The sequence below is a fragment of the Pleurodeles waltl genome, chromosome 1_1, assembly GCF_031143425.1.
Source record: "Pleurodeles waltl isolate 20211129_DDA chromosome 1_1, aPleWal1.hap1.20221129, whole genome shotgun sequence".
Lineage (NCBI taxonomy): Eukaryota > Metazoa > Chordata > Amphibia > Caudata > Salamandridae > Pleurodeles > Pleurodeles waltl.
The window spans coordinates 512,516,702-512,660,880 of NC_090436.1; positions in this window are offsets into that span (position 1 = coordinate 512,516,702).

Here is a 144,179-nt window from a genome sequence, read left to right on the forward strand (position 1 = left end):
ACGTGCATGGTTTGTTGGAATAGAATGTTCACTTGAAAACATATTTTTGAGTAAATGTATCTTCTTCTCATGTAGAGAATCAATCAATCAATCATAGCATTTGTAAAGCGCATTACTCACCTGTGAGGGTCTCAAGGTGCTGAGGGGGGTGGCAGGGTGCTGCTACTGCTTGAACAGCTATGTCTTGAGGTGTCTCCTGAAGGTTAGCAGGTCCTGTGTCTGTCGCAGGTGGATAGGAAGAGTGTTTCATGCCTCTGGCGGTCGTTCTGTGGATGCGTGGAACAGTGGGGAGGGCTAGGTCGCAGAGCGTAGCTGTTTGGTCAGGGTGTAGAAGGAGAGCCGTCTGTTGAGGTATTCTGGTCTGGTGTTGAGCAGTGCTTTGTAAGTGTGGGTGAGGAGCTTGAACATGATTCTATTGTTGATGGGGAGCCAGTGCAGGTCTCTCAAGTGGGATGTGATGTGGCTGTGGCAGGTGATGTCCAGGATGAGGCGTGGGGAGGCGTTCTGTATGCATTGCATTCTTTTCTTGAGCTCCTGCGTAGAGGGTGTTGCCATAGTCCAGTCTGCTGCTTACGAGGGCTTGGGTGACTGTCCTTCTGGCTCCGGTGGGGACCCATTTGTAGATCTTCTGAAGCATGCGGAGGGTGTTGAAGCAGAAGGAAGAGATGGCATTGACTTGCTGGGTCATTAATAACAATGAGTCCAGGATGAACCCCAGGTTGTGTGCATGGTCGGTGGGTGTTGGTGCGGTTTCCAGTGTGGCAGGCCACCAAGAGAATCTGCTTGAGAAGCAGCCATGGCCACCTAGAAGGCTCTGTGGCAACCAGAAGCCACGAGTGGCCTGCAAATCTCACATGCACTGGCTAGCAGCTGGCAAATCTCATCGCACAACCAGCACATGTCAAAACAAGTCTTGCACCTACCAATGAAAAGATAGTTTTGCCAAGAGCAGGATGGTGGAATTTAGCAGGAACTCCATTTTACACATGTAGCCTAGAGTTCACTAAATCCGCCAACTCCATGAGCGGAATTATGTTTCTGCCCAGGCTTAGTTGAAGATATGGTAGGATCACGTGCCTATGGGTGATCCTCACTGGACTGCCTTCTCATTGCTGCAGTGTCCTAGATGGATAGAGGGTTCTATGCTGTCAGTTCACAGTCTTTGGTTGATGAGGTTAGCAGGCTTGGAAGGTTGATGGGGATGGTTTGGGTTTTGAAGATTTTGGTGAGTGTTTCATGGAAGACATTGAAGAGGTTGTTGCAGAGTTCTTGTGTAGTGGTGATGATGTTGGCTGTGGTTGTTGGTTGGTAAATTCCTTGAGGATGGTGAAAAGATCCTTGCAATTGTTGGAGCTAGATTTGATTTTCAGCATCAGCTGTGGTGGTTCCCTGGGTAATTCTCCATTTCCTTTTGAATTGTTTGTAAACTCTCTTGAACCCTCTAAGGTTAGCATTGTACCAGCTAGCCTGCTTGTTGGATCTTTTGGGTTTAGGGTTTTTCAGGGAAGCCAGGGTAGTGGTGCAGGTGGTGATTCAATTGTTGAAATTATGTCATTGATGAGGTCATTGGTAGGGTCTGGGTAGTGCAGTTAGAGGTTGTTGAGCCATCCTGTTTCTGTAACTTTCTTCCAATAGTGACTAGGGGGGTTGCTAGATTCCAGAGGGGTGGTTTGGTGGCCCTCATTGTGGTGTGTGTGTGGGACCAAGTACATAGAGGGAAGTAGCAAAGCAAGCAGGCAAAGGTGCGGCTTGGCAGCAGCATTTGTGCCAACATCCAGAGATGAGCAAGTGGAATGTGCCAGTAGTGTAGCTGCAGGAAGTGTTTAGAACGGGGTTTCTTGTGCTAGGGGTTGCCCAGGCACAGACAGGTGCAGAAGGGCTTGCCTTCAGTGCACTGGTGGCATGTCCACGCTGTGACATTCATTACATGGGGTCTTGGAAAGTGGAAGGAGCATGGGGGGAAGTTGGATGGACTAGCAAAAGTGGGAAAGCCAGGGACAGAGAGTGGAAAAGTTCCACAGGAAGGCATTGTAGGAGGCTGGCCCTCTATGTACTGTGAAAAGCCAGGCACACTGTGTAGGGAGTCCTGGCAACCACACATTGGTTTGCAGGGGTAAAATCTTGATCACCTAAGCTTCTAATTTTCAAGGTTCTTGGTCGAGCAGTTAGGCCAATCTTGGAGAAGTGCAAAGCATTTGTTGTACTCACAGTATCACTCTTACAACTCACACACTCAAAAGAATAACTCAAGACCAATTTCTAAAAATACTTCAGATTGTTATGTAGTTTTTAAGACCAAGATTATTAAAGTTGGTTAAGTATTTTCCACAAATGAATTTTTGAACTTTTAATAAAAATAATATTTGTGTGCGTAATAACCACCATAGTAATCAATGGAAGATCATCTTTAAAAAAAATACATATAAAATTGTACAGTTGGATTACTGAGTTCTTCTTTTGCAGGTTGGTTGAGTTTGTTGATGGGCACACTGTGCCAGCTGGAGAAGTTTGGGTGATACCCGGTTCCAGGGGGAAAGGTCTCTAAAACTGGTGCAGGGACCACTTGGAAAAGTGATGCACAGGTAAGTTTAACGATGAATCTTTGGGGTCCCCTTGGAGTGTTGAGGACCCTTAAGGCACAGCAGGCTCTTTGGTGCAGGGCACAGGGTGGCTGGGTGCAGAACAAATTGGTGAGCCAGGAGCTGTACACAACGATGCCCTCAGGAGCAGGAGGTAAGTTGGTTCAAGGGTCGTCTGCAGGACAACTGGGGCACTCTGGCAGGGGGTCCAGGGTGCTCCTGAGGTCCCCAAACTGGGGCTTCCTCCTGGTCCTTTTTTAGCCCCAGGCTGGCTGGTTTTCTTGGTGTCCGACGTTAGCTGACCAGTACCCAGAGAACCGGCACAGTTTGACCACTGGAGGGTGCAGTGTCACCAAACTTAGTACACTAGCGGGGTTTGTCTTTGCGTTTTGTTGGTGTGTCATTTGGTCCAGCTGCAGTATTCAGTTCAGGAATTAGTGGCTGCTCAATAGAGTAACCCTCTCTGGCTTGCAGGTTTTTGTTTTTAGAGAATTACCTCCACTTTGGAGTGAATTTGATGGTGATTCTCAAAGCCTAAAGGTCCTCTGTGTTTTTTTTAGAGTTTGTCCAGCAGCTCCTCAGCAGCAATTGTTGGCTCCTAGGTGCAGCAGGCAGGGTTTGGCACCTTTTGTTTGTTGCAGCAGTTCCACAGTTCTCGTGCCTTGGATCTTCTTGGTGCTGGTCTTCTTTTGTCCAATGAATCTGGATTCCTGGTCTAGGACTGTATTTAGTGGGTGTTTTACGGGGAGCATGGTAGTGAACGGCAGGAAAATACACAAAGGCTAGAAGGAGTGGCCCCACCTGCCATACACCACTCCTCCTACCCTTAGTGTATTTTCCCGCCATTGCTCCTGCCAAAAGTGGGCGTTTGCAATCGAGGTGACCATCTGCTGCTAGCAGCAGGCCTGGGGGTCAAAAGCGGTAAGACCTTTGAACCTCGCTACCACGGCAGTCCACATTTCGGAAGGAGGGGGTGTTAGCACCTCGATCCAGGAAGGGCATTGTTCTACAATCCAGAGAGATGCATCTCTCCCCCAAGGTTGTAGTTTGGACGTCTGGCAGTGGCAGGATATATAGGACCAGTCAGCAACCATGCCAGGGTAGGTAGCTTTTGCCGGGAGCACCTTTAAGGTGACCCATGAGTTCATTTAGGAATAAATCCAATACTAGTACCAGTTTGGATTTATCATTCTGAGGTATTTAATACCAAACAACCCAGGGTTCAGAGTGGCCATCATGTAGCTGGGAAACTCGTATTGACTACTGTCCAGCACATGTATTAGAATGGCTGCTCTTCACACTCACTATGTCACAGGTTTGACAAGGAAACAGTAGGGGCATATTGCTCATGCAGCTATGCCTTCACATATAATATGGTGCATCCTGCCTTAAGGCTAGAAAACCTGCCAGAGGGGTGTCTTATCCATAGTATATGCAGTGTACGGTGTACAGGGTACACAGGCAGTGTGTCATGTTGAGTTTGTGTTTTAGGTTTGCCCCAGAGTACTCACCCTACAATGGTAGGACTGGGTGTATCTGGGTACATGGCCCTAGAGGGTGGCATAAATAATACTGCTGCTCTCAGAGGTCTACCCTTATTACCCCATGCCCTGGGTACCTAAGTACCTTTTACTAGGGACTTATAGTGGTAGATAAAACAACAAAAATTAGAACAACTATAACATCATTGTAATGCATATGCTAGAAATACTACCTGAATTGACCATAGTAATTCAGTGCAACAAGCACACAAGGAGTATAAACATTGGGACAGAATCAATTAATATTATATACGTTTCAATCATAGGGATAGACTATCATTATCTACATCTAAGGCTCAGTCATAAGTAGCAGAAACCATGACAGAGTTGAGTAATCTTGTACAATTATTGAGAACACAGATTCACTGTTTCTCTAGCAAAGTCCTGAGAAAAAATAACTCTGGATCCTTGTCATAAGGATTTATTTTCTTCATATGAGTCAGGATGGTTTCCGAGTGTTGATGTGTTAAATGTTTAAAGAAGATAGGTTGAGGCAAGGTGTTGATTTTAGATCAAAAGGTAGGTATCTGATGTGCACATTCAAGCGCATGTCTTTTACAAAGTTCACATTGAGAAAGAAAGAGAGCCACTGTTCCAGAAAAGCTAACATCGAAGGGGCTGGATCTTCCGTTCTTCGGACATGGCAAATGTCCCATGATTGCTCCTTGTATTTAGATCTTCGAAGTTGGTTAAGTCTCTTTTGAGGAAGGCCATCAGCAAATTGGTTTTCTTTAATTGTTTGGAGTGGGCATTGTTAGGGTCCACTTATCCTCTCTTCTGCATTGGCAGTTCTGAAGTTAAGCTCCCTATGGTCCTTTCAGATGCCTGCTATTTCTACTTGTAACCAATCACTGTTTATCGTGGTGATGTGTGTTATGTCATGTACAGTATTCAGTTTTTAAAATGTGGGTGGATTATCAGATTTTTACTTGACGGGAGAGTCAGGAATTTGGTGTTTCTAATTTTCATCTTTTTAGGTTGCCTTTACTCTCTTTATCTTTGTTGTCCTTATGGTCTGTCATGTTCAAAGTCTGGGTCTAGTGAAGTAAGTAAGTAAGTACATTTTATTGGCATAGTTAATTCAAACCAATGGAAATTTAAAACTCATCACGTTGTCAGGCTAATAAACACTCACAAACACTTTAGTAAATAGTTAAAAACAGGCGATTACAAAAAACAGTAAAAGCAGACCCCGGTAGTATTTATTTAATGTGCCTCTAGACTACTCACTATACCAGTGGATTGTCCCACCTAGTATTCATAACGCTTAAAACTTGTAATTAAGAATGGTCCAAAAGCGGGGTCCTAAAGGCAAGACCTCACTCAGAACCATGTGTATACAACAATAGTGCAACCTAATTAATAATCCTAAAGTGCCCGCAAAATCAAAATATCTGGGGGGATAGTTTCCTTGTTCCTGAATCTTAAGTCTAAAATCAGAAAATACTTGACTACACCACATGATAGATACTAACCCTACAACTAGACTTTGGCATGTCACCACCTGCTCAGTTTCCTATGATGAGTCAAATAACTACCCATCTGCAAACACCGAGGGCATTAGAAACAGTAGCACCCCTATACATCCTGGCTTTTCGCTACCATTTCAGCAATATTTGTCAGTTTTTTAAAGTCTGCACCATAAACTTGGTCCCCCAACAGGCAAGAGAAATTGAAGAGCCACTTAACCAGCTAATAACGGCTGGTCTACATGAGCGTATACCTAGGGCCATGAAAATGTATGTTTTCATTTGTTCGGCCAGCGTCGGCATGCACAAAAAACATGAACAAGTGACTCTTGTTTGTACTCACAGATGACTATATTGAGACCTGATCTGCTGCTTCCAGGAAGGGACCATGTCTTTAGTTTCAATTATCCCAAAGTGCAGAAGCATGAATTGATATTTCAGCAATTGCTTGAAAAATGCTGATAAATATACCTGTGCTCAGAGTGCTTTTTATGATGATAGTACGGTCCAGGCATGTTGTCTTTTGGCAAGCATGTTCTTGTCTGTTGTAAGCGACAGTAACCGAGTTGCAGCGTTTGCTATCCTGTTGAACTCCGCTTTGCTCAAACTCATGTCCCAGATGGTCTGCAGGCCCAGTTCCTTTAAAGAGTTGTTTAGATGGTTTCCCCATGAGCCTATAGTGTTGCAGTGCTGTTTACCCTCGATTTCACACCAGTATAGATTGCTTATAATTCCTGTCTCTGCAGCTTGCAGCCTCCAGCAGAGTTTTACGCACGCGTTTTTGCTGTAAAAGTTGTAGTTTTTTAATCCAAATTCTAGGCCTACCTGAGCTGGTGAAGATGATTTTGGAATCTGGAACACTGTTTTATAGGTCTTCATTTGTATTTGATTTAAAACTGCTATTTCTTTCCCAACATTGTTTCAGGCCCATATGTAACTGTTGGCATTAGCCGTGCTGACATTACAGAGAGCAGATGGTTGTATGATGAACAACTAATTTTTTGTTTTAATATCTTAAACCCATAGGTAAAGGATTGTGCCTTTGCTTAAGCAGCAACAAGCTGAGGTTTAAAGGTTAGGTTTTGGTCCACTATGAAACCCCAGTATTTATGTGCCGGAACGACCTCCACCTGGGTTCCGTTGATGAACCATGAGAAAGATTTAAATTTTGAATCCACCAGTCTGACCACTTTAGTTTTATTCCAAATTCAGTTCCAAACCTTGCTTGACTATATGACCAGTGAGTGCGTCAATGCTGTGCTGCAGGCCAGTCGGATTTTGACTACGTATTACTATGTTGTCTACGTACTGTAACCATACAATTGCATCCTGAGCCAAAACGGCCGGGTGATTGTTTACAGGAGAAGGAGCATTGGCTAGGTCTGCTAGATACAAATTAAAAAGCATACATGCTAAGACACATCCTTGCTTCAGACCATTTAAAGTTTGAATTCTATTAGTAACCTGGCCACATTCTCCAATTTTGACTGGCACCCAAGTACCTGAATATAGTTCCATCATTGCGTTTAACAGGCTACTGGAGAGACCCCAGCTTTTCAATTTTTCCAATAGACAAGCTCTTGGGACACGATCAAATGCAGACTTAAGATCAATAAAACAGGCAAATAGTCGCCTTTTCTTGTGCCTGGACTTTATGCTAGCAAAGCCCACACAGTCAAGTTCGTTAAAGTCCCCATGCCTACTCTGAAGCCAGTCTGACTTTGTGGTAGGAGTTGTCTCTTATGTATCCAAACCGATAATTTTAACAGCAGGCAGGATGCATAAAGCTTTCCTTCAACATCAATCAAGGCTATTAGCCTGTAATTTAGCGGAGAGGCAGGTTTGCTGGTCTTATAAATTGGTTGAAAGATGTTACCTATCCAGCCATCTGGAAGCAGCTTAGTGCCGTGGAGATTGTTAAAAAGGAGCGCCAAGTAATAGGCTCAGTATGTTGCATCACCTTTAATTAGGGCGTTAGGGATACCGCTCTGTCCTGCAGCTCCTTCTGTTTTTAGCTTTGTTACAATGCCTACTAGCTGCTTACTGTCTATGTCCATGATAGCGTTGTCTTGATCAGAGTCGGGAAGGGAAGTGTTAGACCTGCCAGCCTTAGGGTGGTCACCCCTAACTTTTTGCCTGCTTCCCTCTACTTTTTGGACACTGTTTTTGCTGGTTTTTAAACTCTACGCACTTTACCACTGCTACCCAGTGCTAAAGTGCATATGCTCTCTCCCTTTAAAACATGGTAACATTTGATCATACCCAATTGGACTATTTAATTTACTTATAAGTCCCTAGTACTGTGCACTATATGTGCCCAGGGCCTGTAGATTAAATGCTACTAGTGGGCTTGCAGCACTGGATGTGCCACCCACTTAAGTAGCCCCTTAAACTTTTCTCAGGCCTGCCATTGCAAGGCCTGTGTGTGCAGTTTCACTGCCAATTCAACTTGGCATTTAAAAGTACTTTCCAAGCCTTAAAACCCCTTTTTCTACATATAAGACACCCCTAAGGTATGCCCTAGGTAACCCATAGGGCAGGGTGCTGTGCAGGCAAAAGGCAGGACATGTACCTATGTAGTTTACATGTCCTGGTAGTGCAAAACTCCCAAATTCGTTTTTACACTGCTGTGAGGCCTGCTCCCTTCATAGGCTAACATTGGAGCTGTCCTCATATATTGTTTGAGTGGTAGCTGCTGATCTGAAAGGAGTAGGAGGTCATAATTAGTATGGCTAGAATGGCGATATAAAATCCTGCTGACTGGTGAAGTTGGATTTAATATTAATATTTTAGAAATGTCACTTATAGAAAGGCACACCCCAAACACAGGATACTCAGCCTCACTTGCATACATCTGCATTTTGAATGGGTCTTCCTGGGCTGGGAGCGTGGAGGGCCTGCTCTCACACAAAGGACTGCCACACCCCCTACTGGGACCCTGGCAGACAAGGATTGAACTGAAAGGGGATCTGGTGCACTTCTAAGCCACTCCTTGAAGTCTCCCTCACTTCAAAGGCACATTTGGGTATATAAACAGGGTCTCTGCCCCTTCCAACTCAGACACTTCTTGGGGTAGATACTCTACCTCACACACACTTCCCTGTGAAGAAACTTGCAACCAGAACCTGCATCCTGCCAAGAAGAACTGCCTGGCTGCCCAAAGGACTCACCTGATTGCTTTCTGTAAAGGACTGCTGCCTTGCTGTTGCCCTGCTGCCTTGCTGCTCCCTGTCTGTGGTGAAGAAGTGCTCTCCAAGGGCTTGGATATAGCTTGCATTCTGTTCCCAGAAGTCTCAGGACCAAAAAGACGTCTCTCTTGCAACTGGACTCATTGTGTGGCGAACATTTGACGCACAGCTTGCTAAAAACGATGCACAGCCTGCACGCGGTGAGAAATTCACTGCACTCTGAACTGGAACGACGCAGCCCAACTTCGCAAGGAGGAGATCAATGTGGAGCCTGCATTACGACTGGAACTCCGACGCACGGGCCACCGGATCGACGAACAGCCGACCTGGGACGACGTAGCCCGACTTCCAGAGGGGAAATCGACGCAGTGCCTGCGGTGCGGAAGAAATTGCCACGCAAGGCCCACCGGAACGACGCAGCACTTGTGACTCCGCTCCACAAGCCCAGGATTCGACGCACAGACCCCGGGGCATCTGAAAACCCCGCAACCCAAAGAGGATCCACGACCAAGCACCGGAAATTGGCGCACAGCTGTCTCTGTGTGGAAACTAAACAACACATCACTGTGTGCTGCGCCCGAGAAATTGACGCACACCCTCCTTGTTTCCATGCTTCTCCTCCTCTGCGGCCCATTGCGGAGATTTTTCACGCGAACCAGGTACTTTGTGCTAAAAAGAGACTTTGTTTGCTTTTAAAAGACTTAAGACACTTTGGGGGTCATTACAACCCTGGCGGACGGTGTTAAAGGAGCGGTAATACCGCAAACAGGCCGGCAGACAAAAAAAGGGAATCATGACCCTGGCGGAAACCGCCAACAAAGACAGCCACTTTAACACTCCGACCGCCACGGCGGTCGGGACAAGCAGCGCAGCGGTTACCACCAACAGACAGGCGGGAGACAATGTACCGCCCACACCATTACAACCCGCCAATCCGCCACCTTTTCCGGGGCGGATGCACCACGGATAAAAACACGGCGGAAACAGCTTTTGCTATGGGAAAACGCTCACCTCAACACATCCCACGAGGAAGGAGGACACCATGGAGCCTGAATTACAAATCCTACCTGCCCTTGTTTTCCTGCTCCTTTACGATCAACAGCTACGTAGGCGCAGAAGATACCGGTGAGTACTGCACCTACGACACGGGGAGGGGGGAGGCAAAAGTTAGGGGGACACCCACCAAACACCCCCACCCTCGCATATCACAACATGCACACCAATGCAGTCACAAAAATCAGAAGAACAACCCCCAATCCCCCCGGAAGAATGCAAAGACAATGCGAAAATCGGGCAAACATTGTAATGTGCCAATATACATGTCATACAAAAATATACAGATATACCTATCTCAAAATCACTCTTATTTACACATACAATCCGAGAAGTAGTGCAGATATGTACACAACAATGTCCGTGCGCCAACAGTCCAAAAAAGCATGGGCGAGGCCCACAATAGATACCTGACCAAAATCGGAGAGAACACTGCCAGGGCATCAGATAGAAACACTATAGGCACCTCAGGGGGAAGGGAAAGGGGGGCACCTCAGCCAGATGAATGCGAAGCCAGATCCACGACGGGGCTCCATGGCCATTGATGTATCCTGGGGAGTGCAAAGCCACAGTCTCACAAGTCACTACAGTGGGTGGGTTGCCCACTGTGCCATCCTGGGGAGTGCAAAGCCACAGTCTCTCAAGTTTCTACAGTGGGTGGGTTGCCCACTGTGCCATCCTGGGGAGTGCAAAGCCACAGTCTCTCAAGTCACTACAGTGGGTGGGTTGCCCACTGTGCCATCCTGGGGAGTGCAAAGCCACAGTCTCTCAAGTTTCTACAGTGGGTGGGTTGCCCACTGTGCCATCCTGGGGAGTGCAAAGCCACAGTCTCTCAAGTCACTACAGTGGGTGGGTTGCCCACTGTGCCATCCTGGGGAGTGCAAAACCACAGTCTCTCAAGTCATTACAGTGGGTGGGTTGCCCACTGTGCCATCCTGGGGAGTGCAAAACCACAGTCTCTCAAGTAGATGCAGGTCTCCACTGGTTCTGGAGGGGGACTGGTGCCCAGACTGGATGAGTCTCCACGTGAAAGTACCTGTCCTGTCACTGTCCCAGCTTCACATGGGATAAGGATGCCTGATGCGGCGGTCCATTCATTCCTAGACGGTGCATGCCCTGTTCAGCGGTGCTTTGCCATGGCGGTCTTTGCCCTGTTCAGCTGTGCTTTGCCATGGCGGTCTTTGCCCTGTTCAGCGGTGCTTTGCCATGGCGGACTTTGCCCTGTTCAGCGGTGCTTTGCCATGGCGTTTCAGGACTGTTCAGCGGTGCTTTGCCATTGCGGTCTTTGCCCTGTTCAGCGGTGCTTTGCCATGGCAGACTTTGCCCTGTTCAGCGGTGCTTTGCCATGGCGTTTCAGGACTGTTCAGCGGTGCTTTGCCATGGCGTTTCAGGACTGTTCAGCGGTGCTTTGCCATGGCGGTCTTTGCCCTGTTCAGCTGTGCTTTGCCATGGCGGACTTTGCCCTGTTCAGCGGTGCTTTGCCATGGCGTTTCAGGACTGTTCAGCGGTGCTTTGCCATGGCGTTTCAGGACTGTTCAGCGGTGCTTTGCCATGGCGGTTCTGATACGGACATTGGTGTGTGGCATGACGATCCCTACACTGGGCATTGGTGTGTGGCATGACGATCTCTACAATGGGCATTGGTGTGTGGCATGACGTTCCATCATTGCCCAATGGGGCTGTGGCATCCTGGCCCCTCATGGGCTGTGACTCCGGCGGTGGTCTCCTGACCTGTGACGATACTTGTCCCCTGCTGGGCAATGACTCCGGCGGTGGTCTCTGGACCAGTGACGATACTTGTCCCCTTCTGTGACTCCGGCGGTGGTCTCTGGACCAGTGACGATACTTGTGCCCTCCTGGGCTGTGATTCTGGCGGTGGTCTCTGGACCAGTGACGATACTTGTGCCCTCCTGGGCTGTGACTCTGGCGGTGGTCTCTGGGCCAGTGACGATATTTGGGCCCTCCTGGGCTGTGACTCTGGCGGTGGTTTCTGGACCAGTGACGATACTTGTGCCCTCCTGGGCTGTGACTCTGGCGGTGGTCTCTGGACCAGTGACGAAACATGTGCCCTCATGGGCTGTGACTCTGGCGGTGGTCTCTGGACCAGTGACGAAACTTGTCCCCTCCTGGGCTGTGACTCTGGCGGTGGTCTCTGGACCAGTGACGACGGTGCTGGCGGTTGTGTCTGGGCCGCCGGATATGATGGCGCACTTCTCCACCGTGACACTCACAACAGGCTGGGAAGACTTCCTCTGGACCTTCCCCACCTTTGTTGGAGTTACAGCTGACTCACCAATCGCCTTCGATCCCATGTCACTTGTTGTCCCACCAGGAGTCTTAAGACGGTCCCGTCGTCCACTCTCCATTTTCTGAGCCTTTACAGGGGGTGGGCTGCCACTGCCTTGGCTCCGGGTCCTACTGCCTGCCATGGTGGACAGTGCACTCCAAAAACCTGGAACACGCACCACTGTTACTGGAGGCTTTTTGGCTGAGGCGCTACGATGGGACTGATGAATTGGAGGGGGGGGGCAAAAAGGTCAATTTGACAGAGGTACAGTTTCTGACGAACACTGGGATGGGTAGCTGGAGGGGGTCTGGGAGTGGAGGAAGAGGAGGTGGTTGTAGGAGGTGTCACTTTAGCAGTTTTGGGTGCAGGTGCAGGTACTGGAGGCTGTTGTGAGGTGGATGGATGTTGGGTGAGTGATTGGCGGCGTTTGAGTACTTTGGGAGGGGTCGTCACAGACACATTGGGAGAGGACACAGGGGACGTGTAAATGGCAGTGGAGGTGGTGAGTGCAGGTGAGCGGCTTGTGGTGCTGGGTGTACTGGTGCGAGTCCTAGTGCCTGTAGATGTGGTGCATGTAGGTGTGTGTGAAGACGTGACTGGGAGGGAGGAGGGAGAAGAGGAGGAGGGGGACACAGTGGAGACAGTGGATGTTGCTGTGTCTGTAAGTGGGTGAGGCTTGCGTGAGTGCCTGTGGTGTGTGTGGTACCTATGTTTGCTTGAGCTACTTGTGTGTGTTGACTTGTCTGCATGCTGGTCTGTAGGTGTGCTTGGGATGGGCTGGGGTACAGGAGATTGGGTCTGGGTGGAGGAAGTTGGAGGGGGGAGGCTAGACACAGGGACAATGGCTGCCATCAGTGCTGAGGCCAGAGATTGCAGGGTTCGCTGAAGGACAGCCTGACCAGAATGAATGCCGTCCAGGAATGCATTACCGTGTTGCAACTCCCTCTCTACACCCTGGATGGCATTCACAATGGTAGACTGCCCAACAGTGAGTGACCTGAGGAGGTCAATGGCCTCCTTACTGAGGGCAGCAGGAGTGAAAGGGGTAGGGCCTGAGGTGCCTGGGGCGAAGGTGATGCCCACCCTCCTGGGTGAGCGGGCACGGGGCGAACGCTGAAGGGCTGCTGGGAGGGCGGTGCTGGTAGGGGGGGTGGCGTCTGTACCTGTAGAAGTGGGGCGCACAGGTGGTGGTGCCGCCACCACAGGGGAGCTCCCATCGGCGGACGAGTCCGTGTCGCTGGTTGGTGATCCGGTGGCCGACGTGAAGCTCCCCTCGCCCTCCGTCCCACTGGTGGATTCTGAGTCTGTGGTGTGGCCCTCCATGGCCATGTGGGATGCAGCTCCCTCGTGCTCCGGTGCCACTGTACCTCCGCCTGATGATGCTGTTGTACAAAAGGACAGGGAGAGCAGGAAAAGGGGGGGAGACAGAACAAATAGAGTTTTAGTGCATGGCATGCCGCTACCGTTGGCGGACAAGACAGACGCATCAGCCCCCTGCATTACGCCGTTCTCCTGACCTCTGCACATGCAATTTCTGGGACATGGCCTACATGGCAATGGTGGGAATCTGCGCTCATGGATGCCACAGGGGCAACTATACCTCAACTTGGCACTCTGCTGAGGTGGGGTTGAGTGCCTACATAACGGAGGGGCCTTGCCTACCTAACTTGCCCTGGCCTACGGACACCCACAGCCCACCTCCCCACCCAGACCCCACCACTGCACGCTAACTCCGCTGAATGAGGTTGTACTCACCCCCTTGTGTCTGCTGTGATGTCCTCAAGTGCCCATCCAACTCCGGGTAGGCCACCGCCAAGATCCGGAACATCAGGGGGGTCATGGTGCGACAGGCACCCCTCCCAGGTTGGGAGGCCATCCCCAGCTGAACCTCCGCCGTCTTCTTGCTGCAGCGGCGGATGTCCTCCCATCTCTTACGGCAGTGGGTGCCCCGTCTCTGGTGGGCCCCCAGGGTCCAGACCTCCTTGGCGATGGCACGCCAAATGTCCCTCTTCTGGTGGGCGCTGACCTACATGACATGCACATGGAAAGAGGAACAGTCATTACCAACTGCACCGTCAATGTGAGTGGCCCCCTCCCTACTCTGGCCATGTGGCCCATTCATTCCCATGCATGACTGTTCTATGTACTCTGCCCCCTTCCCTCTTCCACCCAGCCCTCTCCACCCAGGCCTAACACATACAACGTGCTCCCTGTGTACTAGCCTGTTGGTCTGGAGGACCGTAGAGTAGCATTTACTGGGGGAGAACCCCATCCACAAGTTTCTCCAACTCCTGTGCAGTGAAGGCAGGGGCCCTTTCCCCAGACGCAGCAGCCATCGTCGCTTCCAGACCGAGTTCACAGCAGCACTAGCAGTGTAGGTCCTCTCCTGTCGAAGGTCAGGTATCTAGTGATTGAACAGATAGAAAATGGCGGTGACGTCCGCGGCGGTGACGTCCGCGGCGGTGCGCATCATCATCGCCGGCGCACCTGTTCATTGGCTCCTGAGACCCATAGGGTCCAATGTTAACCAATGCAGCATTGCGCCGCGGTCTGCGACCGCCTACCGCGACGGTGTGCAACGCCAGCGCAGTTACCCCACAATCCCATTGTCCCAGTTGTGAGGTCAGGCAGCCGCCATTTCAGGGGCCCACATGCCTTCATTTACTACTGTGTCACGCATAGCTAGGCCTATACTCAACACACATACAGGAAGGCTTTTTTTGTCTGGTGTAGTCTTGTGTGTAACTGTGGGTACATACCTGGAGGAATATTGACAGGTTCTTCGCTGTTGTCCTTCTTAGGCACCGTCAGATGGGACATATGAGAAGATGGCGGAATCCTCCGGTGTACCGACCGCTGGTGGACCTGTTGACAATGGAAGAAAGACATATCATCGTCACCTACCGGTTTGACCGTGCCACAATCCAGGAACTATGTACCCAGTTGGAGCCAGACCTGATGTCACCAATCCGCCATCCGATTGGAATCCCCCCTGACGTGCAGGTACTGTCAGTGCTCCATTTCCTTGCAAGTGGGTCGTTTCAGACAACAGTGGCCATGGCATCAGGGATGTCCCAGTCTATGTTTTCCAACGTGCTGTCCAGAGTGTTGTCTGCCCTGCTGAAACACGTAAGGAGATACATCATTTTCCCTGAGGTGGAGGATTTGCCTACAGTGAAAGGTGACTTCTATGCCCTTGGACATATCCCCAACGTCATAGGTGCCATTGATGGGACCCATGTAGCTCTGGTCCCCCCCGCAGGAGTGAACAGGTGTACAGAAACCAGAAGAGTTATCATTCCATGAATGTCCAGATGGTCTGTTTGGCAGACCAGTACATCTCGCAGGTAAATGCAATGTTCCCTGGCTCTGTGCATGACGCATACGTCCTGCGGAATAGCAGCATCCCTGATATGATGGGTCAACTCCAGAGGCACCGGGTATGGCTATTGGGGGACTCTGGTTACCCCAACCTTTCGTGGCTATTGACCCCAGTGAGGAATCGCAGGACCAGGGCAGAGGAACGGTACAATGATGCCCATGGGCGAACTAGGAGGGTAATCGAACGCACCTTTGGCCTTCTTAAGGCCAGGTTCAGGTGCCTCCATATGACAGGTGGATCCCTATACTACTCACCGAAGAAGGTGTGCAACATCATCATCGCCTGCTCCATGCTCCATAATTTGGCATTGCGACACCAGGTGCCTTTTTTGCAGGAGGATGATCCAGATGACGGTGTTGTGGCAGTTGTGGAGCCTGTGGATCCAGTGGACAGTGATGAGGATGAAGCTGAGGATGAAGGAAACGACAACAGGGAGTCAGTCATACAGCAATATTTCCAGTGACACACAGGTGAGAACATTTTCTGGTTTAACATTACATTAACTTTCACACGTCTACCTCTATCCTGTACCTACATTTCACTCACTATTTGTTAATTGAGTTGTACCCTTCCATTTCAGTTTCACAAGTGTGGTAACCTACGTGTCAACTGCTTGCATCCATCAAGGGCTTGTGATGTTTAACATTGGTATGTTAGCCTTACAATGGGTAACCCATTATGACACTGTAATTGATAATACAAAGTTCCAAATCATAGACTGACTCAAGTTTTTTTGGCTTTCAAGGGTGTTTATTTAAGTGCTAAAAAAATCTAGGAAGGTTGTAAAATGGTGATGGGTGATGGTGGAGGAATGTCCATGGCAGAGCCCAGTCTATTCGTCTCACAGGTGCACTGCCCATCTGGGCATTGGAAGTGGAGCTGGGGCAGTTCCTATCTGGACAGGGTGACAAAGTGGGACAGTGGGGGGACAATTAGGGTGGTCTTATTTCCTGGCGGGGGTCTTGCCATCTTGCTCTGTCCTGTTCCTGGATCTCAGGGACCGCCTGCGTGGTGGTTGTCCGTCTGCAGGGGATGGGGTGCTGGTGTGTTGGTCCTGTGGCGGGGCGTCCTGTCCACTAGCGCCGGCGGAGGTGGTGGGCAGTTTGTCGTCCTGGCTAGTGTCAGGGGCCCCTTGGAGTGCCACGGTGTCCCTCAAGGTCTTTTGAATGTCCGTCAGCACCCCTACGATGGTGCCCAGGGTGGAGCTGATGGTCCTAAGCTCCTCCCTGAACCCCATGTACAGTTCGTCCTGCAGCCGCAGGGTCTCCTGCAACTTGTCCAGGACCGTGGCCATCGTCTCCTGGGAGTGGTGGTATGCTCCCATGATGGAGGATAGGGCCTCGTGGAGAGTTGGTTCCCTTGGCCTGTCCTCCCTCTGTCGCACAGCAGCCCTCCCAGTTCCCCGGTGTTCCTGTGCCTCCGTCCCCTGGTCCGTGTGCCCACTACCACTGCCCCCAGGTCCCGGTTGTTGTTGGGGTGGTGGGTTACCCTGGGTGCCCTGTAGTGGTGGACACACCGCTGATTGACCTGTCCTGGGTAGGGAGGTTTGGGCCCGCTGGGTGGGTGCTGTGCTGGTGTTACCAGAGGGTGGCAGCTCGGTGTTGGGCTGTGGCTGGGCAAGGGGAACCGACTGTCCTGAGGCCCACGATGGTCCGGGCTGGTCATCAGGATCCAGTGGGGCAGAGCTGCTGTCGTCACTGTGGGCCTCTTCTGGGGGTGGAGTGGTGTTGTCTGGACCATCTGGTGTGGTGACGTTCCTTCGGGTTCCTGCAGTGGTATAGGCACATGATTATTGCATCTGTGTGTGTAATTGTGTGCAGTGGTTGGGTGTGCGTGATCCCCAGTGCAGGCATTCCTGTGTGGGGGCTTTTGTGGTGATGGTTGAGGGGGTGTTCTGGGTATGTGCAGTGGGCATGCTTTAGTGAGGGGTGCCCATGCTTAGTTGTGTCATGCAGGGCTTGGTGTTAGGATGGGTGCTTGGTGTCATGGGTGGATTGGTGAGGATTTGGGGTGATAGGGGAGGGTGTGAGGGTGGGGGTGTGTGAGAGCATGCAGGTAGGGTGGGGGATGTGATAGTTAAGAATTGACTTACCAGTGTCCCATCCTCCACCGACTCCTCCGAGGCCCTCAGGATGCAAGATGGTCAGGACTTGCTCCTCCCATGTTGTTAGTTGTGGGGGAGGAGGTGGGGGGTCCGCCGCCAGTCCGCTGCACCGCGATGTTGTGCCTGGAGACCGTTGAACGCACCTTCCCCCGTAGGTCGTTCCACCTCCTCCTGATGTCCTCCCTATTTCTTGGGTGCTGTCCCACTGCGTTGACCCTGTCCACTATTCTGCGCCATAGCTCCATCTTCCTGGCTATGGATGTGTGCTGTACCTGTGAGCCAAATAGCTGTGGCTCTACCCGTAGGATTTCCTCCACCATGACCCTGAGCTCCTCCTCGGAGAATCGGGGGTGTCTTTGGCTCGACATGGGGTGTTATGTGTGATGTGTGGGGTGGTGTATGTGTTGATGAGTGTGGATGAGTGTAGTGGTATGTGGTGTTTTGTGTGTGGATGTTGTGTGGGTGATGGTGTTGTGTGCCTCTGTGTGTTGGGGTTGTCAATAGCTGTGCTGTCTCTCTGGCCTTCTCTCAGAATTTCTGGTTGTAGGGGTTTGTGGGTGATGTGGGTGTGTGTTTTATATAGTATTGGGTGTGTGGGAGTGGTGTGTGTATGTGTATCAGGTGTGTGTATTTGTAATTGTCCAATGTGGCGGTGTTTTGTATATGTGTGTGTATTTTGAGCGCGGCGGTGTGTACCGCCAATGGAATACCGCGGTTGAAAGACCGCCGCGTGGATTCGTGTGTCGTAATAGCATGGGCGTGATTCTGTTGGCGTGGAGTTGGAGGATTTGTTACCGCCAGTTTATCGCTGACCTTTGGTGTGGCGGACTTTTGTGGGTGTCTGAATTTCGGCGGATTCCGTGATGTGTGTCATAATAGCTGTGGCGGTCTACCGCGGTCGCGGCGGTGTATTGGCTGTCTTCTACACGGCGGTAAGCGCCTTATACCGCCAATGTTGTAATGACCACCTTTATATCACTTTTCAATGATACCTCTACATTTACTTATTGCATCTTTTAACGTTTTGACCTGCAAATATCCAGATAAATATTATATATTTTTCTAAACACTGTGTGGTGTATTTTTTGTGGAGCTATATAGTGTTATTGTATGATTTATTGATCAAATACTTTACACATTGACTTCTAAGTTAAGCCTAACTGCTCAGTGCCAAGCTACCAGAGGGTGGGCACAGGATCATTTGGATTGTGTGTGACTTACCCTGACTAGAGTGAGGGTCCTTGCTAGGACAGGGGGCAACCTGACTGCCAACTAAAGACCCCATTTCTAACATTGGTGATCAGCGGTGAGGATAGGACTTGTATTTGTGCAGTGACATACAGTAGCTAAGTATTTCACCACCTACCCACAGTTGAAGGTCAACTTGATTTTTATCTTTTTTTCTGCAATTTCGTTTTTCCTGTCAATTGTTTGACCAAAATCCTCACTCAACATGTCTCAGGCTGGGTCTCAAGCAATAGATTTTGACCTAGCCCTGTTGGAGACATACACTGTCATGTGGCTGAAAGGGTTCTGCAGGGATATGGGAGTATCCACCCAAGGTGCCTCCAGAAAGGAGGAATTTCAAAAGGCGCTAAAGGCCTGGGCAGAAGCCCATTCAGAGGAGGATGCTGAGGAGGAGGTGCCAGAAGATGGCCCCCCAGAGGATTTTTTGCCATCAGTGGATGTTACAACTGCAACTGTGCCCCCTGCCAAACCAGGGAGCTGTGTCTCTGATCAAAGCCTGACTGCAGAGGAAAGGAGAGAGGAGAGAGAGTTTCAGTTGCAGATGGCAAGGCTAAAAATTGTAGCTCAACAGGAGGAAAGGAGGCCAGAGAGAGAAGCCAAGCAAGCTGAGGCTGAAAGAGCACAAACAGATTGAAGCTTAAAGAGCTGAAGCTGGAGCTGAGAGAGCCCTAGCTGAGAAAAAAACTATTGTTGGCTCATGAACTGAGTCTCAAGGAGCTGGAGATCAAGGCGAGACAGTCTGAGTTCAGCAGTAATGGTGGCAGCATACAGGCAAGACCTGCTGGAGAAAAGAAGGTTTGTATACCCAAAAATGGGGTGCCCAGTTTTGTGGTGGGAGATGATATAGATAAATGGTTAGCTGCTTATGAAGTTGCACTAAGGGTTCATGAGGTTCCTGAAGGGCAATGGGGTACAGCTATGTGGAGTTATGTGCCAGCACTGGGGGGGGGGGCACTTCTCACACTGGGCCCAAAGGATCAAAACACATACCCACTTCAGAAAGCCATTTTACTTGCCAAGTTTGGGCTGACCCCTGAGAAATACCGTCAGAGGTTCAGGGACCATTCCTCTCCTAGGTTTGCAAAGAAGCCAGGGTATTTTGATAAAACATTAGGGAAATTCATCCCCAAATGCTTAGAGTGCTACCAGCATGGGCACTCTAAGGGCGACTCCCAGTGTCTCAAGAGAGCACAGTCCACCACTGGACAGACACCTGGGTTGGTTAGTGTAGCACTCGGGAGGGAGACAGTCCCAGTTAGCTTTGGGGAGCAGGCAGAGTTTTCCCTAGTGTCCCTGGGAGGAAGAGAGATGGTGCCTAAAGCCTACATGCCAGAAAATACTTCAAAGTATAGGCAGTGGGTCACCATCGATGGGCAAAGGATGGAGGCTCTGCGTGACACAGGAGCCAGTATGACTCCTATCAAGAGTCAGCTGGTGTAATCAGAGCAGATAGTTCCAAATACATTCCACCATGTCATAGTCATTAACAATCGCAAGAGGCACCTACCGGTGGCTCTGGTTCCCATTAAGTGGGGGGGGGTCTCTGGTACTCTGAAAGTAGCTGTGAGTCCTGCCATGCCTGTAGATTGTCTGTTAGGCAATGATCTTGAGCATACTGCCTGGAAAGAGGTAGAGCTCAGAGCCCACCCGGAGATGTTAGGTTTGCTTGAGTGGGTCTGCATGACCACACAGTCCATGGCTGCCCGGTAAGGGAGTCAAGGGCGTCTGGAGCCTGGAATAATGGCCCTTACAGCTACAAAGAGGAAGGGCAAGAGGCATGGGAAACCCGCCTCAGATGTTCCCACGGTGGTGGACGGGGCCCTTGAGGAGGAGGAGGCCCCTGAGCCAACTTGGGAGGACATAGCTGACCTGGGTGTAGGCAAAAGGCAGGACATGTACCTATGTAGTTTACATGTTCTGGTAGTATAAAACTCCCAAATTTGTTCGTTTTTACACTGCTGTGAGGCCTGCTCCCTTCATAGGCTAACATTGGGGCTGTCCTCATATATTGCTTGAGTGGTAGCTGCTGATCTGAAAGGAGTATGAAGGTCATATTTAGTATGGCCAGAATGGTGATATAAAATCCTGCTGACTGGTGAAGTTGGATTTAATATTACTATTTTAGAAATGTCACTTTTAGAAAGTGAGCATTTCTCTGCACTTAAATCTTTCTGTGAACTTCTGGCTGGGTTTAGTTGACAGCTCCTTGTGCATTCACTCAGACACACCCCAAACACAGGATACTCAGCCTCACTTGCATACATCTGCATTTTGAATGGGTCTTCCTGGGCTGGGAGGGTGGAGGGCCTGCTCTCACACAAAGTATTGCCACACTCCCTACTGGGACCCTGGCAGACAGGATTGAACTGAAAGGGGACCTGGTTCACTTCTAAGCCCCTCTCTGAAGTCTCCCCCATTTCAAAGTCACATTTGGGTATATAAACAGGGCCTGTGCCCCTTCCAACTCAAACACTTCTTGGGTAGACACTCTACCTCACAGACACTTCCTAGATAAGAAACTTGTAACCAGAACCTGCATCCTGCCAAGAAGAACTGTCTGGCTGCCCAAATGACTCACCTGACTGCTTTCTGTGAAGGACTGCTGCCTGCCCCGTGGTGAGAAATTCACCGTACGCCGAACCAGAACGACGCAGCCTGACTTCGCAAGGAGAAGATCGATACAGCGCCTGCATTGTGACCGGAACTTCGACACACGGCCCACCGGATTGATGCACAGCGACCTGGGATGACGTGGCCTGACTTCCAGAGGGGAAATCGACGCAGCGCCTGCCGTGCGGAAGAAATTTCCATGCAACGTCCACCGGAACGATGCAGCGTTTGTGACTCCGCTCCACAAGGCCAGGATTCCACGCAGAGACCCCGGGGCGTCTGAAAACCCCGCAACCCGAAGAGGATCCACGACCGAGTGTGGGAAATCGACACACAGCCGTCCCTGCGTGGAAACTAAATGACGCATCACTGTGTGCGGCCCGAGAAATTGACGCACACCCACTTTGTTTCCACGCTTCTCCTCCTCTGCACCCCATTGCAGAGATTTTTCACCCGAACCAGGTACTTTGTGCTAAAAAGAGACTTTGTTTGCTTTTAAAAGACTTAAGACACTTTGGTGGTCATTCTGACTTCGGCGGTAAAAGGCGCTTACCGCCGGTCAGAAGACTGCCATAACAACGCCGCGGCCGCGGTAAACCGCCATGGTCATTCTGACCCGCAACTGGCAAACCGCCAAAAACCCGACATCCACTAAAGTCCGCCACACCAAAGGTCAGCGAAAAAATGGCGATGACCAAACCTCCACCGTCACGCCAACAGAAATACGCCCATACCATTCCGACCCACAAATCCACGCAGCGGTCTTTCAAACGCGGTATTCCATTGGCGGTACACACCGCCGTGGTCAAAATACACACACACATAGAAAACTCAGCCACATTGGTCAGTTTGAAATACACACACCTGATACACATACTAACACAACTCCCACACACCCAACACAATATAAAACACACACCCACATCACCCACAAGCCCCTACGACCCGAAATCATTGACGAAGGCTAGAGAGAGAGCACAGAATAGACAATCCCACAACACAGAGGCACACAACACCATCACCCACACAGAATCCACGCACCAAACACCACACACCACCACACGCACCACACTCATCACCACAAACGCCACCCCACACCTCAACCACACCACCCCATGGCACCCCAAAGACACCCCAGGTTCAGTGACGCCGAACTCAGGGTCATGGTGGAGGAAATAGTCCGTGTAGAGCCCCAGCTCTTCGGGGCACAGGTGCAGCACACCACAATTGCCAGGAAGATGGAGCTATGGCAAAGGATAGTGGACAGGGTTAACGCGGTGGGACAGCATCCACGCAATCGGGAGGACATCAGGAAGAGATGGAACGACCTACGGGGGAAGGTGCGTTCCATGGTATCAAGGCACAACATTGCGGTGCAGAAGACTGGCGGCGGACCCCCACCTACTCCCCCAGAATTTACCGCGTGGGAGGAGGAAGTCTTGCATATCCTGCATCCTGAGGGCCTCGCAGGAGTAGGCGGAGGAATGGACTCTGGTAAGGCAAATCTTCACTACTGCTTCCCACCCCCACCCCACCTGCATGCCAAATCATACCCCCACCCTCACCCCCTCCCCCATCACACCAACCCTTAGCAAAAGGCTCACCATCACAACCCACCCATCCCAACACCAAGCCCTGCATGCGACCACAAAGCATGGACACCCATCACCAAAGCATGCCCACTGGACACACACATCACCCCCACAAGCCACCCTCACAAAAGCCCCCACAAGGAAATGCCTGCTCCTGGGTACACGGACACCCACCCATCACACGAAATGCCACACACAGAAGCAATAACCATACCTTTATACCCCTGCAGGACCCGAACGCCACCACACCGCCACGGAGGGTCCAGAGATGTCCATCCCACCCCCAGAAGAGGCCCCCAGCAATGACAGCAGCTCTGTCTCCCTGGAGCCAGACGACCAGCCCGGCCCATCGGGGACTTCTGGACAGTCGGTTCCCCACAGACAGCCACAGGCTACACCAGACCCAACCCCCTCTGGGAACACCAGCACAGCTCCCACCCAGCGGGCCCATGCCTCTGTCTCCAGGACACGTAAATCAGCGGTGTGTCCACCACTACAGGGCACCCAGGTTGACCCACCACCCCACAACAACAGGGACCTGGGGGCAGTGGTAGTGGGCACACCGCCCAGGGGACAGAGGCCCAGGAACACAGGGGAACTGGGAGGGCTGCTGTGCGACAGGGGGGGGACAGGCCCGGGGAACCGACTCTCCAAGAGGCCCTCTCCTCCATCATGGGAGCATACCACCGCTCCCAGGAGACGATGGCGACGGTACTGGCCCGGTTCCAGGAGATCCAGGAACTGCAGGAGGAACGGTACATGGGGTTCAGGGAGGAACTGAGGAACATCGGTTCCGCAATGGGGACCATCGTTGTGGCCCTTACCCAGATCGTCACCACATTGCGGGACCATGTGGCACCCCAAAGGGCCCCTGTCACTAGCCCAGGCCAGGAACAGCCTACCACCTCCGCCGGCGCTAGTGGATAGGAGGCCCCCACACAACGACAGGCCACCAGAACCCCACCTCCTGCAGAAGAAGAACCACCCCGCAAGCGGAACCTGAGATCTCACAAGAAGACAGAGTAGGATTGCAAGACCCCCGCCAGCCTAAGATAACCCCTGATGTCATCCCACTGTCCCACATTGTCACCCTGTCCAACCTTGAACTGCCCCTGCTCCATCCTTCCCCAGGCATATGGACAATGCACCTGTGCGACTGAGAACTGGACTCTGCCATGGACATTACTCCACCCCCACCCATCACCGCTTCCCAATCATGTACCTATATGTAGCACTTAAAATAAATCACTTATTCCACTTAAAAAAACAGGAGTCTGCTTGTATTCTTAACAAATGTATTACACATAACGGTGCAATGATGTCCAGTTACTTTGTGATGACAACATACCAATTTCAATAAACTTTAGTCCATGGGCAAACAAAGCTGAAGTCAGGCAGTGGGTCATACAGCTCTGAAAAGGGAAGGGAAAGTCACAAATCAGTTAACAGGAACTGGGGGGAAACAGAGACAGTGGAGACGCATGAGGCCTTAAGTAAATGTAAATTGGGGTGGCTGATTCTTACCTGTGTGGTACTGAAAGTATTGTTGTATGACTGTATCCCTGTTGTCCGTGTCGTCCCCGTCGTCTTCCTCCTCTTCACTCTCCACAGGCTCCACAGCTGCTACAACACCACCATCTGGACCATCCTCCTGCAGAAAAGGCACCTGGCGTTGCAATGCAAGATTGTGAAGCTTACAGCAGGCCACGATGATCTGGCACACCTTCTTTGGTGAGTACATGAGGGATCCCCCTGTCATATGCAGGCACCTAAACCTGGCCTTCAGGACCCCGAAGGTCCTTTCTATGATCCTCCTAGATCGCCCATGGGCCTCATTGTACCGTTCCTCTGCCCTGGTCCGGGGATTCCTCACTGGGGTCAGTAGCCACGACAGGTTGGGGTAACCAGAGTCACCAATTAGCCACACACGGTGTCTCTGTAGCTGTTCCATCACATAAGGGATGCTGCTATTTCGCATGACATACGCGTCATGCACTGACCCAGGGAACTTGGCATTTACATGGGAGATGTACTGGTCAGCCAAACAGACCACCTGGACATTCATCGAATGATAACTTTTTCTGTTTCTGTACACCTGCTCACTTTCACTGGGGGGAACCAAAGCCACATGGGTCCCATCAATGGCACCAATGATGTTGGGGATATGTCCAAGGGCATAGAAATCACCCTTCACTGTAGTCAATTCGCCCACCTCAGGGAAAATAATGTAGCTCTGCATGTATTTCATCAGGGCAGACAACACTCTGGACAAAACCTTAGAAAACATAGGCTGAGACATCCCAGATGATATGGGCACTGTTGACTGAAACGACCCACTTGCCAAAAAATGGAGTACTGACAGAACCTGCACCAGAGGGGGAATCCCTGTGGGTTGGCGGATGGGGGACATCAGGTCTGGCTCCAGCTGGGCACATAGTTCATGTATAGTTGCTCTGTCAAGCCGGTATGTAAGTATGATATGTCGTTCTTCCATTGTCGACAGGTCCACCAGCGGTCGGTACACAGGAGGATTCATCCTTCTCCTCGCAAGTCCCAGCGGACGGTGCCTAGGAAAGACAACATGGAGCACAGAGTCAAGCAACCCACAAGTTCGTTCACACAGCTTGCACAATACACGAATCGCTATGCATTGAACGTCTTGTATGAGTGGAAATGCAAGGCCTAGGCCTGTGTGACGCAGTAGAAATCATGCCATGTGGGCCCTTGAAATGGCGGCTGCCTGACCTGTGAAGTGTGACAGTGGGATGTGAGGTCACTGCGCTGGCGTGGCACACCGTGGCGGTAGGCGGTCGAAGCCCGCGGCGCAAAGCAGCATTGGTTAACATTGAACCCTATGGGTTGCAGGAGCCAATGATGATGTGCGCCGGCGGTCGCGGTACGCACTGCTGCGGTACGCACCGCCGCGGGCGTGCCCGCCATTTTCTATCTGATTAATCACTCGAGACCTGATCATCCACAGGAGAGGACCTATACTGCAAGTGCTGCTGTGACCTCGGTCTGGGAGATACAATGGCTGCTGCGACTGGGGAAAGGGCCCCTGCCTTCACTGCCGAAGAATTGGAGAAACTTGTTGATGGGGTCCTCCCCCAGTATGCGCTACTCTACGGTCCTCCAGACCAACAGGTTAGTACACAGGGTGCACGTTGAATGGGCTATGCCTGTGTTGAGTGGGGTGTATGTAAGATGGTGGGGAGGGGAGCGAATGAGGAGTGCAACGCACGAAAGATGAGAGCATGTGCCACATGGCAAGGTTGGGGAGGGGGGGGCAACTCACATTGACCAGGCAGAAAACTGATGCGATTTCCTTTACCACCCTGTACATGTCACATAGGTCAGCGCCCATCAGAAGATCGACATTTGGCGTGCCATCGCCAAGGACGTCCGGGCCCTGGGGGTCCACAACAGACGGGGCACCCACTGCCGAAAGAGGTGGGAGGACATCCGCCGCGGGACCAGAAAGACCGCCGAGTCTCTGCTGGGGATGGCCTCCCAACGTAGGAGGGGTGCCAGCCGCCAATTGACCCCCCTGATGTCCCGGATCCTGGCGGTGGCCTACCCCGATTTGGATGGGCGCGTGAGGACATCACAGCAGACACAAGGGGGTGAGAGCTGCACATTCTGCTATCTTTGCACGCAGTGAAGGTGTCTGGTTGGGGGAGGAGGGCTGTGGCTATCTCCAGGCCAGGGCGCATTCTGTAGGCTAGGCCCCTCCGTTAGACACGGCCCTGTGCCCCCGCCCCCCACCTCTGTAGGGTGCCAAGTACAGCTATCCATGGTCCGGCCTCACCCATGTGTGCATTTGTCGTCCATAGACCTGTAGGCCTAGTCACAATAACCGAGTAGTGTACCCCCATTGCGCGGCCTAGTTCAGGGGGCTTCTGTGTCTGTCCTCTCCGACAACGGTGTTGCCAATGCATGCACTCAACATGTCTTCATTTCTCCCCCCCCCCCATTATCTTTGTCTTCCGGTTCATGTGTGCATTAGCATCATCAGGCGGAGGAGAAGTGGCATCGGCGCACGAGGGAGCTGCATCTCACATGGACCGGAGGGCCATACAACAGACTCCGAGTACACCAGTGAGACGGAGGGCGAGTGGAGCTCCACAACGGGGACCCGTGGAGACGTCAGCGACACCGACACGTCCTCGGAAGGGAGCTCCCTAGCGGTGGCGGCAACATCCGTGCCCACCGCCACAACAGGTACAGCCGCCACCCAGCGCACCAGCCCCGCCCTCCCAGCAGCCCCTCAGCCTTTGCTCCGTGCCCGCTCGCCCAGGAAGGCGGGCATCTCCTTCACAAGCACATGCACCCAAAGACAGCACACTTGACTCTCCTACAACCACATCCTCTTCCTCCACTCCCAAACCCACTACACCTACCCGTCCCTGTCCTTCCAAAGTCCTTTTCCTTTCCAACCTTGAGCTGGGCCCCGCCGTCTCAAGCACCGCTCCGCTGGGCCCTTCATCTCAAGCACCGCTCCGCTGGGCCCTTCCTGTCAAGCACCGCTCCGCTGGGCCTTTCCTGTCAAGCACCGCTCCGCGGGCCCTTCATCTCAAGCACCGCTCCGCTGGGCCCCGCCGTCTCAAGCACTGCTCCGCTGGGCCCTTCATCTCAAGCACCGCTCCGCTGGGCCCCGCCGTCTCAAGCACCGCTCCGCTGGGCTCTTCATCTCAAGCACCGCTCCGCTGGGCCCCGCCGTCTCAAGCACCGCTCCGCTGGGCCCTTCATCTCAAGCACCGCTCCGCTGGGCCTTTCCTGTCAAGCACCGCTCCGCGGGCCCTTCATCTCAAGCACTGATCCGCTGGGCCCTTCATCTCAAGCACCGCTCCGCTGAGCCCTTCCTGTCAAGCACCGCTCCACTGGGCCCTTCCTGTCAAGCACCGCTCCGCTGGGCCCTTCATCTCAAGCACCGCTCCGCTGGGACCCGCCCTCTCAAGCACCGCTCCGCTGGGCCCTTCATCTCAAGCACCGCTCCGCTGGGCCCTTCCTGTCAAGCACCGCACCGCTGGGCCCTTCCTGTCAAGCACCGCTCCGCTGGGCCCTTCATCTCAAGCACCGCTCCGCTGTGCCCCGCCGTCTCAAGCACCGCTCCGCTGGGCCCCGCCGTCTCAAGCACCGCTCCGCTGGGCCCCGCCGTTTCTCAAGCACCGCACCGCTGGGCCCCGCCGTCTCAAGCACCGCTCCGCTGGGCCCTTCATCTCAAGCACCGCTCCGCTGGGCCCTTCATCTCAAGCACCGCACCGCTGGGCCCCGCCGTCTCAAGCACCGCTCCGCTGGGCTCTTCATCTCAAGCACCGCTCCGCTGGGCCCCGCCGTCTCAAGCACCGCTCCGCTGGGCCCTTCATCTCAAGCACCGCTCCGCTGGGCCCTTCCTGTCAAGCACCGCTCCGCTGGGCCTTTCCTGTCAAGCACCGCTCCGCGGGCCCTTCATCTCAACCACTGCTCCGCTGGGCCCTTCATCTCAAGCACCGCTCCGCTGGGCCCTTCCTGTCAAGCACCGCTCCACTGGGCCCTTCCTGTCAAGCACCGCTCCGCTGGGCCCTTCATCTCAAGCACCGCTCCGCTGGGACCCGCCGTCTCAAGCACCGCTCCGCTGGGCCCTTCATCTCAAGCACCGCTCCGCTGGGCCCTTCCTGTCAAGCACCGCACCGCTGGGCCCTTCCTGTCAAGCACCGCTCCGCTGGGCCCTTCATCTCAAGCACCGCTCCGCTGGGCCCCGCCGTCTCAAGCACCGCTCCGCTGGGCCCCGCCGTCTCAAGCACCGCTCCGCTGGGCCCCGCCGTCTCAAGCACCGCTCCGCTGGGCCCTTCATCTCAAGCACCGCACCGCTGGGCCCCGCCGTCTCAAGCACCGCTCCGCTGGGCCCTTCATCTCAAGCACCGCTCCGCTGGGCCCTTCCTGTCAAGCACCGCACTGCTGGGCCCTTCCTGTCAAGCACCGCACCGCTGGGCCCTTCCTGTCAAGCACCGCTCCGCTGGGCCCTTCATCTCAAGCACCGCTCCGCTGGGCCCCGCCGTCTCAAGCACCGCTCCGCTGGGCCCCGCTGTCTCAAGCACCGCTCTGCTGGGCCCTTCATCTCAAGCACCGCTCCGCTGGGCCCTTCCTGTCAAGCACCGCTCCGCTGGGCCCTTCATCTCAAGCACCGCTGGCCCATTGACAGTGCCGGTTCTGTGTCGAGCAGGGCTTCAGGAAGCACTCTGGGCACCATGCCTCCTCCAGTAACAGTGGAGTCGGTAATCCATCTGATGGACTGTGGCTTGGCACTTCCCAGGATGGTCCAGTGGGCAAGCCACCCACTGTAGAGACTTGAGAGACTGTGGCTTTGCACTCCCCAGGATGGTACAGTAGGCAAGCCACCCACTGTAGGGACTTGTGAGACTGTGGCTTTGCACTCCCCAGGATGGGACAGTGGGCAAGCCACCCACTGTAGGGACTTGTGAGACTGTGGCTTTGCACTCCCCAGGATGGGACAGTGGGCATGGAGGCCCCTTGTGGATCTGGCGTCGTGTACTCATGTGGCTGAGGTGCCCCCCCTTCCCTTCCCCCTGAGGTGCCTGTAGTTTTATCATCTGATGCCCCTGCAGTGTTCTCTCCAATGGTATCTGGTCTCCTGTGTGGGCTTTGCCCATGTGTTTGTGCACATTGGCCCACGGACTATGGAACTTTGACAGAATGTGCAGGACTTTTTGCCTATGTATATATTGTTGACTATGTTCATTCCTTATTTTTGTATCTTTTATATGGCATATTTGCCATTCCTTCAATGGAGCTATTTATACATATATTTTATAGATCATTTTAATTGTGTCTTTGCGTTATTCCGGGGGGTTTGTGTGGTGTCACTCTGACTTGTTGCTCGGCATTGGGGTGTAGGTATTTGTGGTGGGGGGGTGGGTGTATGGCCCATGTGTTTGCCCGTAAGCTTTCCTCCTCCCCCCTCGCCTGTGTCGTAGGTGCAGTACTCACCGTTGTCGGCTGCGCCGGCGTTCGTACTCCTGGTAGATGAGCAGGTAGACAATAGCTGGTAGGATGTGTAATTCGGGTTCCATGCTGTCCTCCTTCCTCGTGGAGTGTGTATAGGTGAGCGTTTTCCCGTTCGTAGTCTGTTTCCGCCGTGTTTTTATCGGCGGGGCTCCCGCCCCGGAAAAGGTGGAAGATTGGTGAGTTGTGATAGGGTGGGCGGTACATTGTCTGCCGCCTGCCTGTTGGCTGTGACCGCCGCGCTGTTTGTCGGTCCCGCCGTGGCGGTCGGAGTGTTAAAGTGGCGGCCTGTGTTGGCGGTTCCCGCCAGGGTTAGAATTCCATTTTTTTGACCGCCTGCCTGTTTGCGGGTTGGCCGCCGCTTTATCACCGACCGCCAGGGTCAGAATGACCCCCTTTATATCACTTTTCAGTGATATCTCTACATTTACTTATTGCATCTTTGAACGTTTTGACCTGCAAATATCCAGATAAATATTAGATATTTTTCTAAACACTGTGTGGTGTATTTTTTGTGGTGCTATATGGTGTTATTGGATGATTAATTGCACAAATACTTTACACATTGCCTTCTAAGTTAAGCCTAACTGCTCAGTGCCAAGCTACCAGAGGGTGGGCACAGGATAATTTGGATTGGGTGTGACTTACCCTGACTAGAGTGAGGGTCATTGCTTGGACGGGGGTAACCTGACTGCCAACCAAAGACCCCATTTCTAACAGGAAACATCTGTTTTCAACTTTACTCTAAAGCCAAAGTCAGTCGAACTTGAGATGCTACAAATTGAGGGCAGAGGGTCTCCTCCCATCACCTTTTGGTCTGAGGAAGAATACAACGCTAAGACATGGGCTTCCCAGGAGGCAGTATCAATGCCTACATTGGAATGACGGTTCTTCTCATGTACCAGCCCATTCACCAGTTGCCAGAACTTTGTGTTGTTCTTCAGTTTTTCAGACATCAGGAGCATTGACCACAGTACTTCATAGTAATGCTTTTTTTTCCATCCAGGAGTCTTTCTTCTATTGTGATCTCAATTTAAGGAGTTTTGTTTTGTTGAGGTTCTTATTCCTTCGTGCCTCCTTTGCTACTTTTTTTGTCTTGCGTGAGACTTAGGCCCTCATTACGACCTTGGACTGCCGGGCGGCCACCAATGCAGCCACACCCCGCCGCGGCCATTTGGAGATACCAGCTGGGCCGGCGGGGATCTCGGCCGCAATACAGGAGCCGGCTCCAAATGGAGCCGGCGGTGTTGCGGCCGTGCGACGGGTGCAGTTGCGCCCGTCGCGCTTTTCACTGTATTCACAGCAAACAGTGAAAAGCTGCACGGGGCCCTGTCAGGGGGCCCCTGCACTGCCGATGCCAGTGGCAGTGCAGGGGCCCTAGGGGCCCCACGAATCCCCGTAATGCCAGCCTTTTCCTGGCAGTTGAAACCGCCAGGAAAAGGCTGGCGGTAGGGGACTCGTAATCCCCTGGGCAGCGCTGCCCTGGCGGATTATCACCACCGGGGCAATTATGGCAGTTGTAATAACCTGGGAAGCACCGCCAGCCTGTTGGCGGTGCTTCGGTCATAACAGCCCTGGCGGTCTTGGACCGCCAGGGTTGTAATGACCCCCTTAATTTTTTAATTTATGAAGAGATCTGTTATACCATGGATGCTCTTTCGGTAACACCTTTCAGATTTTTATTTGCAGCAACCACAGAGCTTGAGATAGGGATTTTATTAGGAAATTTGTTCAGTAATGAATCGCATAGGTGCTTCCATGCTTTCACCTGTGCTCCTGAACACTATGCAGTTTGTTCCTGATTCTCGAATCCTCTCTTAAGCTCTTCGAGTGACCCTGCACAGCGATACACTTCTTCCATCACTTTCTCAATGCTGTGCCTCTGCCATTTTAACTTCTTTGTATTAGAGGTCATCGGAGCGGATATGATGATGTTTGTGTTTGGTAATCGCTTCCATACCCGTCTTAACGGTATGGCTTGTGGAAAGTGATTGCTCTCTAGGCGTGCATAAATATTGTAGACAGCGACGAGTGGCAGTGTTGCTTCATTTAATAACATGGAGTCAATTGTTGATTTCATTGAACCACTTGAAAATGTTACTGTTGAAGGAGAAACTCCCCCTAAGTGGGTCGTCAAGTGACGGAGGGCAAGATTTTCAAACCTGTTGTTCAAGGGCAAGCCATGGTGTTTTTGTCCCTGTTTTGTAGAGTCTTTGCTCAAGTCAACATTAAAGTCACCGATCACAATATGAATAGCCTCCTTATACTGCCTCATCAACATTTTGAGGATGTTTAACAGTGTTTCCATGTTTTCCCTGTTTTGCTCCTTGTTCAGTGAATGTACACATTGGTTAATAGCAGTGGTGTATTAGCACAGTTTAGCTCCTGAGGTTCCAACTTAATTGGCAGCAGCCAGTCTATTCCAAGATCAATTTGTTTGATGGCCCAATTAGTTTTGGTTGAACAGAATGTAGTGAGGCCACTTTTGGTATGCCCACATTTTTAGATCTTGACTGCTGGAACATACCAGCCGACATAGCCTGCGATTTGGATAGGCCCCATATACTAGATATCCTGAAGCATGATGATATCAAATTTCTGTAGGAACGTCAACGTCTCTGCGTCTGTTACCATTTGTTTCAGACCATGGCAATTTCAAGAGCATATGTGGAGGCTATGCTCTATGGCAGTTTCTCATCTAGATCTTACATTAGGACCAATTACCTGCTGTGGACCATACTAGATTGCCACTGTGCCTGATTCCAAATTTGAGGCCTGCCAATAAATACTTTATGGCTACTCCCCTGATGAAGCGAACTTTGATTCCTTACTATAGTAACATTTTCTTGTCTGCTTGGAGTTGCCTCCACTCCAACTACTCCTTTCAGCACTGAGGCCGGCTCACAATTCCCGGAACAGGGGGCTAGGATATCAACATGGTTATTGACCTTGAAAGGTAATGCCCCATGATCTAAAGTTGTCCTGGTATGCCAGTATTTGGTCAACGGTGGCTGAAGTGTTGTCTCTTTGTCCCTGTTATTCAGGTGCGAAACAAACTCCACTCTTAGTGATATGAGCTAGGGGCCGAATTTCAATTGTGAGCTTGATGATTGTTCCTCTATTTAAGATATCAAAGGCCCCTTTTGAATTGTACTGGGTGATGAAGAGGAGTTTGTAATCACTCAAAGCCTCAGTTAGTTGTAAGGTTTGACCTCCTGGCGGGCTTATTGGTGTTGGAGGTTTGAGGTTAGTTTCATTCCTTGTGTATTGTTTCTTGCCAGTATTCAGCATGGTGTTTGCCTGTAGAAGATGTTGTGAGGCCTGACGATGCTTGATTGCTGCAGGAGATTGGTTGTTTTCCCTGTAATTGAAGGGTTCCCACCCAGCGTTGTCCCTTTGGCTCCCTTGAACAGTGATCTGGGCAATGTTAGGATCCACTTCTAGGGGTTGTTTTTCGTGATCCACCCCGAAAGCTGTGTGATGACCTGATATCCTTAAGTGACTGGTTTCGGTGAGATGGTTGACTTCTGCATGCAGAAACAGCTTGTGTTGGTTATCCTGGTTAACCTTTTGCGTAGTCGTCTTCTGTGTGAGGTATATGCTGCTATCCTCCAAGTCTCCCTCGTCTTTCCCCTCAAGGACTTTGCCCTGAGTTGACATAACCCTTGCTGAGTGTAAGAATGGGTCTGAGCCCTTCTTCTCAGGTCGTTCAACTCTTGAAGCTTCTTGTCAATACTCACAATATGCACTGCCAAGACATTGAGGAGGACCACCTGAGTTTCCTGTTTGTCTGCTTGATAGTAAATTTCTGCAGACATTGCATCCATGGTCGATAGGAGGGCCTGCCAAGAGGCCCCAGCCTTCCTGGAAACTAACTAGTCCTCCTTGGGTTTAACTTCCAAAGAAGGATACGCCAGGACTTTTGCCTCCTCTAGACAGCCCCAACACAGTGCCCGTTGCGTGATCCTGCTTGGCTAGGACACTAGGGCACCATGGGTTGGAGGAGGGGTATGCCTCCATCTCCGCCAATGAGCTGCTGCTACTGGTAATACAGTGTTTCAGGATAGCAGTTGCATTTTCCGAATGCTCCTCCCCTCCTTACGTAGTGTTGGACAGTTGGGCCTCATTAGTGGATCCATCACAAGCCACCGGCTCAGTTGAAGAGACAGTAGAGCAAGTGTCAGTGAGATTAATTAGAGGTGGATCATGCATCATTATGTAATTGCTGATACTCCCCCCTGCGGTGATTGCTGTAATAGCTGTAATTGCGATATTTGTGGAGACTGTACAGGGGAGTTCTGGCTCCAGTTATTCCAGTTGCTAAGATTTAAAGTGGAGAAGGAGTTCTGTTGGTCACCAGTGTGTACTTCTGCCATAATTATTATGTTAGGGGTGCTCAGGGTGCTGCTGTGGAAGCTTTCCTTTTCATGAAGAGGCCTCTCTGTCGCTGCAAAAGTTGCCCCAGTTACAGCGTCCATATACAGTGTAACCGACTGTGTGCCATTGAGAGCTGGGATGGACTTGTCAGCTGGCTTAGTTAACAGAAAGTCAGTGATATTGTATCCCTCTTTCTTGTGATGTCCAACTAATTTACTTGAGGTGTTGATGGGTGTTTTGGCAGCTGTTGGGTTGGTGGAAGGGTTCCACTCAGTAGAGTCACTCGGTTGGACCATTAAATCCATTGGCCCCAGGGAGCTTTGCCTTACCCTTTTTTCTGCCTTTCTCCTCCTCCGAGTTAGTGTCATCCTTGCTCCTCTGCTCCTTTTGCCAGTAGTTGGTGGTTAAGAGACCAAGCTACAGTTGAGTACCTATGCCTGTGCTGGCGATGAGATGATGAGGTGTTTGGCAGCTTTCCTTTAGGCACAAGCTGCACCGGTCTAACACAGGCCGCTTATGTGCAAAAATAGCCACTTCCGTGGAAAAAGGTGGCTGCGGCCTAAAGCCCTGAAGTAGCTTACACCCTCAATACCTTGGGCGTGAGGTATGGTACCCTGCAGTTGCTTGCTGTTGCTTGCATCACCTCCTATTCTGTGTTAGGCCTATTCTGTGCCGTGCCAGTGCAAATTGATACTTGCCACTTGATTCACTCACTTCTAGCTGGGTGGTCTGGTGAAGTTCCTGGACTCCTAGATCTCTGGACTCTGGACTCAAGCCTCTGTCTCTGCACCCTATGTGCTAAGGAGTAGGGCACCATCAGCTCCACCACATCGAAGCAACTGGGGTCTCAATATTGATCCGCAAGCCCCCCCTGCCTTCCTGCAGGCTCCATGTGGTGCTCGGGTCCAAACACCATGCTGCTGTCCCACTGCCCGCTGGCCAGGGCGTGGTCAGTGATTGACTGAGGGTGAGTGGGGGCTTGAGCGCCTGCACACCACACTCCCTGAAGCCCAAACCCGTGCCACCTCACCTTCAACTCCCCTCAATGAGCTGGGTACAGGCTGGGTGCTGGGTGCGGGCCTCGGGGCACATGCTCCTCCTGTTGCCTGCCCCTTCGCAGAAGCACCGGAACGGACCAGGTCAAAACCGGATGCTGCCGGGTGCTCAGGTGTGGCTCGCAGCTCCGTCTCGCAGTTCTGGTTGGGAGATTTGGATGAATTGGGCTGTTCGGGCCAGTCGGGATAAGTCGGCCGGGAATGAGGCAGGATGAGGTGGAATGAGTCTGGCAGCACTGTGCGACCAGTTCGTCGCCCCCCGCACCTCATTCCTCGCCTGGTTTGTCCCAGGGTGTGTTCTGCTACTCGTTCCTCAGCCACGCTCCACCCAGCACTGGCGGCACTGGCATTCAAATGTCCAAACATTCTTCGTCACTCTCCACAATAAAAGACTTGTAGGGTCTGGCGGGGCTCAGCTGTGGTACAAGAGGCCTGCGCAGCCCCCACAGCCCCGGCCTTCACACTGAGGTCAGACAACTTGGAATCATTTGCAACAAAAACGGCACCCCTGGCACCCATCCCCAAAACAGATCAGAATCAAGATAGCTACAAAAATGCATAAGAACTGTGTGTTGATGTTATCATATATCTATTGGGAATATAGGCAGTACATAGGATGCATATTGGTGCACTCACTCTCCAACACTGATGAGAGAAATCACAGAACTCAGAGTCATTACATCACATAGAATCATACCCTCTTTCAGATTCAGGAGTATGCATTTTCATACACATTTCAGACCAGAAGGGTATTGTGAGGCCACACAATTACAGAGCCATGCTCTAGGTGGATATACTGTTACAGCCTTGGAGATGGCCAGCAAGAACAAACCTTGAGAATATTAGTAATATCAGCAATCGGGTAGCAGGCACGCTTAACCCACACTGCATTACACACAACATACAGAACACAACATATCTTTAGGGCCCCTGTTTTCTGGGTGTAACTGATCTGAATAATGCAGTGGAGGTAGCTGATAGTTGCCAAAGTGTTTCACTCACAAGAATGAATCTTAAACTAAGAATGTGGCTCCTGCCAGAGCCTGACAAAGCTCAACTGTCAGAGAAACATTGGTGTTGCTGTGCCATGACTAGTTGGAAATCAACAATTAGAAGAGACGTAGGTTAATTGCCACCATTTGAATTTCTGGATTGGAGCACACTGATCAGGAGCATATGCTTGAGAAGATTATGCTTGAGAAGATTATGCTGTTGAGAAGATTATGCTGTTGTGGCAACCTTCTGGTCCCGCTAATCGTCCATGACTGCAACTCCAAAAGACTTTATGAGTACAGAATTAGGGAGGACAAGGATGGATATTTGTTTTTGGCAGTCTGCCACTTTCAGTGTGTCTCCATCTGGTTGTTCTCTACGCATTTAGTATTGTAAATCCCTTACTTTGCAGTGGGTGGTTATCAGAGGTCATCTTGTGTGGCATTTAAGCCAACAATTCAAAATCTTTTTTAATAGTAAGTTGGATTTTAGATTATAAGTTTGCAAATTTCACTTTTAGATAGTTGGCATTTTCTATGTATAATTTCTGGGGGCTTTCTACGAGTTTCCAGCTGCCTGGGCCTGTAAATAGTTCCCCCCATCACAGATGTGCTTTGGGCCGGACAGTGAACAATAGGTCCTGAGTGTGACTGTGTGAGAGTCTTCATGGCAGGATGCCTGGGGAAGAGCTGTACCCTGCCCTTATTACATTTCAAAAGCCCTTACCTGCAGAAAACACAAAGGAAACTGATTCGAGGCCTACCCTCACTTTTGTCACCATAGACAGTGTGGAGCCAGGACCAGGGCAAAGGCTAGCATCAGATACAACAGTAGGTCCTTCAGAACCACTCAACATAACACTCCTGGACCTGTGGAATATTTGGAAGAAAGACTGTCCTGCTTCTGGAAGAACTACCTTGCTGTCTGAAAAACTATGATTGGACCTGCTTGCTTTGCTTGTACCTGAGGGTTCAAGGCAGGCTACCCAGAGTGACTTCAAGGATCACTTGGCTGACCTCCTATGTGACCTACAAGGAGACAACAAACTTCCGGAGGCCTTTACTGCTTCACAGCCAACCAGACTCAACTGGACCTGATCTGATCCCAAAGGTGGTCTCTGTAGGAGTGACTCCCAACCTACCAGTGTTGTCCTCCATATCTAGGACCCTTGGCTAGAGCCAGCACATACTCCTCCCGGTGCAACTGAAGGTTTCACTGGAACCAACCCAGTTCGACACAGTCTGACACAAGACCTCACATTGCAGCACCTTGCATCTCCTGATCAGTGGCTGCACCAGAACCAACACAGCATGATCCAGCCCGATCCAGGACCTTGCAACACAGCAGCTTGCAGCTCCTTATCAGCAACTTCACAAGAACCAACACAGTGCAACGGAAATCCATAGAGTACCCTGCATCGCTGCACCTCACAGCTCCTGAGTGGTGGCTTAATGGGAACGAATCCAGTGCAGCACAGCACAATGCAGGACCTTCCATTTCAACACCAAGAATATATCTGTACCACTTCCAGTGGTGCACACTGTGTCATGTACCCGGCTCTGGCCTGAACTTGTGGCTATGGCCCTGTCCAGCACAAGCAGTCGGTGCTTTCTTCTTCTTGTAGCTGTTTTCACTTAAGGCTTTAAAATTCAAATCTCTGATACAACTAATTGGACTTTTGTTGTTCTGATATCATTTTATTTATTAACATCTCCATTCATTATCAGTACTTCATGACTAAATAATCAACAAAAGACAAAATAAAGGTTTAAGTATCTCTGAAGAAATCATCACCTATGATGTAGTCATAGACAGTACAAACAGTTATCCTGAGGACGATGCGCTCTTCAGAGTCAGTACTTGCAACCCCATCAATATTTTGTGTTTTTATTGAGGCAAGGCCTGTTCATGGACTATGTTTATGCCAGAAATATTAGGGAGGCTAAAGCGATTGTGAGATGTGTGAACAGGAAGTTATATGTGGGTTGCTAGTTGAAAACAGTTTTGGAAATCCTGCCAAAGTTTGTTGTTCACTTGCCTCTGGAGGAAACAACCAGCAGCTGAAGGGAAGCTGGGCCTTTATTGTCACTTACGCTCACTGTGTCACTATGTAACTGCTGCAGCTGCTAGATGTCTCGTAGGCACCTAGTGCTGATGAAGCAAAGAACGTGCACTCCCTACGTCCGTATTGCTTTACGAATAGGCGCATTGTTGGGAGACTAAGCAACACATTTGCCATACGCTTTTTGTTTTAAAAAAAGTTATTTTGATGATGTGCTTGAGCAGGGAAGGTATTTTTGTTTGTAGCAATTTCTTTGCTTTTCCATAAAAGGGACACACTGACAATGGTTAGCTCGTCAGAGAAATGGCAGGCGGAAACCAGCCACCACCGAAACAGCAAACCCTAATCTAGCATCCTGTGTTATGGCCACTTCGGCGAGTTCACTGCATGGGTTATGCACAATGTGGGAAGTCTCCAAAGAAGGACTAAGGACTGCTAACCAGGGGGGACCCAAGTAAAGTACACCAAAAACGTGTCTCTATGGCAGTCATGACCTTTTTGTCTAATAGACGTGTTAACGCGTCCCTTTATAATAATTTATTACACATTAGGACTCGTTTTTAGGCCAATGAATCTTTTGACCCAGTTGAAGACACCTTAGGACGAGATAGCTAATCAATATGTCAATCAATACATCAATAATGTCATCAATATTTATTACCACAATACATTTCACTTTAGTCAAATACATTAATCAACTCAATGACACCACCATGACCTTGCAGTCATGAATAACCACACCAGTTTTGTAGAATTTTACAAATTGTATTCCTTATTTATTACAATTCTAAAAGCAGATGCGTTAATCTCAAAACCAAGAAACCAAACAGCATAGTCACGATATGGCAATTTTGATAAGATTTCATTAAGGCAAGAATTGTAAACATCAGAACATAACACGGCGTGTACATAGATCAACTTTAGCAGAGTATCATCAATGCGTCACTTCAACATAGCACAGTTTCAGTCGTTTGTCTATTTGCGTAAATTTTAGTGAACCCCTGTCCTAACCACTGATTAGCATTCGCATGTTGTGCTTCATGCAAAACAATTTAGAACACCAATTTGGAAAACATCTAGCTACGGTCTCTGTCAAAAGTAAGCAGTTGGTACCTAGAAAGGAAAAGCAAGCAAACAAATCACAATATCATTGTCATAGTTACCCTCCAAGGTTTAGTTCAGTCTTCGTCTTCAGGACATCAGTCGATTCACCATCAGTCAGAACTCAGCTCTGGGAAAAAGGGGCACTTCCCTCATAAGGAGGCAAAGTGTAAATGGGCAAATCTTAAGGGAAAGGATGGTTCTAAGAAAATCAGCAAAGTCACCAAACAGAGTGACAAATTTTCTGGATAAAATCAATAGCATTGCCTAACCCACCTCTAATGGTTCTCTGTGTCATGGATTTTTATCCCTTTTTCGTAGTACATTCCCCTAAAATGTCATTGGTTTGCGGTTATACCCCACTATCTTTACCCAGTCAGAAAACAGATTATGGGCCTGATTCTAACTTTGGAGGACGGTGTTAAACCGTCCCAAAAGTGGCGGATATACCACCTACCGTATTACGAGTCCATAGGATATAATGGACTCGTAATACGGAAGGTGGTATATCCGCCACTTTTGGGACGGTTTAACACCGTCCTCCAAAGTTAGAATCAGGCCCTATGTCATTAATCTTTCACTCCATATTATTTTGCAGACATTTTATTGGTTCACGTAATTGACGTCTTCGGAGGTAGCACGTCCGGTATGATTTCATACTGTAATTCTTTGCACATCTTTTGGTCTGAAGCTCCATTGTCTTTACCGGTTTAAACAACCTTGTACATTACATTGATCTACACTGTTGCCTTTTAGTCTAATATTTTCTACAAGCAATGTGAATTTTCATGAGAACGGGTCCACTATGGTTACATTCAGCTTCTAGTTTGGAGAAAAACAAGAGGTCATGTCCTTTTGCGATTCAGCACACTGCACGTTTAGAAAAACACATTTAATATGGGAGCCGGGCAGCTAGGCTTCGGTTCATGCTAACTTAAGGCCTACAAAATTCATTTAGCGTAACTGTAATAACATAATCATTAATAATTAGTACAAAACCACATTTTAATATCATATTTGATCAACATTAGTCATATCTATTAGTTCTCGTATATATTGACGGCCACTCCCCGTGGTCACATTTCATGTGCACGTTTAAGCAAAATGTGTTAATGCAATTTCTATGTGGCATTATCACACATTAGTTCATAAACATTTCATGTTAATATAGATCATATAAGCTACGCTCTCTCAGTCCCTCCTCTGATGACGCTCGTCATCACACAAACCTTTCCCTTTCAACCTTTCACTTTTAATTTTTCACCTTGCGCATAATGCGCATTTCAACATCTTGTCCTTTGTGTGACCTCTCCCAAATTTCATTAAACATTTTCTCCCTTTCATGTCCTTCATTCCTCTTGCTACGATTGGTCCAATTTCTTTTAATTCTTTCATTAATTTTGCATGCTCCCCATAAACCTAATAAACAGAGCAGAACAATTAATAGACCCCCTAATATTTTTGAAAGAACCCCGTTCCAAATATTACTAAACCAGCTCCCTACTCTGGCAATTCCTTTTCCAACTTTCTCCCACACTCCTGGTTCTTTCAAATCCTTCAAATCTGCACTATCTCTAGTTAGGTTAGTAAGCATACCGCTAATCTTTTTACTATTATCCGGTATAAATGAGCAACAATGACGCTCGTTGAGCATCTTGCAGACTCTGCAGCTCTTTGCTTAAAGAATGTCTAAAGCAAGCCGATCTTGAAGAGTCATAGCTCTTTCCGCAGCAAGTTCAGTATCCATCAGGAGTATAGCCCCTGTAAAATTTGTCAACATGTTATCCGCAATAGTAGACAACTTTCGAATCTTTATGGAGTTTAAGATAACCCCCACTGAAGGAATTATGGCTCCAAATATGTCACCAACGACAGCAGCTGCTGTCTCTCTCTTTTGTCTTGCATGTTGTAATTCAGACATTTTAGGTATTTGTTTAAGGTTATCAATCTGGTAAATCTTTGTCCCATACCATCCCTTAGGGAGACGGTAATAAGCATTAAGTCCACATATATAATAGATCCCAGGGATCGCTGGATCCTGTCCATTTAACATGAATGTCCACTTACTCTGAAACAAAAACACATGCCTGCATTCACTCGTTACCACAAATAAAGTGTCATGATCAGAATTTGGCCTATATATACAAAGTCGACCTACATGTAGTGCATCTATAGCTAATTTGCCTTGCGTCTTTATTGCAGTGTAAGCATAATCATTTGCATATGTGCGTTTCTCTAGCCCTTTTTCTAATCTTTCCTTCAGTGCTTTGCGTCTATCATCAGTGTGATCTAAAAAGCTTTTCTCCACAAGTGTTAATAGGTCAGATTGTTGCGGTGTGCATAAGCTGTCCCAAATGTCAGTGTCGGTTCAAAGAAACTTCTAACTAATTTTATACTATGCTCCTTAGCTAACTTATTCAGAGCCTCAGTCACAGGCACAAAGGAAAACACTACATCTAAATTAGAATAGAAATATTGCACATGTTCCTGGTCATAGAATCTTGTTAGTAGCATGCTACAGCTTATCCCGTAAGTAAAAGGAAGACTATGATATGTGACCCCCTCCTGCACAGACGAAGGAATCTTTGTACACACATAACAGTTTCTCGCATCCATCGTATCAACATACTCATTCAGCAAGCGATAGAAAACATTAGTGAAGAGTTCCCCCTCTGAATTAGTTCCCTCATGCAAGTGTTGTGTATCTTGCTCAAACCTTTCCCACAGTGTTAGTGTTGTAGTTTCAGGTTTTGAAGCATTGTTAGTCGCTTTCTTATCCAACCACAACATTGTTCGTGTCTTTCTTATCCAATCACGGCATTCCCACAATCACACCCACAATTATTATTGCACACACAATACCCAATATAACACTTAACCAACCACACACTTTACCCCTTTTGCTACTACTTCTATTGTAAGCCATGGTCTGTAAAGAATCAGATAGCAGAATAACTCGAAGCAGACAATCAACTTAAAGACAATTTTAAAAGCTCTTTTTTTTCTCAAAGTCTCTCTTTCTCTCTGCGTATATTTACAGCGTTTCACTCGCCCCAGGACCCTTTTGTCAAATCAGGTTAGCAGCTTGTCACATTTGTTTTTTTGTTGTTTTTTTTCAAAGTCAATTCAGGTAATCAGCGTCACACCCGGTAATTTATTAGTCTCTTCAGCTTTCAGCTTTCAATTTTCAATTTTAACAAAATTTTTTCAAAGTGAGTTCAGGTACCGTAGTATTGGCCTGGTACTTCTCGATCAAAACAGAACGCTAAGAATTCTTGTTGCCATTCAGATATCGTTGCATACGCCCATTCAGGACCTGCGTACCTTATGTTTGCAACTCTTTTTCTTTTCAATCTGCGTTCACTTTGCAATTCTCCTTCACTCAGATCCTCCCTTCTGGTTGTGTCGATTTCTTCCTCTATTGTCTCACCTGGGACAATCTTTTCCCTTGCAGCTTGTTTCTTTGGGCAGTTATCAACTTTATGTGTTTTCTTCCTACTTGGCCTTTCAGCACTCTGAGCAGCACCCTCCTCTTGTGCTATGGTGTTTTCTCTTGATGGACCTGCAACTGGCTCAGGAGACGCCGGTGTGCTTTGACTTTCCTCTATTATTTCCCCTTCTTCCTCAGGATCTGTAACGGGCTCAAGCTCTAACCCATATCCGTCTACTTCTGAGAGAACCTCTCCTTGACTTGGTCCTCCTGCTGCCTCTACTGAGATAGGCTCACCGTCACCTCTCTCGAACTCGTTTACTGCTTGAGGGACTAAGCCGTCGTCAGTGGGCTCTCCTGCAGTCTCAGCTTCCCTTTGAATACTCTCGATCCCTGAGACTTCCCCTTCTGGAGCTGTTGTTTCGGGTACTTCAAGTTCCTCATCAGTCGGAGATGTCACCTTCTTCGTGTGACTGGCATATATCCAGTTTGGAACACCTGCACATTTCACAGCATTGGTTGTTGTCACTATTACTTGATATAGCCCCTTCCAGCGCGGATCCAAACACGACTACCTCATGTGCTTCTTGACAACCACCCAGTCACCGGTTTGCAAGTTGTGACCTGAATCACTGATCAGTGGCAATATGTTGGCCTCCACCTGGTGGGAAAAAGAGCGGACAATATCAGCCAAACCTTTGCAGTAGTCCAACACCATATCATCCGTGATATTCACAAGAGCATTTGCAGGTACTGCGGGCAACCTCATAGCTCTGCCCATGAGGATCTCATGGGGAGATAGTCCTGTCTTCTTATCGGGTGTGATTCTCATTGACATTAGTACTAAAGGCAATGCATCTGGCCATTTCATATTGGTAGCTGCACACATTTTTGCCATTCTCCACTTCAAGGTACCATTCATCTGTTCCACTAGTCCTGATGCTTCGGGCGGTAGCTGCAATGCAGTTTCTGTTCAATGTCTAATGCAGCACACAAGAGCTTTATCACCTCATTGTTGAAATGTCTGCCCCTATCTGATTCTAAAGAGACTGGAAACCCGAACCTGGGTATTAGCTGTCTAAGCAACAGCTTTGCAACTGTGAGACTGTCATTTCTACGTGTAGGATAGACTTCAATCCAATGACTGAAAATGCACACAATCACCAACACATACCTCAAGCCTCCACATACAGGCATCTCAATTAAATCCATCTGCATCTTGCTAAATGGACCTCCAGCTCTCCCAATGTGGCTCAAAGTGACCACAGTTCCTTTCCCTGCATTCATCTGTTGACAGATGATGCACCTGTTACAGGTAACCTCTGCGGCTTGACTGAATTTTGGATTGAACCAGTCAATTTTTTAAAATCTGATCATTGCGTCTCTCCCAAGGTGTGCCTGACCAAGGTAAAGTCTTGCAAATTGTGACAAAAGACTGTTGGGCAAAACCAGTTTCCCCTCCTCTGAGACCCACAAGTCGTCAGCTCTTTGTACACATTGCATTCTCTGCCAAGAGCGTTTTTCCTCCCTGCAAGCACGACCTTGAAGTGATTTTAACTCATCTAATGTGTCGACAACTCTTAATGCAAAGTTCAAACTTGTCTCATTTTTAGTTTTGGGGTAACAATTCCCACTGATCCTTGAACGATATACAGTTCAATGCGCAAAACCTTGCGACTTGATCTGCATAGCCGTTTCCCATGGACACAAAATCTTGCGACTTAACATGAGCATTGCATTTCACCACGGCAATTTCAAGAGGTAACTGAATCGCATGCAACAAATTTTTAATCTGTTTGCCATTTTTCACTGGAGAACCAGAAGAGGTCATAAAACCTCTCTGTGACCATAATTGACCAAAATCAAGTACAATGCCAAATCCAAATCTGCTGTCAGTATAGATAGTGACTTTCAGATTTTCAGCAGCGTGGCATGCCTTAGTAAGGGCAATTAATTCTTCCACTTGTGCGGAATACACTCTCTCGAGCCAGGAAGCTTCTATAATACCAGCTATTGTACACACAGCATAACCGGCTCTCAGTATTTCAACTGAGTCTCTCAAACATGATCCATCAACGAACATAATGCAGTCATTTTCTTTTGACTGCGTATCTTTAATGTTAGGTCTGGGTTTGGTACATAGTTCTGTTACCTCAAGACAGTCATGCTCCACTTCCTCTTCATTATTAATCCCAGTATTTTCAACAGGAAGTAGAGTTGCCAGGTTCAATACAGTATATCTCTTTAATGAGACATTAGGTGACCCCAAAATAATTGTCTCGTATCGGGTAAGTCGGGCATTTGTCATGTGCTGAGTCTTAGTTCGAGTCAACAGAATTTCAAATGAATGTGGAACCATTACTGTTAAGGGATGTCCCATCACTATGCCTTCACACTGTGTGAGGCTTTGACCAACTGCTGAAACTGTATGCAAACAACCCGGTAAGGCTGCTGCGACTGGGTCCAAGGTAGCTGAAAAATATGCTACTGGGTGGTTTGCACCTCCATGGACCTGTGTTAAGACAGACAAAGAACAAGCATCACGTTCATGACAAAACAGTAGAAAAGGCTTTGTAAAATCAGGCATATCCAAAGCTGGTGCCCTGCACATGCACTCTCTCAATTCCATGAATGACTCAAGCTCTTCCTCAGACAAGACTATGGTATACGGTTCATCCTTAGTTTCCTTGCCTGTCAGCTTTATCATTGGTTTAGAGATAATCGAAAAGTTAGGAATCCATTAGCAGCAGTAGCCCACCATTCCCAAAAACATCCTGCCATCTCTTTTTGTTGTCGGGGGGTTCATCTGCAGTATAGCTGTCACCCTTTCTTTTGATATTCTCCTGGACCCTTTCTCAATCAAATGTCCTAAGTATTTTACCTCTTTTTGACAGTACTGCAACTTCTTTGGGAACACTTTGGTGGTCATTCCGACCCTGGCGGTAAATACCACCAGGGCCGGGGACCGCGGGAGCACCGCCAACAGGCTGGCGGTGCTCCCTTGGGCATTCTGACCGCGGCGGTTCGGCCGCGGTCAGAAGAGGAAAACCGGCGGTCTCCCGCCGGTTTTCCGCTGGTTTTCCGCTGCCCTGGGAATCCCCCATGGCGGCGCAGCTTGCTGCGCCGCCATGGGGGATTCCGACCCCCTCACTGCCATCCTGTTCCTGGCGATTCCGCCCGCCAGGAACAGGATGGCGGTGAGGGGTGTCGTGGCCAATGGCATGGGCACTGCAGGGGCCCCCGTAAGAGGGCCCCACTTTGTATTTCAGTGTCTGCATAGCAGACACTGAAATACGCGACGGGTGCCACTGCACCCGTCGCACACCCTCCACTCAGCCGGCTCCATTCGGAGCCGGCATCCTCATGGAGGGCTGTTTCCCATTGGGCTGGCGGGCGGCCTTTTGGCGGTCGCCCGCCAGCCCAGTGGGAAACCCAGAATGACCGCCGCGGTCTTTTGACCGCGGTACGGTCTTCTGGCGGTTCCCTCCAGGCGGGCGGAACCCGCCGCCCGCCGGGGTCAGAATGACCCCCTTTATGTCAGTTCTTTCCCAAATGGTTTAGTAAGGCAATTGTGTTATACCTGCAGTCGTCTTTTCTTCTGGACGCAATCAGCAAGTCGTCAATATATTGTACTAGAGTCGAACTGAAAGGCAGTTCTAATGACTCCAAGTCATTTTTCAATATCTGATTGAAGATAGATGGTGACTCAGAAAACCCTTGAGGAATTATGCACCAACTGTACACCTTATCCAAGAATTTGAAACTGAATAAAAATTGGTTGTCCTCATGAAGAGGCACCGAAAAGAATGCTTGTGACAGGTCAACAACGGTGAACCACTCTGCATCACACGGAACCTGAAACATAATCACTGCTGGGTTTGGTACTATGGGGCAACATTTTACCATAATCTTGTTTATTTTTCTCAAATCCTGCACTATTCGAACCTTTCCAAAAGGCTTTTTAAGACCCATTATTGGTGAATTACATGGGCTGCTCAATACCTCCTTCAGAACTCCTTGCTTTACAAAGTCCGCAATTATCTGCAACACCTGTATAAGGACATCTTGTGCCATGTGATACTGCGGCACCTGAGGAAACACTGCATTCGACTTAACCTGTACTTTAACCAGTTCTACTCCTTTTATTAGTCCCACTTCCTTTCCTGTTAAGTCCCACACTTTCTCTGTCACTGTTCCCTGTAACTCAGCTGGTAAGTCAGTTACTGTAAGCATCGGGAATAAGGTTATCAACGGATAATCCTCATTTGCGGTATTCGTCTCTATCTCTGAGAATTGACCATCATCCCCTTCATCATCACTGTTTGTCTGCACCTCAAATTCATCATTAGAACAGGTAATTGAACACTTTGTTTTGCACAGTAAGGGGGTCATTCTGACCCTGGCGGTCACCGACCGCCAAGGCCAACGACCACGGAAGCACCGCCAACAGGCTGGCAGTGCTGCCTGGGCCATTCTGACCGCGGCGGTAAAGCTGCGGTCAGAAAAGGGGAACCGGCGGTTTCCCGACGGTTTACCCCTGGCCCAGGGAATCCTCCATGGCGGCGCTGCTTGCAGCACCGCCATGGGGATTCCGACCCCCTTCCCGACATCCTGTTCCTGGCGGTTTTTACTGCCAGGAACAGGATGGCGGGAAGGGGTGTCGTGGGGCCCCTGGGGGCCCCACAAAGATTTTCAGTGTCTGCTTTGCAGACACTGAAAATCGCGACGGGTGCCACTGCACCCGTCGCACCCCTGCAAATCCGCCGGCTCCATTCGGAGCCGGCTTCCTCTTTGCAGGGGCTTTCCCGCTGGGCCGGCGGGCGATCTTTTGGAGATCGCCCGCCGGCCCAGCGGGAAAGTCAGAATGACCGCCGCGGTCATTTGACCGCGGTGCGGTCTTTTGGCGGCGCCCGCCGGGGTCGGAATGACCCCCTAAGTCTCTTCCCAGTAGGGACACAGGACTTGAATCGCAGACTACAAACTTATGCAGTCCCTGAAAGTTTCCAATCTCAACCTGAACTGGATCAGTAATCGGATTTGTCAAGTACTGGTTTGCTACTCCTACCACTCTTATGGTACGTCCTGATAGTGGCAATTTCGGAACCTCTGCACTTCTGACTGTAGAGCGTGTAGCTCCTGTGTCGACCAAGAATGAAACCTTGTGACCCATTACCTTTCCCTCGACATAGGGTCCTCTCTGATCTACTTCTAGGGACGCTGCAAGCCTGCACTCCTCACTGTCTGAACTATCCTCCGACCATTCATCATTCATTCCATCTTCACCACTTAATGGGAACTACTGTACTGTATTATTTTGACTCATCACTTGACCTGTGGCCTGCTGAGGAAGCATCACCTGTTGCTGTCCCATTGGAGCTAATGGCAACTGCATTTGCTGTCTAGGTACCATAGGAACCTGCTGTTGTACCTGCTGCATTTGTGCTGGTTGAACACGCGGCATTTGCATTTGCTGCATGGGCTGTAACCCCTGCATCTGTGCCATGTTACTTTGGAAGTTCTGATTTTGACTTCTCATTTTTGGGCCTCTCATATTTTGAAATGTACCAACACCAGTGCTTTGTTGAACGACACCATCATGCACCGAATTCGGGCATTCCCACTTCCAATGCCCCACGCCCCCGCATGCGTGACATGGTGACATCTTTTTCATCCCTTGTACGTCATTTTGAACCACAACAGTATTCAAGTCTGGACCACGATTTACAAAACCTCGACCTCGGCCTCTCGGCTGCGCCTGAAACACGTTATTCCCTTGCGGTTGCTGTTGTACCATCTGCTGGATTCCATTCCCTTGCATACCTGCCTGTGCTGCCCTTATCTGCATCACCATCACTTTCTCCTTCAATTTTCTCTGCTTCAGCTCAATCTCGTCCCCACAGTATTTTGCATACTGCAACACCTCATCAATCGGCTTTGCTTGCCAACAAATCAAATGATTCTTAATCATCTGGCTAACCTCTGGTCTCAGCCCTTCAACAAATCTGAACACAAGATGGTTCATGTCTTTTGGCTCAATAGTCTCAGTGCCACTGTAATGTTTGAATGCTTGCAACAACCTCTCATAGTAAGCATGGATCGATTCTTTAACCTCTTGTGAGGTCCGGTCGATTTTCTGCCAATCAGTCACTTTCGGCGACACCTTTTGCTTCAAAAACTCAATCACTTTATGATAATACTTCATCACCTCCTCAGATGGTGCTCCAGTCACCTTATCCCTTGCCGGCTCCTGTGTCGGCCAGTCCACACCTCTCTTGCACTCAAGCCATAAGTCAGGTGGAACGATGATCTCAAACAGGGTATTCAAGTACTCCCAGAGACACTTTGCAAGTTTCACAAACCTGTCTGTCTGCTGATACCACTCTCTCAGCTTCTTCCTCAACCTGGGATAATCATTTGTGAAAGACAGAATGTCTCCCCTGGACCCTGGTACATGGACTAGAACCCCTCCATCTGTTTCTCTCATTGGCAACATCTTTACTGTCTCAGTGTCCGGTGAAGCTTTAGTCGGACTTGATCACGGACTGTCACCTTTCTCCTTATCTCTTTTCTTTGCCCATCTTCCTTCCCACTTTTCTAAGGCTCCCCAAATCTGCGTACTCTGCAATATTTCTTTAAGATGCGCTTTTATTCCGGCTGACCTCATGTGATCAAAATCCTTAGTGTCAAAGTCTAATCTGTAACTCCTTTTCAAATGTTTAGTTTTCTCAATATCAATATTGTATTTGTCTGCCAGGTTCGCCAACCTCTGATGCACTTTGCCCACTTCTTTAGTAATCTTGGAGCACAGATACCTTAACTCTGCTTCTGTGTACGATTCTAATCTGTTTACCCCTATTGACCCTTCCACCAGTTCAGCAGCTTCCACACCCAATCTCACAAAGTTCAGCTACTCATCTTTCTCTGACCTTTCTGGCTTCTCCGCAGTTACTGCAGTCTTTCTGAAGCATAAGTCTTTTCTAACCACTCGTTTAACTGTTGCACCAAAAAACCTTGCCGTGAAATATTCCCTGCATGCATCATTGGCGACTGTGAAGCATTCGTACTTATTGTCTGTGGGGTTAGCACACCTAGCCCTGCCTGTCTCATTGCCTCCAAAGGTGTTTCAACCGGGCTAAGGTCTAGCAAGGACCGTGGTCCTTCAACTGATTGCTCTCCTGGGGCCATTAACTGGGGAATTCCTATGGACCCTCCTCTTGCATCTTGGGTCATTACTCCCTGATCACACACACACCAGGCTTACCTTGCGCATACAATGGCACCGGTGGACCAACAGTAATCGGTAGTGATATGACACCTGGTGTCTGACCAGGTCCCAAACCCCGCAGAGCAGTAACTCCTAAGGCTTGACTCACTGAGGCTGGGGCAGGTACTAACGGAGGTCTCTGCTGCTGGACTATACCCTGGTATCAGCTGTTGCTGCGGCTGAGGCAGCGATTGTGGAGTTGGCTCAATCTGTACTAACCTCGATTATGTATATATCGGGTCAGGCGACACTATCAGATTAGTAGTAGTCTCTAGTACTGGGACGTCTGGATAGATTCTCTGTATCTGCGGTGGAGTTTGCAACTGTATCTGCATGTCTGGCGCAGTGGGTACACTGACACCATTCTGTATCAAACCCGTATCACTAGTCTGTACTGTATCAGTAACTCCCTTCTCCTGCGTCTGGTTCCCAGGACCCGCACTAGAGCTCGGAGCATTGTCATCTACCACATAAGGTGGCGGGCGATCATGTAACAACTGATTGAGAAACTCTTCGTCATCTGAAACGTCTTCCTCTATCCAAGACCTCTTAGTTTCCTTTGGTTTACTAGAGTCTTTATCTGTCTTACAAGTGGCTTTCTTTCCATGTGTTTCGTCTCGCTGTGTTATTGCTGGGAACAATTTAAGTCCGTCGACTATCCCCCGTCTCCACATTTTGCTCTCATTGTCCCATCTAGCCTCAGCTAAGGGCTTTTCTGCCCTTCTCATTCTCCTCTCGAATATCTGCTGTCTTTGTCGTATGGCCATTAAATCCCAGACTGCTAATGCCTCATACTCAGCTGGCCTCGGAGGTGGCTTTTGTACACTTAACATCCACCTCAAATTCTCTAGAATTCTTGTATTGAACGTTCCGTGCTCCGGAAACACCCAACATCCCTCCTTTTCTGTCAATTTGCGCCACTGTTTCATCCACAGGCAAGGCGTGACACCCTTTTCCTCCATGACTATATAAGCTGGAGTACCCTCAGACGGTGTAGGCTCCCCTTCACTCGCTATAATGTATGCGTCTCCTTTCAGAGCGCTTCTAAAAGCTTTGCTAAAATTTATCTTTACGTCTTTTTTCTTGTCTGTATTTAATCAGGAAGTGACTTTAATTCCCAAGACACTCTTCACCCACCTTTCTTAACCTATTGCCTCTCACGGACGGCTGCCAATCCATGCGCGACCCCTCTCGGCAACTGACCTATCCCAGCGCGGCACCACTGACTTCACACTGCAGCTGACAAAGTCTTGCGGCTTGTCCGCCCCTCACTGGATTCACACCAAATTAAGGCAACATATTGCGAGCACCTTTAACAAAAACAACAACTCAAATTTGCCGGTTTACAACAGGAAGGGTACACATTTGCTTCAGAACTTTACAGAGATTTCACTTGAAGCCTTGGCCTCTACTCTCTCCTTCTCAATTCCCACAGCCGCAAGCAGAATTCGACCCGCAAATCCTACTCTCGACTTGTCAATGGTTTGCTCTAGTGCACTTTCGAACTTGCCAAATCTCCATCGAACGTTTCATTCACACAATTGACTCAAACTCGACTTGTCAACCACACCTGATTGACCTATTAAACCGCACAAATTACAACATAAACCCAAGTGTCTCCTACACTTGTCAATATACTCCGGAGTCTTAGACCGCGACGGGTCTGTACAATGACAACCAACCACGTGGATCATTTTTTAGCACAAAGCGCAACACTCACATGAAGTACGCCGACTTCCCTACTCTTATACTGTGGAGTACGCCCACTCCTGCTAAAACAATATTACCTGGCCTAAATACACACAAACTTCACAAATCACCTGCAAAATGCATAAGCTGAGCAAGCGCAAATCCTACACCACACATGCTAAAACGCCGAGAACATTCCCAACTCACTTAGGCAGGCTCCGAGATCCCGGGAAAGTCATGGAGAATTTAGAAACACATCATATCTCCAGTTTGCATTATCTCAGAAAAACAATCTAAACAATAATTCTCCGCCCTAGGGCCCCAAAGGGCCAAATCGTCGCTCTGCTACCAGAACTGTTAACGCGTCCCTTTATGATAATTTATTACACATTAGGACTTGTTTTTAGGCCAATGAATCTTTTGACCCAGTTGAGAGACACCTTAGGACGAGATAGCTAATCAATATGTCAATCAATACATCAATAATGTCATCAATATTTATTACCACAATACATTTCACTTTAGTCAAAGACATTAATCAACTCAATGACACCACCATGACCTTGCAGTCATGAATAACCACACCAGTTTAGTAGAATTTTACACATTTTATTACCTATTTATTACAATTCTAAGAGCAGATGCGTTAATCTCAAAACCAAGAAACAAAACAGCATAGTCACGATATGGCAATTTTGAAAAGATTTCATTAAGGCAAGAATCGTAAACATCAGAACATAACACGGCGTGTACATAGATCGACTTTAGCAGAGTATCATCAATGCTTCAGTTCAACAAAGCACAGTTTCAGTCGTTTGTCTATTCGCGTAAATTTGAGTGAACCCCTGTCCTAACTACTGATTAGCATTAGCATGTTGGGCTTCATGCAAAACAATTTAGAACACCAATTTGGAAAACATCTAGCTACGGTCTCTGTCAAAGGTAAGCAGTTGGTACCTAGAAAGGAAAAGCAAACAGACAAATCACAATATCATTGTCATAGTTACCCTCCAAGGTTTAAGTCAGCACTCAGGTTCAGTCTTCGTCTTCAGGACATCAGTAGATTCACCATCAGTCATAACTCAGCTCTGGGAAAAAGGGGCACTTCCCTCATAAGGAGGCAAAGTGTAAATGGGCAAATCTTAAGGAAAAGGATGGTTCTAAGAAAATCAGCAAAGTCATCGTACAGAGTGACAAATTTTCTGGATAAAATCAATAGCATTCCCTAACACACCTCTAATGGTTCTCTGTGTCATGGATTTTTATCCCTTTTTCGTAGTACATTCCCCTAAAATTTCATTGGTTTGCGGTTATACCCCACTATCTTTACCCAGTCAGAAAACAGATTATGGGCCTCATTACGACCCTGGCGGGCGGCGGAGGCCGCCCGCCAGGATGCCGCCCTCCATAATACCGCTCCGCGGTCAGAAGACCGCGGAGGGTATTATGAGTTTTTCCCTGGGCTGGCGGGCGGTCTCCAAAAGACCGCCCGCCAGCCCAGGGAAAAACTCCCTTCCCACGAGGATGCCGGCTCGTAATCGAGCCGGCGGAGTGGGAAGGTGCGACGGGTGCTACTGCAGACAGTGAAATACTTTTAGGGGCCCTCTTACGGGGGCCCCTGCAGTGCCCATGCCATTGGCATGGGCACTGCAGGGGCCCCCAGGGGCCCCACGACAATCCCTACCGCCATCCTGTTCCTGGCGGGCGAGCCGCCAGGAACAGGATGGCGGTAGGGATTGTCAGAATCCCCTTGGAGGATTCTAAGGGGCAGTGGAAAACCGGCGGGAGACCGCCAGTTTTCCCTTTCTGACCGCGGCCAAAGCGCCGCGGTCAGAATGCCCCGCGGGGCACCGCCAGGCTGTCGGCGGTGCTCCCGCCTACAGCGGCCCTGGCGGTGTTACACCGCCAGGGTCGTAATGAGGGCCTATGTCATTAATCTTTCACCCCATATTATTTTACAGACATTTTATTGGTCCACGTAATTGGTGTCTTCGAAGGTAGCACGTCCGGTATGATTTCATCCTTCTGTAATTCTTTGCACATCTTTTGGTCAGTAGCTCCATTGTCTTTACCGGTTTAAACGACCTTGTACATTACATTAATCTACACTGTTGCCTTTTAGTCTAATATTTTCTACAAGCAATGTGAATTTTCATGAGAACGGGTCCACTATGGTTACATTCAGCTTCTAGTTTGGAGAAAAACAAGAGGTCATGTCCTTTTGCGAGTCAGCACAATGCACGTTTAGAAAAACACATTTAATATGGGAGCCGGGCAGCTAGGCTTCGGCTCATGCTGACTTAAGGCCTACAAGATTCATTTAGCATAACTGTAATAACATAATCATTAATAATTAGTACAAAACCACACTTTAATATCATATTTTATCAACATTAGTCATATCTATTAGTTCTTGTATACATTGGCGGCCACTCCCTGTGGTCACATTTCATGCGCACGTTTAAGCGAAATGTATTACTGCAATTTCTATGCGGCATTATCACATATTAGTTCATAAACATTTCATGTTAATATAGATTATATAAGCTACGCTCTCTCAGTCCCTCCACTGATGACGCTCGTCATCACACAAACCAGTGACCATGAAAGATGCCCATTCACCCTGAATTATGTGAAACTATTTTTTTTAACTTGAGGATAGAGTTCTTGTTTGATAGATGTCAAAGTATTGGGGATAAGTTCAATAAAAAATGGGAACGTTGAGAAGAAATAGGGACATGAGGGAGGGCAGAAAACACAGGGAAGGGGTGGGGATCAGTTTACAAAAAAAAGCTACGACGGGGCCAGCACTGACTGTGTCACAACTCAGAGATACTAATTGCAAGTGAATTCCAGTGTGAGCAGCAGATAGCCAGCGGAAGGTCACTAATTTAAATGTAATTAATCTGTGCTTCGTCCCTGTACCGGGGCAAGCACCACACTGGTGTATGTCAAGCACTGCCCAATGATAAAGCAGCAAATAAGAACAAAAATAATGGCGATCAATGTTAAACTATGGACAGGTTCCAAGCTCCTTACTGACTGCAAGAGTCTTGCATGTGAGAGCGCATGTGCTAGCGCATGCTCTCACAGGCTCGACCTAAAAAAGGAGTGCTAGCCTTTGTCAAAAAAAAGTTTTTCAGTTCTTTCTTGAAACTTGAGACAGAGGAGGCTTTACGCAAGTTTACCAGGAGTGTATTGCGCAGCCTGGCTATCAAGACTGTGAAGGATCTTCCTCCCTGATATTTTATGTAATCAGATTTGTAGCGCGCATAGCTGCTGCCCTAAAAGAAGGGCTTCCCGGCGCCGGCCCATGAACACACACTAACGGGAAAACAGCCATGTCTTGAGGGACTTCATAAAGAAAAGATGAATCTGGGTGTTTCTTATAGGCACAAGAAGAGCATTCCAGAGCGAAGGAGCCAAAGCACAAAACATCCAACGCCCCCTCTGCCCTGGCTCTCCTCACTAGGGGGACTAAAGCAAGCCTGAGGTTGTCAGAACGAAGGGAGCAAGTGGGGCAAAAGAATGAAATAAGATGGCTCAGGATGGGTGCTGCCTGAGAGTAGAGGATCTTATGAGGAATGCAGAGTGTTTTAAAATTGATTTTCTTCTCCATTGAGAGCCTGTGCAGGAGATCAGAAGCAGAGCATACTTTAGGAAGAGAAACGAGCCGCCTAGCAGACGCATTTTGGGCACATTGCAATTTCTTGATATCAGATCTTTTAGTGCCCAAGTTAGGAATATTACAATAATCCAGACAGGACAGTTTGACCGCGTGTATGATGCTTTGATGGGTGCGAAGGGTGCGACATTTTTTTAAAAAAACAGGATGGGTGAGTCATCTCAAAAGACCAAAACACATTCCAGGCACTGCTTTGGCTTGAATCTCGAAAGCCAGGGTGTTACCCATCCATACATCAAGGTTTTTGATACAGGACTTGGGTTCGGGCGGAGGCCCAAGAGAAGATGGCGACCATTGGCCATCCTAGGCAAGGGAGTATTTGTCAAGGAGAAGAATCTCAGTCTTATTAGCATTAAGACGAAGACAGTTGTTCATCAGCCAGTCGGCCACCCAAAGTATACCTTTATGGATTTTGGTCTTGTTCTGTGAAGGATTGTCTGATAAAGAAACTGCAAACTATGTATTATCTGCATACGATAACAGCATACTCCTGACAGATTGCACCACCTGAGGTAAAGGCTGAATATGTACATTAAACAGTGTAGGACTTAATGATGAACCCTGAGGGACACTGTATTGGAGTGCATGTGATTGAGCTATTTGGATGACAAATAACCAGAAAAGAACACTCAAAGAAAAAAAGAGGCAAACCAAGAGTGCGCAGTGCCTCTTATGGAAATGTTCTGTAGCCGAGTGAGTAAGAAACAATAGGACACTATATTAAACGTGACACTAAGGTCGAGTAGAATCAAGGCTGCTGCTCTGCCTTCATCCAAGGCACTACAAAGATGTTCAGAGACTACCAGTAGTGTGGATGCCATGCTCTGTATCAGTTGAAAGAAGTTTTGTGAAGGTTCTAGGATACAAATCTCCTCTAACAAGTTGGTTAAGATTCTATTAACATACCATTCTGTAACTTTTGCCATAAAAGGCAGAAGAGAAACAGGGCAAATGTTTTCAGGCTTGAAAGCATCCAAATAGGGTTTCTTAAGTAATGGAATCACTTTGGCATGCTTCTAAGGACCAGGTACAGAGGCAGTCGACAAAGAGAGATTAGCCAATTGTAGACTTGGAAGGAAAAGCTGTTCCTTCAGTTTCATAAAAAGGTCTGGTTTAGGAGGAGCTGCAGAAGATCCAGATTTCACTTGGCTGCAAAGAGTGCAAAAGATAGGCAGGCCTAGAGGAGGAAACGAGCTTAGCAGGGCTGTTGTAGCCATGTTCACAAACCTAGTTGTGGGCATCAAGACCATGCCTCCTGCAAGTGTCCTGGTCTCAACCCTAGACGCAGAGCAAGCTGGGAGAAAGTGTGAAAAGATGTTCTCAATCTTATTTGAAAAGAAATTTGCTAATTTATCGCAATGCACACTGGAGGTAATGGCCTGGTCAGCTGGAAGCTTGTCTTGCCTTAGCAAATTTAGGGACTTGCAGCAATAGGACATGATTTGATCTGCGTAATCCTCATTGCCTATACAGACAAAGGGGGTCATTCCGACCCTGGCGGTCCATGACCGCCAGGGCCGGGGACCACGGAAGCACTGCCAACAGGCTGGCGGTGCTTCCAGGGCCATTCTGACCGCAGCGGTAAAGCCGCGGTAAAGCCGCGGTCAGAAAAGGGGAACCGGCGAATGACCGCCAAAGTCTTTTTACAGATGGACAAGAGCCTGATCAGAAAAAGCCCTGAATGCGACTGTTAGAGCATTAAACTTGGCCCAATGTATTACTGGTAGCAAAAGCAGTTGCTTCGAATGGGGTGATATAGACTGCATATATAGGACTCTTCTGATCAGTCTTGGTGCTGCAGGAAGGCCCAAATACAGACTGTTAGCATGGTCCAGATGAGAGGTTACCAGGGTGTGAACCACCGTCTTTCAAGTCTCCTATGAAATCAAATGCAACATCTTTCTCAGGGATCTATCTTTAGCAAAAAAACTGATGACACCTGCTTGATTTGAGTAGAAAAAGAAAGACTCAAATCAAATGCTGTTCCCAGATTTCTTGCGTAGGCAGTGAGGCTGGGCAGGGGATTAAGTTCCCCTGGCCACCAAAGGCTAGGATGAGGAGGAGAACATGTACCAAAGAAAATAACTTACGTTTTATCCGAGTTTAATTTAAGGAAATTTCTGTCTGAACAACCTGAAACTACATTAAAGCAGTGGTTTCCAACCTTTTGACATCTGTGGACCCCCACTTTATCATTACTGGAACCCCCACTGAATCATTATTGGCATCCGGGGACCCAAAAACGAAGTCATTACTGAAAGCTGGGGACCTAATCTGTTAATATTATTTCATTTTCTAAACAGTCACAGACCCCCCGAGGAGGCTTCACGGACCCCCAAAGGGTCCCTGGACCACAGGTTGGGAACCACTGCCTTAAAGCATTCCTTGAGTTTGGTCAGGACAGAATGTGAGTGTTGTAACCATACATATTATGTATATCTTGTGTTCATATTAACGTGTATTATAGTTATTAGTTATTGTCAAAATGGATAAACAACAATATCGGTGTATAAGTTGAAAACTCATTTATTTGTATTAAGTTCTTGTAGTGGTATAGTCCAGCAGCTCCTAAGAATGTTGGGCATTGGAATGCCCTGGAGCTCGCTTTAGAATGTTGGAAGGACTGGGGGGCAGTTGCAGTTGAAGGAACGATGTATGAGGAGCTTAGCGATTAAACAGCACATATACCTAAATCTTACCTGGTTATTTTATTATTTAATCAACTTACTTGTGGAACACAACATCTTTGATGGCGACGAGGATGGGATACCTGCGCAGGGGGCAGTGAAGCTCCTCACCCCTGATTACCTTCATCGTTCAGCTGGATGTCTAGAAACTCCAGTGTGGCGCTTCGTTCTTCTGAGCCTAACGGTGATCCTTGGAGACTGTGTTGCAGTTCCTGTGCAGTGCTCAACCCTCGGTGGTATTTACAGGAAAGGACCGTTGTAACGAGGCGGGAAGCGTCCAGAGGTGAAGCACTTTTTCTGGGTATAGAGAAGTTGAGGTGTTTCGTGTCTGTCAGGTATGATTCTGAGTGCCTCATTGCCTACGCATATGGCCTGAGGTAGTTGTTGCGATATTCTTCCCTGGATCACGATCCCACAATCTGGAGCGCCCAGAAGAGAAGCACTGCTCCTGTGTGTCGTGTTGTTTCCGTCAATTTCAGAAATTGAGAGTTGTATGCCGGTGTTGATTGCTGGTGGTAAGGTGACGAATTTTACCCCAGGGGAAGAATCATTGGCAGACAAGAGGATCTGGCTCGCAATTACAACGTCACGCTATCTGCGCAGCGTCGTGAGGAGGAGGTGCGACCCCGGCAAAGGGGCGTTGCTCCTCAATTGAAGTAGCACTGACGTCGTGGAAGCGGAGCCCGGCGTCGCTCTGTGTTCAAATCAGTAGAGGTGGAGCCCTGCATCCTGGCACCACACGATTCGGCGAGGTGGTACCAAATAAGAAGTAGAAGTGTCGCCGTTTAACGCCGAGGTAACGAGGAGCTGCATAGCTGGGATTAGCAGGGCACGGCGCTTTGCGAGAACAGCTCTCATGCGGATGAGTAAACGCTGTATGCAAGCTGACGCACATTTCGCTGAAATCCCAACTCGCGTTAACTGCACACAAAAAAAAACGGATTTTGAGGAACCACAGGTATTTACTGTTCCTGCAAGCGAGTTAGAATCTGCATCTGAAGGGAGAACGTTTCTTTGTGCTCAACAGTATTATTTATTGAGACTTTTACTGTAGGTGGCTAAGTTTGATTGGCGGCGAGTTAAAGCTAAAAAAAAAAAAAAACTTGTGACAACTTTTACAATGGCGGCGGCTGGTATGTCACAGCCACCACCATTTTTGAACGAAATTGGTGAACCCGTTTTACCCTGGAAAGAGTGGGAACAATTATTTGAATCTTACTTGATCGCAATTGGAGGGGAAAAATTCTCGGCATTGAGGAAACAGCATATTTTGTTACACAACCTGGGAGTACAAGGGCGTAAGGTATATGAAAATTTAATGGACCCTAATGATGGAGAGAATGGTGAGGGGGATGGCTTGAATGATTATGAGAGAACAGTCAGGAAGTTAGAGAGTCATTTCGGCCATAAAATCAATATTGTACTTGAGAGACATAAATTCTTTAGCAGGATACAAGCTAAGGATGAGAAAATATCAAGCTACATGGCGAGTTTGAGGGGACTGGCCAACACCTGTGAGTTTGGCAACCTTGAGGATTCCTTAATACGGGATCAGCTGGTAAGGTGTACCAATAATTTAAAAATTCAAGAAAAATTGTTAGTTCACAACCCAACCTTGAAGGAGGCTGTAGATATAGCCAAGGGGATAGAACATACGGTGGAATGCATGAAACTAATTAAACAGTCTCCGTGGGAAGAAGATGTCAAACAAGTTAAAGAGGTTAAAGCTCATCCTAAACAAGAGATTAGTGAACTTAGTCTAGGAGAAGATTGCAAAGTTCATGAAATCTACCTTAAGAAAATCTCTTCAAGTAACATAGAGGGGAGTAAAAGTAAGTGCTTTAGGTGTGGTAACAGCAGACATCTGGCCAACAATCCTATGTGTCCGGCCCGCAATTGCACATGTCGGAAGTGTGGTGCAAGGGAACACTATGCAAGGGTATGCAAGAATGAGAGAGGTGAGCGTAATGAGAAAAAGAATGTACATTTTATTGAAGAGACCCAAGATTTAAAGAACAAGTTTGTGCTGCAACTGAAAAATGTAAACGTGGGTGAAAAAGGGGGTACTCTATACCCTACTTGTGTTATCGATCTGGATGGTATAAGTGTAAAGGTTTTTGCAGACTCGTGTTCCCCATTTACGTTTATGGATTACAGTATATATGAAAATAATTTTAAGAATAAGGGGTATAAACTACAACCTGCAGACATTTCTCCTGGGGGTTACAACAATGACCCTATACCCCTGAGGGGTATGTTATGTCTCCGGATAACCTTTAAAGACCGTCATACTAAAGGGAAGGTATACTTCACAAACAGGGGCTCCAATCTTTTAGGGTGGAGACACCAAAGGGAATTGGGTATCAGCTCGACCCTAACGAAGATGAACCGGTTCTACAAGTGTGTGAGTCTAAGTGTGGCATGAGTGTTTGTGAGGAGTTTCCAGAGTTGTTTGGGGATAGATTGGGATTGCTGAGGGACTACCAACACAAGATAAAGATGAAGGCGGATGCTATTCCTAAAGTCCATAATGCCAGACCGATTCCCTACCTAATGCAGGAGTCTTTAAAACAAGAATTGAACAAGCTGGTAGAGTCAGGGGTCATAGAACCCATCGAAAGTTCAATATGGTTGGCCCCCATTGTAGTCACTAGTAAATCGGGAGGAAGAGGAATCCGGTTATGTGTTGACCTTAGGGACCTGAATGCCAACATATGGGTGGATAGGTTTCCCCTACCTAGAATCAGTGAGATGTTGAGCACCATGGGCCCAGCCAAATACTTTAGCGTGATAGACCTGTCCTCGGCATATCACCAGGTAGAACTTCATCCTTCCTCTCGTTCACTCACTTCCTTTATCACCCCATATGGAGCATTCAGGTTTTGCAGAATGCCTTTTGGCTTAGCCTCAGCGGCGGCTGTTTTTCAGCGCATCATGCAAAGCATATTGCAGGGCATAGACCGGGTATTGTGCTTCCAGGATGATATTCTCATTTATGGTGTAACGGTGAGCGAGCATGATGCTACCTTACGGAAGGTGTTTACGTCGCTGGAACGTGCTGGTATGACTATTTGTAGAGATAAATGCTAAATAGGAGTGGAGTCAGTAGAGTATCTAGGCCATAAAATCACAAAAGATGGGGTGGAACCTAAACTCGACTTAGTGGTAGCTGTGAAAGAGGCACCTGCACCTTCCAACAAGCAGGAACTCAAATCATTCCTAGGTTTAGCTGAGTACATGGCCAAGTTTGTGCATAACTTTGCCGAGCTCACAGCTGCTATGAGAACTTTGCTAAAAAAAAATGTTCCATTTGAATGGAATACGGAATGTCACGAGGCTTTTAGCAAGGTGAAGGAAGCCATTGTGAATTCTCCAAACCTAGGAAAATTTGATTTCAAAAGGAAAACATGGGTCACTACTGATGCCAGTGGAAAGGGTCTGGGAGCCACTCTTTCTCAAGTTGTTGGGTGACAGGAAAGAATTATAGCATTTGCGTCCAGGTCACTGTCAGCTGCAGAGATGAATTATTCCACCATAGAGAGAGAAACGCTTGCATGTTATTGGGCCATCAATCATTTTAGTTTCTTCTTATGGGGTTTACCCTTCACTATTAGAACCGACCACAAACCCCTCACCAGTGTATTCACCATTAAGGGAAAAGAACATGCCACCCCACGCATTGCAAAGTGGATGTTAGGATTGGAAGGATATAATTTTGGGGTGGAGTACGTTCCTGGCAAAAATAACGTTGTGGCTGACTTCCTATCCAGATCACCGAGGAGGGTTGGAATAGAGGAGGGAAGGAACACCCTTGAACCTGTCCTACACATAGAATTGGCTGGTCTTACGAGGGATGAGTGGATAGAGAAAAACTCGTCTGATTCTGTATTAAAACTGCTAAGGGAGAAAATTGTCAAAGGTTGCCCAGAGAGAGCTAGATATCTTGAAGAAGAGCTCAAAGGATATTGGGAAGTGAGGGCGGAACTCCACATATTTGAGGACATGAAAATGAGAGGTGAGAGGGTTATACCTCCGTGCGAGTTGTGGAACAAATTGGTGAGTCTAGCTCACGAAGGGCATCAAGGGAGGAATCTCACCAAGAGTAGACTTCGAGCATCCTATTGGTTCCCCACCATGGATAGGTTAGTGGAAGACGCAGTAAGGGATTGTATCAGTTGTGCTCAGAGTGATAAGACTAATGTCACAAGGAAGGCCCCATTGTCTCCGATTCCTGTTCCAATTAAACCATGGGACAAGTTGGGATTGGACATCTTAGGACCCTTATCTCAAATGGGTGTCAAAGGCAAGTTCATTTTTGTGCTAGTGGATTACCACTCGCACTGGATAATGTTAAAAATAGTAAATCAGGTGACTACCCAAGAGGCCATTGATTTCCTGTCGGAGGCTTTCTTGAGGGAAGGGATACCCAGCACCCTAGTGACCGACAACGGTGTGCAGTTCACCTCAGAAGCAATGAGAGAGTTTTTGGTGAAATGTGGTATACACCATTTTAGAACAGTGTTATTCAACCCCCGTGCGAATGGTCTAGTTGAGAGAGCCAATAGGATGATAAAGGAATGTTTGCAATTGGCGTCAATAAGACAGGTACCGGGTGAAGTAGCTATTAAGCAAATGTTGTGGTCGTATCACACCACGCCAAATTTGGTTACGGGGATTTCACCATTCCTTTCACTCAAAGGCAGGCAACCAGGTACCAAACTTAAGCCTAATTGGCTGAAGGGAGGGGAAACATTTCCTGAACAGCGAGAGGAAACTGCAACTAAAATCAGGCAACACCAGGAGAAATACAGGAAGTGGTATGATAATCGTTATGGCGTCCAGAGGAGACCATGGAGGAAGGGTCAATGGGTTAAAATTAAGCTTCCTGAACACAAAAAAAAAAATGGTAGCAGGTTTTCTCAACCAAAAAGAATCATTAAGGTGAAAAGGAATGTTGTAACGCTAGAAGATGGCAGAGTGTGGAGTATGGACAGAATCTCATGCTGCAAGGAACCAATAGGTATGCCCATACTGGATTCTGACGAGGAAGTGGAAGACGCACCGGAGTGTTATTCACAGAACAGACATGCCAGGACCACTAAGCGCCCGATATGGCACAAGGACTTTGTTTTTGATCAGTAAGGAAGGGAGATATGTTGTAACCATACATATTATGTATATCTTGTGTTCATATTAACGTGTATTATAGTTATTAGTTATTGTCAAAATGGATAAACAACAATATCGGTGTATAAGTTGAAAACTCATTTATTTGTATTAAGTTCTTGTAGTGGTATAGTCCAGCAGCTCCTAAGAATGTTGGGCATTGGAATGCCCTGGAGCTCGCTTTAGAATGTTGGAAGGACTGGGGGGCAGTTGGAGTTGAAGGAACGATGTATGAGGAGCTTAGCGATTAAACAGCACATATACCTAAATCTTACCTGGTTATTTTATTATTTAATCAACTTACTTGTGGAACACAACAGTGAGTTTTCCTGGAAGGACAGAAAAAGATGTGCATGGTCTGCATGGGACACCACCTGTAACCCCCAAGATTCAATCAGCTGAGTCAAAGGAGCTAGATAGGGATTAAAAAGAGTAGGACTCCATGCTGAACCCTGAGGTATTTCTTATAGAAGAGGTTCAGGGGAGGATGGAAATGGCTAAAGGTAGCTCCTCTGCGATCTATCCTGTAGGAAATATTTCAGCCAAGAAAAGTCCTTCCCAAGAATGCCTATCAATCTGAATCTGTCTAAAAAGGTTGCACGAGAAACCACATCAAATGCTGCAGACAGGTCCAGAAGAACCACCATTTCAGAGCATCTGCCATCAAGATGTTCTTTGATGTATTCCATTACTTTCAGTAAGGCAGTTTCAGTGCTAACTCTTGTTGAAAGCCAGATTGTGTATCATGAAACAGGCTATTAGATTCCAGGAAAACAGAGAGCTGGCCATTAACCAATTTCTCAAGTATTTTGACTGCTGTCAGCTAAAGGGAGATGGGACAGAAATTGCTCAGTATGAACGGATCCACAGTAGGTTTCTTCAGTAAAGGCTGAAGAAAAGCTTGTTTCCACTCAGCAGGATATTGACATACTTCTAGAGACAGATTCAGAATTTTGTTGAACACTTGCTTAATAGTAGAGGCAATCAGGTTTACAATTTGGGGTGGAAAAGGGATCAGCTGATGATCCTAATTTCCATTTCTTGAGTTCTTTCAAAGAACCTTCCTCAGGGAAATTTGAGAGTACGTGACTATGGGTTGTCACCACATCTGTTGGCATTTCCTCTAGTACTCATGGTGAAGGTAGCATACATTTTTGAATTTTGTCATGAAAAAATAAAGATGAGTCATTACAAAGTTCTCCGGAAGGACTAAAACTGCTATCAACAGCCTCCAGAGAGAGAAAGAAATGAATAATTTTTTATCTGATCTGTGAAGTGTTGGGCGCCGCCAACATTTGAGAGGAGAAATACTCTCTGTGCTTTATGAGTGAGTTCATGAAAGTTTTTCTTAACACTGCCTTATAGTGAATCTAGGCTTACAATCTGTGGGATTTTCTCCAAACTTGCTCCAGAGTTTTGCAGTGGCTCTTTACTTCCCTTAGCACAGAAAGGTACCAAGACACAGATCCTCTTTGCTATTAGTGGTTTTAATGGTACACCACCCCGTCTCTGACTGGGGTTCCTGGCACAAATGTGGCCAAGTTTATAAATGGATCACTGATGCCAAAATATTGTTGCTACTCCTGCAGAGTACATAGAAGCCCATTCTAAAGAATGGAAGCCCCCTTTTAACGCCTGCTCTTGAGCAGGATTAAAAGTGCAGTAAAAAACAGCACAAGGAAATCTTATAGATTTCCTTGCAACATTTTTCTGGCTCCCCTAATGGGGGAACACCCCCTTTTCATACCTTATGACTGGCACAGGCACATTGTAGTGCAAAGGGTTACAGAGTGGCACAATGCATGCATTGCGCCACTCTGTTAATACAGCACAGGGATTTCAGCCTCATGGGGCCACATCAACGTCAAAAATAATTACCATAATGTGGCACAAGGTGGCGCTAGGGGACTACAAATATGCCCCTTGGTTTACTATACTTCGCAGACTATTTTATCTAACCACTCTCTCTTGTGAGCCAGATCACTTTCGGTCAAGGTCCTTCAGAATAGTAATAAAAATACAAGGCAGTTGCAAATAGCCTGATTCTATGAATCAAACCAGTTGTTACTGTAAAAATGTTTTGTACATCTCTGGGCATACTAAAAACAGATTGGAGTAGGGTAGCGCTGCAAGTTTTATTGCTGCTCTGCCATACGACAATGTGAAAGGGAAGGAAAGCACCATATTTAGAAAATACGGTGCATTCCTGTCCTTTCACACAGTGTCAGCGCACAATTTGGTGCCTAATGCCTATGCAATCTCCCTCTGAACCATGGTGCAAAGGTGTCTGCATTGCATGGAGGATTGTTTTTTGTGCAGGAAGGGCCACCTTCTGTCACAAAAACAATCCAGAGAGGTGTTTTCCTCTTTCCATGTGTGCTGCAAAACACAGCACACATGGAAAGAGGAAAAAAGGGGAGAAATACAAATATTTATCTTAGTTACACCACCTCTGGGGAGGCGTGAGGTTTTGGGACTCTCACAGGTTTTCGTCATTTAGTAAATCTGGGGTGGTGTCAAAATCCATGGGTGCTCACCACAACGCCCATGGTACGCCCCCCGACGCAGAGGAAGGCAACACAGCACCTTGTGCTACCTTGCCTTACTCCATATCTATGAGCCATGAAAAGCCCCCCAAAGTGACTTTATGTGGCCTCAGATTAGGTTCTGCAGTCTGTGCCACCGGAGCATCAAAAAAAGTGATGATCTGGCAGTGCACGGGGTCTGTAAATATGTACCCTACCCCTTAATTCGGACCTTACATTTATTTTTATTGAAGTCGTATTACATACCTGAGATCTCAACCTTGAACCCCACAACTCTTTAGCATAAAGTGTGAACTCAGCCGTCAACACTTTTAAGGAGCCCTGCTCGCCCCTGCAAGGCTTTCTGACCAGACTGTTATTGCAGCTAAGCTATATCTTCTCCTCTGCCTACCAGGAGAATTCCTTACATGTGCTCAAATCAGGAGAATTGCATTCAAATAATGCAAGGACAATGTCTCATTTTGTCTATTCAGAAAATGAATATTTACGACTGTTCTATACCTGACAAGTTTTAATGAATCTACCGAACTCCACTGGGAATCTAGGAGAAAGCCTGATGCGTTCAACAGATTAAGTGAAAGAAGATTCCACCAGTGCACCGCTAGAGTAGTATTTCAAATGAAACATAGCACCTAATGTCTAACGAGAAGATACACAAAGGTTTTTCCACCCATAAGTGTGCCTTTCTACAAAGATATGCTGTACATTGTGCACGCCTAATGTACATGTCATTTACTAGCAACATTATAGGGGTGTTATCTAACTTTATATGAAGGAGTTAAGGTATGTAAATATTAAGAATTAGTAGGTTCCACTTGGATGAGCAGAACTCAGGGTAGTGTCAGCAGGCAAAATAAGTGAACACCCACAAAATACTAGAATTGTGGCTTTCTTCAGAACCTTTGAAAAGCATTTATTTCACGTCTGGGCACCTCAATTGCAACTCTATGAGAAATGGGTGTGTGATAATTTATGACATGTTTTTTTACTTCAGCTGTAAGTTAGCACCCAATAAATGTCATACGAGGACCATCGTCCGAACCAACAAAGTGTATATACATTTAAAATGGTAAACCAGTTCCTAGGTAAAATAAGTTAATATTACAGAAGGGAAGATCAATAACAAGAAAAGAAACAGGACATGAATGTTTATAAAAACAAAAGCACTAACAATGAATTGAACTATAGGTCATCGATACTAAGAACTAAAGTGAAGAACTTAAGTTGGCACTGCATGAATAAAAACAGCTCTCTAGTACTGGCAAAAATATACTGAAAGTTGCACAATTTCGTTCAGAGCTAAGTGTTTTAAGATGAAAGCTCAGTTCTGATCTTCAGAGAAAAAAGAGTTATTAGGAAAGCACAGATCCGTTCAATTAAAAACCTTAACCTAGTGGTTTTATGCAATGCAGAGTTAATGGTGTGGCTGAATTCCATAAAACGTACATCTTTTACCATCTGAAATGGCTCATGGATTTCGTATGAACATATCTAATGTTTCTGGAGCATTACCTCTTTAGAGGTGTAATCGCAAGGTGCACCTATAAAGATAAAATACAATAGGCCTCAGATTTTGCGGATCAGCTAGAAAATGAAGAGGCAGCATTTTTACAAGGTTCTTTCCATTCTACACGGAAACCCTAAGAGATTAGTAATGTATATTTCTATTTTGCACATTTATGTCATCTTTCTTTAAATCCATGCCACATGAGTAAATTAGAAAAGATAAACACTCAATAATAGTGAATGGCTGTTATCCTAAGATACTTGTACATACCATGCACACTAAGGGCCTCATTCCGACCGCCGCCGGCCTGGCGGGGCCCGCCAGAATACCGCTGCGCTGTCAAAAGACCACCGCGGGTATTCTGGGTTTCCCGCTGGTCTGGCGGGCGACCGCCAGAAGGCCGCCCGCCAGCCCAGCGGGAAACACCCTTCCATGAGGATGCCGGCTCCGAATGGAGCCGGCGGAGTGGAAGGGGTGCGACGGGTGCAGTTCCACCCGTCGCGATTTTCAATGTCTGCATGGCAGACACTGAAAATCTTGGTGGGGCCCTGTTACGGGTGCCCTTGCAGTGCCCATGCCATTGGCATGGGCACTGCAGGGGCCCCCAGGGGCCCCACGACACCCCATACCGCCATTCTCTTCCTGGCGGCCAAAACCGCCAGGAACAGGATGGCGGTATGGGGCTCGGAATCCCCATGGCGGCGCAGCAAGCTGCGCCGCCATGGAGGATTCCCCAGGGCAGCGGGAAACCGGCGGTACACCGCCGGTTTTCCGTTTCTGACCGCGGCTGTACCGCCGCGGTCAGAATGCCCATGGGAGCACCTCCAGCCTGTTGGCGGTGCTCCCGCGGTCGTTGGCCCTGGCGGTTTTTACCACCAGGGTCAGAATGACCCCCTATGTGTTAAAGGACAGTAGTTAACAGTACTTATAAATAAATATATATAATGTTGTACTGCATAGCTATTTGACTATATGTTATATAGGTGACTCTGTCTCTCATGTCATCATCTGCCCAATTAGGCGCAGATGGCAGCTAAGTCTGCCACCTAAATTTATGAAGCTAGGATACTACCTACCCTAACCATTCTGCCAGCAGACAAGGAAGTGTGGTGCAAGAAAAAGAATTGTAATGCCAATCAGTGGAAAACACTGTGATTGCAGGGCTGATGGAGTGCCCCGGTCTCCTCCAACAGGTAAATGGCCTATTGTTCAGCCCATATTCCCTGCTGTGAATGTATTCCAGGATCACAAGAAAAGTAACACCCCTCCCCCTAAGCAATGTAAATAGTGAATAAATGACAATTAATAGTGTAGAAGCAAAGCAGCAAATAGATTGCATTTACTTAAAATGTGTCTTCTATATTATTTTCTTTAAGGAAGTCTTAATCATAAACTTTGAAGTGCAAACTAAGACAGTTGCAGACCACATGCTGAATGTTGGACTTGGCCCTTTCTACTGGGTCATTCACAACCGTTTTGCCTTCGCTCTCCTCTTTTCTGAACCAATTTGTGTTGGCTTTTAGAACTCTGCACAGTTTACCACTGCAAACCAGTGCTGAATTGCTTCTGTTCTCACCTTAAAACATAGTGAAATTGGCCTATTTAATTTACTTGAACTTCCCTAGTAAAATGGTACTATGTGTGCCCAGGGCTGTACTTTTAAATTAACTGCTACTATAGCACTGATTGCCCTACCTACTTAGGTAGCCCTTTAAACCTGTCTCAGGCCTGCCACTGCAGCCTATCAGTGCACTTTTAGACTTTCATTTCAACCTCTCAAAATAAAACCTTTCACCAGGCCCAAACCTTCCTTTTAATACATAGGATAACATTGGAGTTACCTTATTACATTTAGCACGATTTAACTTCCAACTGAGAGCAGGAGAACAGTTCAAGTTTGGTGCCTAAAGAATTGTATTTAAAAGCCCTCATTAGTGATAAAGTCAGATGTTTAGTCACAATTCTGAGAATGCAACTTTTAGAAAGTTGGCATCTTCTTGTACTAACCATTTGGTTTTGATCCTGGGTCACATGACTAGGTGTAGTTAGCAGTTGGTCTTTGTGTATTGCTCCCAGACAGTGGCACAAAGGGAAGATAGGTGTTTGCAGGGTGGGACAGGGTAGGTGTGGGGGAGGAACTGTCTCCTACCACACTTGCACATCACTAAGTCTGCCTAAATACTCTCAGGTCTTTTGTACCTCCAGACAAGCTGGGGCCATGACAGGGAGGAAGGCGATGCCTGACACCTCAGGGAGGGGAAATCTCTAGAAGCATCTTCCACTTCAAAGGGGACACTAGATATAAATATTGGACACTTAGACCTAACTCCCCAGTACACTTCAGGACCTGGGGACTTTTCTAGGAAAAAGGACTGCTGTGCTTCTGAAAGGACTGACACTGTGCTGGACTGCTGCCCTGTGACCTTCTGCCTTCCTGCCTGGGTGAGAAGGACTGGACCTGCATCTCTAAACCAATGAGCCCAGAGTGATTCCAAGGGCCAGTTGGCTGGCCTCCTGATCAGAACCCTCACAGACATAACACACTTCTAAAACATGAACCCATTATCTGGACTCTGCCATCTGTGAGTCCTGCTCTCCTACATGGTGCCAGCCCAGCCCATCAGGACTGAGCCTAAAGGTGCTCTGACAGCCCATCTGTGGATCTAGCAATACTGATGCATCTCTTCTGGTACGTGGTGCAACACCTAGCAGAACCGAATCATCACCTCTGCTGTGTGCAACTTTCAAAATACAGGCCTTCACATCTCAAGCCCCTTCATCGACTGCCTCCTTGACGACGATGCAGGATTTCAAATCACAGCCTCGTAGCTCCTCATAACCGATGCTATGGAACACATCACCATTCAAGACTTCACACTGCCTCGGCTGTACAATGCATCCTCAATGCAGGACCCTTCAATGCTCCGCAGCCAGGAACTAAGGCCCAGATTTAAGAGGGCCTAGTGCCATTCCAACACCACATTAGCGTCATTTTTTAAATGTTAATGTGGTGTTGGAAGGTCAAAAACGCTGCAACATGGTTGCAAAGTGGTGCAATGATTGCATTGTGCCACTTTGTAATCCCTTGCACTGCAATATGCCTGCGCCAGGCATAATGTGTGCAAGGGCGGCATTCCAGCAATAGGAGGCTGAAAAAATGGCACAAAGAAATCTAAGAGATTTCTTTGCATCATTTTTATTGGCATTTTTAATGCCTGCTAAGAGCAGGGTTTGAAGGGAGACTCCCATTGTTTTCAAAGGGCCTCTGAGTGCTTTGCAGGATTAGCGTCAAAATGTTTTATGCTAATCCTACAAAGCACCAGACTAGCATAAAAATTATGATGCCAGTAACCCTGACTACCACCATTGTGTGCCGTATTTTAAATGGTGGCATTAGGGGGGCGCCAAGCGGTGCAAGAAAAGTGGCACTGCACTAGGTGCAGCGTCACTTTTCATAAATCTGCCACTAAATCTCTTGTTCAGCAGGCATAACTGGGTCTCAGTAGCCAGCTCTCACTCCATTACAGTCGTCCTGAAATTGTGACTTTGTCCAGGTCTGGCATGACCAGTTAACCACATTTGCCTCTGGGTGCTTTTTGGCACTATTTTCTTTTAAATCTTTAAAATTGCATCTCTTCGATTCCACTGATTGGATTTTTATTGTTTTGGTTTTGATTTATTTATTGAAATTTACTCGATTTTTCTGAATTGATGTGAGATATTTCTTGCGTTGAATTTACACTTTATTACTGTTTGAAACACTTTGCACTTTGCCTCCTGGGTAAGCCTGACTGTTCTGTGCCAAGCTTCCAGAGGAGTGAGCACAGGATATTTTGAGGTTTGAATTTGACTTCACCTTGACAAGGATTGTGGTTGATGCTTGAGTAAGGTTTTACCATCCTCAACCAGTAACCCAGTTTTGTACACTGAACAGAGGAATACACTGAATGCCCTCAACCTTGTGTAAAAAGTGCTAATTTAAAGAGAACAATAAAAAAAATCAGATTATTTACACACATAGGGGCATTTTTAAGAAAAGTGGAGCTGCACACAGTGCAGCACCACTTTTGTTGCGCCTCTTAGCGTCCCTTTTAATGCGACCATGTGTGAACCATGTTAAAAAAATGGTGCAACTCGGCGGCAGTTAGTGGACTTTGCAGGATTAGCGTCATCCTGCACAAATCCTGCAAAGCACCCAGGGGCCCGTTGTAAGAAATGGAAGCCTCCTTTTAACGCTTGCTCTGAGCGGCATTAAAGGTACCGAAAAAATGGCATAAAGAAATCGCTTAGATTTCCTTGCACCATTTTTTTTGCCCCCCCTAACAGGGAACGCCCACTTTGCATACATTATGGCTGGTGCAGGCATAAGGTAGCACAAAGGGTTACAAAGTGGTGCAATGCATTGTGCCACTTTGTAAATATGGTGCAGCATATTTGGCCTTCTAATGCCACATTACCGTAAAAAAATGACACTAATGTGGCATTGGACTAGCGCTATGGGCTCTTAAAAATGCCCCATCTTACTTTATATTGGAAACATTCATATTGAATTAGCGGTAACTAGCGCCAATTCTTAGTTTAGTTTAGGGTCTTTATTTTATGTCTAAATTATGTTTTGTAGAAATAGGGTATTGTTCAGCAGTATATTTACACAGTCTCTACTTCTTTAATATTGATGTGTTCTGACCCATTAGGCTTTCAAGGGCCTCCTTCAGAAAGAGGACATGGGTGTAATATTTATTATATGGTGATAAATTGAATACTCTAAAAAGAAGACAGGATGTTGTTGCCATTTTTTGGGCCATACCTTGCTTCCAGTTTGGCTAGTTAGTCATCATTTCAATTGGTTCTCCTTGCTGGTGGGTGCTAGTCAGATGACAGCTTATCTTCCAGTATTGTACGCCCTGTTGTGACTGTGATATGGCATCAAATTGCTTCTATTTTTCTTGACATGTGAAGTCATTCAGGCTTTCTCACATGGCTGAATCAATGGTGAGTACGGCTAATCACATCTTCTCCCCCTTCAATTTTTGAAGAGCACTTTTCTACACCAGGGGGTGGACACATAGGCCCTCATTCCGACCCTGGCAGTCATAGACCACCAGGGTCGCGAATGACGGAAGCACCGCCAACAGGCTGGCGGTGCTTCATTCGTCATTCCGACCACGGCGGTACAGCCGCGGTCGCCCAGCCAGGTCTGGCGGTTTCCCGCCGGATTTCCCCCGGCTGGGAGAATCCTCCAGGGCAGCGCTGCAAGCAGCGCTGCCTTGGGGATTCTGACCCCCTTCCCGCCAGCCTGTTTCTGGCGGTTTTCACCGCCAGGAAGAGGCTGGTGGGAACGGGTGTCCTGGGGCCCCTGGGGGCCCCTGCACTGCCCATGCCACTGGCATGGGCAGTGCAGGGGTCCCCTAACAGGGCCCCAGCCTGCTTTTCACTGTCTGCATAGCAGACAGTGAAAAGCGTGACGGGTGCAACTGCACCCGTCGCACACCTGCAACACCGCCGGCTCCATTCGGAGCCGGCTTCAATGTTGCAGGCCCCCTTCCTGCTGGGCCAGCGGGCGCTAACATTGTTAGCTCCCGCTGGCCCAGCGGGAAGGTCGGAATGCCGCCAGCGGTCTTTTGACCGCGGAGCGGTCAAATGGCGGTTCCCACCAGACGGGCGGCGACCACCGCCCGCCCGTCTATTTCTCTAAAATCATATTCTGTGTGTTAATCAGTTTGCCAACATGTTACTCAATGAATCGAAGCTTGGAAAAGTGATTAAAATAATTTTTCTACATTTTTAACAAATTGTGTCATTGGAACAAAGGTGATAAAAGAAAAAAGAATGTACTGTTCCAGACTTTGGGTGGAAATCTTGACCATTTAGGCATGGGATCTTGCAGCTGAAATTGCATCCACAACAGATCAAAAAGATTTTTTTCTAAAAGCTACAACCAAAAAAAGAACATAGATCTGATTGAAAAGAAACAATGTTGTAAGAGCTCAAATGGCCATCTTGGTATTTTGTTAAGATGAGATACCAGGATGTGTTGTAATCAGTGCTCAGCAGAAACCAGTTCTGGATGAACACGGTTACAAATGCAACTAGATACACATCCTCTCAAGGTTTATCATAGGGATACACAACATTACATAAAAAGTCCTCCTCCAGGGGAATACATCTGTGGGGGGTCTGTAACTTTTAAAGGGGCAGTTGCAGTCAATATTTTCCAGTGGCAGATACACCAATGGAAAAGGGGCACCCACAAGATTTCAGGTTGAGTCAAAGTGTGACTCACTTGTTAGAGGTATGCTTTCTAAACTAGCCACAGCCAACAAGATCACAAGACTAATGACCAGGTTGAAATGGAAGATTCATTGCATCCCTTCGGGTCTGCATGAATACAGATACAGTTACAATTAAGTACCAGTGAGATAAGAAATGGTGTAGGCAAACGTCAGCTCATTTAATGTGTTTTTAATATTGTAGTCCTGTTAGTGGGTATGGATTGATCTCCTGCTTCATGGAAGACTAGCACCATTGAGGTGGTCTCCATACACATCTTTAGGCCGCTAGGCCTTGAGCAAGTTAGCGCTAATTCTCCGTTTCCTTGGGCAGTTCATCTCTTCTACTGAAGTCACATCAGTGGGAATCTCCAGAGTCCAAGACTGAACCCCCATCCTAGAAGGAAGGTAGCCAGCTGGTAGATATTGACTCAGACAAAACTGGTATACTCACTTATGAGCAGAATTCACTTACTGTCCACTGAGACACATGTTACAGGCTTAATGGAGACAGTATCCTTTTGGAGCACCCACTATAAAGACTAGTGTACTATTGGCATTCCAATATACATATATAAACGTGGGCTGCTCATCCTATTTGACTCTTAGCCACATTCAATACTGTAAACCACAACTTACTTCTCCTTTGATTCTAATCAATGGCCAACATCAAACAAAGGAAAACAATGGTTTAATTTAAGCTGTTTGTAGTAGTAGAAGAGCACACTCAAAGAAAATGGGAACACTCCTCTCTTCCATCCACATAACCTCCTCCTCTTTAACATCTTCACAAAACTCCTTACAGATCTGCTGTAGGTGGTCTCTATGTCCACTTCTAGTCAGATTACACACTATTATACCTCATAGTCACAGAAATGGGTAGCCAATTTGAAGGCATCACCAAAGGTATGAAAGGGACAAAACATTCTCAAACTAAAAATAGAATGGCTCTACCTCTCTATGCCTTGGTGAGTTAATTTGCATGAAAATGGTCACACTAGGTTGTCTGTGAGATACCATCCTCAGCCTGAACCCATGATAAAAAATACCTTAAGCTTCCTTCCACCAAATGAAACTTCAGATACAAATCCCTCTTTCTCTTACTCACTCAAGAACACTCAATGGAGTGACCAATCCAAGAAAATCTATAATACAGAATGACTGAGGCACTATAGTCCAAAATGTATGACGCATCTGTTTTAACCCTTGAATCTATCCATGTGTATGTTGTCCACCTTTACTGTCTAATATGCCACTTAAATCTCTACCGTATTTGGTCATTGTAACAACAACTACTCATGGCTCCAAAAGACAAGGAAAGTGCCACTAAAACCTCATTCCACATATATGCCTCATCTTGACAACTAACCATAACCGAAGAGAATAGCTCTAATCAAATATAATTTATTCTTACTATGTATGTTGTTTTTCATGCTCAAAGGCCAAGAAACATTTGGACATTTCAGTGTTCATAACTGAAAACAAATAAACATGATTATAAACAAAATAATAAACTTACCAGAAGTGACTATCAAGCAAAGCAAGTCTTTGCTGAAATAAAGTCTTTGTTGAAATATTCAAATATCTGTTTCAATGTGAGAAACTGGAACCTGGGTCTACACTAATCAAATGTGCCCTTTCTAAGTATAAAATATTTTCTCTCTTTAACCCCTTGGGTGCCGTGGACATAACGGTTACGTCCTCGGCAGCACCTCTCATGCCATTATGTCCTGCACCCGGCCCCCGGAGGAAGCGCTAGCGCTCCCCCGAGGACCTCCCACCACCCTCTCCTGGGCAGGAATGAAAGGGGAATCGGTTCCCCTTCCACCTCCGACCCACCAACCCTGTGACGTCTGATAATGTCAGCACGCAATCACACACTGACCTCATCAGAGGCTGCCCTCATTGTGATGGAAGCTCAGCATAGCAATTGGGCTGCAGAAATGCCCACTAAACACCAGGGGCTTTGCTGTTTTTATGTTTACTTAGAAGGGGAGTGGCCCCTTGGGCAAGGGCCGCTCCCCAAGGGGGGGGCAGAACCTACTAGACATCAAGGATATTTCTTTTTATTATTTAGACGTGGGGAGCGACCCCTTAGACAAGAGTCGCTCCTCTGGGGGACAAATTGTTTTTAGGCCATTTCTGCCCCACTTGGGGGAAGATTGGCCTATTTTTATTAGGACAATCAGCCGTAAAGGGGGCAGAAACCACTAGACACCAGGGACTTTTTTTTCATGTCAATTTCACACAAGGGGAGCTAACCCTTAGGCAAGGGACACTCCCCTGGGGGGGCAAATTTATTTTAGGCCATTTCTACGCCCCTGGGGGGCAGATCGGCCTATTTCTATTTGGTCGATCAGCCCACAGGGGGGGCAGAAACCACTTAGGCACCAAGGATTGGTGTTTGTGTGTGCGTTTTGTTTGGGGAGCAGCCCCTTGGGCAAGGGTCGCTACCCATGGGGACACATTATTGTTGGTCATTTCTGTCCCCATTGGGGGCAGGTTGCCCTATTTCTGTAAGACTCATCTGCCCCCTGGGGGGGCAGAACGCCCACTAGACACCAGTTAAGAATTATTTTGAAAAAAAAGAGGGTGGGGTTATGGCCATACCCCCACCGAAAATAAATGGGGACAAAGTTGTTCTGCCCACTGATGGGCAGATGGGGCAATTAACCCCAATCCACTCCCTTGGGGGGCAGCTCTCCCCCGCACACTAAAAGATCTTATCCCAACAGCAAGCAAGAGGACATTTGATTATTTGGGTTGTGGTTTTACATTTCGGCCACAAGAGCTTGTCTAACTCTTATAATCATTCCACTTGGAATGGTGAGGGCTGCACTTTTTGGATTTTGGGACGCTGCCATGTAGAAAGATCTATGGGATCTAGACACATCTGAAAACTAAACATTTGTGTGACTCCAGGGTGCTGTGCTTCACATGTATCCAGCACAATTTTCTTACCCACAATGCCCTGCAAACCTCCAACTTTGCTTGAAATCACACATTTTTCCACATTTTTGTGATGGAACCTTCCGGAATCTGCAGGAATCCACAAAATTCCTACCACCCAGCATTGTAGCACCTATACTGATAAAAATTCTGCCCCACTTGTCAGCCTAAAACGTTATTTTTCAAACTGCTGTTTGGGACCCGCTTTGGTTTCCCCTCATTTAAAAAAATTTTTTGGCTCATCCCTGTCACAGGCACTTAGCCCACCTATACAAGTGAGGTACCATTTTTATCGGGAGACTGAAGGGAACGTTGGGTGGTACGAAATGTGTGCCGGTGTGGTGATCCCACATCGAAATGTGGGGAAAATGTTTTGTTTTTTTAGCTAAATTAGAGGTTTGCTAAGGATTCAGGGTAAGAAAATACTGGAGGATCCACACAAGTCACACCTCCCTGGACTCACGCCGATGTCTATTATGTCTGAGTTGGTAGGTTTCCCTAGATGGCTGCTGAGCCCAGAACCAAAAAGGCAGGTGCCCTCCCACTGCAAAAACAGGTAGTTTTGTATTTGATAATTTTGATGTGTCCATCTTGTGTTTTGGGGCATTTCCTGTCGTGGAAACTAGGCCTATCCACATGAGTGAGGTACCATTTTTATCGGGAGGCATTGGGAAATGCTGAGTGGTAGGAAGTTTGTGGCTCCCGTAAGATTCCAGAACCTTGCATCACCGAAATGTGAGGAAAAAGTGTTTTTTTGCCAGATTGTGAGGTTTGCTAAGGATTCTGGGTAACAGAACCTGGTGAGAGCCCCACAAGTCACCCCATCCTTGATTCCCCCAGGTGTCTAGTTTAAAAAAAAGCACAGGTTTGGTAGATTTGCCCTAGGTGCCGGCTGACGTAGGGACCAAAATAAAAGCTAGGCACTTTCCAAAAAACACATCAGTTGTCAATGTAAAAATGTGATGTGTCCATGTTGTGTTTTGGAGCATTTCCTGTCACGGGCACTAGGCCTACCCACACGAGTGAGGTACTATTTTTATCGGAGACATGAGGGAATCACTGAAAGGTGAGGAAAAAGTGTTTTCTTTGCCAAATTTTGAGTTTTGCAAAGGATTCTGGGTAACAGAACCTAGTGAGAGCCCCACAAGTCACCCCATTCTGAATTACCTTAGGTATCTAGTTTTCAAAAATATATATGTTTGCTAGGTTTCCCTAGGTGCCAGCTGAGTTAGAGGCCAAAATCCACAGCTAGGCACTTTGCAAAAAACAGGTCAGTTTTCTTTGGGAAAATGTGATGTGTCCATCTTGTGTTTTGGGGCATTTCCTGTTGCTGGCAGTAGGCCTACCCACACAAGTGAGGTACCAATTTTATGGGGATACTTAGGGGAATGCTTAGAGGAAGGACAATTGTGGCTCCTCTCAGATTCCAAAACTTTCTATCATGGAAATGTAAAAATAAAGTGTTTTTTATCAGGAATCTTGGTTGAACACAGAATAGAAGAACAAGTGTTATTGCCCATTGTCTTTCTCTACATTTTTTTACTTACAATTGTAAGATAGTGTGCAAAAAAGAAGTCTATTTGAGGAATGCCCTTTAATTCGCATGCTAGTATGGGGAACCTGGAATTCAGAGATGTGCAAATAACCACTGCTTCTCAACACTTTGGGGGTCATTACAACCCTGGAGGACGGTGTTAAAGCTGCGGTAAGACCGCAAACATGCCGGCTGAAAAAAAAAGGGAATTATGACCGTGGCGGAAACCACCAACAAAGACAGCCACTTTAACACTCCGACCACCACTGCGGTACAGACAAGTAGCGCGGCGGTCACCGCCAACAGACAGGCGGGAGACAAAGTACCACCCACAGTATCACAACCTACCAATCCACCACCTTTTCCGGGGCGGATTCACTGTGGATAAAAACACGGCGGAAACAGCCATTTCAATGGGAAAACGCTCACCTTTACATACTCCACGAGGAACGAGGGCACCATGGAGCCGGAACTCCAAATACTCCTTCCAGTAGTCTTCCTGCTCCTCTACGATCATCAGCAACGCCGGCGCCGAAGACAACAATGAGTACTGCACCTACGACATAGGGGAGGCAAAAGTCAGGGACACAAACACACAACACCCCCACCCGACCCTCACCCACTACAACACACACACCAATGCATATCCAAACATCACAGTAACAAACCTCAACCCCCCAGGAAGAATGCAAAGACAAAAGGAAATGAGTTCAACCATTGTAATGTTTAAAAATACAGTAAGCTAATATATACAGATATATATACACATGCAACAAAATATACATCACGATTAGTAGTGCAGGTATGCACCATTCAATGTCCGTGGACCACTGGGCCCAAAATGCATGGGCGAGGCCCACATCAGATACCTGACCAGAAAAGGAGAGAACATTGCTGGGACATCCGATCGAAAAACAACAGGCACCTCAGGGGGAAGGGAAGGGGGGGCACCTCAGCCGGATGACAGCACCACGCCAGATCCACGACAGGGCTCCATGCCCATTGATGTATCCTGGGGAGTGCAAAGCCACAGTCTCACAAGTCTCTACAGTGGGTGGGTTGCCCACTGTACCATCCTGGGGAGTGCAAAGCCACAGTCTCACAAGTCTTTTCAGTGGGTGGTTTGCCCACTGCTTTATCCTGGGGAGTGCAAAGCCAAGTCTCACAAGTCTTTTCAGTGGGTGGTTTGCCCACTGCTTTATCCTGGGGAGTGCAAAGCCAAGTCTCACAAGTCTTTTCAGTGGGTGGTTTGCCCACTGTACCATCCTGGGGAGTGCAAAGCCACAATCTCTCAAGTCTTTTCAGTGGGTGGTTTGCCCACTGTACCATCCTGGGGAGTGCAAAGCCACAGTCTCACAAGTCTTTTCAGTGGGTGGTTTGCCCACTGCTTTATCCTGGGGAGTGCAAAGCCAAGTCTCACAAGTCTTTTCAGTGGGTGGTTTGCCCACTGTACCATCCTGGGGAGTGCAAAGCCACAGTCTCTCAAGTGGATGACAGTCTCCACTGGTTCTGGAGGGGGACTGGTGCCCAGAGTGCTTCATCCTGTTAAGGACAGAGGTAGTGGATGCTGTTCTCCACTGGTTCTGGAGGGGGACTGGTGCCCAGAGTGCTTCATCCTGCTAAGGACTGCGGTAGTGGATGCTGTTCTCCACTGGTTCTGGAGGGGGACTGGTGCCCAGAGTGCTTCATCCTGTTAAGGACAGAGGTAGTGGATGCTGGTCTCCACTGGTTGTGGAGGGGGACTGGTGCCCAGAGTGCTTCATCCTGTTAAGGACTGAGGTAGTGGATGCTGTTCTCCACTGGTTCTGGAGGGGGACTGGTGCCCAGAGTGCATCACTCTCCCCGTGACGGTCCCAGTTCCTTCACTGCCCCTGCCGCACATGGGCTACCGGTGCTTGACTTGGCGGTGCTTGCCCTGTTCAGCGGTGCTTGCCATGGCGGTCTTTGCCCTGTTCAGCGGTGCTTACCCTCTTCAGCGGTGCTTGCCATGGCGGTCTTTGCCCGGTTCAGCGGTCTTTGTCCTGTTCAGCGGAGCCTGACTTTGAAGTTTCTGACCTGTTCAGCGGTGCTTGCCATGGCGGTCTTTGCCCTGTTCAGCGGTGCTTGACTTTGCAGTTTATGACCTGTTCAGCGGTGCTTGCCCTGTTCAGCGGTGCTTGTCATGGCGGTCTTTGTCCTGTTCAGCGGTGCTTGTCCTGTTCAGCGGTGCTTGTCTTTGCTGTCTCTGACCTGTGCAGCGGTGTTTGCCATGGCTGTCCCTCATTGCCCAGCGGGGCTGTGGCTGCCAGGGCCCTCCTGGGCACTGACTCTGGCAGTGGTCTCCTGACCAGGGACGATGGGACTGCCCTCCTGGGCACTGACTCTGGCGGTGGTCTCCTGTGTGGTCTCCTGACCAGTGACGATGGGACTGCCCTCCTGGGCACTGACTCTGGTGGTGGTCTCCTGACCAGTGACGATCTGACTGCCCTCCTGGGCACTGACTCTGGCGGTGGTCTCCTGACCAGTGACGATGGGACTGCCCTCCTGGGCACTGACTCTGGAGGTGGTCTCCTGTGTGGTCTCCTGACCAGTGACGATGGGACTGCCCTCCTGGGCACTGACTCTGGTGGTGGTCTCCTGACCAGTGACGATCTGACTGCCCTCCTGGGCACTGACTCTGGCGGTGGTCTCCTGACCAGTGACGATCGGACTGCCCTCCTGGGCACTGAATCTGGCGGTGGTCTCCTGACCAGTGACGATCGGACTGCCCTCCTGGGCACTGACTCTCCTGACTCTCCTGACCAGTGACGATCTGACTGCCCTCCTGGGCACTGACTCTGGCGGTGGTCTCCTGACCAGTGACGATCGGACTGCCCTCCTGGGCACTGACTCTCCTGACCAGTGACGATCTGACTGCCCTCCTGGGCACTGACTCTGGCGGTGGTCTCCTGACCAGTGACAATAGGGCTGGAGGTGGCCTCCTGGGCAGCAGGGATGATGGCGGCCTTCTCTGCCGTGCTGCTCTTCCCAGACTTTGGCGCTTTCTTCTGCCCCTTCCCCACCTTGGGAGGAGTCACAGCTGATTCGACACTCCCCCCGGGACCCTTGTGAGCGGCTTTGCCGGCTGGAGTCTTCCCCCTATCCCGTTGGGCACTGTCCAACTTCTGGTGCTTCACAGGGGGGGGGACTGGCTGTGCTTTGGCTCCGTGTCACACTGGCTGCCCTGGTGCCCGGTGCACTCCACATACCTCTAACAGGCACCACTGGTACCGGAGATTTTTTGGCTGAGGTGCTAGTACGGGACCTATGAATTGGAGGGGGGGTGGGAAAGAGGTCAACGTTGCTCAGGAAAAGTTTCTGACGAACACTGGGATATGTAGCTGGAGGAGGTCTGGGAGTGGAGGAAGAGGAGTTGGTTGTAGGAGGTGTAACCTTTGATGATTTGGGTGCAGGTGCATGTTCTGGAGGCTGTCGTGAGGTGGATGGATGTTGGGTGTGTGTGTGCCTGCGTTTGTGTACTTTGGGAGGTGGCGTCACAGACACACTGGGAGAGGACACAGGGGACGTGTAAATGGTAGTGGGGGTGGTGAGTGCAGGTGAGCGGGTGTGGTGGTGGGTGTGCTGGTGCGAGTCCTAGTGACTGTAGTGGTAGTGCATGCAGGTGAGAGTGTAGACGACACTGGGAGGGAGGAGGGAGATGACGAGGCGGGGACACCGTGGAGGCAGTGGATGTTGCTGCGTCTGTATGTGGGTGATGCTTGTGTGAGTGCCTGTGGGATGTGTGGTGCCTATGTTTGCCTGAGCTTCCCTTGTGTGTTGACGTGTGTGCAGGCTGGTCTGATGGTGTGCTTGGGATAGGCAGAGGTACAGGGGATTGGGTCTGGGTGGAGGAAGTTGGAGGGGGAGGCTAGACACAGGGACAATAGCTGCCATCAGTGCTGAGGCCAGAGATTGCAGGGTTCGATGATGGGCAGCCTGACCAGAATGAATGCCCTCCAGGAATGCATTAGTGTGTTGCAACTCCCTTTCTACACCCAGGATGGCATTCACAATGGTAGACTGCCAAACAGTGAGTGACCTGAGGAGGTCAATGGCCTCCTCACTGAGGGCAGCAGAGTTGACAGGGGAAGGGGCTGAGGTGCCTGGGGCGAGCGGGCACGGGGCGAAGGCTGAGGGGCTGCTGGGAGGGCGGTGCTGGTAGGGGGGGTGGCGGCTGTAGAAGTGGGGGGCACAGATGTTGCCGCCACCACAAGGGAGCTCCCATCGGAGGACGAGTCCGTGTCGCTGGTTGCTGATCCGGTGACCGCCGTGAAGCTCCCCTCGCCCTCCGTCCCACTGGTGTATTCTGAGTCCATGGTGTGGCCCTCCATGGCCATGTGGGATGCAGCCCCCTCGTGCTCCGGTGCCACTGTACCTCCACCTGATGATGCTGATGCACAAAAGAACAGGGAGACCACAAAAAGGGGGGGACGACAGAAGAAAGACAGGTTGAGTGCATGGCTTACCGCTACCGTTGGCGGACAATACAGACACAGCAGCCCCCTGCACTACGCCGCGCTGTTGGGCTCTACTGATGCAGATCCTGGGATATGGCCTATATGGCTATGGTGGCCATCTGCACACATAGATGACACAGGGGCATGTATACCTGTACTTGGCATTCTACAGAGGTGGGGTGGGGTGCCACATGGCCTGCATTACGGAGGGGCCTAGCCTACGGAACTCGCCCTGGCCTAAGGAAACCCACAGCCCTCCTCCCCCACCCAGACCCGTCCACTGCGCGCAAAGTCAGCTGAATGAGAGTGTACTCACCCCCTTGTGTCTGCTGTGATGCCCTCAAGCGCCAACTCAGGGTAGGCCACCGCCAGGATCCGGAACATCAGGGGGGTCATGGTGCGACGGGCACCCCTCCCACGTTGGGAGGCCATCCCCAGCTGAGCCTCCGCCGTCTTCTTGCTCCAGCGGCGAATGTCCTCCCATCTTTTACGGCAGTGGGTGTTCCGTCTCTGGTGGGCCCCCAGCGTCCGGACGTCCTTGGCGATGGCACGCCAAATATCTTTCTTCTGGTGGGCGCTGACCTACATGACATGTACAGGGGAAGAAGAGAAGTCATTACCAACTGTACCGTCGAAGTGAGTGGCCCACATCCCTACCCTTGCCATGTGGCACATGCATTCACAGTCCTTCATGCTCGCAGAACTCTGCCCCCTTCCTTCTTACAACCATCCATCTCCACCCAGGCATAGCCCATACAACTTGCACCCTATGTACTCACCTGTTGGTCTGGAGGACCGTAGAGTAGCGTGTACTGGGGGAGGACCCCGTCCACGAGCTTCTCCAACTCCTGTGCAGTGAAGGCAGGGCCCTTTCCCCAGACGCACGTGCCATTGTCTCTTCCAGACCGAGGTCACAGCAGCACTTGCAGTATAGGTCCTCTCCTGTCGAAGATCAGGTATCAAGTGATTCAACAGATAGAAAATGGTCACGTCCGCGGCGGTGACGTCCGCGGCGGTGCGTAACATCACCACCGGCGCACTTCGTCATTGCCTCCTGGGACCCATAGGGTCCAGTGTTAACCAATGCAGCATTGCGCAGCGGTCTTTGACTGCCTACCACGACGGTGTACAACGTCAGCGCAGTTACCTCACATCCCATTGTCCCACTTTAGAGGTCAGGCAGCCGCCATTTCAGGGGCCCACATGGCTTCATTTTCAACTGCATCACACATGCCTAGGCCTGGACTCAACACACATACAGACAACTTTTTGGATCATGTTTCGTGTTCTGTGTAGCTGTGGGTACATACCTCGTGCCACAATCCAGGAACTGTGTACCCAGTTGGAGCCAGACCTGATGTCAGCAATCCGCCATCCCACAGGAATCCCCCCTCAAGAGCAGGTGCTATCAGTGCTCCATTTCCTAGCAAGTGGGTCTTTTCAAACAACAGTGGCCATGGAATCAGGGATGTCCCAGCCTATGTTTTCCAATGTGTTGTCCAGAGTGTTGTCTGCCCTGCTGAAACACATGAGGAGCTACATCGTTTTCCCTCAGGTGGAGGATTTGGCTACTGTTAAAGGTGACTTCTATGCCCTTGGACATATCCCTAACATCATAGGTGCCATTGATGGGACCCATGTAGCTCTGGTCCCCCCCCACAGGAGTGAACAGGTGTACAGGAACCGGAAGAGTTATCATTCGATGAATGTACAGATGGTATGTTTGGCAGACCAGTACATCTCCCAGGTAAATGCTGTGTTCCCTGGCTCTGTGCATGACGCCTACATCCTGCAGAATAGCTGCATCCCTTATGTGATGGGTCAACTCCAGAGGCACCGGGTGTGGCTATTAGGGGAGTCTGGTTACCCCGACCTGTCATGGCTATTGACCCCAGTGAGGAATCCGAGGACAAGGGCAGAGGAACGCTACAATGAGGCCCATGGGCGGACTAGGAGGGTGATCGAACGCACCTTCGGCCTCCTGAAGGCCAGGTTCAGGTGCCTCCATATGACAGGTGGTTTCCTATTCTACTCACCAAGGAAGGTGTGCCAGATCATCATCGCCTGCTGTATGCTTCACAATCTTGCTTTGCGACGCCAGGTGCCTTTTCTGCAGGAGGATGGTCCAGATGACGGTGTTGAGGCAGCTCTTGAGCCTGTGGAGAGTGATGAGGAGGAAGCAGAGGAAGAAGCCACAGTCCAGACAACAGGGACTCAGTCATACAGCAATATTTCCAGTGACACACAGGTGAGAACACTTTCTTGACTACTACAAGTACTTTCACACTTCTACCTTTATCCTGTCTGTCAATTTCAAGCAGTATTTGGTAAATGAGTTGTACATTTCCATTACGGTTTCACAGGTGTGGTTACCAACGTGTGTCATCTGCTTGCATCCTTCATGGAGTTGTGATGTGTGACATAGGTATGTTGACATTACATTTGAAAACGCATTTTGTCACTGTCATAGCTAATACACATTTTCAAAATCACAGACTGACTCCAGATTGTTTTGTGCTTCAAGGGTGTTTATTGAAGTGCTAATTATTGGAGGGGGTGGTAAAATGGTGATGGGTGATGGTTAGGAATGTCCATGGCAGAGTCCAGTCTATTAGTCTCACAGGTGCATTGCCAATATGGGCATAGGAAGTGGAGCTGGGGCAGTTCCAATATGGACAGGGTTACAAAGTGGGACAGTGGGATGACAATCAGGGTGGTCTCATTTCTTGGCGGGGTTCTTGCCATCATGCTCTGTCCTGTTCCTGGATCTCAGGGACCGCTTGCAGGGTGGTTCTCCATCTGCAGGGGGTGGAATGCTGGTGTGGTGGTCCTGTGGCGGGGCGTCCTGTCCACTAGCGCCGGCGGAGGTGGTGGGCAGTTCATCGCCAACGCTAGTGTCAGGGGCCCCTTGGAGTGCCACGGTGTCCCTCATGGTGTTCTGTATGTCCTTCAGCACCCCTACGATGGTGCCCAGGGCGGAGCTGATGGTTCTGAGCTCCTCCCTGAACCCCAAATACTGTTCCTTCTGCAGGCGCTGGATCTCCTGAAACTTGGCCAGGATCGTAGCCATCGTCTCCTGGGAGTGGTGGTATGCTCCCATGATGGTGGAGAGGGCCTCGTGGAGAGTGGGTTCCCTTGGCCTGTCCGCCCCCTGTCGCACAGCAGCCCTCCAAGTTCCCCTGTGTTCCTGGGCCTCCGTCCCCTGGACTGTGTGCCCACTACCACTGCCCCCAGGTCCCTGTTGTTGTTGGGGTGATGGGTTATCCTGGGTTCCCTGTAGTGGTGGACACACAGCTGATTGACGTGTCCTGGGGACGGAGGTATGGGCCCGCTGGGTGGGTGCTGTACTGGTGTTTCCAGAGGGTGGAAGGTCAGTGTTGGGCTGTGCCTGTGCGAGGGGAACCGACTGTCCCGAGGCCCACGATGGTCCAGGCTGGTCATCTGGATCCAGTTGGCCAGAGCTGCTGTCATCACTGTGGGCCTCTTCTGTGGGTGGGGTAGAGATGTCTGGACCCTCCTGTCTGGTGACGTTAGGTAGTGGTCCTGCAGGGGTGTAAAAGCATGATTATTGCATCTGTGTGTGTCATGGTGTGCAATGGGTGGGTGAGCGTGTACCCAAGTGCTAGCATTCCTGTGTGGGGGCTTGTGTGATGATGGTTAGGGGGTGTTATGGGTATGTGGAGTGGCCATGCTTTAGTGAGGGGTGACCATGCTTTGTTGTGTCATGCAGGGCTTGGTGTTGGGATGGGTGGTTTGTGTTATTAGTATATTAGTGAGGAGTTGGAGTGATAGGGGAGGGGGTGAGGGTGGGGGTGTGTGATAGCATGTAGGTAGGGTGGGGGATATGATAGTTAAGATTTGACTTACCAGTGTCCATTCCTCCACCGACTCCTCCGAGGCCCTCAGGATGTTTAATGGTCAAGACCTGCTCCTCCCATGTTGTTAGTTGTGGGGGAGGAGGTGGGGGTCTGCCGCCAGTCCGCTGAACCACAATATTGTGCCTGGAGACCACGGAACGCACCTTCCCCTGTAGGTCGTTCCACCTCTTCCTGATGTCCTCCCGATTTCTTGGGTGCTGTCCCACTGCGTTGACCCTGTCCACGATTCTTCGCCATAGCTCCATCTTCCTAGCTATGGAGGTGTGCTGCACCTGTGATCCAAATAGCTGTGGCTCTACCCGTATGATTTCCTCCACCATGACCCTGAGCTCCTCCTCTGAAAATCTGGGGTGTCTTTGGCGTGCCATGGGGTGGTGTAGGTGATGAGTGGGGTGGTGTATGTGGTGATGAGTGTGGTGATGTGTAGTGGTGTGGGGTGTTTTGTGCATGGATGTTGTGTGGGTGATGGTGTTGTGTGCCTCTGTGTGGTGGGGTTGTCTATGCTGTGCTCTCTCTCTCGCCTTCGTCTATAATTTTTGGTTGTAGGGGTTTGTGGGTGATGTGGGTGTGTGTTTTATATTGTATTGATTGTGTGGGAGTGGTGTTTGTATGTGTGCATATTTTGAGCGCGGCGGTGTGTACCGCCAATGGAATGCCACGGTTGAAAGACCGCTGCGTGGATTCGTGGGTCGTGATAGCATGGGCGTGTTTCTGTTGGCGTGACGGTGGAGGTTTTGTTTTCACCAGTTGATCACTGACCTTTGGTGTGGCGGACTTGTGTGGGTGTCTGAATTTCAGCAGATTCCGAGATGTGGGTCATAATAGATGTGGCGGAATTCCACGGCCGCGGCGGTGTATTGGCGGTCTTCTGCACGGCGGTAAGCGGCTTTTACCGCCAATGTTGTAACGACCCCCTATATCTTGTGCCCATTTCAGAAATTCAAAAGTTTACTTGATAACTATTTTTCACTCTTTATATTGGCTCTGGGTACCTAGGGTTCTTGATGAACCTACAAGCCCTATATATCCCCACAACCAGAAGAGTTCAGCAGACTTAACTGTATATTGATTTTAAAAATCGGCCATAGCTAAAAAAAAGTTATAGAAAGAAAATATAGACAGAAATGGCTCTTTTTTTCACCTCAATTTCTATATTTTTTATTTTAGCTGTTACTTTCTGTAGGAAAACCTTGAAGGATCTACACAAATGACCACTTGCTAAATTCAGAATTTTGTCAACGTTTCAGAAATGTTTAGCTGTCCGGGATCCAACATGGGTTTCACACCCATTTCTGTCACTAACTGGAAGGAGGCTGAAAGTGCAAAAAATAGTAAAAACGGTGTATGTCCCAGTAAAATTCCAAAATCGTGTTAACAATTGTGATTTCTGATACAAGTCTGTCTCTTGCTGAAAAGCTGGGAAGATGGTGATTTTAGCACTGCAAACCCTTTGTTTATGCCATTGATGCCAGGGGGAAAAACACAAGCTTTTTTCTGCAACCCTTTTTTCCCATTTTGTTTTACCACAAAGGCAATTTTAGCTGTATTTTGGATTATTTCTTGGTCTCCTCCAGGGGAATCCACAAACTCTGGGTACATCTAGAATGCCTATGATGTTGGGAAAACAAATGATGCAAATTTGGTGTGGATAGCTTATGTGGACAAAACGTTATGAGGGCCTAAGGGCAAACGACCCTAAATAGCTAAAAAAAAAAGGCTTGGCACCTGAGGGGGAAAAGGCTTGGCAGTGAAGGGGTTAAAGCTGGTCTTCATAGAAAAATAACTTAGGAAACCATTAATGACATTTATAGTAATTTTATTCCATATCATACCATGCCTATTGCATTACAGAAGGGTGAAGTACACTAACACTATACAAATATGCATAACCTCTGCCTCAAAGGAACAGACCAGCTTGAACTGCTAGGTTAACTCACATCTTCATTGGAACACAAGTACACCCTCATTTACATCAGCCACATTTGTCCTCTTTGGGATGGCTCTGGTTTAATGCCTTAACACAGAGAGCTCAAGGCTCAAATTTGAGCAAACTCTTTCTACTTAATGAAGCTCCCAGCACCAAATTCACAGTAAGTTGATGTATTAGTGCACACCTCTGTACTGTAGAGACTGATGACTGTTGGCCAAATTTCTATAATTCTTACAGCTACATGTGATGTTGTTGTCCACTTTGCTCTATTTGTGCTACTGATGGACCAAGAGCAGTGGTAATCCCTTTATCGATTTTGGTGCTCCTTGCTGAACCTGCGTCTCATGTAAGCATTTCAAATGACAGTTAGAATCCATTTGTTCTTACAAGAATGACAGACAGGAAGACAAATCTTAACCTTAAGGGATTATTTTCTGATTTAAATAAAATAAGGATTGAATAACAAAATTATAATCAATTAGTCCATACATCAGAGTGCAAAGGTCAGTTGTAGTACAGAATCAATCAAAGATGAAGTCAATTTAAGGTCAATAAAATACAAAGTATAAAGTAGGAGAGCATTCCAATATAGATGTGCCTCCTGAGATCAGTAAGAAAGGGTCTTCTTCACATTCAAGAAGAACACACTTTCATAGGATTCTCAATAAAAGATGTCATACATTTACTATGGTTATACACGGTTCTCACACATTAGGCTAATCAAAGTTTTTTTTTTAAATCTCTTTATTAATTTTGATACAGACTCTCAGAGCAGGTGCTCACAAGAAGTAGCAAACCAAATACACAGTCACAGAGACATGAGTTATGTCAAACAAACACAAATACAACTGAAACAACCACATTTAACTGTTCCACATACTGAGAATTAGCGATACAGTGCACTATGCGGGGGTGGAGCGCCAGTCCCTGACCCTAGAGGGGGGTCGTCCCAAAGTGTCTGAGCATGTGATAGCGGGCCATTGTGCCTGCTGAGCGGCGCTGGCCAGTAATACCAAGAGAGCGATATAAACTACACCATGAGTGGCTGGGGCGGGAGAGGGACAACCAGCACCAGCACACAACATACAGGTGGACGCTGTAGTTGCAGAGCGGCTTGCTCCAAGGGAGCCAATAAATTGATGTCGACAGGGCGTGGGATACCCAAGAGCAGGGGGAACATGTGCCTGACTAGTGTAGCGTTGTCCACGGGGGATTAATGTGGGCGTATGTCATCCTTAGCTTTGATGTGTACGATGAAGGAATCCCAAATTTCAAGCTTCCCTGTGCCAACACTCTGTACTGTAAATGACGTAGAGTTTGGGCCTCCGCATGGGACCACTGCAGCAAATCACGCAGCCATCCGGTATAGCTAGGGGCGTGTGGGGCCTTCCAATGGGTTGCTAATAAACGTTTAAAAACTATGAAGGCCAGGTCTGTGAATCTATAGAGTTGCTTGTCCCCCTTGGCGCGGCGGCGCAGTCCCAACAAGCAGGACTCCGGTACCGCCTTTAAGGCATGGTCAGTAATGTCAGACACTGTGGGAGTCATTCTGACCCCTGGCGGTCCACGACCGCGGAAGCTCCGCCAACAGGCTGGCGGTGCTTCCGGGGGCATTCTGACCGCATCGGTAAAGCTGCGGTCAGAAAAGGGAAGCCGGCGGTTTCCCGCCGGCTTCCCGCTGCCCCAGGGAATCCTCCACAGCGGCGCTGCAAGCAGCGCCGCCATGGGGATTCCGACCCCCTTCCCGCCAGCCTGGTTCTGGCGGTTTTCACCGCCAGAACCTGGCTGGCGGGAACGGGTGTCGTGGGGCCCCCTAACAGGGCCCCACATTGATTTTCAGTGTCTGCGTGGCAGACACTGAAAATCGCGACGGGTGCAACTGCACCCGTCGCACACCAGCAACTCCGCCGGCTCCATTCGGAGCCGGCATCCTCGTTGCTGGTGCTTTCCCGCTGGGCGGGCGGGCGGCCTTTTGGCAGTCGCCCGCCCAGCGGGAAAGTCAGAATCACTGCGGCGGTCATTTGACCGCGCTGCGGTGTTCTGGCGGGGGAACTTTGGCGGGTGGCCTCCGCCGCCTGCCAAAGTTAGAATGACCCCCTGTATCAGTGATGCGTTGCCAAGCTATGGCCAACGGAGGGCACTCCCACACCATGTGATAGAAATCCACTAATGGTTTCGCGCATCGGGGACACTCTGGATCCGATGCGGGGAACATGTGTTTTATGCTGGAGGGGATAAGTAGGAGTGATGTAAATATTTAAACTGGGTGTCGCAGAGTCTAGGGTTCAGAGAAACATTCTTGACAGTGGAGAACGCCGCTGCCCAGGCCGCTTGCGATAAGGGTGCAGGGAGTGCTACGTCCCAGCGGGATCTCGCATGTTCCAAACCCCCAACAATAATATGGAGTATAACCATAATATCACTCCCCTTGTGCCACCCATAGAGAGGATCAACGTAAGGATCTGTGATGTCAGGGGTTCATCATCACCCGTGCCCATGTGATACGCAGTAAGTGTTGTATTGTGCAATATGACAAAAAGGCGCCGGCATATATCCTCGTATTCTCCATCAGTTCGCCAAATGTCAGCAGTTTAGTATCTGAGTAAAAATCACCAACGTTTTCGAGGCCCACCTCCTGCCACAGGACCATTTTGTGGTGCACTAGCAGGGGCTGGGCTCTGGGTAGATGTGTCAGAGGAATCAAAGGAGAGTATGGTGCATTGGGGTCACTTCCGTGGACATATCGCAGCCAACATGTCTTAGCAGGGTCCAATATGATGTTACCACGTGGCATGGGGCAGGACTTATCCAATAACAAAGCCAGCATTGGTAACGGTGCAAGCGTGTCCATTAACACTGTTTTCTCTGCTGTGTGGCATTCCCCTAACCAAGCGACTGGCCATTGCAGCTGGGCGGCCGCATAATACATTTCAAAGTTGGGCATACCCAAGACCCCCTCAACCTGTGGGTATTGTGTTGTGGTCAATGCTACATGGTGTCTGTCTTTTCCCCATAATAAATATGTCACTATACTCTGTAGGGACTTGAAGAATGAGCGAAGTAAGACAACCAGGAGTGCTGCAAAATAATATAGGAATCGAGGAAGGATGAGAATTTTGGCAATAGCCACTCTGCCCATGGGCGACAAGGGAAGAGCCCCCCACAAGGGCAATGAGCCCCGTACGGAGCGAAGAGCTCTGTCTATATTACAATCCCTGATGTCTTCCATTCAGTGATACACCTGTATGCCCAGATACTTAAAGGTGGTGTGACACCACAGCAAGTGGTATTCTGGTAGTTCCGATTGGAGCTCCAGTGGGACAGGAGTCAAGGGGAAATACAGGATTTAGACCAGTTTACCCGCAAGCCAGAGATGTCTGCAAAGGTATCCAGTGTTTCCATCACACTCGGCATAGAAACCGGGTGGTCGCGCAAGTAAACTAAGGCATCATCTGCATACAGGGAGATAATGTGGTGTTTGTTTAGCTCCGGGATGCCCCACTGTCGTGCATATGTGCGTTACTTGGCGGCCAAGTTATGGCAAACAGTAGGGGAGACAGTGGACACCCCTGCCTGGTGCCCCTGTATATGGGGAAGGAGTCTGAGATAACTTGCCCCATCTTGACTTGGGCCGATGGATTAGAGTATAATGTCGTAATCCATGCTATGTATCCCACACCAAATCCCATTGCGCCAAGCGATTTAATGAGGAAGTCTGAGCTCAGCGTGTCAAACGCCTTCTCTATGTCTAATGATATGGCCCCTCCACGACGGCAGGGCTCTGAGTTATTGTTGTGTAATATGCAGAGCAGTCTCCTAATGTTCAGGAAAGTGTTTCTGCCCGGTATAAAACCCGACTGATCCTCATGACTAAGTTGTGGAATAAATGGAAGGAGCCTATTGGCCAATATTTTCCCCAGCACTTTACAATCCATGTTCAACGGAGAGAGAGGGCGGTATGATCTAAAATTGAGAGGATCCCGACCAGGCTTTGGGAGCATCACTATGAGGGCCTTGCACATCGAACCTGGTAGTTGCTCCAGGTCGTGCGCTTCATTGAACACCTGGAGCATGGGCTGCAGAAGGTGATTCACCTGAGACGCGAAGTACTCCACCGGGAAACCATCCGAGCCAGGAGCCTTGTTTTGGGCCATTTGGGACTGTGCAAGACGTATCTCCTCCAGAAAGATGGGGCCGTCCAACACATCCGCCTGCTTAGGTTTCAGTCACCGCAGGGGGGTAGAGCTCAAGAAGACATCCACTCGCCCCGTCGAAGTGGGGGGCATGTATAATTTCTGATAGTAGGTATAAAAAGCTTCGTTAATCGCCACTTGGGTATTTACCATCTCACCTGAGTCCAATCAGATTGCCCCTATGGGCGAGGGTTGAGGGTTCTCCCGCACGAGCCAAGCCAGCAGGAGGCCCCACCTATCCCCCTATGCGTACTGTCGGGTCATGTAATACCTATATTGATGCTTGATCAATTTAGCATCTGCCTCTCTATGGCTGTCCCTCAAAGAACTAAGCTCACCCATTGGCATCTCGCCACCAGCCACTGCAATCTCCATTGTGCGCATCTTGGACTCAAGTTCAGTCAGCTCCCTAACCAGGACACGTAGGACCCCTACGGAAGCGGCCATGCAATGACTCCGTATTACCACCTTATGTGCATCCCACTCTGTTGCCCGGTGTAATGTTGTGTTGTTATTGTGCAAGAAGTAAGTAGATAAACATTGGGCGAGCTCCTCACTGAAGGGGGGGTCGGCCAATGCTTCCACCTGTAAGCGCCAAGTAGGTATCCATGTGCTCAGACGGCCCCAGGCAAAACCACATGCAACGGGCAGTGATCCGACGCAGTACGTGCCACGTAATCAGAGGCGTGAACCCTATGGACCACAGTGGGCGGAGCAAGGATCAAATCTATCCTGGTGTGTAGGTCATGAACAGGAGAGTAATAGGAGTATTCACGCTCCGTTGGGTGCCCCAATCGCCAAACATCACACAAGCCATTCTTCACCTTCCAGGCCTCAAGCTCATGCGAGATCTGCCTGCTCGGGGCAGACGGCAGAGAGGGGAAGGACCGGTCGGAATGGACATCCAAGACACAGTTGAAATTGCCCTCCCAAATGCTCTCCCCAGCAGTATCCTGGAGTAGCCCGGCTGTCATTGCATGCAGAAAATGTTTTTGATTGGTGTTGGGTGTATAAAGTGCCACAAGGGAGAATGGTGGTTCATCTAGCCAGCCCTCGGACGCCACATAACGGCCATCAGGGTCTATTTGCGTGTGGGCGACCACGTGGGGCACCCTATGGTCAATCCAAATTGCCACGCCCCGGGCGAAGGATGAGGAGGTAGTGCCAAATATTTGACCATTCCAGCTAGAACATGTTCTCTCTAGGGTGGCCTCCGACAAGTGGGTTTCCTGCAGCATAGCGATATGCTAGGCTAATCAAAGTTAAAGCAGAATGAAATAGTTCCAAGAGAAACCATTTAAAAAATCTCTCATAATTCTAGGATATAGAATTTCTCATGGACCCCACCTGTACTAGAACAAATATTGTTAAAATAGGTGTGATTTTGCTAAGACAGCTAGGTGGCGCAACCTTGGACAGGAACAGTTGTAATAAACAACTGTTTATTATTCTCATGAAGGTCATTGTCTTGCCTGTGAAAAGTGCGTTTATAAATTTTTCTAATCTCACACATAAAATGGAGTAGGAGACCTAAAGTCTCAATTTTAGCCATAGTTCAAGTTACATTAGTACAATGCATTACATTTTAGAAAATCATTTCTATCAACCCTGCACTCCCAATGAGTCATCAGAATCATCACAATTTGTCCTTCTAAATAGATTTACAGGCTAGTAGTCGCCAGCTTCATATTCTATCGTCTGAATTCATCCAATTCCCTCATTTCAGTGTAGACCTGACTTTGCAACTCCTCTAATTCAACATCGCCCATTTCTTTTTTCATCCGCAAAGTAGACAAAGAGAAGAAAACACAATACTCCAAATAAGATTATTCATTCGGGCATTGACATTAGTTTAAAGATTCCTCCTCCTACACTTCCAAACCACTCACCTATCCTTAAAAACTCTCTTCCAATTGACCTAGCTAAGGAAGCCTATTTCTTCCCATCCTTCAGTCTCTTGTACCTCTTTTAGTTTATGAATGATATTTGTGATATTATTCACAAAATGGTCAGTCTGGCTGCCTAGGTTGGAAAATAAAACCACAGCATTGCCCTGACCCTCTTTTGCAAGCAGCGTGCCTAATGGAAGTCTAATTAACATGATCAAGGTTCTCACAGCAAGCGACTCTTTATTAAGAACTGTTTGAACCTACAGTCATAGTAGCAAGCCTATCTACTAAAGTGCACAGTTCTGTAATATTCAAGTCATTTAAAGCTACACCTAAGGAAGCATTAAAGCGCCAAAGACATCCTCCACTATCTGCTAAAAACTATGCCTCCTTCTCCTTAGATAAGTATAGTTCCCTCTTTTCAGATCATCTGTATGATACACCCTTGAAAAGACGAAAGCCCCATAGCAACTTCACGTTTAGTTATGAGGCAACTGGAAATATGCAGAATTGCCACAAATATAATATAGTCCCTTATACTAGGTTCATGTCCCGTTAGTTCGTGATCCCTCACCAAATAATTCTGTTTGCAGTCTCTGAAGCCCACCATTTCTGCAGTCTTGTTCCCTTCGCTCTCACAAATGGTTCATAATTTTCCTCTTGCTGTCAAATCTATATTTGGGTGTATTTCTTTCTTTCTGACCTTCTCTTGTCCTTGTTTTTACTCACTTTTTACTCTTTTTGAATCTCCCTTTTCCTTGCTTATTCTTTCATTAGGTTCATTCATAAAGATCCTTTCAGCATCTGCACGTTTTTATAAAACCCTTGCTATTACGTTACTCATTTTGAACTGTGCATTTACATTTACTATGGTTATACACGGTTCTCACACATTAGGCTAATCAAAGTTTTTTTTTTAAATCTCTTTATTAATTTTGATACAGACTCTCAGAGCAGGTGCTCACAAGAAGTAGCAAACCAAATACACAGTCACAGAGACATGAGTTATGTCAAACAAACACAAATACAACTGAAACAACCACATTTAACTGTTCCACATACTGAGAATTAGCGATACAGTGCACTATGCGGGGGTGGAGCGCCAGTCCCTGACCCTAGAGGGGGGTCGTCCCAAAGTGTCTGAGCATGTGATAGCGGGCCATTGTGCCTGCTGAGCGGCGCTGGCCAGTAATACCAAGAGAGCGATATAAACTACACCATGAGTGGCTGGGGCGGGAGAGGGACAACCAGCACCAGCACACAACATACAGGTGGACGCTGTAGTTGCAGAGCGGCTTGCTCCAAGGGAGCCAATAAATTGATGTCGACAGGGCGTGGGATACCCAAGAGCAGGGGGAATATGTGCCTGACTAGTGTAGCGTTGTCCACGGGGGATTAATGTGGGCGTATGTCATCCTTAGCTTTGATGTGTACGATGAAGGAATCCCAAATTTCAAGCTTCCCTGTGCCAACACTCTGTACTGTAAATGACGTAGAGTTTGGGCCTCCGCATGGGACCACTGCAGCAAATCACGCAGCCATCCGGTATAGCTAGGGGCGTGTGGGGCCTTCCAATGGGTTGCTAATAAACGTTTAAAAACTATGAAGGCCAGGTCTGTGAATCTATAGAGTTGCTTGTCCCCCTTGGCGCGGCGGCGCAGTCCCAACAAGCAGGACTCCGGTACCGCCTTTAAGGCATGGTCAGTAATGTCAGACACTGTGGGAGTCATTCTGACCCCTGGCGGTCCACGACCGCGGAAGCTCCGCCAACAGGCTGGCGGTGCTTCCGGGGGCATTCTGACCGCATCGGTAAAGCTGCGGTCAGAAAAGGGAAGCCGGCGGTTTCCCGCCGGCTTCCCGCTGCCCCAGGGAATCCTCCACAGCGGCGCTGCAAGCAGCGCCGCCATGGGGATTCCGACCCCCTTCCCGCCAGCCTGGTTCTGGCGGTTTTCACCGCCAGAACCTGGCTGGCGGGAACGGGTGTCGTGGGGCCCCCTAACAGGGCCCCACATTGATTTTCAGTGTCTGCGTGGCAGACACTGAAAATCGCGACGGGTGCAACTGCACCCGTCGCACACCAGCAACTCCGCCGGCTCCATTCGGAGCCGGCATCCTCGTTGCTGGTGCTTTCCCGCTGGGCGGGCGGGCGGCCTTTTGGCAGTCGCCCGCCCAGCGGGAAAGTCAGAATCACTGCGGCGGTCATTTGACCGCGCTGCGGTGTTCTGGCGGGGGAACTTTGGCGGGTGGCCTCCGCCGCCTGCCAAAGTTAGAATGACCCCCTGTATCAGTGATGCGTTGCCAAGCTATGGCCAACGGAGGGCACTCCCACACCATGTGATAGAAATCCACTAATGGTTTCGCGCATCGGGGACACTCTGGATCCGATGCGGGGAACATGTGTTTTATGCTGGAGGGGATAAGTAGGAGTGATGTAAATATTTAAACTGGGTGTCGCAGAGTCTAGGGTTCAGAGAAACATTCTTGACAGTGGAGAACGCCGCTGCCCAGGCCGCTTGCGATAAGGGTGCAGGGAGTGCTACGTCCCAGCGGGATCTCGCATGTTCCAAACCCCCAACAATAATATGGAGTATAACCATGATATCACTCCCCTTGTGCCACCCATAGAGAGGATCAACGTAAGGATCTGTGATGTCAGGGGTTCATCATCACCCGTGCCCATGTGATACGCAGTAAGTGTTGTATTGTGCAATATGACAAAAAGGCGCCGGCATATATCCTCGTATTCTCCATCAGTTCGCCAAATGTCAGCAGTTTAGTATCTGAGTAAAAATCACCAACGTTTTCGAGGCCCACCTCCTGCCACAGGACCATTTTGTGGTGCACTAGCAGGGGCTGGGCTCTGGGTAGATGTGTCAGAGGAATCAAAGGAGAGTATGGTGCATTGGGGTCACTTCCGTGGACATATCGCAGCCAACATGTCTTAGCAGGGTCCAATATGATGTTACCACGTGGCATGGGGCAGGACTTATCCAATAACAAAGCCAGCATTGGTAACGGTGCAAGCGTGTCCATTAACACTGTTTTCTCTGCTGTGTGGCATTCCCCTAACCAAGCGACTGGCCATTGCAGCTGGGCGGCCGCATAATACATTTCAAAGTTGGGCATACCCAAGACCCCCTCAACCTGTGGGTATTGTGTTGTGGTCAATGCTACATGGTGTCTGTCTTTTCCCCATAATAAATATGTCACTATACTCTGTAGGGACTTGAAGAATGAGCGAAGTAAGACAACCAGGAGTGCTGCAAAATAATATAGGAATCGAGGAAGGATGAGAATTTTGGCAATAGCCACTCTGCCCATGGGCGACAAGGGAAGAGCCCCCCACAAGGGCAATGAGCCCCGTACGGAGCGAAGAGCTCTGTCTATATTACAATCCCTGATGTCTTCCATTCAGTGATACACCTGTATGCCCAGATACTTAAAGGTGGTGTGACACCACAGCAAGTGGTATTCTGGTAGTTCCGATTGGAGCTCCAGTGGGACAGGAGTCAAGGGGAAATACAGGATTTAGACCAGTTTACCCGCAAGCCAGAGATGTCTGCAAAGGTATCCAGTGTTTCCATCACACTCGGCATAGAAACCGGGTGGTCGCGCAAGTAAACTAAGGCATCATCTGCATACAGGGAGATAATGTGGTGTTTGTGTAGCTCCGGGATGCCCCACTGTCGTGCATATGTGCGTTACTTGGCGGCCAAGTTATGGCAAACAGTAGGGGAGACAGTGGACACCCCTGCCTGGTGCCCCTGTATATGGGGAAGGAGTCTGAGATAACTTGCCCCATCTTGACTTGGGCCGATGGATTAGAGTATAATGTCGTAATCCATGCTATGTATCCCACACCAAATCCCATTGCGCCAAGCGATTTAATGAGGAAGTCTGAGCTCAGCGTGTCAAACGCCTTCTCTATGTCTAATGATATGGCCCCTCCACGACGGCAGGGCTCTGAGTTATTGTTGTGTAATATGCAGAGCAGTCTCCTAATGTTCAGGAAAGTGTTTCTGCCCGGTATAAAACCCGACTGATCCTCATGACTAAGTTGTGGAATAAATGGAAGGAGCCTATTGGCCAATATTTTCCCCAGCACTTTACAATCCATGTTCAACGGAGAGAGAGGGCGGTATGATCTAAAATTGAGAGGATCCCGACCAGGCTTTGGGAGCATCACTATGAGGGCCTTGCACATCGAACCTGGTAGTTGCTCCAGGTCGTGCGCTTCATTGAACACCTGGAGCATGGGCTGCAGAAGGTGATTCACCTGAGACGCGAAGTACTCCACCGGGAAACCATCCGAGCCAGGAGCCTTGTTTTGGGCCATTTGGGACTGTGCAAGACGTATCTCCTCCAGAAAGATGGGTCCGTCCAACACATCCGCCTGCTTAGGTTTCAGTCACCGCAGGGGGGTAGAGCTCAAGAAGACATCCACTCGCCCCGTCGAAGTGGGGGGCATGTATAATTTCTGATAGTAGGTATAAAAAGCTTCGTTAATCGCCACTTGGGTATTTACCATCTCACCTGAGTCCAATCAGATTGCCCCTATGGGCGAGGGTTGAGGGTTCTCCCGCACGAGCCAAGCCAGCAGGAGGCCCCACCTATCCCCCTATGCGTACTGTCGGGTCATGTAATACCTATATTGATGCTTGATCAATTTAGCATCTGCCTCTCTATGGCTGTCCCTCAAAGAACTAAGCTCACCCATTGGCATCTCGCCACCAGCCACTGCAATCTCCATTGTGTGCATCTTGGACTCAAGTTCAGTCAGCTCCCTAACCAGGACACGTAGGACCCCTACGGAAGCGGCCATGCAATGACTTCGTATTACCACCTTATGTGCATCCCACTCTGTTGCCCGGTGTAATGTTGTGTTGTTATTGTGCAAGAAGTAAGTAGATAAACATTGGGCGAGCTCCTCACTGAAGGGGGGGTCGGCCAATGCTTCCACCTGTAAGCGCCAAGTAGGTATCCATGTGCTCAGACGGCCCCAGGCAAAACCACATGCAACGGGCAGTGATCCGACGCAGTACGTGCCACGTAATCAGAGGCGTGAACCCTATGGACCACAGTGGGCGGAGCAAGGATCAAATCTATCCTGGTGTGTAGGTCATGAACAGGAGAGTAATAGGAGTATTCACGCTCCGTTGGGTGCCCCAATCGCCAAACATCACACAAGCCATTCTTCACCTTCCAGGCCTCAAGCTCATGCGAGATCTGCCTGCTCGGGGCAGACGGCAGAGAGGGGAAGGACCGGTCGGAATGGACATCCAAGACACAGTTGAAATTGCCCTCCCAAATGCTCTCCCCAGCAGTATCCTGGAGTAGCCCGGCTGTCATTGCATGCAGAAAATGTTTTTGATTGGTGTTGGGTGTATAAAGTGCCACAAGGGAGAATGGTGGTTCATCTAGCCAGCCCTCGGACACCACATAACGGCCATCAGGGTCTATTTGCGTGTGGGCGACCACGTGGGGCACCCTATGGTCAATCCAAATTGCCACGCCCCGGGCGAAGGATGAGGAGGTAGTGCCAAATATTTGACCATTCCAGCTAGAACATGTTCTCTCTAGGGTGGCCTCCGACAAGTGGGTTTCCTGCAGCATAGCGATATGCTAGGCTAATCAAAGTTAAAGCAGAATGAAATAGTTCCAAGAGAAACCATTTAAAAAATCTCTCATAATTCTAGGATATAGAATTTCTCATGGACCCCACCTGTACTAGAACAAATATTGTTAAAATAGGTGTGATTTTGCTAAGACAGCTAGGTGGCGCAACCTTGGACAGGAACAGTTGTAATAAACAACTGTTTATTATTCACATGAAGGTCATTGTCTTGCCTGTGAAAAGTGCGTTTATACATTTTTCTAATCTCACACATAAAATGGAGTAGGAGACCTAAAGTCTCAATTTTAGCCATAGTTCAAGTTACATTAGTACAATGCATTACATTTTAGAAAATCATTTCAATCAACCCTGCACTCCCAATGAGTCATCAGAATCATCACAATTTGTCCTTCTAAATAGATTTACAGGCTAGTAGTCGCCAGCTTCATATTCTATCGTCTGAATTCATCCAATTCCCTCATTTCAGTGTAGACCTGACTTTGCAACTCCTCTAATTCAACATCGCCCATTTGTTTTTTCATCCGCAAAGTAGACAAAGAGAAGAAAACACAATACTCCAAATAAGATTATTCATTCGGGCATTGACATTAGTTTAAAGATTCCTCCTCCTACACTTCCAAACCACTCACCTATCCTTAAAAACTCTCTTCCAATTGACCTAGCTAAGGAAGCCTATTTCTTCCCATCCTTCAGTCTCTTGTACCTCTTTTAGTTTATGAATGATATTTGTGATATTATTCACAAAATGGTCAGTCTGGCTGCCTAGGTTGGAAAATAAAACCACAGCATTGCCCTGACCCTCTTTTGCAAGCAGCGTGCCTAATGGAAGTCTAATTAACATGATCAAGGTTCTCACAGCAAGCGACTCTTTATTAAGAACTGTTTGAACCTACAGTCATAGTAGCAAGCCTATCTACTAAAGTGCACAGTTCTGTAATATTCAAGTCATTTAAAGCTACACCTAAGGAAGCATTAAAGCGCCAAAGACATCCTCCACTATCTGCTAAAAACTATGCCTCCTTCTCCTTAGATAAGTATAGTTCCCTCTTTTCAGATCATCTGTATGATACACCCTTGAAAAGACGAAAGCCCCCTAGCAACTTCACGTTTAGTTATGAGGCAACTGGAAATATGCAGAATTGCCACAAATATAATATAGTCCCTTATACTAGGTTCATGTCCCGTTAGTTCGTGATCCCTCACCAAATAATTCTGTTTGCAGTCTCTGAAGCCCACCATTTCTGCAGTCTTGTTCCCTTCGCTCTCACAAATGGTTCATAATTTTCCTCTTGCTGTCAAATCTATATTTGGGTGTATTTCTTTCTTTCTGACCTTCTCTTGTCCTTGTTTTTACTCACTTTTTACTCTTTTTGAATCTCCCTTTTCCTTGCTTATTCTTTCATTAGGTTCATTCATAAAGATCCTTTCAGCATCTGCACGTTTTTATAAAACCCTTGCTATTACGTTACTCATTTTGAACTGTGCCTAAGGCTAAAAACATTTCACCATGCATTTTTTTTACTCACCTCTCTAAATGTGTTGGAGTTCATGACAGGTACCATGTCTAAGTGTGATTTGTAATCTCAATGAAACAGCCAGTTTAAATGTATTGTGGTGTTAATACAGCTTTAGAAACACGTTACATGAAAAGGAGTGAGACAAAGGGATATAAAAGTAGGTTGAACTCTGAGCCACAGAGAAGGGCAAAAAAGAGCAGACAAAACAATGTTCTACATGCAGTAGATTCTCATTTCCGGCTAGCACTTGGTAATAACCATTGCAACCAAACATATTCTCAGAATTTGATTTAAGTGAAAGTTTCGCTTATACCTGTTCTTTATTATTTACTTTTGTTTGACGTACCATAAGATTGAGTGAGGCACTTCAATCTAGAAGATATAGATCTGACAATAAGCCAACTACAGAAATTACTAAGGCAATCGTCAGAAATGCAAGGACAGTTTTATAGCACAATTGTGCCTTAAACACCATCCTAATATCTTAACAGCTCAAGGCAGAAAAAATAAAAATATGTACTATATTCTTGCTAACGTTCAATATCAGTTCAACTCTTCACTTTGTCTTAGTTTATTCAAATGCTGTACACTACAGTTTACACTCTATCGTGAAATCTAAAACGATCGTGGTCTCCTTCAAAATTGTTTCTCCTTTCCGTGAGGGTTTGCAGTTCAAAAAAGTCGTTTGACAAAATTATTTTACCTTGCGTTCTCTGCTCTGCACTTCAGGGAGCTCCTTTATTGACAGTCGGGGTCACTTTTCACAAAGTAAGTTCAGTCAGGGGCTAAATACATTTTGTTCGGTTTCCTCAATATTTTCAGTCTCTCGATCTCGTTCAAAGTCACTGTCATTTGCCCTACTTGTTTTCTGTCTCTTTTTGACAAACTCCAACCAAAACATACCACAGCTGGTTACAACTAGGCATTTCCAGGAAGACGAAGGAATGGGCCGTTTGATTTTCATATGTGACTCACGGTCACAGTGATTTTCCTTTCTGCATTTATTCTCTGACACGTGATACATCTTTAACATAAATTCACAGCCAGGTCACAAAAGTCTGGATTGTGACAGTAACATTTACTGGTGGGCACCATTCCATTTGGAACGACAGGGGTTGGGCCATTTAAATGTCGAAGAGTAGCCAGGAACAGGCAGTCAGGCATCCCTCGCTGGACATCCAGGTATCACTAGAATCTTTCACACACTCTGCTCTTTCCCATTCTTTCAGGTGCCTCATGCTCTTGGAGCTCACTAAATGTTTGTACAGTGTTTAACAGCATATTGGGGACAGTCTAATTTTCAACACTGCATGGTTCATCAAAGTGAAATCTGCTGGACTCAAGATAGAAATACCTGGTGTCGTACTTGGACTCTTGCTCTACACAAGACTGCTGGTTTAGGGATCGCAGTACTGTTGTCTGTAGGCGACTAGGCCAACCCTACAAGTCGCAACTGTCGGCCTAACGTCGCCGGCTCACAAGTAGTACCTCGCCAAAACCCAAATAGTAAAAAGTGAAGTGGCAGCCTTTACGCATGGACTCAAGAGTGCGACATCTCAGGGGAGTTGTGGATAAACGGACATTACCCTTTTCTCACATGACCAGCCACTCAGTCACTCACAGGCATTGAAGGAGATGCAGTAAAGTTTTCAACAGGTTTTTATTAACAATACAGCAATCTACTGTAAAATGCATGAGCTGCAATGATTAGTGTTAGACTTAGCATTATTGGCTTGGTTTCCCCTAACTTTTTGCCTCTGCTTCCCAGGTTCCTTCTATGTGCTGGACTCTCTGTTTTTGCTGTTTTGTTTGATCTGGACACTTTACCACTGCTGACCAGTGCTAAAGTGTAAGTGTTTCCATGTATAAATTATATGCGTACATAGGCTTATCCATGACTGACATATTTGATTTAGTAGTAGGTCTCTAGTAAAGTGCACTAGAGGTGCCCTGGGCCTGTAAATCAAATGCTACTAGTGGGCCTACAGCACTGGTTGTGGCACCCACATTAGTAGCTCTGTTAACATGGCTCAGACCTGCCACTGCAGTGTCTGTGAGTGCAGTTTGAAACTGCCAATTTGACTTGGCAAGTGTACCCACTTGCCAGTCCTAAACCTTCCCTTTTTGTACATGTAGGGCATACCTAAGGTAGACCCTAGGTAGCACCATGGGCAGGGTGCAGTGTATGTTAAAGGTGGGATGTGTACTTTTGTGCTTTTACATGTCCTGACAGTGAATTACTGCCAAATTTGGTTTTCACTGTTGCAAGGCCTATTTCTCTCATAGGTTAACATAGTGGCTGCCTTTAAATATCATTAAAGTGCAGATTCCCTTTCGGAGCAGATAGAAATGTGGAGTTTAGGGTCTCTGAACTGACAAATTAAAAATACATCTTCTAGTGAAGTTGTTTTTTAGATTGTGTGTTTGAAAACACACTTTTAGAAAGTAGGCATTTTCTTGCTTAAATCATTCTGCAACTCTGCCTGTTTGTGGATTCCCTGTCAGGGTCAGTTTGACAGTTGGGCTGTTTGCACCTTTCCTCTAGACAGTGACACAAAGGGAGCAGGGGTGTAGCCTGCACATCCTGATGGGCCATCTGGGCTCAAAGGAGGGGAGGAGTGGTCACTTACACCTGAAAGGGCTGTGTCTGCCCTCACACAATGTAGTCTCCAACCTCCTGGTGTGTGTCTGGGGCCTGGCCTGGGCAAGCCAGGATCTTGAAAGCAACAGCGACTTCTCTTTGAAGTAGGCTTACTTCAAAGGCAGAGAGGGGTATAATAAGAGCACCCAAAACCTCTGAAAATCAAATTACTTCTGGAACTAGGAGGACCCTAAGCCTGGGAGAAGAGCTGGAGAAGCTAGAGTAGGAGTACTGCCCCTTTGCCTTTGACTGTGCTTTGCTGGGTTAGCCTGCAGTAGCTGCTTCTACCTGAGAGAGGACAAAGTCTGACCTCTGTGTGACTTTCCACTGGTGAAGAATCTCCAAGGGCTTGAATTGAGCCTGCCTCCTTTTGTTGAAGTCTCAAGGACAGCAAAGACGTCTCTCTGCCACCACTTGGGCTTTCTGCTGAGAGTCCTACCTGCTAAGCGGTGCCCTAACCTGTCTCTGGGCCCGTGTAGCTGGTGGAAAAGGACAGAAATCCATGCAAAAACTGCAGTGCGGGGAAACGTTTGCTGCACCACCTGCCTTGTGGCTGCTAAACAATGCATCGCCGGCCTCGAGGCTAAAATTGGCACTCTGCCTGCATTCTGGCTGGGAGATTGACGCAACGTGACTAGAGAAACAACACGCAACACCCATAGCGGCTGCTGTTAATGACACAAGCCCCACACAGCGCAGTTTCTTGACACCGTGCGGCCAGATTTCAACACAACATTGCCGAGTGCGGAAAATCAACGCAAAGCCTGTCCAGTAGCGAAGTGCTCGCCCGGAACCAACGCATCACTCTCTTGCGGGAGAGAAGAACTGACGCACGCCGACCCGACCGGAGGAGGAACAATGCACGGTCTTGTTTGCAAGTGAGGAATTGGCCTTTTCCGATGCACACTTGCCAGTGAGGCTTTATTTTGACGCCACCCAAGTACTTTTGTGCAATAACAGCATTCTCACTGTTTCCTAAAGGATTTAAGACTCTTTTTTCTTTTTAAATTCATAACTTGAGTTATGTCTTGTTTTGTTTAGATAAATATGACCTATTTTTTTAAACCTGTGTTATGTCATTTTGTAGTGGGTTCACTGGGTTACTGTGTGTGTTGATACAAATACTTTACACATTGCTTCTGAAGCAGGAGGTAAGCGGGGGTTAACTGAGGGTGATCGGTCCTTGCTTGGACAGGGGGTAACCTGACTGCCAACCAAAGACCCCATTTCTAACATTGGTGATCAGCGGTTGGGATTGTACTTGTATTTGTACTTGACATACAATGATTAAGTGTTTACTACTATTTTCAGTGCAGACCATTACGTAACCACATACTACTTGTCTGTGCAATTTAGCTTTTTCTCTTTTTTTACTCTTTTTGTTCTATGTCCATTTTTTGCTGATCCCTACATTGACTTTTGAACTTCATTTGGGAACTTGTTTTTCTGCCTTTGGAACTTTGCACTTTTGTTGATTTTTCATCATGTCTCAATCTGGAGATGCATCTGCTGGAGCTGCCTTTGACTTAAGGAAAATAGAGAGCTATACAGTGGCTCAGTTGAAGCAGTCCTGCAAACATCGTGCCTGCCCCATTAGGGGCTCCACCAGGAAGGAGGAGCTGCAGAAGGCACTGAGGAGCTGGGTGACACAGAGGAGGGGGATGAGGGTGAGAATGAGGAGGTGCAAAACATACACAATGGGGTAGTGGGTAGACATGTTCTGTCTGGGGGGAGAATCTCCAGGGCAGGGAGCAGTGGGTCTTCCAAGGGTCTGACTCCTGAAGAGTTGCAGGACAGACAGGCAGAGAGGGCTCACCAGTTGGAGTTGGAACAGTTTAGGATGCAAAGGGAGATGGAAGAAAGGAGGATGGCCAAAGAAGAGATGAAGATATTGCTGGTTCATGAGCTCAGCTTGAGGGGGCTGGATCAGAGGAGCCAGTAGAGTAGGGATGGTGGCAGCAATATCACAGTGCAGCCTGATAGGAGGGTGAAGGTTCCTAAAGACCTTGTGAAGGATTACAGAAGTGAGGATGACATATTCTTGTGGTTCAAGGGATATGAGTCTGCTTTCCATATTAATCTGGTCCCTGGAGCTCATGGGGGGGGTGTTCCTGTGGAAGCACTTTGAGGTAGAGGGAAGGGATACACTTACATCCTTAGTGGATCCTCAGGGGCTCACTTACTGTATCATGAAGGACACCCGACTCACAAGGTATGGTCTCACCCATGATCAGTATAAGGACAAGTTTAGGTCCTATAAGAAGAAGTAATCCCAAACATGGTTGGAGTTTGTTGATTCTTATTGCAGGTCACTGGATGGTTGGGTGACATCACAGCTCGGATATCGATCTGACACGGCTAGGGAAACGATGCGTAACTCCTGTAAGCGGCTGCTTTTAATGATGCAAACCCCACACAGCGCGGTTTCTTGAAACAGTGCGACTGGATTTCAACGCAACATCGCTAGGTGCGGAAAATCAACGCAAAACCTTCCCGGACTCGAGGTGCCCATCCCGAATCGACACATCACTCACTTGTGGGACAGAAGAACTGAAGCACGCCGACCCGACCGGAAGAGGAACGTAGCCTGGGCTCACCTGCAAGTGAGAAATTGACACATCCCTGGCCTTTTCTAATGAACACTTGTCTGTGCAGCTTTATTTTGATGCTACCCAGGTACTTTTGTGCAGTAACAGCGTTCTCAAAGTTTTCTAAAGGATTTAAGACTCTTCTTTTCTTTTTTAATTTATAACTTGAATTGTGTATGTCAGATTTTTATTGTTTTGGTCTTGTTTTGCTTAGATAAATATTACCAATTTTTCTAAACCTGTGTTGTGTCATCTTGTAGTGGGTTCACTTGGTTACTATGGGGGTTATTCTAACTTTGGAGGAGGTGTTAATCCGTCCCAAAAGTGACGGAAAAGTGACGGTTTTACCACCAGCCGTATTACGAGTCCATTATATCCTATGGAACTCGTAATACGGCTGGTGGTATATCCGTCACTTTACCGTCACTTTTGGGACGGATTAACACTCCTCCAAAGTTAGAATAACCCCCTATGTGTGTTAGTACAAATACTTTACACATTGCTTCTGAAGTTAAGTCTGCCTGCTCGTGCCAAGCTACCAAGTGGGGGAGCAGGGTTTAACTGAGGGTGAGTCTCCTTTACCCTGACTAGAGTGAGGGTCCTTGCTTGGACAGGGGGTAACCTGACTGCCAACCAAAGACCCATTTTTAACAATTAGGATAATGAACAATGCAGGAAAGAGAATTGAAAAAATTAGAGTAGTGAATATAAAGATCCCCACCATCTTGCAACAACATGAGATGTGAAATAGGCCCTAATACCTTTGTGCAATGAACCTAATCTCTATCCTAAAGAGAGCCTGGTGTGTTAAACCTAATCTGCCAGGACCATGCCCATGAGAATAGCCCCCCAACCCCTGTGACCTTGAAATGAGGTCTCTAGATCAGACTCCATGGGGACAAGAAGGCTGGGTCTGTATTAAGGCGACGTGTAGGATATATAGCATTGATGGCGTCTCTTAGGAATCCTTGTCTGCGCGAGAGTTATTTACACAGATCTTGTAGGACTACTGATGCAGGTATGTTCCCAAACAATAGATAAGAAGGCATGCTTGAGGCGGCATCTACATAAACAGTTCCCTTCAAAGGTACATTATATTCTTGTCACACATAAGTGGGAAAGAACATGATGTGAATACCTACGCATATCACTTGTCTTTGACACTAATAATGATGCCTTCACAGAGTGACACAGATAACATGAAATCAAAACATCTTCCTAATTATAAACATAGCAGCCATGTTGGAAGAAACAATCAAATAAATGTGATAAAAAAGGTCAGAGCAGGCTAAGTAGGTTAAAAGTCACTAGGTGACCGGGTCAGAGACCTGCAAGCTAGATGGCTAAGCTATCTCCTGATTCCCAATAAAACAAAATAGGATCCACTACACTTGCAATTTCGTCTCTATATCTATTTCTGGTGGTGACAAAATCATCTTCACTCTTGTGAGCAGCATACTTCATTACTGCTATTTCTCTGTGTAACTTGAGTGAATTCAGCACGTTCTTCACATACTGACTATTATGTATCAGGGAACCAGTGAAGGTCAGAAAACCTCTCTGTGACAATACCTGCCCAAAGTCATGCACAGCGCTGAATCCCTACGGGCTGTCAGTATTAATGGTAACCCTCAGCCTATAAGAAGTGCAGCTTGCCCTTCTCAGAGCTACTGGCTCGGCTACTTGTTTGGTAGGTTACATTCTACAGGTTAGACAGTTCCACAACACCACTCGTGGGACAGGCAGCACGCTACTCCGGAACCTAAAAGGAATTAATGGTGGATTAGTATAGAGAAATATGAGTACAGTTTTAGTATTATTTGAGCCGTGGATCTGTGAGTTTGTTAGTTGGATTGACTGGAGTAATGGAGGGGTGGAGTTGGGAAGAATCCAGAAGTGTTAATTGGGAGTTTATGGTAACAGGATTTAGGCTTGGGATGAGTAAAAGGGGGATGGAGGAGGGAAGAGTCTGTGGAAAAGGTTAGGGAGATCATAGTAGCAGGGTGAGATAAATGAGAGATAATTTATTAGGGTTGTTTGGGAGATCATGGTAGTAGAATGGGTGAGTTAGATGTGGAAGAGGAGGGAAGAGCTTAGGCAGGGTTATTTAGGAGGTGAAAGTAGCAGAATGGATTTGGGATGAGTCAGAGTAGGAATGGAGGATAGATTGATATAGACATGACATATGGTGATGGGTAGACAAAGTGTGATAAAATGAGAACAGGTGCTCATAAGTATCTAATATAACAACTTATCTAGGAGCGATGCAATGACCCCTGCTTTTGTGAGCTAGGGCGAAAAGGGGGAGAATAGATAATATTAGTTCTGTTTTGAAGGAAGGATGTAATCCAGTTGAGAGCAGTCCCTTCTATGCCGGCTTCATGGGGTCTTTGAATTAGGGTGTCATGGTCCACCATATCAAAGGCAGCCGAGAGGTCCAAGAGAGGTAGTGCAGCAGCTCCATTGTGGTCGACTGTGTTTTTAAGATCATCCCAGATTGCTGTGAGTGCCGATTCAGTGCCTCTTCCTGGGTGGAATCCACATTGGAAGTCTGAAAGTTTAGAATTGTCTTCAATGAATTGTGACATCTGGGTGAATGCTGCTCTTTCTATCAGTTTGCCCAGGCAAGGTCCATTTGTGATTGGTCTGTAGTTGTTGGGGTCTTGCGGGTCTAGGTTTGTTTTCTTTAATAACGATCATATTTATGCCTTTTTGAGGTCTACAGGAAAAGTTCCTGTAGCTAAAGAGTTGTTGATGATTCTTCTTACAGGTGTGGCAGCAGACATAGATAAAAGAATGTTCTTGAAGATGTGGGGTGGGCAAGGGTCAGAAGGGCAACCGGAAGGTCTGCTTGCTTTGACCAAATCCACAAATTCACCTTGTGATATTTGTTTGAAGGACTGTAGAGGCTGGGTCAGTTTATTCTTAGAGGGTATTTTAGGAAAGGGGTTGGAGCTGATGGGTTTCTTCTGTCTTAAATAGGAGTCCAATGTGTCTGCCATGGTTGTGTAATGATTTGCCTGTTTGTTTGTGAAATCTTGAGTAGTGGGATGACTTCCTTTCATGCACGTAAGTTTTCGAAATTCATTGATAATTTTATAAAATTCTTTGGTTGCAGATTTTGCATTTCAAATTCTGTCTGAGTAGTACCCTTTTTTAGCTTTTTTGATTGATGATTTGTATATTATGTTGAGTTTGTGTAGCTGCAGTGTGTCTTGACTGTTGTTTGTTTTAAGCCAGGTCTGATTTGTTGCTTTATCTTTTTAGTAAGTTCTGTGTTTCTCCAAGGTGTCAGTTTTCTTTTGTTGTGTTTAGTTTTACAGAGTGGTATTAGGATATCAAAAGCTTCCTGTAGCCACTCATAACGTTTTGGAACAAAATTAATTGTATCTAGATCAGTGTTGGCTGTTAGTTGTGTTTCTAAGTCATCAAAATTGAGTTTGCTCCAAGGTCGATAGGTGCATGTATGTACTTTTATGTCGGAAAGTTATCAAATGGTGGTCTGGCCATGTGATTGGTGTGATGCTATTAACTGTAACAAGTTCAGGCTTAGCAAAAATGACTTCAAGGATGTGTCCAGCGATGTGTGTGGGATTGTGGGCTTTTGGATGGGGCATATTGGATTTGTCAAACCAAATGTTTAGGTCCCCAAGAATGCATAAGTTTGAGTATAATGAAATAAGGTTTGAGACTGTATCTAGCAAAGAGTCTGGGAATGTGGAGTTGTTAGGTGGAGGTCTGTAAAGGAGGAGAAAGTTACAGGAGGATGTTGGAGTAGGGTGGCATCTGGTGAGGAGGGCTTAACAACCTTGTATAGAAATGTTATCTGTTTAACAGAGATTTATTGCCTGTTTAAATATAATAGCTAGTTCACCTCCTCTCTTGCCTATACGGTTTTGTGTGATGGCTTGATAGTCCGAAGGAAGGGCTTCATGCAACACTGCAACACTAGGGCCATGTCATCTCCTAACCATGATACTGTTATGAATAGTAAGTCAGGTTGTGTGCCTGTGATCATAGCATATCATAGATGTGGTGCTTGTTTTTTTAGAGTGACCGAGCATTTATGAGCTGGCAGTTTAGAAAAAGTGTGTTAGTGGTGGTGTTGTTTTGTTTAGGAGAAGGGTAAGCAGTATATTTGGAGCTTTTAGCAGGTGTGTTGTTAGTTGTGATAACTGTGTGAGGGTCACAATAGTATTGTTTTCCAATATAGTGTTCCTCTTCCAGCAGGTTTAGGAGGCATTTTGTTGAGTCTTTGCGTGTGGGTGGTGGACTTGGTGGCTGAGAGAGACATGAAGAGTGTACTGTTTTTTGTAGGGTAGCATTATTATGTAATAGACAAGGGGATGCGAAGTTATTAAGAGTGGCATATTGTTTTTTTTTTGCGTCTGTTTAGTGTGGATGGAGTATGGGTTAGGAGTGGTGTAGGAGCATGTTGGTCATGATATAAGACTCTAAAGTGTGCAATGGACGAGAGGTGGGTGAATGAAAGTTACTGGGTTTGGGTGCTTGTGGTAGATGTTTGTGAAGATTGAGGATGTAGGGGTAAAGATTGGACAGATTTGTATTCGTTGTGTAGTCATGAGGGTGAGAGTGGGTGTGTCGATAAGTATAATGACAATTTGTGTTGATTTGATGGGCTAATGTGTGTGGTCTGTATTGTTTTTGTGGAATAGTGAGAGGGGATATTGATGTAGTTGTTTTCGGTGAGGAATTTGTATGTGAGTTAGTGCTGGTGAGTAGAATTAGAGTATTACAGGGGCGGTTGACGTGTTTTGGAGATGAATGTATGAGGTGTGTAAGAGGGGATGGATGTGTGTCAGGGGAGTTTGTGTTAGTTGTGATGACTGGAAGAGGTAGTATGTGTGGTGGAGTGGAGTATGAGGATTGTATGGTTGAGCATAATTGGTGAAGAGAGGGGAAGGCCATTTATAGATGGTGTGTTGGAAGGCTGGGTTTAGGAATTGTCATGATGAAAGGTGGTCTGTGTGGTGCAAATAGAGGATAGTGTTGTTGGTTTGTATGAACAGGGAGTGTGTATCTGGAAGGCTGAAAGTAATGTATAGTGTGGTTTTGTGTTGTGTGGGTGACGGCAGGTTGTGTTAGTTGGAGTGGACAGAGTAGTGTTTGCTGTGAGAATGAAGGTGTTTTACTGTTGTATTCGTGGTGGATATGTGTATAGATGTTGTAAATGGGGTATTGTGTTGGATGATGGGACATTGCAATCAGTATAAGGTCAGTTTGTGATGCAGGAGTTGGATGTCTTTGCAGATAATGTGTTTGCATGTTGATGGATGTGTAGGGTGTAAAGTCCTTTTTGATAAATGGAAAATTGGGCAGCATTTCTGGCCCTACCAGTCCCAAACAGTCCCAAACAGGCAGCTGCCCTTGTCCTCTCCGCCCTTAGCCACGACGCCCGTGCTTAGACGCCCTGAGCCCTAGGCTTAAATAGCCCTACTGGCCAAAAGGCCTAACCCGAACCAATCAGATTTGTTACCCTAATTCAAACAACCAATGGGAGACCCACCCCTAATCACCAATCATACCCCTAATCCTGACAACCAATCACAACCCCCAACCCTAGAACCAGGAACCAATCAAAATCTCAGCCCTACTACCAATCACAAGCCCAGCCCTAGAACCAATCAGAATCTCAGCCCTACTACCACTCACAAGCCTAGCCCTAAAATAGGACAAAATCTGAATCTCAGCCCTACTACCAATCACAAACCCAGCCCTAAAAACCAGCAAAAAATCGGAATCCCAGCCCTATTACCAATCCCAAGCCCAGCCCCAAAAACCAGGAACCAATTAGAATCTCAGTCCTTCTATCAATCACAAGCCCAACCCTAAAACCAGGAACCAATCAGAATCTCAGCCCTACTACCAATCACAAGCCCAGCCCTAAAAACCAGGAACCAATCAGAATCTCAGCCCTACTACCAATCACAAGCCCAGCCCTAAAACCAGGAGCCAATCAGAATCTCAGCCCTACTACCAATCACAAGCCCAGCCCTCAAACCAGTAAAAAATCAGAATCCCAGCCCTACTACCAATCACAAGCCCAGCCCTAAAAACCAGGAACCAATCAGAATCTCAGCCTTTCCACCAATCTCAAGCCCAGCCATAAAACCAGGAACCAATCAGAATCTCAGCCCTACTACCAATCACAAGCCCATCCCTAAAAACCAGGAACCAATCAGAATATAAGCACTACTACCAATCACAAGCCCAGCCCTAAAAACCAGGAACCAATCAGAATCTCAGCCCTACCACCAATCACAAGCCAAGCCCTAAAACCAGGAACCAATCAGAATCTCAGCCCTACTACCAATCACAAGCCCAGCCCTCAAATAGGAAAACATTAGAATCTCAGCCCTACTACCAATCACAAGCCCAGCCCTAAAAACCAGGGAAAAATCAGAATCTCAGCCCTACTACCAATCCCAAGCCCAGTCCTAAAAACCAGGAACCAATCAGAATCTCAGCCCTTCTACCAATAACAAGCCCAGCCCTAAAACCAGGAACCAAACAGAATCTCAGCCCTACTACAAACACAAGCCCAGCCCTAAAACCAGGAACCAATTAGAATCTCAGTCCTATTACCATCCACAAGCCCAACTCTAATCCCTAAGCCAATAGAAAGACCAGCCCCCAACAACCTATCAAAACACCATATGCAACAACCAATAGAAACTTATAATAGGGCCAAGATAACTGAAGCCCAGCCCCTGTGGGAAGGGAGGAGGCAGCTGCTGCTCTATTCAGAATCTCCTTGGATACAGACAGGCTGAATCCACACTTCCAAGCTAGGAGAGTCTACTTTCCAGGTAAGGGAGAGATTGTAAAAAAACACTGAAATACTACTTGTCGTGCACTCTGAAATGTGGCTTTTGTAAGGCAAAAAAAACAGGGGATGCAGACAGTTTCTAAACATAATTTAAATCACAGAAACAGATTAAGCAGTCTCCTAAACACACTCTGCAAGATGTGTGTAGCCTTCTTACTTAGAAAAGAGGGGGGGGGGGGCTTTTATGCAGTCTTGTGCCACAAACTAGATGGGAAATTTCACACAGTCACGGCTAAAAAACACCTCTTTAAAAGGCCAAGCTGCCTGAAACACAGAAAGTCTACAGTAAACAGGCATTGGTAGCAGTAAAAAACACTTTTAAACAAACAACAAGATTTCCCAGAAAAATCTGGGGCTCCTCACCTAGGTCTTTTAGGAGTCCTTGACCACTGGGCTGTATTAGGGCACACGGAAAATGCTAGGCTCACAAAATGATTCGTCCAAGATGTCTGGTCTTGACTTAGTGCATAACTTTATTCCATCAACAAAACTATGTTCAAACTCTCAGTTTCATTTTCAGGAATAGGCAAAGGGTTGCTGGATTTATTGTGTTGCAATGTCTTAATGAGACATTTTCAGTCACTAAAATCACCTGTTTTTATCTAGAGAGGTGGCTACTTTCTTATGTTATGAGTTTGAATGTTGGTAATAAGCATTTTAATTCAGTAGGAATGCATTGCAATGAATGGATTACCTTTTCTAATGTTCTCCCTCAAATGTATGCTCAGACTAACAGCAGCAACACATTTCTGGCAGTTAGGAAGTGTGGTGGCCACTGAATCAAGTTTGGCTGAGAAGTATATTACTGGTTAATTCACCGCCCAATGTGTCTGTGCCAACACAGACAGTACGCATTCATCACGTTTGTGAATTCCTTGTGGTAGTCTGGTATTCCTAGAGCCCACTCACAAGAAAGTAAATTCCTGAGCTCTTTGAAGGCTTCAGTGCATTCTTCATCAAATGGTACCAGGCCATTGGTGTCATTGTGTGTGAACTTCTGTAGGGGCCTCTCAAGAGAAAAGAAGTAAAAGCACTGGTGACAATAGCCCTCCATTTTCAAAAACATGGTAGAGCACTTCATATTCAACACCATAGCGATGTGCTCATGCATCAGCCTCCTCACTTCCTTTTCAATTTGATGTCAAAGGCAACTTATCAAGGGGAAACTTTATGCACATTCTCAGCAAGATTAATAAGCCGGGCAATTGTGCCCCGTTGTCGTGTCTCACAATTTAATGCCACAAATACCACAAATGCCACAAGTAGCTTATCCATGTACTGCACCAATTTCGAACTGTAGGGTCACTAGATTTTTCTTCAGTATGGGGTTTCTGTATACACTTGAGGAGCTCTAGACCACCTGAGGGTCTTATCTTGGAATCTGAACGTGAAAGGTGTTGACTGTCCTTATATAGAATTATGGGAAAGAGTGCCTGACTCAAACCAATGATCTTGAACCATTCAGCATCAGGGAGAATTTGGAAAAGGATTACAGTAGGGTTTGTGCACTGCTGGTTTGTAATATTTACAACTAGGATCTATTTTTCGGAAAACGGCAGGCTTGGGAAGTCAACCATTTGAACAGTTGAGCAGGTAGCTCCAGTATCGATCAAAAATTATATTGGGTCTCCGTTTACCTAACCTCCAATGTTTGGACCACTCTGGTAGACTTCAAGGATTGTTCCAAGCATGCAATCCTCCTCACCTTTTAGGCACTGTCATTGTGACTGATCAAGTCCAATGGGACTCTCCAGCATCAGGGGGACCTGGGAAGTATGACCAATAATCATGAGCAGCTTTTACACTACTCTGGGGTGTGGTTGGAAAGTTGACCTTCCATTCTGCATTTGCAGTAGTACCATGGAGACTTCAGGCTCATTTAGCCTCATGTATCTGGGTTTCTACTTGCATTAGCCCTTCTTATGTCATGACATTCTGTACCTGAGCATTACATTCCAATTGCACTCTGTCAGGAATAAATTGACATTCTCTCTTCCAGTGGCTGTCCTTTTTCCAAATGTATTACGAGATAACCTTCTTCAAAGCACTAACATTTGTATGCATATTTGCATTCACACCAAGAGCAGGCTCAAGACCTGAATCCATTACCATTAAATGTCTCAAATGACCATTCTATGCCAACTTTGTCTGTGCAACCATAAACTTATTTAGTTTCCTCTGTTTAACATCTTGTGTATCACTACAGTATTTTGCATACTGAAGTACGTCTTTAAGAGACTTTGGGGCATATTGAAGAGCCCCTAGCGCAACCAGAGAGTCACTTTTAGTGACACTCCGGTGGCACTATGCCACCTTGTAAATACTGTCTGTTGGAAAATGGGTTATTGGTAGGGCAGGTAGGTACCTACACCTAGAAACAAGCCACTAACCTCCACATAGGTACAGTTAGGTCTCAGTAAATTAATCCCAGCTCAACCCTTGGTAGCTTGGCAACGAGCGTCAAGGCTTAACTTAGGAGACAAAGTGTAAAGCATTCAAATATCACAAAACAGTAATTAAATAAAACACAGGAAACAGTTTAAAAATCCAAAACCAATTTATAAAAATAGTTTATATTTTTATCTTTAAAATGACACAAAAACGATTAAAATCGGTTCAGGGGAACCGGAGATATGAATTTTTAAAGAATTATTACTTTTCTAGCGCTTAGAAACAAAAAGCGCCAATCGGGTCATCTGGTTGCACCTCGACCGGGGCAAAGTCAAACTTTCAGGCCGACCGCGATGGAGCCCTGCTCGGCTACAGGTCGCGGGAGGCCTCGGTTAAAAAGTTACCTTCTGACTTAGTCTTTATTTTGAAGTTTTTCTTCACCGGGACGAACCTGCCAGTTGAATCCGACCTCCTGGAGCCCTTGTCCGGATACGCGATGTGGGTTTCCTCGATGGAGACTTTTACCTTCGGACTTAGTCGTTTTTTCGAGATGAAAATCCTTCGACCGGGGTAAACCTGGATCTTGAGCCGACGTCCATGGAGCCCTTCTCGGATACGATGGCTGGGAGGTCCCGGTCAACTTTTTACGTTCGGACTTAGTCTCTTTTTTGGATGTTTTTCTTTACCGGGACGAACCACGAAGTCAGGCCGGGTCGCGGTTGAGGCAAGCCGGCTAGAATTTCCGCTGCGGGTCGGTCCCTCTCTGGAGCTTTTTTCCCAAAATTCTCAAATCTTTTCCAAACTTCTGGGGCTTCACCCAGATGTTCTTTTAAGGTTCTTTTGGGGCCCACAGCTCACCCCAAGGGTCCAGAAGTTCTGTGATGGTCCTTGGGGGTGCGGACTTCAACTCCCAGAATGCACCTGGCGCAAACTCCTTTTTGGCCACTGGGCAGTGGTCAGCTGGTCGCTTCTTTCAGGAGTTGGTGCAGGGGACTCTGGTTAGCAATTTTTCACCTGTAGCAAACAGGGAGTCCCTCCTTGAACCAGTTGAAGCCAGGCAAAGTCCTTCTTGTGGTGAAGCCCAAGTGTGCAGCTGGTGCAGTCCTTCTGAGTGCAGGGTCCAGGTGCAGGCCAGGGGTCCAGCAGGGCAGTCCTTCTTCTCCTTTAGTTCCTTTCTTGTTGAAATCTGGTAGGGATCTGAGGCGTGGGTGCAGGTCTGCCAGTTTTATCCTTGCTCCTAGGTGAAAAGCAGGGGGGCCCTGGTTCTCCAATCAGGGACAGGGTCGTCCCCCTGTGATGACCACTTCCTGCGAAGTGTGGCAAAAATCCATCCCAGAAGGCAACAGTCTCTAAAAATCCAAAATGGATGAATCAGATTTTTGGAGGAGAGATCTGGCTGAGCCCACCCACTGGTGTGGCTAAAAATCATAAACACACCCCTCTCCTGCCCTCTCCTAATCTAATCAAGGGGGCACCTAATTGTCTGGGGTTGCAGGATGTGGGGGTGTTGCTGGGTGCTGCAAATGTCCTTCTCTGCCTTTGAAGACCAGTTTGGCAGCCCTCCCCCTTCCTGCCTCACCAACTGCTGAGGGGAGATTCTCTCCCCCAAGCACATTCCTTTGTGTGAAGCCAGGCCACTTCACTCCTCATTAAAGTAGCCTGGCAGAAGCTGCTGCAGGCTGGCCAATCAGAGCACAGCAGCAAAAACAATGCAGAGCTGAAATTGGCAACTTTTTAGGTAAAGTCTAAACTTTTTACCTGAACTAGTTATATTAAATCCAACAACTGGAAGTTGTGGGATTTATTATAACAATCAATTTGATACCAAATTCTTGGTATGTAACATTTAAGGAGACTTTAAAATTTAAAATAAAGTCTGCCCATTCTAGCCTATGAAGGCCATTTACTTCAACGAGGGAAAAACGAATTTGGCTGTTTTTACCTCACCAGGGCTTATAAATCTATTTTTATAAAGTCCCTGCTTATAGTTTCATGGCACCCAGCCCTAGGGGCACATAGGGCACACCTTAGGGGTGACTTATATGTAAAAATAAGGTAGTTTAAGACTTTGGAAGTACCTTTAATTCCAAAGTCGAATTTGCATATAACTTTAATTTAAAAGCAGCCAGCAAGGCAGGCTTGCTTTTAAAATGACACTGGGCACCTCAGCAATGCACCTAGGTGTGCACCACCTATGCTGTGGTCCCTAAACCTACATGCCCTACCATATACTAGGGACTTATAGGTAGGTTAACTTAGCCAATTATAATTAGCCTAATTTGCATATCCATTTTACACAGAGCACAGGCCCTGGGACTGGTTAGCAGTACCCAGGGAACCATCAGAGTCAGGAAAACACCAGCATAAAGTGGAAAATGGGGGCAAAAAGTTATGGGGCCTCTGCAATCAGCCCCAGTTTCTCACACTGTCCCTTCACACGTACCCCTTTGCGTGGAAGGGGCGTACACTGGGTGTTGCTGTGGGCGTGCCACAGCAACATCCATTGCAATTTGATGCTGCCTCACAGTTACGAGATTTCGTAAACCTGAGGCAGTGCCAAAATCTAATGGCACCCAAGAGGTGGTGTTAGCAAGGCACAACAAGGATGAATATTTTTATTCCTCCTCATTTTTTGCTTTTTCTATGTGTGCTGTATTCTGCAGCACACATGGAAAGAGCAAAATGCCAAAAATTATTGGTTATATGTGGGAAGGTGTCCCTTCCTGTACATAAACAATCATTTCAAAATGCAGCACACACAGGAGTGCCCGATCACCATTAGTGACTGTTTATGTGCAGGAAGGGACACCTTCCCACAAATAAACAATCAAAACCCTCAATGCAGACATCCTTGCACTATGGTGCAAGGATGCCTGCATTTGCGCTAGGCAGCTCAATTTACCACCAGCACAGGGGAAAACAAAGGGTTGCTCAGTATTCTAGTAAATACAGAGCATCCCTGCGTTTTCTTAAGTAATGCAGCACGGCACTGCCAATTTTGGAACAGCACTGCGCTGCACCACTTTTTAGTAAATCTGGGTCTTTCTTTGCCAACAAATCACATTCTGCTATATCTGAGACTAATCTTGGGGTGTAACCCAAGGACAAAAGTTGAGAAAATTATATCGAATCCTCTGAAATTAAGCGCTTGAAGAAATCATATATCTAATGTTTCAGTTCCTGGGCTGACCTAAAAAGTTTAGGACAATTCAACTCTTTCTCCTGTACCTTTGTTTTCAACTGTGCAATAATGGCATGACAGCCTTAACTATCAGGACGGGTCATTGGTATTTGCTAATCTTGAAGGCTCTTGGGTAATACAGCTCTTTTACAATCCATCCACAAGTCTCTTGGAACCACTAATTGCCTTTAAATCCTTGTAACTTCTTTCTCCGTGATAAATGAAATCTGCACTCATCATCCAGGGCCGCCATCATTGTCTATGCCTCATGTGCAACACTGGCAGCTTCTTTGCTCATATGTACCAATTCACTTTCACTATGGGGTTTCAGAGAATCTGTGCCCAGATTTCTCTTCACTGTCTCCTTAAACTCAGACTTCAGCTGCATTACATAGATTTTTAGGGGTACATTTTCGCTAGGCTGGGACAAAGATTCAGTGACTGGAAGCTCAATAGCCCCTTCAGGGTCCAGTGCGACAATGGACTCTTGCTCTGGGGTTCCTAGTACTCGGGGCACCTATCTTTACTGAGGTTTGTGGAACGGGGAAATACTTGTGCTTGCCAGAGTCTGAGGAGTACTTGGGGCTGCTGGTGTCTGTGTAATACTAGAATCTACATGTAGAGGGTTGTGCTTGTTTCTGTAGTGGGACCTGTCACTGTTCATCCATCCAGGGACAGCCCAGAGCACTGAAATAAATTGTAAGATGGTTGTTTTGACTTCAACAAATCATCCAGGAATTCATTCTCTTCATCACTCTCAGTCCCTGTGCCATTCTCCTGCTTTAACTTGGTAAAGCATTTCTTCTATTCTTTGGTTTCACTCATTATGGCATGTTAAGGGCCCACTGAATCAATCATATCTTCACATCAAATGCTTTATCTCTGATACACTGCATTTCCAACTAATTGCTATTTTTTTGTACCTAAATCTTATATTTCTCATTGTTTTTGACATCTACTAGCTGATGCAAAATGTTCGAGTAAGTCAGGGTTGAGGACCCATCTCATACATTATACTATATTGAAAGTTCCATGTAGCGGGGACTGTAGAACCCTGTCTTTTTCAGTGTCTTTAAGTCATATGAAAATTGAGTACTATATTCAAAAGCAATTAATCCATAAATCAGAGTGCAAAGCTCATTATAAGCACAGAATCAGTCAACGAACTTAGTAAAGTTCAGGTCAACACAATACAAAGTGGTGAATGGGAGTTGTAGGAAAGTACCATCTTGCCTGGCATGTTACCTCCATATTTCACTGTATATATGTTGTTTTAGTCTATGTGTCACTGGGACTCTGCCAGGCAGGGCCCCAGTGCTCATAAGTGTGTGCCCTGTATGTGTTCCCTGTGTGATGCCTAACTGTCTCACTGAGGCTCTGCCAACCAGAACTTAGTGGTTATGCTCTCTCTGCTTTCCAAAGTTGTCACTAACAGGCTAGTGACCAATTTCACCAATTCACATTGGCATACTGGTACACCCATATAATTCCCTAGTATATGGTACTGAGGTACCCAGGGTATTGGGGTTCCAGGAGATCCCTATGGGCTGCAGCATTTCTTTTGCCACCCACAGGGAGATCTGACAATTCTTACACAGGCCTGCCAGTGCAGCCTGAGTGAAATAATGTCCACATTATTTCACAGCCATTTACCACTGCACTCAAGTAACTTATAAGTTACCTATATGTCTACTTAGTGTGTGGGCACCCTGGCACTAGCCAAGGTGCCCCCACATCGTTCAGGGCAAATTCCCCGGACTTTGTGAGTGCGGGGACACCATTACACACGTGCACTGTACATAGGTCACTGCCTATGTACAGCGTCACAATGATAACTCCGAACATGGCCATGTAACATGTCTAAGATCATGGAATTGTCACCCCAATGCCATTCTGGCATTGGGGAGACAATTCCATGATCCCCCAGGTCTCTAGCACAGAACCCGGGTACTGCCAAACTGCCTTTCCGGGGTCTCCACTGCAGCTGCTGCTGCTGCCAACCCCTCAGACAGGTTTCTGCCCTCCTGGGGTCCAGGTAGCTCAGGCCCAGGAAGGCTGAACAAAGGATTTCCTCTGAGAGAGGGTGTAACACCCTCTCCCTTTGGAAATAGGTGTGAAGGGTGGGGAGGAGTAGCCTCCCCCAGCCTCTGGAAATGCTTTGATGGGCACAGATGGTGCCCATCTCTGCATAAGCCAGTCTACACTGGTTCAGGGATCCCCCAGCCCTGCTCTGGTGCGAAACTGGACAAAGGAAAGGGGAGTGACCACTCCCCTGACCTGCACCTCCCAGGGGAGGTGCCCAGAGCTCCTCCAGTGTATCCCAGACCTCTGCCATCTTGGAAACAGAGGTGTCTGTGGCACACTGGACTGCTCTGAGTGGCCAGTGCCAGCAGGTGACGTCAGAGGCTCCTTCTGATAGGCTCTTACCTCTCTTGGTAGCCAATCCTCCTTCCTAGGTAGCCAAACCTCCTTTTCTGGCTTTTTAGGGTCTCTGCTTTGGGAAATTCCTCAGATAACGAATGCAAGAGCTCACCAGAGTTCCTCTGCATCTCCCTCTTCACCTTCTGCCAAAGGCTCGACCGCTGACTGCTCAGGACGCCTGCAAAACCTCAACAAAGTAGCAAGATGACTACTAGCAACCTTGTATCGCTTCATCCTGCCGGCTTTCTCGACTGTTTTCAGGTGGTGCATGCTCTGGGGGTAGCCTGCCTCCTTCTTGCACCAGGAGCTCTGAAGAAACCTCCCGTGGGTCGACAGAATCTTCCCCCTGCAACCGCAGGCAACAAAAGCCTACATCACCGGTCCTCTGGGTTCCCTCTCAGCATAATGAGCGTGGTCCCTGGAACTCAGCAACTCTGTCCAAGTGACTCCCACAGTCCAGTGACTCTTCAGTCCAAGTTTGGTGGAGGTAAGTCCTTGCCTCCCCACGCTAGACTGCATTGCTGGGTACCGCGTGATTAGCAGCTGCACCGGCTCCTGTGCACTCTTCCAGGATTTCCTTTGTGCACAGCCAAGCCTGGGTCCCCGACACTCTAACCTGCAGTGCACAACCTTCTGAGTTGTCCTCCGGCGTTGTGGGACTCCCTTTTGTGACTTCACGTGGACTCTGGTTCACTCTTCTTCCAAGTGCCTGTTCAGGTACTTCTGTGGGTGCTGCCTGCTTCAGTGAGGGCTCCCTGACTTGCTGGGCGCCCCCTCTGTCTCCTCATCCAAGTGGCGACATCCTGGTCCCTCCTGGGCCACAGCAGCATCCAAAAACCCTAACCGCAACCCTTGCAGCTAGCAAGGCTTGTTTGTGGTCTTTCTACGTGGGAACACCTCTGCAAGCTTCTTCACGACGTGGGACACCCATCCTCCAAAGAAGAAGTTCCTAGTCCTCTTCGTTCTTGCAAAACACCAAGCTTGTTCCATCTGGTGGCAGCTTCCTTGCACCCTCAGCTTGCATTTCCTGGGCTCCTGCCCACTCTCGACACTGTCGTGACTCTTGGACTTGGTCCCTTTGTCTTACAGGTACTCAGGTCCGGAAATCCCCTGTTGTTGCATTGCTGGTGTTGTTTTTCTTGCAGAATCCCCCTATCACGACTTCTCTGCTCTCTGGGTGTTGTAGGTGCACTTTACACCTACCTTACAGGGTCTTGGGGTGGGCTATTTTTCTAACCCTCACTGTTTTCTTACAGTCCCAGCGATCCTCAACAAGCTCACATAGGTTTGGGGTCTATTTGTGGTTCGCATTCCACTTTTGGAGTATATGGTTTGTGTTGCCCCTTTACCTATGTGCTCCTATTGCAATCTATTGTAACTTTACACTGCTTGCATTACTTTTCTTGCTATAATCTGCATAATTTTGGTTTGTGTACATATATCTTGTGTATATTTCTCATCCTCATACTGAGGGTACTCACTGAGATATTTTTGGCATATTGTCATAAAAATAAAGTACCTTTATTTTTAGTATATCTGTGTATTGTGTTTTCTTATGATATTGTGCATATGACACCAGTGGTATAGAAGGAGCTTTACATGTCTCCTAGTTCAGCTTAAGCTGCTTTGCCATAGCTACCTTCTATCAGCCTAGGCTGCTAGAAACACCTCTTCTACACTAATAAGGGATAACTGGACCTGGCACAAGGTGTAAGTACCTCTGGTACCCACTACAAGCCAGGCTAGCCTCCAACAGGAGTCAACCCGCAATGAGAAAGGATCTTCTTCTCATCCAAAAAGAAAATACTTTTTTAGGATTCTGAACAAAAGATTCAATATATTTCCTACGGATATGCATTGTTCTCACACATTAGACCAATCAGGATAAAGCAGAATAAAACATTTAGATAACCTCACATAATTCTATGATACGGAGCTTCTCATGAAGGCTGCCTGTACTAGAACAATTAATGTTACAATATGTGTGATTCTAATTAGACAGCTGGGTGCAACCTTGAACAAGAGTAATTTTATTACAAACATGGAGGCTCCTATTATGCTATCTTCTCTTGCTTTATTTTGAATAGCAGCCAAGACAAAAACTACAAATCCCAGGAAACCTAGCTGGGAAAGAATAAACATCCTGACTGAGAGCAACAAGTCCTCTTTTCTTGCTGCTCGTAGTCAAGATAAGTACTATCTTTCTTGTTCATGTTATTAGTAAGTTTTAATGCGGTTATTTTGTTGTCTTTATTACATTTTTACTTTCTCTTAATGTACTTCTGACACGCTCTTTCGAATATTTCCATGCGCTCGTTTTTTCCTCTGTTTTTCTTAACCTTTCCTGCCACTTGTGGAAAGCTATTTTATTCTGCTCCTGGCGTTCTAAACCGAATGCCCGCGGCGCATGCGCTGTGCACGGCAGCGTTTGACAGATTAAACGCTTGCCGGCACAGCGCGTCTCACCTCAGCTGTTTCCTCACCGCGGTCACGCTTTTTCAAGCACGACCACTATCAAATAACAACTCTTCAGCACCCAGAGAGCTTTTTCCTTGCCTTCGCCTCAGGGGATCAGCTGTTTTCTTCAGCTGTTCTCCCTCCTCGGTCGTGAGAAAGCGCGACCGTTTTCAACATTTCAAAGCCCTTTTTTCCTTGCAGTTTCCCCATTTCCCACTGCCTGGCTCACAGTTTTTTCCCTTCTTCAATTTTAAACCAGCTAATATATATATATCAGGCAATTACATTTTACATTTTACGTTTTACAATTGATATTATTATTTAAATAATTACTTACATTTTTTCCCACAATGGAAAATTATTCTGAAGATGAAGACGCTCAACAATTTAAGGAGGATTTAGATTCTTTTATTTGAAACTATGTTCACAAGGCAGTTTCCAACTCAATTTCTGATTTCCCTAAGACATTTGAAGCCTCCGTCAAAAAATTATTGTCTTTGGATTCTGCCTCTACCCCTTCCAAGTCCAGAAAAAGAAAGGCAGACAATATCGCCATTAACTCTGACTCTCCATCAAAAAATATTTCTAACCAACCGTCCACTTCCTCCAATGCCACTTTCCCCATTCAGATCACTAACCTGGGAGACACAGATGACGACATGGTGATTCTGACACAGATAAGGATGATCCAGACATAAAGAGGAGTCATCTAAATCTAAATCAAATGAAAATAATTCCTTATTGGATTTTGCGGGTCAACCGATGTTTGATCCGTCGCTTATCCGTCACCCTAACTCCACCGAATGGACTCCCTGTGATCATGTGGCAGAATATGTTTCAAGAAATTTACGACAACCTTTAGATAAATTAGTGCGTAATAGACTCAAATCGGAATGCCCCAGACCCTCCCTCCCCAACAACATCACACCCACTCCTGTTATTGATCCCAACATGTTAATGTTCTTTACTAGATTTGGAAACAATCCCAAGAAAGGGGTAGACAGGGCCTGGACCAACTGCCAGGACAGGTTGCTGGATCTCTCTGGTCCTCTCACAAGAATTTTGGATTTGGCTGAAGAAGCCAGAATGGAGGGCAAGAAGGTTGACCCGGTCATCCTTTCCAATTGGGCCCAAAGGGCGATTTGCCTCCTTGGCAACACAAACGCCTCTGTGGCTCAGGAAAGACGCAAAAGCCTTTTACTGAAAATTGACCCTAAACTCAACAGTCTCGCCTCCAAAGAGATGGGTCCAGAAGCCAACGGTCTGCTGTTTGGGGACTCCTTTATCAAGGAGCTTAGCAAATATGTTCAAACTTTTACTTCTATGGACAAAGCGCAGTCTTCAATGCAGAAGATTTTTCATTCACATGTTTTTGGATGAGCCGCTTTGTCGGCCGATACACCCATAGGGGTGCGGTCAACCAGACAAGAGGCTCCACTTCCTATCAACAGGAATTCAAGCCACAGTTCTACCCACAGCGGTATTGTTCCTTCAGACGTGGCTTCAGATCCAGAGGCGCACAAAACTCAGGTAAGCGCTCCTGTTTATGGTCCATTGTTGGTGGGAGGCCGGACAGCATTATTTCTGACAAACTGGCAGATTCTAACAGCAGATCCATGGGTTCTGCAAACAGTTTCAGGTTATTGTATAGAACTCTATTCGACTCCAATCCAACATTGTGTTCCAAAACCCTTAATGTTTTCCAAACAACAAGACTGTCTGCTCTCTCACAAGATTCATTCTCTCATTCTCAAACAAGCAATAGAGCCATGCTCCCCTCACCCTTCAGGGTTCACCAGTACGCTATTTCTAGTTCAAACAAAGAACAAAAACATTCGTCCAGTTATCAACCTCAAGTCTTTCAACAAATTTGTGGTTTATCATCACTTCAAGATGGAAACTATTCTCTATCTTCGGGATTCGCTATTGACAAACGATTGGATGGTTTGTTTGGACCTTCAAGATGCTTATCTCTCCATCCCTATTCATCAGTCCTCCAGGAAATTTCTTCATTTCCAAAGGAAGGACCAATTTTATCGCTTCACATGTCTTCCTTTTGGTCTCTTTTCAGCTCCTTGGTGTTTCACTAAAGTATTAAAACCAGTGGTAACGCACATAAGAGCGCAAGGGGTCAGGATTATAGTCTACCTAGACAATTTCCTCATTTTACATCAGGACAAATCCTTACTAATACAACACTTAGACACGTTCATTTCCCTCCTTCAGAGCCTAGGATTCCTCATCAACAGAGACAAATCCAATCTTGTTCCGTCCCGTCAAATCGAGTTTTTGGGGTTTCTCATAGATTCCATCAAGGCTACTCTTCACCTTCCAGCTCAAAAGATTTCCCATATAAAAAAGGAAATTCGGTCAGTTTTGAACAAGTCACAACTTACAATCAAAGGTCTGGCCCGCATAATCGGTCTTCTAGCCTCATCTATTCAGGCCATATTTCCAGGCCCTCTTCATTATCGAGCGCTTCAGCGATTAAAAATTCGCCATCTTCGCGAAGGTTTCAGATACGAGGATCTACTTTTGCTAGATCACGAATCCCGGATCGAACTCCAATGGTGGCTCGACCACCTAGACGCTTGGAATGGCCGGGCAATATTCTCTACAGAAGCAGATCTTGTCTTAGAATCCGATGCAAGTCGGACTGGTTGGGGCGCAAGATGTGCTCAATTCTCGACTGGAGGTTTATGGTCAAGAGAGGAGTCATCTCTGCACATAAATTGTTTAGAGATTCTTGCAGGTTCCTTTGGGATCCAAACCTTCGCCAAAGACAGGGTAAGTTGTTCTATTCTCCTCCGGATGGACAACCTTTCTGCAGTTCGGTATATAAATAATCTGGGAGGTACTCGGTCGAAACCCATCGCCGAGCTAACAAAAAGTCTGTGGGAATTTTGTCTTCAAAATCAAATTTCCCTACGAGCGGAATATCTTCCGGGAAATATGAACACAATCGCAGATTGGTGCTCCAGGTACCTCCAGGACTCCAGCGATTGGCGTCTTCACCCTTCTATCTTCAAGAATCTCTCTTCCAAATTCGGTCTCTTCTCTGTCGATCTCTTTGCCTCTCGTTTAAACTCTCAAATACCTCAATTCTACAGTTGGCGACTGGACCCTCAAGCTTTGGCAACCAACGCTTTTCAACAGGATTGGTCTAACCAAACGAATTACGCTTTCCCTCCCTTCATTATGATCTCCAGAGTTTTGGCGCAGGTCCGCCATAAATCCACCAGAATCTTATTGATTGCCCCCCTTTGGCAGGGATAGCCTTGGTTCCCCTCAGCTCTCGAATTACTAGTAGACTTCCCTGTTCTTCTTCCTCTCTTTCCCTCTCTTTTGTTGAATCCCCAGGGACAACCTCACGATCTGATACTCAACCATTCACTTCAGTTAGTTGCATGGATGGTTTCGGGTCTGCCTGGAGAACCCCAGGAATTGCGCAGGAAGCTGCTAGCTTCATACGTCAAGCCTGGGCTCCCGGCACAACTAAAGCTTACAAGTCAGCCTGGTCAGTCTGGCATAGTTGGTGTCTGGTCAGGGGTGCTGATCCCTCTTCAGCGGATGTAGTTCTTATCGTTAATTTCTTAGCCTCCCTGGCATCCCAGGGCAAAGCATATAGAACGGTGAATATGTACAGGTCCGCTATTTCCACAGAACATGATCGAGTCAACAACAAGCCAGTTGGTGAACATCCTCTAATTTGTCGACTGTTAAAGGGAGTACGTTTTGCCAAACCTCCTTTACCTAAGTATAATTCTATGTGGGATGTCAATGTGATTTTACAGTTTCTTCTTTCTCAACAATCTAATTCTCTTCTATCTCTAAAATTTCTTTCTGCTAAACTTACCATTCTCCTCTGTCTAGTTTCTCTCAAGCACATTTCTGATGTTAGAGCCTTGGATGTAACTTCTGTACAATATACTCCTCAAGGTGTTTTCTTCGAGGTTCGAAGAAGGACAAAGACTAATCTAATGTCAGTTTTTTACCCATACTTTCCTGGTGATGCTAATTTATGCATAGGAACTTGTTTGAAAGAATATATATCAAGAACACAAGATTTAAGAAGGCCTTCCGAAACTCAACTCCTCGTCTCCTTCAGGTCCCCTCTCAATCCTGTCTCGTCCACTACTTTGGCCCGTTGGGTGAAATGGATTATGAACTTGGCTGGCATTGATATTTCCCTTTTTGGGGCCCATTCCACTAGGGGAGCTATGGCTTCCAAGGCCTTTTGGGCAGGATTGAGTTTGGTCGACATTCTCAAATCTGCAGATTGGTCAAATGTTTCAACTTTTAGAACCTTTTATTGTAAACCTGTTTCTCATGTGGCTACTTCAGTAATTTCCATGCTTTGAACTAGCCTAATAGGAGCCTCCGTGTTTGCAATAAAATGGAGATTTTCTTAGCTTTAGTGAAAGAAAGTCTTGATTTTATTAAACACACGGAGGCGAGTATTATCCCACCACTTTTATTCCTGTGTTTAACCCTCTCTTTGTTTCAGCAGGTACATCTACCTCTACCAACCAGACGTCTTAAAGTTTTTCCTTCACCACACCATGATGCTTCGACTGGGACATCTTGTTTTATGCAGAAGAAGACTCTACTTCAGGACTTCCATCTTTCCATTTTTCATCCAAACCTCGATGAAAGGACTGTTAATATCGTTTATCGTTTTGAAGCCTTATTTTCTATTCTATTGGCATGTGTTATTTTACTTCTGATTGTTCCTTTATTCAGAGTGGATTAACTGCTCTGCAAGAAAAGAGGACTTGTTGCTCTCAGTCAGGATGTTTATACTTACCTGTTATTCTGATTGGTTATTCTCTGTATGACATATTTGAGTAGTTTCCCAGCTAGGTTTCCTGGGATTTTTAGTTTTTGTCTTGGCTGCTATTCAAAATAAAGCAAGAGAAGATAGCATAATACTCGCCTCCTTGTGTTTAATAAAATAAAGACTTTCTTTCACTAAAGCTAAGAAAATCTCCAATGTACTAGGCAACAGTTTAATTTTCTGATGAAGGTCATTTTCTTTCCTGTAAAATGTCCATTCAAACATTTTTCTTCTGAGGCATGATGATACGAGTTGATCCATGTGATACAGGTCACTTCACAGTACGTCTCACATACAATACAGTATGACGCCTAAAATCCCTATGTTATCCAGAGTTGCATTAGTGCAATACATTGCATTCAGAAAAAACGTCATATGTACATTCCTGATGAGCTTAGCCTGAAAATGTATGCTATTTTCATACTCTTCTGACATTGTAGAGAATCAGCATGTGTAGTTTTGGGAAATTAGAAAAGTTTATAATTTATATTTTTTCATTTTTCCTTGTCAGTCACATCCTTGAGCGAGTTAAACAAATGTGTACACTTCACTAAACTTAGAATTGAATCATATACGTGCAGATTTGAAAGTGCAAATGCTTGTCAATATTTAAAGAATTATGACTTTGGGTGATCCCTGCTTTTGCATTGGACTTTGGTGATAGACCTCCTAGAATACAAAACACCTGCAGAACTAGCCAAATGACGCACGCTTATGTGACAATTCAGATGCTATACTGGATTATTGAATCTGCTTTTCAGCGTATCGGACGGGGCATTCGGGTTATTTAAGAGGATGAGACCGCCCACTTCACTGCCACAGGCATTAGAATATGAAGACGACATAACAGAGTAATGAGTGATTAATGGCAGCTGCATGCATAGTGGTGAGCACAGCCATGCTGTGCCATAATGGCATGCTGAGCATCAACGTCCATTCCAACCTAATGGCATGGACCTCAACTTCAAATCCATGTCTTGAAAGGAGCCACCGCAGGGTTCATTCCCATCATCCCTGATTTATACAATTGGTCATTGTTGGGTGCCCACAGCTCCTGTGGTGAGAGTATGGTTATGTTGGTTGAGCAGCTTGGAGAGTTTGTGTGCACAGAGGCCTTCTGGTACCTGATACTTTGTGCGTCTTAGGCAGACCACTGAGCAGGGGGTCATTCCTTTTGCTCTTTGGGATAGTGCTGAATTCATCTTCATGCCTCATGGTTCTTATAGTGGTAACATGGGGCAGTGTCAGTGTATTGCTCCCCTCAACAAATGGTATTCAACTCCAACCTCTTCCAGGCAGTGGACCTTTTCATCAAAGCATGGAGCAATTTATTTACAAATGAGTCTCCAATGGATCGTAGGATGAAACCTCCAAGTGGGTCCCTACTGTACAGCAAGGACACAAAAGACATCCAGTCCAATTACTACCACAAGAAAAACAAAGTGAACTCCAGGGCATAGAGCACACTAATTTACTAGGGGCCTAACTGGGGGGAATGCGGACAAAGTTGGAGACAGCTGAGCTAGTCACCTGGCTTGTCTCTAAGAGAAAAAGCTCAAGCTGAGCCCTAAAATTATGTAAATCATATAACAAATGCCATGAACACAAAAAAAAAAAAAAAAATGAAAAAATATATATTTTTTAAATATGCCTTGAAAAATTCCTCAATTAAGTATGGACGATTATATGACTTATATGAGTCTTCACTGACTATTATGTCCCCCCCGACACCGTGTTCGTGCCCGCCCACACCTGCTGTTGTTACACCGCTGCATCACATCTCCATGTAGGAGTCAGAGCAGGAGCCAGAGCTGGAGCCGTGGTCCACGGTTTACGGGCTCACCGGCTTAATGAAGTTCACCGGCTTGCCAAGAGATCGTTTGAGGGATTGTTTGAAGCTGCTGGACAAGAGTACTCGGCATGACATTGTGCGGGGGGAAATTGCCAGCTTGCGCTAAGCGCTCAGCTAATTGCCAAGTGCTGAAGCTGTTGTGTTGTTGACCCCTGCCTTTGTTGACCACCTGTTGCTCCTGTTGCTCCTGTTTCTGGTTCCGCTTCTGGTTCTGGTCTTATGGGTGATCAGCAGGGTGATGGTGAAAGTGTTGGAGGCACTTTTGTTTCAGGGCCCAGGGGTGAGCTATAGCTGGCAGACATTGGAGACACTGGAGACACTGAGGTCACTGGGGCTACACTGGAGGAGGCTTTGCTGCAGTATAATCCAGCAGAGTCATGTGTGTGTGGGTGTGGCGGCGGCAAGACCAGGCAGGGAGGTAAGTGCAAATGCCATTGCCGTGTCTTACTTTGCTGTTTACGCATTGTAACACATTGAGTGTCATTTATTAATAGCAATATCCTTTTCTAAATAAAGATTCAAGAAACCCCCATGCCCAGATGAGGTTGCCATGAGTTACCTACAATATGCTAGTTTGGTCATGTTCTCTGTTTATGTACAATATATTCTTATTAAATGTAAAGGAAGATTATTTTACATTAACCACATATATGACTTTTTAGTAGAACACAGGTACTGTACTGAATTACTTCAGTGTGATGTTAAAGTGGATGGGTATAGAAATTGACGCATAGAAAGCTAAAGTTCCAGGTTGTAGATGACACCATTTTGTCAACTAGGGAAGCTAGAATTCGAAACTGGGATTGTATCTTGTGCTGCTGGGAGATTACAAGGTTGCACCGTTCTCCTTTCTGTGTAATACCAAAGATCAGTGCTTTGTCTTCAGTTATTCAACTATTACTATTCGACTAGGGTTAGTTGTATATGGAGTTCAAAAAATACATTTATCCCAAATTAAACCAAATTACACTATGCACACATGTACATAAATATATATAGTCATAATATTTAAAGGTGTGATTGGCTGTTATTAGTTTTTCACATGCACTAAAGCACAATTGACAATCCTATTGACAGAACATGTCTATCTGAAACCATGTCGACTTGAAAAGCTCTTGTCTACATAACAAAATCTGTTGCTGCTTTGAGACGGTTTCCTTTTAGCAACATTTTGAACTGGGGTCATTGAAGTGTTCAGCTACTCCTAAAATATTTCTTTATCTCAAGTCAGCCGACCTAGCAGTAACATTGACATAAAATATACACATCCTGCCTTTTCTTACTCTGCTCACCTCCTGGCTTGACAAACAACGATTTTTGGTTTGTAGTCTTTCCAAGCACCAAGGAACCCACAGCCAACAACTGAGCTGCACTGTACAGTGTTTTTTTCATTGAGTACCAAGTATAGATCAATTCATATAGCGAAATAGGCTGGGTGAACAATGGGTATCTAGGAATCCTATGTATTTCTAAAATGGGCACAAGATATGGAGTTTAGGAGCAGTGGTTATTTGCATATCTCTGCATTTTTGGGTACCTGTAATGGCATATGATTTAGAGGGTATTTTTCCAAATGCCAGCTTTTTTATACACTGGCTTACATCTGAAAGCCACAAATGCAATGAAATTCAATTGGTAATAACAAATGTTCTACTATTCTAGCTCTCACAATCCTTCCAATTAAAATGGTGCCACACTTGTGTAGGTAGGCCTAGTGGGCGTGAAGGAAAACAGCCAAAACTCAACATGTACTTGTTAGAAATGGAGCACTGGTTAGCAGTGGTAAAGTGCCCAGAGGTCAAAAGCCAACAACAACAGGTCAGAAAAAATAGGAGGAAGGAGGCAAAAGGTTTGGGGATGACCCTGTCAAAAAGCCAGGTCAAACAGTACTCATCATATTTTTCCACTGAAAACTGACCCCTTGTTTCAATCTGGGTAGCTCTAGATTTTGGACCCAAGCTCAACACATAGGAAACTGTAGCCAACATGTACATTTTAGAAAACTAGACAACTAGGGGCAGCCAGGGTGGGCTGACTTGTGTGTCTCGCCACTCTTTTTCTTTTTTTTTTTTTTTTACACAGAATCCCTTCCAAACCTCAAACGCTGACTAATAAAAAAACACATGTTCCTCATGTTTCTGGAATGGAAAGTTCTGGAATCTGTGGTGAGCCACACACTTCCTTCTACTCTGCATTCCTCCAAGTCTTCCAATAAAAATGGTATCTCATTTGTGTGGGTAGGCCTAGTGCATGTGACAGGAAATGGCTCAAAACGCAACATGGACGCATCTCATTGTTCCACTGAAAACTGACCCTTTTTTTCCAATGTGGATAGCTATAGATTTTGGACCTTAGCTCAGTCAGCACCAGGGAAACCTAACCAACCTGTACATTTTTCAAAACTAGAGACTTAGGGGTATCCCGGGTGGGCTGACTTACTTGGGTCTCACCACGTTGTTTGACCCAGAATCCCTTGTAAACCTTAAAGTTTGACTAAAATATTCTGTACATTTTTCAAAACTAGACACCTAGGGGTTTCCAGAATAGGCTGACTTGCATGGGTCTCACCATGTTTATTGACCCAGAATACCGTGCAAATCTCAAACTGGGACTAAAAAACATTTTTCTCACATCTCTGTGATGGAAAGTTCTGGAATCTGTGGGAAGCCACAAACTTCCTTCCACCCAGCATTCCCCCTAATCTCCCAATAGAAATGGTACCCCACATGTATGGGTAGACCCAGTCCCTGTGACAGAAAACGGCCCAAAATGTAACATGGATGCTTCCATTTTTCTGTCGAAAGCTGATCCATTTTTCAAATGTGGGTACCTCTAGAATTTGGTCCCTAGCTCAACTTGCACCTAGAGAAAACAAATTCAACCTGTGCATTTTTGAAAACCATACACCTAGGGGTATCAAGGGTTGGCTGACTTGAGTGGGTTTCACATGTTTTTCAACCCAGAATCCCTTGCAAGCCAAAATGTTGACTACAAATAAAAACACATTTTCCTCACATTTATGTGATGGAAAGTTCTGGAATCTGCAGGGAGCCACAAACTTCCTTCCACCCACCATTCCCTCAGGTCTCCTGATATAAATGGTACCTCACTTGAGTGGGTAGACCTAGTGCCCCCAACATGAAACGGCCCAAAATGCATCATTGACGCATCACAATTGAAAACTGACTCTTTTTTTCCAACATAGGTAGCTCTAGATAGGACCCTATCTGAGCCGACACCTTGAGAAAACTACCAAACTAGACACCTGAGGAAGTCCAGTGTGGGGTGAATTGCATGGCTCTCACCATGTTTTTTACCCAGAAGCTCCTGCAAAATTCAAACTTTGCCTAAGAAACATATTTTCCTTGCATTTCTGTGAGGAAAAGCCCTAGAATCTGGAGGCAGCCACATATTTCCTACCATCCAGTGTTCCCCCAAGTCTACAAAGAAACAATTGCGCCTCACTTGTGTGGGTAGGCCAAGTGCCCGCAGTACGATAGGGAGCCAAACGCAACATACAAACATCCAATTGTTCCACTGAAAAACAACTTGTTTTTTGCAATGTGTGTAGCTGTTAATTTTGACCCCCAGCTCAGCCGGTACCTAAGGAAACCTACCAAGCCAGCACTTTTTTGAAAACTAAAGACCTGGCAAAGTCTAGGGTGGGGTGACTTGTGTGTCTCTAACCAGGTTTTTTTTTACCCAGAATGAATCCCCTGCAAAACTCAAAGTTTGCCTAAAAAACACATTTTCCCTGGATCTCTGTGAGAAAAAGTACTGCAATATGCAGGCAGCTAAAATTTTCCTACCACCCAGCATTTCTCCAAAGTCTCCCAAGAAAAATGGTGTCTCACTTATGTGGGTGGACCACGACAGGGAAGGCCAAAAACTTATTGTGGAGAAATCAGAATTATCTATCACAAAATTACCTGGCTTTGCAAGGGAGGGCACCTGTGTTTTTTGCTCCTAGACTTGGCGGCCATCTAGGGAAACAAAGAGGTCTTGCAGCCCCAATAAAGTTTGCTCCTCAAGTTACAGCACTTCCAGAAGACAAGAAATATGCATTGTGGCTTCAGAGAGATGTTCTATTGGCCACTGTTTATTCTTCAGTAGGCACTTCACAATATGAGAGGACCTTGCCCCTACCTTTACCAAAATCTGGGGGGATAACTCCCCCCCATTTCACCACAGTTTCTTCACACATGCATGCACTTGTGATTTCTTCTTCATGACAAATGGGCAATAGTGGTGGAGAAACTAAGGGGCATATTTGCAAGATGGTGGTGCATCATAGATGATGCGCCCCTTTTCTTGCACCACCCCTACCAGCACCTAACAACACCATGGTTGCACTGTATTTACAATACAGCACACCCTGGTGGTCATTAGTACAATGGCATCAACATTTTTGGTGCTATTGTGGTGCTTTGCTACACAAGCGTCAAAAATGTTAAAGCTAGTGCAGCAAAGCACAGAGATGCCCATTGAATGTAATGGGTGTGTCATGTTAATGCCTGCTCTAGGCAGGCATTAAAAATGATGGAAAAAATGGCTCAGCGAAATGTTGTAAATTTCACTGCACCATTTTTTCAGGCCTCACTGAGCCAGAACGCCCTCTTGCATACATTATGCCTGACGCAGGCATAATGTGGTACAGGCAGTCGCAAAGTGGTGCAATGCAAGCGTTATGCCACTTTGTACATTTGGCTTGGCAGAAAAGCACCTTAGCGACACCTTAGCATCACAAATGACACTACACCGGCACTAAGGCTTGTAAATATACCCCTAAGTTTCAGAGGTGGACATGGGCAGCACTGGGGAGAGCTCAGCCAGGGTTTAGGTTTGGCTCTAAGAGCCAGGGCCGAGCCATGCAAAATGGAAATATGGCAACAAATGTCACACAAAAATATGATAAGGACTTTAAATAAATATTTTTGTAACATCAAGCATTCAAGAACACCCCCATGACTTGACTAGTTATCCAGAATGTGTCTGTTTGTATTGTTTCGTATTTACATAGCCTCTATTATTAAATGTGAGACAATGGGGGTCATTACAACCTCGGCGGTCTTTTGACAAGACCGCAGAGGGACTGCCGTGCTGAAGACCACCAGGGGTGTTGCGTGTTTTGGGAATGAGTGCGTGTATGTCTGTAGGTATGTCTGTATGGATGTGTGCGTGAATGTTTGAATGTGGGTGTGCGTGTCTGACTGTGTGTGTGGATGTTGGCATGTATGTCGGTGTGTGTGCGTGTATGTGGGTTGGTGGTGCCTGCGTGCATGTAGGGTGTGTATGTGTAAGGTATCGGTGGGGGGTCGGGGTGGGGAGGGGGGTCCTTCCACCCTCAGGGGGTGGTAGGAGTGGTGGGGGGTGGGTGAGACCCCTATCAGTGCCAGGGAAGGAATTCCCTGGCACTGATAGTGCTTACCGCCATGGATTTCATGGCGGTTCCTACTGCTGGAAATCCACAGCGGTAAGCCGGGTCAAAATACCGGCAGCGGTATTGTCACTGCCGCCGGGCTGGAGACCCAGGTCTCCAACCCAGTGCTCGTCTACGCCCTGGCGGCCGGAACGGAGAAGCGGCAGATGACCATGGCGGTAACCGCCAGGTTTATAATCCTCAAAAAAAGACCGCCAGCCTGTTGGCGGTCTTACCGCCACTTTAACACCGTCCGCCAGGGTTGTAATGACCCCCAATATTATTTTATGTTCGCCATACATACATGATTTTTGCGTCATACAGACCCTGTACTAATTTACTTTAATGCGCTCTCAAACAGTTTTTTAAGGAAAAAGATATGTAGTGAAGTACTGTGATTCTCTGTGTATCAAAAAATGTAATCAAATGGGGAAGTCAGGATTTGTGCCCAGGATTTTGGATTGCACATTTTGCAATTGAGAGGCTGTGGGATTACTAAATCTCTATTCTAACAATAAAGGTCATTGCTTTGTGTTCAGTTATTATATTAGTGTTATTCAATTAGTGTTAGCATATTGTTTCAATAAATAACAGTTATCACACCTTGAATCTAGCTGGCACAATGCACGTGTACATATGCACAGCCATTTGGTTTAAAGGTGTGTTATTCTATGTGGCATGTTTCTACAGTTCCTGAAGATCAAACACTTTGATAAAACACGCCTGAAGCTATGCTGCGCTTCGCAATTGCATCTAATTGAAGAGCTGTAACGTAAGGAGCAAACTTTGTGGGACTTTGGGAACCCTTTGTTTTTTTCCAATTAGTTAATTGAGGTCATTGATTTGTTGAGTCCTAAAATCAATCTTCATCTAAAACCAGGCAAGCCAGCACAAACATTAAAATATAATAGCATATCTTGCATTCCCTCACTCCGCTGACTCATTTTGCTTGACAATAGACCGATTTTAGAAGTTCAACATCTCAATTACTGCAATTAAACAATTATAAAATAAGAAAACATACAGGTTTTAGAGCCCCCACTGAATTTTCTCTTCACATTACAGCGCTCGGAGACAGGCTATGTGCAGTATGACTTTTGAGACATGCCCTGTATTTAACTGTTTATTCTTCAATTTCCATTTAAACATGTGGGAGGAATATTGCCTATTGCATCCCCCTCTTCAAAAAAACCGGGGGGGAGGGAGTTCCTACATCACTGCAAAAGGTTTCTATTGCCAAGTGAGAACTTAACTGACTGATGGCCCTCCAGGTATACCTTTATTCATGGAGGCGGTCTTTCAGCATGGAAACCCTCAGCAACTTGACGCTCCCACCATCCTTTAAATATATTCCTACCAGTGGAGTCAAGTGCCCATTGAGGCTAAAATGTGCTGCCTATACACCACAATAGTGCCACCTTTCAAACAATGCAATCAGTCATCATGCTGCATTGCACTGCTGAGTTTCTGTCACTGTTGTCACTTGTCTGTCATAGTGTTCTAATCCAGAATAAGCTGTGAATCTGAGAGGGGGAATATTCATGAATGGAGTGGAACTTGATGTAAATTTCACATTTGCAGCCATAGCTACGGCCATCTTTTTGCTTGCTGCTACTGCTGCAGCTGCTTCTGTGGCCACTGAGTTCATCCCCTGCCCTGAGGACTTTTTTTGCAGACTCCATACTCTTGCATTTCTGTTAGAAGGCGTATCATACTTCATATAATTTTGGCTGTACCATAATGCGTCACAGGAGTGACATAATAATGTAATCAACAATACATATATTGTGTGCCTTAACGTTACTAATGTAAAATGGGACACCTAAATCATATTATTGAGGGGCATTCACAGTAGACAATTATTAATTCATATACACCTGTGTGTTCTAATGTTGATTTTAACATGCTGGACTGTAATACCTACGCGCATTTATATTCATGTACCCTGTGGCATTATGGTGATCTTGCATATGATTGTGTTACATTTATAGTCATATTTTAATTGTAATTGAAGGTGCCGGAATAATCATGTATTTCAAATGTGCATTGAAATGCCATATTAAGTTAGCATAACCAAAGGCCTGAATGTTTGGTTTCATGAGTATGCCGTTCAACATAGAGCCCTGCTCATGTTGCAATATTCTTTATTTGCAGATGCGTCCATCTGAGTCTACAGTCAATGAAAGGTATGTTTTGCATCTAAGATAGTGGGGTATGGGAGGATATTTTAGCAAGTACAAAGGAGCGCTAATGAATTGAGAAGAAAAGACTCCTGTTTGTGTACCAGGGTCCAAGAGACACTCAAGGTCATCCTGATATTTGATTCGTGGGAAAAGAACTTGATGGGAGTTGCCAATTTTAACTGTGTAAGGAAGATGGAAAACTACTGGTGTTGATGACGTGGACTTCTCGAAGGTTCTATAGGTTTAATTGATATTCCCCTAGTTAGACGAGAACATATTCTCTTTAGCTGCTACTGAGAGCAGATTCCCCTTGAGACTTGGAGGGGTATTGACCTCCCTATTCTTTATCACTGTATGTGGCTTTCTGCTGTGCAACACCTCTCTATTAGAAGTTCTACTGAAGTTTCTGCTATGCTGGTACGTTCCTACATTTCCTCAGAGATAACTAGGATTTCCTTTGGCTTAGTCTAGAGTACTTAGATTAATAGATTCATTTAGTTTCCCCAATGATTAACCAAGAGGATCTCAATTTATATAATGATCATCAGATCTTGTTTTTCATCTTTTGTATTGCTTCAACTAAAATTCTTGTATGCTTTATGCTTATACGAATTTATCTTATTCAACAGTACTTCACCCTTGGTAAATCTTAAACAGCATGTTATTTAGATTCATTTACATAAGTTTGGCCCTAAAATTACAATAAACGTTTGAACTTTACTCTTTGTTTCCAGGATTTAAAGTGTGACCAAATAGGTTACACTGTTAATTGAAGTGAAGTGTTGATTTTAACTCCCCTTCACCCCTCAAGACTCCTAAAAAGGTCTGTCGGAAAAAGAGAAGCAAGAATATGGGCCTGAGCTTTATCATTAGTGAGATTCACTAAGGTCACATTGATGTTCAGCACCTGTGAAGCTTCAGTGGGCTCTTATTATGAGCATGACTGGCTATTTTATCTGGCTATTTTGTTGTTTTCCACAGGGCCGTGGACTATGCAGTTGGTGGTATTGCAATCACATTGGAACATAAAGCTCCATAGTGTGGACTTTGACAAAGGTAAATTCAGCTCCTGTGATGACTATGCTTATGAAATACATGCCAGGGAATTGCTCTTAAATACTGCACCACAGAAAAGGTAAAATTGAAGCACATACGGCAAGCTACATTTCAGCTGGGTGATTTTATTAGAAGGGGAAAACTAAGTCTTGTGCACATTCTTGGCAATTTGCACATTTGCTTGCAGTTTCACAGTTTTGCATGTAAATACATAAATGGGTCTGTTTCAGCTCTCATATCATTAGAGTGTTCTTCTATAAAGTAAAAATTAACTTGCAAATTAAATTCACTTGAAACGTAAGGGGGGCAGATAAAAGACATGCGTGTTGACAAAGAAGTTATGATTTTTTCACTCTGGCTAGAAACAGCCTTAGATGTTAGCCAACATTCATGTTAAACTTAAAAAAGTGAAACAGGCAATACACAGAGAGCTCATTCTCTTTACACCTTTTATTGTTAAGTCTATTTATGACTTCCCAGCATTTGATTGGTCAGTAGATATGTACTTCTGAGAGCAGAGTGAGGCAGACTCAGTCTTATCATCTTGGGAACCATAAGGTCAGCCTCCTTAAGCCACTGCTGTGCTTGAGAGTCATTGAGAGTCATAAGTTAAGTAACTATGGGCCATATGTACAAAGATTTTTCTAGTCGCACCCGTTTGCTACTAGAAAAATGCATTTTTGGTATGTACAATGTCTAACTTGCAAAACTGTAATTTGTAACAATTTGGGGTTTGCAATTCAGTGCAAGGAAAGGGACTGTTCAGGGCATCCCTTCTTAATACTGAATCTGAATGGTATGTATGATTGTTTTGTGACCGTGAATTCGGTCGCAAAACAATCACCATTAACACCAATTTCAAACTGGTGTTAACCCGTTCGCAAATGGGAAGGGGTCCCTATTGCCTCTTCCCCTTTGTGAATGGTAGTGAAAATATTTTTTCAGAGCAGGCAGTGGTTCCACGGACCACGGCCTGCTCTGAAAGAATGAAAAGAAAACTTTTCATTTTTCTTTTTGAAATGTCTCCTGTTTTCCCTTGAGGAAGACGGGCTGCATTTAAAAAAACAAAAATCCTTGACTGAAAAGCATTCACAGACATGGTGGTCTGCTGTCCCCCAGCAGACCACCATTCCTGTGGGTGCTGGCCATTGCCAATGGGTTCGCAAAGTGCGACCCACCTCATGAATAATGATGAGGTAGGTCATTTGCAACCCCATTGGGAATCTCCAAGTGTGTCTGAGACAGATTTGTACAGTTTTATTTTGCGAGAATCTAATTGCAGTTCACAATGTATCACAATTAGAGACTTGAAAAATGAAATTGTCGTACATCCGGCCTTATGACTTTTAATCGGTAAAGTAGTCTCATTAGGTGAACGTGTGAAGTTTAGTACCACTTTCTAAGTATAGTATTGATATTGCACAAAGAAGGAAACATACATACAATTATTTTTCATTGAAGACCATTTCCTTCAGTTCAACCTGCATGAAGAATAGTTCTTTCATTTTCTCTCTGGCTGTAATGTGATCTGCTAATCCATTCCTCTTGCCCGTCTATTGATTGAGGTGACTGAATGCTCAATATGTACTTGAAATAAAATATAGAAAGTAGTAGGAAGAGTTCTTATCTTCAAAGTATTATGAGTTATTGGGTATTTGAACCTCATTTATTGGTCTTTCTAGAACAAGAAGGTATTCGGACCATTTGTTGGTTGCATATCTCTTTGGCTCAGAAGTACAAATGGAATTCTTGTATATCACACTACAGGAAGCCTTTAATGTGAATTTCCAGCTATTCATTGTGGTGAGGTCACATTAGTGATCAACCAAAGTGGTTAACCACTGATGTGATGTCCCTGGGGGAACTTCTTAGTTCCTGTTGGTCTGCTGTCTCGCCCATGTCTCTGGAGATCCAAGCATTGTAGCAGAAATGGCAATTTTTGGTCTCACCGACCTTGTTCCACCTGTCCAGGCTCTTAACAGACACAAATGAGACAAGTGAACGTGGGCAGTGCTGTGTCTGTGCCAAGCACCTTCTTCCTTGTCAGTACCATAGGTCTTTACAGATCAGCAGTAAGAGGGGAAATTAAACCACTGTAAGCTCGGTGCTGGCTCTCCACTTTCAGTGTCAGAGGGGAGAACACAACTTTGGACTTGAAGAGGTGGGCCTGCAAAAAGGTGGCGTGGGTCAGTTGGTGGCAAGATGCCAGGTTATTTGTTGACTTTGGGTTAAGGCCATGTATTTTGTTTTACATTTGGAAATGGGTAGAGAAGACGTTTTTCAGAGGTTGGTGGGGTAGGGTGACTGGATGCCATGTATTTATATTTTAATTTGGAGGCCACTGTACCTCTACTCTGCCCCTCCCCTGTGTACCTTTTGGAAGCAGAGGCAGATAATTTGGTCTGTCATATACAGCAACCAGTTATAGATGGATAAAATGTGAGTTACAGGGATGTTTTTCACCTCGCAGATTTGAGTGACATCGTAGAAAACTCAAAACTCGAGATATCCATTGAGAATTTTGTATATAATACATTATAGAGTAATAGATTTGTCATATTTGTAGACGTAATTAGTTGTAGGGCCCCTCAGCTGTTAATGTGTCTGGCTGTAATATCAATGTTGCCAGGATACGTTCTGTCGTTTTGCAACATGCCATATCCATGCAGAACCTAATTATGTTTGGAGCTGGGGGGGGGGGTTGGATACACAAACCTATACTTCACAATAATGGGGATATAGTAGTGAGAACATCCTGTAAGAACGTTCTATCACATTACCCTGTATATGTTATTACACCTGTAAAAACTGTGATTTGTTTTCAGCCGGCTAGTGATGACTTGGTGTGCTTCGTAGCTCTCCAGCGCTTATCCATTTACGTAGATGTCACTATTTCACAACCCATTTAATGAGGATGGTACCATTGTCATTTTACAGACATACACAAATATTACCTGTCTCTAAAGGACCTACAATAAAATCAAAGAGTTGCTATCTTGTTTTGTAACATGGGCCTTTCATAGATGTTAATTGAAACAGTGTCACTTTCCTCTGAAACTTTTATCACTAGTATTGATCTTCCTCTAGGGGGCACATTTAATATGCATTCTCTAGGTCGTCTTGATCCAAGCACTCATTATTCTCACCAATCCTGGGCAAAGATACCTGTAATAATACTGAGCAACAGTAAGTGAAAAGTGGGTGAGCACATTCTAAATATATATGTGCTTTAAATAACTGAGGATCTTTTGACAAGATACTACGGTCAGTAGCACTATGCTGATTGCTTCACCTAGAATCAGTTTATAAACTTGCATGGTGCAAACTAAACATGTATATTTGTGTCCATCAAAATCTGGTCTCACTTGTGGTTTCCGTTTTTGACAGAATTCTTAAATTCAAATCGTCTGCATTGGAATAAATCTGACACAGTGGAGCTAACCCTGGTCCCGTATTGATGGTGTTGATTAAGTATGACATGATTGCATACTTTCCGGTAAAATCCACTCTTGCTGTTGCCACATTCATGTCACGTGTGGGTATCAGCTGAAAAGGAGTTAACTGACAAATGCTCAAAGTCAGAAAGGAGGTGCTTCTTACTTATAAATGCCTATAAATATTAATATATATATCGTAGAGTGTGGGAAAATGGAATCATATTCACTTGCACTATTTTTAAATGTATTAGTTCGAGAGCATTAAAATTCAGATCTTAATGCATAAAATAACCAATGCCAACTTTCTAAAGGTATTAATTCCAGAACATTAAAATTCAAATTTTAATGCGTAAAATAATCAATGCCTATGTCCTGAACGTTGCCCACAATCAATAGAATATTTTGTGTGATAATGTTCCATTGCTATGTGCGTTACAAATTGCCACTTATTGGTCAGTCTAAACATAGCTCACATCTGCATACAGGAACAATAAGTTTGAAACAGTGGATCTAACTCATTCCGACGCCCTATGAAATAAAAGCTCAGGTAATACCAAACCTCAAATTAGCTGTCAATCCTTAAATTGAATCACTAGTAAAAATTCACATTATCATATGTTAATGGAATTTCACAAGATTATTACTTTCATTTCTTCATTTGTCACATGGCCAAAATGTCATTACTTCATAAATTGGTATTAAAAAAAAAAAGGTTCTCGGAAGCATCTGCATGCGGACTTGCTGTCATTCAAATTACGCACAAAGTACTTATTCCATCTCATCCCTCCCATGCCAAGGTGTCTGTTGTGTCCGTAATTCAAACACTAGATTGAATCAAAATAATTCTTTGGTAGCTACAGAGCGCTGACTCCCCGGGGTTCTGTTTTCATCTGTACTATGTCACATGGCTGTGCACAAATGTAATTCTTTTTGTGCAAAGCTTTTCTTGGCAGGCCAGATTAAGATCGTGTTACTTTTCA